Raw genomic sequence first — 144179 nt, 5'->3', positions numbered from 1 at the left:
AATGTGCACAGATTTATTTATGATAATTTTAACTACTGCTAGTAGTTATGGTTGCAGCCATCAATTGTCCCATTAACAAATCACCCATATTAGAACTTATTTCATTTCAAACATCAAATTTCTCTAGTATAGGCTATTTATCATAATGAACGATATCAGCAAAATGCCTGGGATAAGTGATCGGTATTGTCAGTGTCGATCATTTTCGGTTATCGTCCCAGGTCTAGACTAGAGGCTTGCTAGGTCATATACCCAAGTAGTCAAATTGGGCAAGCCCTGCTACCTGAATTTTCTTGTAAAGGCCTGGAAATAAAAAGTGTGTTATTCAATTGAAAGCCATATGCGAGTTTGGATGAATAGTATCAGGTAAACCAAGATTTTAACTTAAATGAGACAAAAATACTTTGTATTCTGATTTCAGTCCTACCAAGTAGGGCTTGCCATTTCAAAAGTGACCTAAAATAATCTTTGAGTGAGCAAGGTTAGACATACCGCTTCCTCTTCCAGCTTTTTCATCCTCCTCTCAGTCTTCATCTTGCCAGACCCCTTCCCATGGAACCGATGTGAGAGCTGCCGGAAAGCCTAGAAAAGGAATAGGATTAGTGTGCAATATTCTCAATGAGCACCATTTACCTATGTCAAAACAGCAGTTGAAACATTTTACAAAATCAACATTCTGTATGTCAATGATGTTAAGGGAATATTAAATCATGTACCTCTTTGGGAGTGAGCTTCCGTCCAGATTCATCCACATACTCAATTTTGACGTCAGGCTTGTAGGCGTCCTTCTCTTTGAAGTCCTGGGTGAAGCCTCTATATTCCTCCCTCCGACTGTACTTGTCATCTATAGTCCTAGAGAAACAAGACCAGAGGGTTAACAATGGAGGCTAACAGGTTTTCATACATTACAGTTAGGACTCCATTTTACATCCGCAATTTGATGAGGTACTGCGCTAAAAACATGTAAACACACAAAACATGTCACTTTATTTATGTTGTAACTTTTGCAATGTCTGTGAGCAAGCAGCAATTATTTAGCCAGCATATAAGCACACAAAGCACAGGGAACTCACATCTTGTCCTCAATGCTGTAGTTATCATTGGGCAGGGCACCGGTAGGAGCACGGACACGGGATATCTTCTGCATTTGAGTGTCCAAGAGACCTAAGGGAGAGAAGGAGAGCATGAAAGAAATGATTAAGATTGGAAAGGAGAGAGACAAGAGGAATAGATCAGAAACATTACATGACAGTCCTTTACTAAGCAAATACTGTCAGTGGGGCTACTCCAATCTCTTACCCTTATTCTTGCAAAGTGCCAAGGCAGCAGCCAGCCCAGACTTGACAATGGGTTCTTCATCCAGGATGGTGGTTGAGGCTGTGGAGAACTATGAGATAGAAGCAAGAGGTGAGTCAAGCACATCCAGCTGACACACATTTTCACCTCAGATAGTTCAGGCGGGAAAGCCTTGTGTATTCTTATGGGTCATCATGGTTAGGGCTGTTACAGTGAACATATTACCGCAACACCGGGGGTCACGAGTCATGACCGCAGTCAAATTCCACGTGACCGTTTAGTCACGGTAACTAGGCTTCTCCAAAACTGCGCTCTGATGCCGCTGATGGTCATTAGTAGCCAACCAAACTTGCTAAGTGCCAGTCGCTAATGGCCTGGTACTCAGCGCTCTATTTTCCCTCTAATCACTCTGACATCAATGCAAATGCATCAAAAATCAAACACTCATGTTGCACAACTGTTCTATAGGCTATGCAATTGCATGAGAAAACAAGAGTTTTGATGGCCTCTATTAAAAAGAGGATCCCATCAGCTTTCTATAAGCTAGGCCTACTATATTTATTTCTCAACTTTCCTAATATTAAGCACATTTCTTCACTTTAAAACAGGAGTAGCCTACCTGGCTGGCATGCCGTGGGGCGGCAGGTAGCTTAGTGGTTAAGAGCGTTGTGCCAGTAACCGAAAGGTCGCTGGTTCTAATCCCAGAGCCGACTAGGTGAAGAATCTGTCGATGTGCCCTTGAGCAAGGCACTTAACCATAATTGCTCCTGTAAGTCGCTCAGGATAAGAGCGTCTGCTAAATGACAAATGAAAATGAACCATGGGGAAAGTATTCGCTATTTAAGTGCATACGGAAAACATGTATATTTTTCCCCCGTGCCGACCGGTGCATGATAACGGTCCATTCTAAATCAAAACTAATTTCACGCACATTATTTACTATATGTAAAGACAAGATTAAATTGAGAATAGTCTGAACAGTGAAAATACCACTTGTGAATGATGCCCAGTGTGTGCAGTCTAAGGCAAGAAACAGCGCATGCCTTTCTTTGGCAACTTTTTACAATCATACAGTGCCTTGCAAAATTAGAGCACATAGTCTACAAAGCATAGTGAAACGTGTTCTTATAAGCCCAGTCATTGCGCAATCGCGTGTGAAAACTTGTGTGACCGGCCACTATTAATCACATTAATCTGCTTTACAACTGGTGTAGCCTACCTCGCATACAAAGGTGGCGCTTGAGTTTCAAGTTTGGGGACGCACATTTTCACCATAAAAATGCACCTTTATAATAAAGCATTCCATGCATCATCGCATTTGCAGACTTATGTAAGATAGCCTACCATTCGTAATGTGATGAGTATATTGGATAGTCATAATTTAGGCTAATAATATAACTCAATCACTGTTCTCAAAAAAAGACAGCTCAATGCATGGTTGAGCGCGTATAGCAGAGTAGGCCTAGGCTACTACATGTCTTCTTTCTTCGCTTGGGAAGAATGTGGCCTTTTATAGACGTTTCATGCAATTCTACTACACTTTATATGACTGGAGACATTAGCAGAATCATTTTTTTTATATGACAAATTACTGGGTAGCCTACTCTGCTGACACTGACAAACAGATCAATAAAAACGAAGTTGTCCATTTAATATGCCTAGAGAAGGAGACACAAATATAATATGACGTCCATCTAAACTTGAGGAGGAAATTGTCCAAAAACAAATTTAAGTAGCACTGACACAACAATGATACATAGTGAATATATGCAGTGAGCACTCATCTGGGATATTGCCGATGCTCCACTGGTGCCAATAAGATAATATTTATAACTAAAAGACAGATTCGTTTTTTCATGGTCTTCTCTTTACAACAATAACCATTTGATTTCCAAACTAGGTTTTCCCGTGATTGTATTTTGAAATATTGCTATATGCCTGGCTTGGCCTCTACACTGCCTTTATTTCCGACTGTAGGCAATGCGATTTAAAACAATCCACAACTTATTTTTTGTAAAGAAGCTAATGATCCTCTGTAGCCCCCCCCAAAATAGTGAAACATAAAAGTTATCCTTTTTAGATAAAACTATACTAAATATAGTCACATCGACAAATAATTGATTAAAACACTGTTTTGCAATGACAGTCTACAGTAGCCTCAACAGCACTCTGTAGGGTAGCACCATGGTGTAGCCGGAGGACATCTAGTTTCCGTCCTCCTCTGGGTACATTGACTTAAATACAAAACCTAGGAGGCTCAAGGTTCTCACCCCCTTCCATAGACTTACACAGTAATTATGACAACTTCCGGAGGATGTCGTTCAACCCATCAGAGCTCTTGCAGCATGAACTGACATGTTTTCCACCCAATCAAAGGATCTGAGAATGAATCTAGTACTGAAAGCATAAGCTACAGCTCACTAGCTAGCACTGCAGTGCATAAAATGTGGTGAGTAGTTGACTCAGAAAGACAGTAGTTGAACAGCTTTTAAACACATTTATTTAAAAATGAAAGAGAAGCAAGAGCTAGCTATGTTTCGTTGTATTTTTTATTTAATGTTCACTTAGCAAGCGAATGCAGCTAGCTAGTTAGCAAGCTGGCTATCCAACACTGGAACTTATTTCTATTATGGCATATTGGATGACTGTCATTCATATTTCATTAACCCAGCTCAATGTAACATCGATAGGTTTAGGCTGCTTTCCTTCGATCTGGACCGTTTTCTCTTCTCCCTCTCTCGGGTGCCATTTCGTTCCTTGTCCCTCTACCGGTCATTGTGACAGTGTTTTTTGTGTTTGCGGTGACGCTCTTTGGCATCCTTATCACGGCCTTTCTCCTTGTGTTTCTTCGAACCCATCTTCCATGTTATGTGCTGTACAACTAAAAGTGCTGTCTAACTACAGTGAGGGAAAAAAGTATTTCATCCCCTGCTGATTTTGTACGTTTGCCCACTGACAAAGAAATGATCAGTCTATAATTTTAATGGTATGTTTATTTGAACAGTGAGAGACAGAATAACAACAAACAAAATCCAGGAAAAAAATTGATTTGCATTTTAATGAGGGAAATAAGTATGACACCCTCTCAATCAGAAAGATTGATTTCTGGCTCCCAGGTGTCTTTTATACAGGTAACAAGCTGAGATTAGGAGCACACTCTTAAAGGGAGTGCTCCTAATCTCAGCTTGTTACCTGTATAAAAGACACCTGTCCACAGAAGCAATCAATCAGATTCCAAACTCTCCACCATGGCCAAGACCAAAGAGCTCTCCAAGGATGTCAGGGACAAGTTTGTAGACCTACACAAGGCTGGAATGGGCTACAAGACCGTCGCCAAGCAGCTTGGTGAGAAGGTGACAACAGTTGGTGCGATTATTCGCAAATGGAAGAAACACAAAATAACTGTAAATCTCCCTCGGCCTGGGGCTCCATGCAAGATCTCACTTCGTGGAGTTGCAATGATCATGAGAACGGTGAGGAATCAGCCCAGAACTACACGGGAGGATCTTGTCAATGATCTCAAGGCAGCTGGGACCATAGTCACCAAGAAAACAATTGGTAACACTACGCCGTGAAGGACTGAAATCCTGCAGCGCCCGCAAGGTCCCCCTGCTCAAGAAAGCACATATACATGCCCGTCTGAAGTTTGCCAATGAACATCTGAATGATTCAGAGGAGAACTGGGTGAAAGTGTTGTGATCAGATGAGACCAAAATGGAGCTCTTTGGCATCAACTCAACTCACCGTGTTTGGAGGAGGAGGAATGCTGCCTATGACCCCAAGAACACCATCCCCACCGTCAAACATGGAGGTGGAAGCATTATGCTTTGGGGGTGTTTTTCTGCTAAGGGGACAGGACAACTTCACCGCATCAAAGGAACGATGGACGGGCCATGTACCGTCAAATCTTGGGTGAGAACCTCCTTCCCTCAGCCAGGACATTGAAAATGGGTCGTGGATGGGTATTCCAGCATGACAATGACCCAAAACACACGGCCAAGGCAACAAAGGAGTGGCTCAAGAAGAAGCACATTAAGGTCCTGGAGTGGCCTAGCCAGTCTCCAGACCTTAATCCCATAGAAAATCTGTGGATGGAGCTGAAGGTTCGAGTTGCCAAACATCAGCCTCGAAACCTTAATGACTTGGAGAAGATCTGCAAAGAGGAGTGGGACAAAATCCCTCCTGAGATGTGTGCAAAGCTGGTGGCCAACTACAAGAAACGTCTGACCTCTGATTGCCAACAAGGGTTTTGCCACCAAGTACTAAGTCATGTTTTGCAGAGGGGTCAAATACTTATTTCCCTCATTAAAATGCAAATCAATTTATAACATTTTTGACATGTGTTTTTCTGGATTTTTTTGTTGTTATTCTGTCTCTCACTGTTCAAATAAACCTACCATAAAAATTATAGACTGATCATTTCTTTGTCAGTGGGCAAATGTATAAAATCAGCAGGGGATCAAATACTTTTTTCCCCTCACTGTAGTTCAAAAGAAGTACCACCAAATTACCGGTCTGTGTGCAACTAACGTGCCAGCGACAACGTTAGCTGGCTAGAGTGAAAAGGTTTAACTATAGTCAAAAAGCTTGCTAGTCAAATCCCATGTTGGTGCAATCTCCAACAAATGTTTTAAGCTAGTCTTTACTGACGTGTGAATAACAATAACTAACAATCGTACTGGAAACGAATGGACGACTTGTTGTTAGGACCTTTTGGGATTTATTTCTGGTATCATATACATTTACATTTTAGTCATTTAGCAGACGCTCTTATCCAGAGCGACTTACATATTTTTTTTTATACTGGCCCCCCGTGGGAAACGAACCCACAACCCTGGCGTTGCAAACGCCATGCTCTATCAAATGAGCTACATCCCTGCCGGCCATTCCCTCCCCTACCCTGGACGACGCTGGGCCAATTGTGCGCCGCCCATGAGTCTCCCGGTCGCGGCCGGCGGCGACAGAGCCTGGATTCGAACCAGGATCTCTAGTGGCACAGTTAGCACTGCGATGCAGTGCCTTAGACCACTGCGCCACTCAGGAGTACTATATGAAACGTCACATCCCTGGTTTTATGCCGCGTTCAAAACAACTGGGAACTCGGAAAAATAGGGTCAAACCATGACGTCTGTGATCTTCAGGTCGGAAAGGCGGAGCTCTAGAAAGAGGCCAGAGTTCCCGAGTTGGAATTCCGAGTTGGATGACTGTTCAAATAGATTTTTCCCAGTTGATTTGAACGCACTGAAGTCGGAGGTTCCAGTTCCGAGTTCCCATTTGTTTTGAACGCGGCATCGAAATTCGAAAATCTCCGAACTCCGACTTTAGTGCGTTCTAGTAAACTGGGAACTAAAACAAATAAAAAAGAGCTCAGACTACGAAAAAGCGTTTTTAACTGTCATCCAACTCGGAATTCCAAGTCGGGAACTCTGGCCTCTTTCCGACGTGAAGAGCACTGATGTCATGATTTCACCTCTTTTTTTTGTATGTTTTTTTTAATTCCCAGTTGTCTTGAAAGCACGTGCTTTCAGTGCCTTCAAGTAAACTAGGAACTCTGGGAAAAACGAGCTCCGACACTGGAACTATTCCAAGTCAAGGTAAGCTTTTGGTTTTATTAATGTATTGCGACGGGTCCACCGGTTTAACCACTGCTGTTTGTAGCAGGTTTACTAATGTGTTAGTTCTAGTAGCCATGTTGACCATGACGTTAGCTAGTATGGTGACAACGATGGAGGCTGTGTGTAGCGGTTAGCAGTTATGATATTAAGGTTTGGCTTGGAAATGTTTTTTCGCCTGGTCACAGACCGCTGATTTGTTGTGCACTGAAGTCCACAAGTGAAGAGGAAAGGTGAGAGGAGGAGAGCGCGTAGAATTAGGAATTATGTGATCATGCTGTGGCTGCTATGAAAGTGAACAGTGTTTGCGTGTGATCAGGGGTGTATTCATTCTGCCGATTCTGTTAAAACGTTTCTTAAACGGATGCAAACGTGGAAAAAATACCTGACTAAAGATTACACCCTAGATGAGGTAGATGCAGGCAAGAGCGTGCAAGGTGGTATTGAATGCGTCACCGTCTGTCACCTTTATTACTCTAATTTCTCTCGACCTGTGCACCTACATGGTAAACTTTCGTTCATAGGCTAGGTTGTAGCAACCTCATGATGGATATAGGAAAAATTTTAGTATCATGTAGCAGCCTAAACCTATCGATGTTACATTGAGCTGGGTGAATGAAATATGAACGACAGTCATCCAATATGCTGTAATAGAAATAAGGCCATGCTCATAAAAAAAAAAAAAAACGTTCTCCCTAATCTTAAACAGAGTAGGCTAATTAGGCTATATAATTTTGGCAATTTAATTGCATTTACTGTAGGGAAAGTTTCGCTTCCCCTAGCCTTATGGACACGCTGCATATGCTTGCATATTAAAAACGTAAAGCAAGTAACCTCCATTCACTATTCGAGTGCAGGCTACAGATTATTTTTTGGGGACATTCCAAATCTAAAATAATTCCACACATATATTATTAGTAGGCTATATGCAAAGACCAGATTAAATTAAGAATAGTCTGATGGGTGAGAATATTATCAAGTCCTGGTCAAATTGTGAATGAGAGACTGATGAAGTGTGTGCAGCCTGTGCAAGAAACTGAGCAGAGCTCATGCCTTTCATGCAACTTTTTTCAAATCATCATTTAAAAAAAATATCGCATCATGCAGCCTTAGAATGTATAAAACAATCTAAACATATAGCCTAACGTTTGTATCACAACTAAAGTTACATATATAACTCTAAATTAAGCATATAGGAGGACATGTTTCTTATTAACTGCTCCCCGTGGGAATCGAACCCACAACCCTGGCGTTGCAAGCGCCATGCTCTACCAACTGAGCTACACAGGACTCAACACAGAATAGCAGCATATTGGCACTCCCTCGGAAATCGTTTGGGGAAAATACCCTTTATATTTGATTCAGCTATGTTCAATTGTATTCTTCATACTACACAGTCCCGTGTAGCTCAGTTGGTAGAGCATGGCGTTTGCAATGCCAGGGTTGTGGGTTCGATTCCCACGGGGGGCCAGTATGAAAATGTATGCACTAACTGTAAGTCGCTCTGGATAAGAGCGTCTGCTAAATGACTAAAATGTAAAAAATACTATAAAATAATGCTACGGAATTCTAAGCAAATCTTGTCTGCTAAATGAACTAGTGTAGCCCACAGCCATATGGCATAGCCAGATCAGGGCCTAACATAAGGACAACTCAGAATATGCTATTGTGTTCTTTTGAAATGGCCTACATTTTCTTCATATGATGTTTCTTTAGACCGGTCTAAAATAATGGATTTTTGTGACGGTGTAGGCTATATTAAATTGATTTATTAGACTAAAATGTAGATGTTCCAAAGGTCTGCATCAGTGGATGCTAAATGTGCTTATGTTAATTACCGGTCAATTACCGTGACACCAGCAGTTATTTGCATGACGATAACCGGCTGACAAAATGTAATCATAGTATGTTATTCTCTAAATTACCCACCAGGGGACTCCAATCAGCACTACTGATAAATGCATGGGAATATGGAAGAGACAACAAGGCAGGAGGTTGACTCACATCAGGCTGCTTCTGTTCCTCATCCACGTTGACGATGCTCCAGCCAACATTCTCATCCTCATCTGAGTCTGAACCTCCAGCCCCATCTCTCTCCGCCTCCTGCTCAAAATTCTATAACAGAAGGATACAGTTGATACAGACGCAAACCAAAGTGTGTTCAAGTGCAAACAAACAGAGCTCATGGATATTTCAATTCTCTCTACTGAGCACACTACAATACAATTGTAATAGTTTCCTTGTTTATGGGGTGGTTATGTGCCAATTCTAATGATGTATATATATTTTTTAATAAACAGTTAGCTATAGCCTGTCTCTTGCACTGTACTGACCATGATGTCCTCCTGGTCCTCTCTGTTTCCTGACAGGCCGTAGGTGGGGATGTCACCCAGAGTTCTGCAGAACTCAGAGGTGGCGTTGAACACAATGTTCAGCTTGATTCTTGTCGTCTTCGTCATCACCTCTTGCAAGCCCTCGGACCTGCTCTGCCACCTGAAGCGCAAGAGTGAGAACAATGTTGAACCATTTCACATTTATTGGTGATTAAATATCACAACAGTTTGATGGTAATCCACACAATATTGCCGTTTTCAGTTGTCAAATGAGGGATCAATGCACCGGATAGGATCTTTGGCCACAGTGATATTCTAACATTGTGAGTAAAGAGAGGAACAGTTCTGAACAGAATGCTCACACCTTTTCCCCAGAGTCTTTGAGCAGCTGCTTCTGTTTGAGCTTCCTCTGCTTCTCCAGCTGTTTCTGCAGATCTTGCTCTGCCTCGTCCTCCTCCAGCACAGCCGGCTCAGGGGGAGTGAAGTCCTCTGAAGGAAGAGTAAAATGTAAGTGTTGTCATAATATTAAACAAAACCAGGCATGAATAAACCATACATTTATTTAGCTCATCACTAAACCACTAACAGATGTCTCCCTCACCATCGTCACTGATGTCCATGTCCGCCATCCTGATGTCATCAGACTGTTGGTGTACATCTAGTCCCGGTATGCAGACACCCTCATTTACCACCTCCTGGCCCTCCTCATCCAACTGCCTGCGACCCCGACCCCGAACCCTGAAGGAGACAGAGCGAGTCAGACTGAAACTAAGATGGCGCATCTGTCATATTCCGATTGAAGCTAAGCTGAGAGGAGCAGAACCTGGAGCCGAAGTCGGTGTTGCGCGTGTCGTCTAGTTGGAGCTCGTCAGGCAACGCCTTCTCCTTCTTCCTGATCTTCCTGACGCGCACCTTGGTCTTCTTAAAGCCCACCTTTAACAACAACAAAATAAGTAAGAATCGGTCTGTGAATAATGACAACCATTAATGAGAGCTCATATTGTATGTGAACAATTCTCCAAAACACACACACAGACTTAGATTCAAAAGTAGACACATTCATACATGAAATCTGAGAGCAAACATATCCAAAAGACAGTTTTCAGGCCCTCTCCAGAGAACCACCTCCCCACAGCCCCAGCCCTCACCATCTCCTGTGGTGTGTAGTACTCGGAGGCAATAGCGAGAGCAGGCATCTCCAGGGACTGGGCCTGGTTCCTCAGGGTCTCCCGGATGGCCTGGAGCTCCCGTTCCCTTTCCCCCTCAGCACAGCCCCCTTTGCTCAGCTGGAAACTCTTCTTCTTCTCTCCATCAATCTCCTCATCATACTTGCCCAGCACAGTACATTTACATTTTTACATTTACGTCATTTAGCAGACGCTCTTATCCAGAGCGACTTACAGGAGCAATTAGGGTTAAGTGCCTTGCTCAAGGGCACATCGACAGATTTTTCACCTAGTTGGCTCGGGGATTAGAACCAGCGACCTTTCGGTTACTGGCACAACGCTCTTAACCACTAAGCTACCTGCCGCCCCGGGTACGCGGCTTGAACTGCAGAGTATAAGTGCAGAGGTGGACGTTGGTCAGTGAGATTGAATTAAGTGGTGAGAGCGACGTGACAGTATTTCCGAAAAGACGAACTGGACATTTTGGGACTCAATTCTTACCGTAACCATGTCATCTACACTCTCGTCCTCTTCGTAAGCTTTGTAATCAGGCTTTTTCTTCTTCAACTCCACATTCTTCTCAGCCTTTTCTTTGTCCACTAGACCCACGTTTACAAGAACATCGTCCTCCTCTTCAAGCACACCTGAAAGAGACACACAATGGGGAAATGAGGGTCTGGTGTAAGCATGTTCGTCATTGATATATTTCTGTGTTATTGTTAACATTTCAACATCCTCACCTTTGTCTTGCAGTGTGAGGATGACAGTCTCCCCTTCATTAAATGACTCCACCCTATGCTGCACAGTGAGACCCTTTAGGTCCTGGGACCTGTAAGCGGCCTATAACAAAGATAAGCAGAATAACATAAGACCTAGAGGCATTCTCTCACGTCAGATAGCACGACGACTCAGTCTGCACAGAATCAAGACATCAAGTGCATCCCTTAGGGGCAGTGGTGTCACAGGTCTCAAACTCCATAGGGGGGGAAACTGGCAGATTCACTGAATGCTGTTGTCTTCACAATTGTAAGTTGAGCAATTGAGATATTCAACACAAGAGAGCAGATTTTACCTTCTTGGCCTGTCCAAACTCCTCCTCCACCAGATTGCTCACACCAAACTCCTCATCCATCTCCTGCAGAAGTTTGGCCTGATAGGGAAAGCAAGGAAATAAAGGAACCAATCAAAAACGGAGTAAAAAATAATAACATAATAACTAAGACACAACAATCTCCCTTCATCTCACAGCCCTCCTTCTCCCCCCCATGGTTCCCTCCCTACTCACTCTCTTCTCTGCCAGTTCTTTCTCTTTGGCCATCTTCCGGTTCCTCTCCACCCAGGCTACAGTGTCGTCCAGCCAGTCTCCTTCTGCTAAGGTCTTCACTTTCCTGAAGAATAAAAAAAAAACACAGTGGGAGAGAAAGAGAAAATAAAATTAATTGGATCACTTATCACTATATGTTAAACCAAAACCTTTCTGCAGTAAGACCTTACCCCAGTTTCTTATTGAGGAGCCTCTTTTCCTTCATAGCCGCCAGTTTCTCCCTCATCTCTTTCTGCTGTTTGATGTACACAGGGTTGATAGTCTCCGCAACCATTGGCTGCTCCTTCGTGCCGAGCTCTGGGGCAGCAGACAGGGGTGAGGTCAGTCAAATCACAATCAGCCACACATGACCTAACTACTACAGGCATGGGCTGCGTTTCAAACACATAAAAGACACATCCTCCTCCACTTACCTTCGCCTTATGCCCATGGGGGAATACCCGTGGCCATCTTTGCCGTCGGTCCAAACAATTAGCCAAGCAAGGGAAGTTGGCAACGTAAACCCCTCAGCCCTCGTTTGTGATCGAGTTTGCGAGTGTACAATTCTGTTCACTCCGGGGCCTGAAACACCCCATAATTCAATTTGCGATGATTGTACATCCGCTAAGAAAATCTGCTAAAACTTAAAACCAACATCAATATGGAGAAGTCAACATACAAGTGTAAGTAAAAACATATGTAAATAAGTTAGAAATTGTGCTCCTAATGCACATGACGGCACAAACATGTATCGTAAAAGTAATGTTTTTGTTTGGTTAGCTTTTGGAAATGTTAGCTAGCGCATACAACTTTCACTGACATCACACTTCTACATTGTAATTTTCAATTTACCTGATATCGTCGGATGGCTAGCATTCAATGTCTGCGGATGCGTTGTCTTCTAGCCAAGATATAAAATACAATCATAATTGACTGTAGCGCATATAAAGCACACACACAACTGCTACCGCTGGTTCCATGATGACTGAAACAACCATGGGACGAACGAGTGGCACATTTCCGGGCAAAGGCGTCCCTCTAAAGTTCATTCATTCTTCCCTCGCCCTGCAAGTGTCCACTCATCATACGTCATCAGAAGTGTCCCCTTAATTTGAGGGCTGAGGGGAGATGGTGTGTCTTTTACATGTTTGGAATGCAGCCATGGTCATCTACTTCTAGCCAGAGACACCATTTAGCTCAATTTTGCCTCACCTTTAGTGGTGTCAGTCATTTCCAGAGGCTTCAGACCAAGCTTGGCCCTCAGCTTGCTGTTAAGAGAGAAAGTTAGCCAGGGAAGAAAGTTATTTAGAATTTACTTACACCATCATCAGGGCACCATCATTCAATGTCTGTGTCTCACTTACTTTGTCTCTTCAATGCTAAGTGAGGCATCTCCACTTGCAGACTGTGGTCCAATTCCTAAAAGGAAAATAACAACTGAAGTGAAAAACACAAGAGAAAAACCGGCATCTTCAATGTCATACCTGCAGACTATATGAGTGTATTGCGCACTGATTGGTTCTAATTATGTATGTATGCATGTATGAATATATTATTGTTTAAGCCAAGATATTTGACTGCCATGTGGATTTACCTGGCCTCTCTTCATATCCGGGCTCCACTTTTTCTTTCTTTACACGAGGCTCCCCTGTACTCCTTTCGCCTTTACTGCGACCTTCTCTCTGGGAACACCGTCCGTTCCTTTCCTTCGATCTGGACCGTTTCCTCTTCTCCCTTTCTCGGGTGCCATTTCGTTCCTTGTCCCTCTCCCGGTCCTTGTGACGGTGTTTTTTGTGTTCGCGGTGACGCTCTTCGGCATCCTTATCACGCCCTTTCTCCTTGTGTTTCTTCGACGAACCCATCTTCCTTGTTATGTGATGTACCTCCTGTAGCTCAGTTGGTAGAGCATGGCGCTTGCAACGCCAGGGTTGTGGGTTCGATTCCCACGGGGGAGTAGTATGAAAAATGTATGCACTTACTAACTGTAAGTCGCTCTGGATAAGAGCGTCTGCTAAATGACTTAAACAATAAATACATATATGTACAACTAAAAGTGCTGTTTAACTAGTTCAAAATAAGTACCACCAACTTACCGGTCTATGTGCAACTAACGTGCCAGCGACAACGTTAGCTGGCTAGAGTGAAAACGTTAAACTATAGTCAAACCCCATGTTGGTGCAATCTCCAACAAATGCTTTAAGCTAGTCTTTACTGACGTGTAAATAAAAACAACTAACAATCGCACTGAAAACTAATGGACGACTTGTTGTTAGGACCTTTTGAGATTTATTTCCGGTGTCATATGAAACGTCACATCCCTGGTTTTATGCCGCGTTCAAAACAACTGGGAACTCGGGAAAATAGGTTCAAACCATGACGTCAGTGCCCTTCAGGTCGGAAAAGGCGGAGCTCTAGAAAGAGGCCCGAGGTCCCCAGTTGGAATTCCTAGTTGGATGACCGTTCAAATAGATTTTTCCCAGTTGTTTTGAACGCCCTGAGGTCGGAGGTTCCAGTTCCGAGTTCCCATTTGTTTTGAACGTGGCATCGAAATTGGAAAATCTCCGAACTTGACTTCAGTGTGTTAAAGTAAACTGGGAAATGAAAAAAAAAAAAAAAACGATCTCGGACTGCGATAAATCGTTTTGAACTGTTATCCAACTCGGAATTCCAAGTCGGGAACTCGGGCTTCTTTCCGATGTGAAGAGCACTGATGTTATGATATCACCTCTTTTTTTATTTTTATTCCCAGTTGTCTTGAAAGCACATGCTTTCAGTGCCTTCAAATAAACTGGGAACTCGGGAAAAAACTAACGAGCTCCGACTCGGAAAAATCGTTTTGGCCTCTTCTTCTTCTTCTGTGAGTTTTATGGCGGACTCCAAAAGTTGTATTGCCGCCACCAACTGGACGATTTGAAACCCAAAAAAATAATTAATAAAAATCAATCCATACTTAAAAGTGATTCTAACAATCCACCCTAATTAAAATAGTACATTGCCAAAACAAACAAAACTCCCACTTCTTCCTTCTTTTAGTTCTCCATATGATCACTGCCTCATTGCCTGCGTCCGTAATGGGTCCGCGGTCAAAAGCTCCCTAAAACACTTTAGCGAGCAGGCCTTTCTAATTGGATATTGACCTCATTCCGTCAGTAGAGGATGCCTGGTTGTTCTTTAAAAGTGCTTTCCTCTCCATCTTAAATAAGCATGCCCCATTCACAAAATTCAGAACTAAGAACAGATATAGCCCCTGCTCAGTGGCGGCTCCTGAAAAAATTCTCAGGAGGGGCAATTTTTCTGATGATTTAGGTGACCTACACACATTTAAAAAAAGATATGTCCAGCAACAACATGAAGACAGGGGCAGCATATAAGTCAATAACAGAAGCATTTATTGACTGATCTCAAAAGTGTTGGCTTACCAGGGTTGGTGGAGCCCTCAGTTTCATCTTTGCCTCGCAAAGCTAACTCAAACACTCCGCAAAACTTCACACACTGGATTAGCCGGCTGAGGATGTGGCGGTTCTTGCTAATGTCGTAGTAAATATATTTGTTATAGTGAATATGGAATATGATATGTTGAGTAAAATGTTGTGCTAAGATCTATTTAGGTCAGGAGCTGGTTATAAGTTCTGTTCCTATCCAATAACAATGGACAAAAGGGTCCTATCTTGTCAGCCTTGTCAGCAGGTGGCCAAGGACAACACCCACGCCATAGGCCTCTCAGTTCTTCCAACTCACGAGTTCTTGCTCTGAGGACACACAAACACACACACACACACATCATCACTGTTAAACACACACACACATCATCACTGTTAAACACACACACACACACACACACACACAAAAATCCCCTCTCTTAGGATGAACATTTGAAGACAGAGAACCCGACTCAGAGCCAATGCAACAGTGACAGTAGCCTGGAGGTGACCTCGCCCAACTCATCAGGACCAATCAGAAGATCAGAACTACTAGATTGAACCTACTTCATTTATTGCATAAAATGTCTGCACACAATGTTTCGGGGCTCTCTTCAGATAATAATAATAATAATAATAATAATAATATGCCATTTAGCAGACGCTTTTATCCAAAGCGACTTACAGTCATGCGTGCATACATTTTTGTGTATGGGTGGTCCCGGGGATTGAACCCACTACCTTGGCGTTACAAGCACCATGCTCTACCAGCTGAGCTACAGAAAGTGGATACTCATGGATGCGCATTGCAATTGTAAAATGTCAACACAATTGGAGACACCACGTCATTTTTGGAGACATGTTATTGACAGTAAACTATTGTAGATGCGACTGCTAACTAAATAAAACATTTTAGCTGGCTAGCTAATCATCTTAGCTAAATGTGGGGCAAACAATTCAGTTATTTACCGTTAATTTTAGGGATTGGGGTGAAAGAAATCGAGTTACATAGTGATACTTTACGATATACTGTATTGACAATATCGCAATATTTTAGCGCTAGTTGGCTGTACCTGCACCAAAACACCATTATTGTTCCTTCATAGCTTGTTCTCAATCTTTTCACATTGGGAGCCAATTTGTTTTCAGCACTTTTATTTCCATGACTGATCAAAACTCGTTCTCATGGCTTTCTGATCCCTCTGCAACAGACATATGGTGCGCAATAAAATCACAGTATCGAATCGCAATACGTATAGAATCATGAGACTCGCAATGCTGATGCATATATCTTATCGTGAGGTTCCTGGCAATTCCCAGCCCAAGTTCATTTGCCACAACAAATCTCTTCGCTAGCAAACGCGATGTCTTCTCCAAAACGGCAATGTGTCTCCAGCAATGTTTACTTTTTTGACGTTCTATGGCATCTCCACTTTCCAAGCATATATGACCACATGTAATATTTTGGTAAGTGATGCAAATAGTGAACTATGTAGGGCCAGGATGTAAAATATATGTAGCTGCAGCAATTTCTCTTATCTGATATGGTAAGTAATGGGGCTTAATTTATAGCTCCCTAAGAGTTTGACGAACGGGTCCGTGAACGCGATTCCAGATATATTTACCTCTGAATAAACTGCCTTTATTACACCATATCCACCCTGTCCAAAGTCTCTACTTGGTCTCAGTTGGTTCTCCAGTAAACTTGTGATTATCAACACTAACCTCATCGTTGTTGTGGCGGCGGACAGCTAGCCTGTATCCCTCGTCATCCAGTTGAGTGAGTGGCAATGTCTTTTTTCGTTCGTACCAATTTTTGGAAAATCCTCGGGTGTAGGACTTTCCGCCTTTAGTAGAAACCTGTTGAATTATTACATTTGGTCTGGGAGGTCCTAATTGTTTCGTTGCCAATTTATCTTCATTTGTTCGCCGACAAAAAGGAACTTCTTTCAAACAATCCACTCTTTTCTCAGTTACGTTCATGGTTACGTAACGTATGACGAAAGCGCGTAAGTGCAAGCCCACAGACACCCATTGAGATTGTATTGAAGGCTCTGAAATTTGAAAAAAATAGATTTTACATGGGAGTCTATGACAGACTTCTGGGCGATTTTCAACCTGACTGAAATCGCCCCAAAAGGGGGGGGGAGCCATTTGAAGCACGACTTTAGCCTGATTCGACATTTAGTGGCAGTGTGGCACTGTGGCAGATCAGACGTATAGATTACAACACTGATAACTACTGTTGCCGTGATATAATTGATTAGAAAAAAAATCCCTTCCTTTTCCCGTTTGGCAGTGCGTCGCCCATATCGCCCTATTGAACAGGCCGCCCCTGCCCCTGCTTCACCCCAGACTTGACTGCCCTTGACCAGCACAAAAACATCCTGTGGCGTACTGCATTAGCATCGAACAGCCCCCGCGATATGCAACTTTTCAGGGAAGTCAGGAACCAATATACACAATCAGTTAGGAAAGCAAAGGCTAGCTTTTTCAAACAGAAATGTGCATCCTGTAGCACTAACTCCTAAAAATGTTTTGGGACACTGTAAAGTCCATGGAGAATAAGAGCACCTCCTCCCAGCTGCCCACTGCACTGAGGCTAGGAAACACTGTCACCACCGATAAATCTACGATAATCGAGAATTTCAACAAGCATTTTGCTACGGCTGGCCATGCTTTCCACCTGGCTACCCCTACCCCGGCCACCAGCTCTGCACCCTCTGCTGCAACTTGCCCATGCCCCCCGATAGCTGATGTTCTGAAAGAGCTGCAAAATCTGGACCCCTACAAATCAGCTGGGCTAGACAATCTGGACCCTTTCTTTCTAAAATTAGCCGCCCAAATTGTCGCAACCCCTATTACTAGCCTGTTCAACCTCTCTTTCGTATCGTCTGAGATCCCTAGAGATTGGAAAGTTGCCGCGGTCATCCCCCTATTCAAAGGGGGTGACACTCTAGATTCAAACTGTTACAGACCTATATCCATCCTGCCCTGCCTTTCGAAAGTATTTGAAAGCCAAGTTAACAAACAGATCACCGACCATTTCGAATCCCACCGTACCTTCTCCGCTATGCAATCTGGTTTCCGAGCTGGTCATGGGTGCACCTCAGCCACGCTCAAGGTCCTAAACAATATTATAACCGTGATCAATAAAAGACAATACTGTGCAGCCGTCTTCATCGACCTGGCCAAGGCTTTCGACTCTGTCAATCACCACATTCTTATTGGCAGACTAAATAGTGGCAAATCGGAGTGCCTGTTGTCTGGACCTCTGGCAGTCTCTATGGGGGTGCCACAGGGTTCAATTCTCGGGCCGACTCTATTCTCTGTGTATATCAATGATGTCGCTCTTGCTGTTGGTTACTCTCAGATCCACCTCTACGCAGACGACACCATTTTGTATACATCTGGCCCTTCATTGGACACTGTGTTAACAAACCTCCAAATGAGCTTCAATGCCATACAACACTCCTTCCGTAGCCTCCAACTGCTCTTAAACGCTAGTAAAACTAAATGCATGCTCTTCAATCGAATGCTGGTTGCACCCGCCCGCCCGACTAGAATCACTACTCTCGGCGGGTCTGACTTAGAATATGTGGACAACTACAAATACCTAGGTTTCTGGTTAGACCGTAAACTCTCCTTCCAGACTCACATTTAGCATCTCCAATCCAAAGTTAAATATAGAATCGGCTTCCTATTTCGCAACTGTCACGCCCTGACTCAGGGGACTCTTATATGTTGAGTCAGGGTGTGAATATTCTATGTTGTGTATTATCTATGTGAATGATCTAGTATGTGTAGATCTATGTTGGCCGGTGTGGTTCCCAATCAGAGGTAGCTGTCGCTCGTTGTCTCTGATTGGGGATCATACTTAGGCAGCCTATTGGCACTCGTTAGTTGTGGGATCTTGTTCCGTGAGTAGGCTTGTTTTGTGTGTAGCCTTAGGACTTCAAGCAGCGTGCCCAGGAGGACCGTACACCCTGGACACAGGTGGGGAAGATGTGGTCGTGGGAGGAGATATTTGCGGGAAAAGGACCCTGGGCGAAGAAGGAAGCCCAGGCAGGAGAGGAGCAACGGCAACACAGAAGCCGGCCGAGGAGGAAGCCCGAGAAGCAGCCCCAAGAAAAAAAAATTGGGGGGCTAAAGGGGTGGTCGGGGAGCGAGAGAGAAGAGCCCCGACCACTGCACCCGGTGGGTTTCCAGATTGAGTCCCTACGACCATGGGAAGAAGAGTGGGAACAGTTCTATACTGAGGAGTCGGAGGATGACGACGACGATGAGTTTCTGTTCCCTAACTCGTGGGGGCTCCCGGAGGAGTCCTCACTGGAGGAGGAGTGCCGAGAGAGAGAGAAGGATTGGATCTGCAGGGTAAGAGAGGAGGCCACCACATTACAGGGGCTGATAGCTAGAATGGAGCGAGAGAGATCCATTCAAGAGGAGGCACTGCAGGAGGCTCGTAGGGAGAAGGAGGAAGTAGAGGCACGGAGAGAGGAGCTGGTTAGGCAGCATAAGGAGCGGGGGTTAATAGAGGAACCCAGGTATGCGGAGAAACGCACTGTATCGCCAGTGCGCATGCACAGCCCAGTGCGTTCTGTGCCAGCGCTCCGCACGTGTCGTGCGAAAGTGGGCAGCCAGCCAGGACGGGTTGTGCCAGCTCTCCGCTCCAGACCTCCAGTCCGCCTCCACAGTCCGGTCCGGCCCATTCCTGTTCCTCGCACCAAGCCCGTGGTGCGTGTTCCCAGTCCGGCCCAGCCCGTTCCTGCTCCCCGCACTAAGCCAGTGGTGCGTGTCGCCAGTCCGGCCCGGCCCGTTCCTGCTCCTCGCACCAAGAAAGTGGTGCGTGTTCCCAGTCCGGCCCGGCCTGTTCCTACTCCTCGCACCAAGCCAGTGGTGCGTGTTCCCAGTCCGGCCCGGCCTGTTCCTGCTCCTCGCACTAAGCCAGTGGTGCGTGTCGCCAGTCTGGCCCGGTCCGTTCCTGCTCCTCGCACCAAGCCAGTGGTGCGTGTTCCCAGTCCGGCCCAGCCTGTTCCTGCTTCTCGCACCAAGCCAGTGGTGCGTGTTGCTAGTCCGGCCCGGCCCGTTCCTGCTCCTCGCACCAAGCCAGTGGTGTGTGTTCTCAGTCCGGCCCGTTCCTGCTCTTCGCACCAGGCCAGTGGTGCGTGTTCCCAGTCCGGCCCGGCCCGTTCCTGTTCCTCGCACCAAGCCAGTGGTGCGTGTTCCCAGTCTGGCCCGGTCCGTTCCTGCTCCTCGCACCAGACCTGTGGTGCGTGTTTCCAGTCCGGCCCGGCCTGTTCCTGCTCCTCGCACTAAGCCAGTGGTGCGTGTCGCCAGTCCGGCCCGGCCTGTTCCTTTTCCTCGCACTAAGCCAGTGGTGCGTGTCGCCAGTCCGGCCCGGCCCGTTCCTGCTCCTCGCACCAAGCCAGTGGTGCATGTTCCCAGTCCGGCCCGGCCTGTTCCTGCTCCTCGCACCAAGCCAGTGGTGCGTGTTGCCAGTCCGGCCCGGCCCGTTCCATCTCCTCGCACCAAGCCAGTGGTGCGTGTTCCTAGTCCGGTCCGGCCCGTGCCTGCTCCTCGCACCAGACCAGTGGTGCGTGTGTCCAGTCCGGCACGGCCCGTGCCCGTTCCACCGGTGCCTGATCCAGCTCCGGTCAGCGGCTCCACTCTAGAGCCAGAGCAGTCCACTCCACCGGTGCCAAGTCCAGCTCCGGTCAGCGGCTCCAGTCCGGAGCCTGAGCGGTCCGCTCCACCGGCGCTCGGTCCAGCTCCGGTCAGCGGTTTCAGTCCAGACCCAGACATCAGCCCCTCTTCAGGTTTGGGGTCTCCCACACCAGGGTCCAGGCAGGGCTTGGAGTATCGTGGGAGGAAGGAGAGGGGAAGCAGCGTGCTGAGGTCCAGACCAGACCAGGGGTGCAATAGGGAGGCGGAGAGTATGTGGTCGTCACGCCCGGAGCCGGAGCCCACCCGGCCCCTACCCTGTTATGTAAAGGTTGTGCGGTCGGAGTCCGCACCTTTGGGGGGGGAGTACTGTCACGCCCTGACTCAGGGGACTCTTATATGTTGAGTCAGGATGTGAATATTCTATGTTGTGTATTATCTATGTGAATGATCTAGTATGTGTAGATCTATGTTGGCCGGTGTGGTTCCCAATCAGAGGCAGCTGTCGCTCGTTGTCTCTGATTGGGGATCATACTTAGGCAGCCTATTGGCACTCGTTAGTTGTGGGATCTTGTTCCGTGAGTAGGCTTGTTTTGTGTTTAGCCTTAGGACTTCACGTTTCGTTGGTTTGTTGTTTTGTTCGTGTGTTTATCATTTAAATAAACATGTACGCATTTCACGCTGCGCCTTGGTCTGACCCGTCCTTGAACGAACGTGACAGCAACAAAGCTTCCTTCACTCATGCTGCCAAACATGCCCTCGTAAAACTGACTATCCTACCGATCCTTGACTTCGGCGATGTCATTTACAAAATAGCCTCCAACACTCTACTCAGCAAATTGGATGTAGTCTATCACAGTGCCATCCGTTTTGTCACCAAAGCCCCATATACTACCCACCATTGTGACCTGTACGCTCTCGTTGGCTGGCCCTCACTACATATTCGTTGCCAAACCCACTGGCTCCAGGTCATCTATAAATCACTGCTAGGCAAATCCCCGCCTTATCTTAGCTCATTGGTCACCATAGCAACACCCACCCTTAGTATGCACTCCAGCAGGTATATCTCACTGGTCATCCCCAAAGCCAACACCTCCTTTGGCTGCCATTCCTTCCAGTTCTCTGCTGCCAATGACTGGAACGAACTGCAAAAATCTCTGAAGCTGGAGACTCTTATCTCCCTCACTAACTTTAAGCATCAGTTGTCAGAGCAGCTTACCGATCACTGCACCTGTACACAGCCCATCTGTAATTAGCCCACCCAACTACCTCATCCCCATATTGTTATTTATTTTGCTCATTTGCACCCCAGTATCTCTATTTGCACATCATCTTCTGCACATCTATCACTCCAGTGTTAATACTAAATTGTAATTATTTTGCACTATGGCCTATTTATTGCCATACCTCCATAACTTACTACATTTGCACACACTGTATATAGATTTTCTATTGTGTTATTGACTGTACGTTTTGTTTATTCCATATGTAACTCTGTGTTGTTATCTTGTTCTCAACTGGCTTACTTGGTTAAATAAAAATAAATACAATAAAATATCTCCCTTCTCAGGCTCTAGGTCCTGAGAAGGTGGTACGGTTTTTGCTAATATTCCATGTAACTCCTTTGCTGTGAAATCCTTCAGCCCCAGGAACCGCTCCGCCAAAATCACTATGATTTCAATCTTCCTAGATCTTTTCTCCACCTTGGCAGTGCCATTTATCATCATTGCGATAAAGGCCACAAAGTCCACCTTTTTAACCTTTCAGGATCCTCTTGGTGTAAGACAATCCCTGCAGTCTGCAGTGAAGGCCTATCCACTACCATGGACTCTTCTGGTGCAACATTGAAACCCTCAACCCTTTTCACAGCTTCTGCATATGAAATGCTCTGTACAAACCTGACTTTGGCCACCTCATTCTCCTTTACCCTTGTGGGGCATTCAGAAGACGTGGCTTCATGATTCCCACCGCAATTACAACATGTCACATTTTCTTCACTTTTACAACACAAAATATGATCTTTTCCACATCTTGTACATCTCGGCTTCTCCCTTCTGCAAACACTTTCTACATGACCAAAAGCTTTACAATGTTCACACTGCATTGTTCTTGGGATAAATGCTCTAACTCTGTAGTTAATATACCCTAACCGCACCTCATTAGGGAGAGACTCCATTAAAAAAAACAAAAGAACAGATAAACTCTTCACTTTTTCCGCATTCACCACTCGATTCATCCGACGTGCTTCAATCACTCCAGGAATATTTTTAATCTCTTCCAAATCAACTTCCCACAAAATTCCAGATATAACCCCCTTAAGGGGTGCCCTGTTCCGAAGCGAAAACACACAACACTTCAAACTTATCAAATCGCTTAAGACACAACGCACATTACTTCTGTTCCGCAGAATCACAAAAAATCTAAACAAGCCCGTCTCTCGTGATCCTCACATCCTTCACTTTACCCAGCACTCTCTCCACCAGTTTGGATAACTCAAATGGTTTCTTCAAGATTGGTACTCTGGTCAGCTGCTCCTTATTAACAAACTGTACTCCTACTAGATACGAAGGGTCACTCTCATCACTGTACCCTACTTTGCTCCGTTTTCCATTCTTTTGAACAATACTCCAATTCTCCTTGATTCTACCGCCATTGTATTCAGATTCCACTTCATCATCCGCTTCCGCCATCTTCCCCAATCCCGCTCCACGGCTGGCTCTGCAATCCAGTCTCAACTGTTTATTTTCTGGGTCAACTTATACATCTAAAAAAACACAGGGGGAAGTCATGGGGGGAGAGAGAGGTGGAGCTACGGTTGCCTCTAACTCGGCCTCTTTCTAGAGCTCCGACCTGAAGAGCACCGTGTAGCTCAGTTGGTAGAGCATGGCGCTTGCAACCCCAGGGTTGTGGGTTCGTTTCCCACGGGGGGCCAGTATGAAAATGTATGCACTCACTAACTGTAAGTCGCTCTAGATAAAAGCATCTGCTAAATGACTAAAATGTAAATGTCATGATTTGACCTCGTTCTTCTTCTTTACGTTTTATTGGTGAATCACAACCAACTGACAAGTGCATACACTGCCACTTACTGTACTGGAGTATGAGGCCGGTCACGACCTATCTATACCACTATATTCTCTTAACTAACCCTTCAAACATCACTACTCCCATCACCCCCACCCAAAATACCACCCACTCCCCATTCCTGTCCAACCTCTCTGACCCTGTCAAACAACCTCTCCCTTTCTACATCATACTTTCACAAAATAATAATACACGTTCAACCGTTTCCTCTACCATACAGTCATCACACATTCATCAATTTCAAAGATGAATTCATCCCGTATGCCCTAATCTCATCCTACACAACATAACCTCCTCCCTTCTGTTCCCATTATCTGCCAGCAATCTAACCCATTTTTCAGAATCAATGTTTTAATTTCCCCTCTACCCAGCTGCACCTGTATATCCACAATATAATTTTTCACTGATCTTTTTGCTGTTATATCTACTATATAATTTCCATAAACACCTGTATGTGCCGGAATCCAACAGAACTGAATTTCAATACCGTTTCTTTGCAACCCCAACAACAGCATTATTGTTTGTAAACATAAATCCTCTACTGCTACAACAGCACCTTGCATTTTCTCTATTACATGAGAAATATTCCTTCCCCTTTTCCAAATGGCACCGTTATCTGCATATAACGCTGCCCCTATACCCTGTCCGATATCCCCAAAGATGTCATAAATCATCAACGTGAATAAGATTGGACTAATAGCACTACCCTGTGGAGTTCCATTTTCCACCTCATATTCTCTTGATAACGCCAATCCCACCCTGACCTGGAAGGTTCGGTCAAACAAGAAATCCATAATCCAGTTATACATTCTCCCACTAATACCTATTCCATTCCATTTAATCAGTAGACCTTCCCGCCACATTGTATCATATGCTTTTTCAATATCTAAATATACTATTGAAATCACTTCCTTCATTGGTCACCTCAGTACTATTTAACCAATGCATCAAGGGTAGTCCTTCCTTTTCTGAATCCACTCTGGTATGGACTTAATAGACCCCTATATTCCAGATAATACATCAATCTTCCTACAATCAACTTTACCATTAATTTACAGAGACTTTATGTAAGTGCAAATGCAATAGGTCTATAACTAGCAGAACTGGATGGATCTATACCAGGCTTCACAAAAGGCAACACCACAGCACGTTTCCATCCAGATGGTCGCACTCCTGTCCTTCATATTTTGTTAAATAAACTCAAAATCTTTCCCAAAACTTCTGTAGGCAGATGTTTAAACATAATGTAGCATAATCGATCCTCACCTGGAGCAGTGCAACCACACCTCTCCAAACCCCTCGTTATTTCAAACATGGTGAATTCAACATCCAGTGATTCTCCAGAATCACACTTCTTACGGTATACATCTTCATGCTTTCTTAGCTTTTCTTCCTTACGTCTTTTACATTCATCACTTAGATTGTCAACTTTATGCACTGCTGCAAAAGCTCTTCCTAGAGCGTCTTTTTTTTCTTTGTTTGAAACAGCCATAACATTTCCTCAGCTAACACAGGTATCTATCTATACTGTCTTTCCTTTCCCCATCATCCTCTTGAACATTTTCCAACATCCAGTTGTGTTTCCCTTCCTATATGAGAACAGATGTCCAGCCATGCACCTTTCTTTGTGTTGTTAATGAATTTTCTAGCCAACGCTCTCTTTCTCTGACTATCATGTTATCAAATGTCAAATTATTCTTCAAAGTTTAAAAAGCATTATCATGATCATTGATGGCCTTATTACATGCTTCAGTCCACCAAGGAACTATCTTTCAGCTGGATTTTGCAACTAATTTATGTCTAATTCACAACCAGAGATGGGTTTACAAGGATTATAGTAATTAAACATTGTGATATTACCCCCTTCTCTTCAGATCTCCACTGTCACACATTCATGTTCTTTGAAACCATTAATCTCTCTATGTGATACACCTTCTTTGATAAATGTAGCACACCCACCACCCGAACCCTCTATTCTATCACTTCTCACAGAGATAAACCCAGGTATAATATAATCCAATTGAGGTTTAATCCATGTTTCTTGTATACACACCACGTCCGGTAAAACATCTAAATCATGTATAAACTTCTTACATGCTTGTCCATTGGCTATCAAATTCCTAGCGTTCCATTTAAGTGATAATGCCCGAGAAGCCGGTGTTTGGAGGATATATTGGCATGCGTGTTGTTAGGCCTGAGACGAAGTCGAGGCATTTTAACATCATAGATTTAGCCGGTGGTAACTTGTTGAATAGACACCGGCTGGAATGCAGCTTTAACCAATCAGCATTCAGGTATTAGACCCACCCGTTGTATAATGAACAACAAGGAACACTATAATACAATTTATTATCCTGATCATCATTTGAATTTTGGTTCAGCATCCGATGTATAATTTCTACCGTAACTTCAGAAATCCCAAGAATGTCTTTGGCTGCCTTCACTACTTTTTTTATTCGTGCAGCCTTGCTCTTATGTGGAACAGTCATATTGATTGGCCAACACATGAAGGCCAAGAAGTCTACATGATCTACTACCATGGTTTTCTCTGTAATTGAGCAATTATGCTAACATATCACATTAACAATGGGCTGAAGTTCCACTGGCATACTCCGAGCGGCCACTATCTGCCGATATGTTGTATCTGGAGTATTTTGAACACTAGGTTTGTTATTCACTTTCCGAACAGCCTCAGCATAGGATACATTGTTTGTACCTCTGCACTTCCATGGCTTTCTGTTGTACTTCACATCCTCCATATGCTGCACTATGTTCTCCGTCACAGATACAACATTTAACTTAAGCATCAGGCCCACACTCATCACTCCAGAGAGTCCAATGGCGGAGAGCTTTACACCACTCCAGCCGACGCTTGGCATTGCGCATGGTGATCTTAGGCTTGTGTGCGGCTGCTCGGTCATGGAAACCCATTTTATGAAGCTCCTGACGAACAGTTTTTGTTGCCACCGAGGACAGACGATTTTTACGCACTACGTTCTGTGAACTTGTGTGGCCTATCACTTCGTGGCTGAGCCGTTGTTGCTCCTAGACGTTTCCACTTCACAATAACAGCACTTACAGTTGACCGGGGCAGCTCTAGCAGGCCAGAAATTTGACGAACTGACTTGTTGGAAAGGTGGCATCCTATGACGGTGCCACGTTGAAAGTCACTGAGCTCTTTAGTAAGGCCATTCTACTGCCAATGTTTGTCTATGGAGATCGCATGGCGGTGTGCTCGATTTTACTCACCTGTCAGTAACGGGTGTGGCTGAAATAGCTGAATCCACTAATTTGAAGGGGTGTCCACATACCTTTGTATATATAGTGTATGTACGATGGACCTTTCAACACAACATTGATATGGAAAGCTGAAATAACTATTCCTCTCAAAGTTGCCGAAAATATACAAACAAGCATCCAGTTACCAGAGATATAACAATTCCCATATAATACTTATTTCAAGGTTATTAGCCCACATAGTTTATGTCTACATTCTGCCATTGTGAACTTATGTCTGTCATCATGAATCAAAACATTATCAACAATCACACAAAAAATTGAGGTTATAATGAATACATTTGGAATAATATGACAATCAAATGTATACCTACATTATTTGCTAAAATAGGCTTTCCATTACAATAAATTACATTAGCCTACCATTGTTCAATTTATAACAAGACTAAGGTCAGGGGCAAGTAACTTACTGTAGGCTCAGGCGGAGACGACGTGAGGATGAGTAGAGGGAAAAACGCGAAGATCCAGTCACATAATTTTGACTATTCAATCAACAAACAATCTAGAAGGTAAACCACACCCATAGGCCTACAAATCTAAATACACTGTACCAACAGGTGAATGCACATCAGTCATGAGGTTTTTAAATATGGAGCCATTCGGATTTACTTTGTTCTGATTGCAGAATTGTATTTGACTATATGATCTTATTGATGGATTTAGACCTAATAAGGGCAACGTCATAATAATATATTGTACTTTTTGAGGACATTAGCTATAACACATCAGTATAGCGGTAGCCTATAGATGAAAACAATTCTGCAGCTAAAGGTCCTAGGTTATGTTGAGTTTGAATGTCAAAGATTACTGCAAAATGGACTCATATTTTTTCATAATATGGATTGTGAACATATAGCCTACTGCCTCAAGCTTCACCACTCTCGCTATTTCTCTACACAAATATAACACACATTGTGCAAACCTGAATAAAACTCCCTCCCTCTAAGGCTTTAGTTGTAACACTTTCGTGATAACTGCATTGAGGAGCACCAGTATCAGTATCATTTCTCTACCCATTGATTCCTTGCCGGTCTGTGGCCCTCCATCCCTCCTCTTTCCCTGTCCCTTTCGCTCGCTGAAACCTGTCGCAGCCCCTTTCCTCTCTTCCCTGAAAATCATCAGTTTGTATGCAATGATGGAACCAAAGTTTCACCAAGGACAGAGATCCTGGGCAAGGCAACATCAAGTGTTTGGCAGTTTCACTATGCCTGTACCTGTCTAGTATTGTTGGCCGGAGAGGCTGTTGTCACATGGACCACATGCCGTAGAGTCCCAGAGTGGGGCTGCTGATTGATCTGCCCCCAGGGAGCCTAATCACACCACCCTGCCTCCCAACCAACACTTATGTAATGATGGACAGGGTGCATCCGGGTTGGGTGAAAATCAGAATAATCAATGGGAATCTGACAGTCCCATTGACTGTATAATGTAACTGTTCGATAATTTCCAAAATGGCATTCCTGGCTTGAAAGTCCAACAGTCGATGGTGAGAGAGAAGCAGCCTCTGTGCTTCAGAGTATCACTCACTAATGTGCCGTTATATTGATCGTTTTTTTGTGTTCATGGCACCTTCCAGCACACACATATCACATGTGCAAGTTTCCAGTCAACAAAGTCTACAATGGATTAATAGATATGGATTTTTCAAGCGTGTGCCATTCATACATTAAAAGTCATCCTAGAAAGTCTTGTCACAACATAATAAAAACAAAAGGTTTGCATGGTTTGTATGTAAAAAATGTATTCCAATAAACAGTTCTGGTTTTTCATATTTACCAGAAATGTTGCACAGTGGATGGTTTTATATTCCAGCCATCTGTTTTCGTCCTGCATATGTTTTGGGGTGTAATCATGGGTACAGAATCATTATCCTCTCCCTTTCACTCATCCAGTCTTTACATTTGAGTAATTTAGCAGACGCTCTTATCCAGAGCGACTTACAGTTAGTGAGTGCATAATTCTTTTTTTTTTTCATACTGGCCCCCTTGTGGGAATCGAACCCACAACCCTGGCGTTGCAAACGCCATGCTCTACCAACTGAGCTACACGGGACCTTTATCTCCTTCATCTCCTTTATGTACAATGGGTAGAATACACTCATAACATACAGTATTGTAATAATGTAATCAACTGTTAATTAATATTGTTGGTATTAATATCACTGATTATTATTGTCATTGAACAGCAATATCAGTTTCTTTATCACAGCAAGGTGTAGGACAGAAGAGGTTAGAATGTTTAGAATGTTCTCGACCATTAAGATCCTCCCCCTGCACCGTCAATGAGGAACTTGATGAAAACCAAACAGTTTGTATGCATGTGCACATAGCCATACTGATATAGATCAACACATCCAGCCTTATGCACCGTGGCATTGAGCAGGTACACTGCAATCTGGATTGATCAGAGGAAATATAAGCAGGATTGAGAACATGCACGTCCAGTTCATATCAGTCGTCCTTAGTAAAATGCACAGTTTTTCATCAATTGAATGTGACGCTCTGATCATGCCTGTCTAACATACACTATATATACAAAGGTATGTGGACACCCCTTCAAATTAGTGGATTTGGCTATTTCAGCCACACACGTTGCTGACAGGTGTATAAAATGGAGCACACGTCCATGCAATCTCCATAGACAAACATTGTCAGTAGAAGGGCCTAACTGAAGAGCTCAGTGACTTTCAATGTGGCACCATCATAGGATGCCACCTTTCCAACAAGTCAGTTCATACCATTTCTGCCCTGCTAAAGCTGCCCCGGTCAACTGTAAATGCTGTTATTGTGAAGTGGAAACCTCTAGGAGCAACAATGGCTCAGCCGCGAAGTGGTAGGCCACACAAGATCACAGAACGGGACCGCCGAGTGCTGAAGCATGTAGAGCGTAAAAATGGTCTGTCCTCGGTTGCAACACTCACTACCGAGTTCCAACCTGCCTCTGTAAGCAACGTCAGCACAGGAACTGTTTGTCGGGAGCTTCATTAAATGTTTGGGGAAGGCCCTTTCCTGTTTCAGCATGACAATGCCCCGTGCACAAAGCAAGGTCCATACAGAAATGGTTTGTCGAGATCGGTGTGGAAGAACTTGACTAGCCTGCACAGAGCCCTGACCTCAACCCCATCAAACACCTTTGGGATGAATTGGAACGCCGACTGAAAGCCAGGCCTAATCGCCCAACATCAGTGCCCGACCTCACTGCCCGACCTCACAATTGCTCTTGTGGCTGAATGGAAGCAAGTCCCCACAGCAATGTTCCAACATCTAGAGGAAAGCCTTCCCTGAAGAGTGGAGGCTGTTATAGCAGCAAAGGGGGAACCAACTCCATATTAATGCCCATGATTTTGGAATGAGATGTTCGACAAGCAGGTGTCCACATACTTTTGGTCATGTAGTGTAGCAGCGTCATATTAATCACAGTGCACTCCATACAAAGAACCACTGATAAAAGTTACAAGAAGATAAACTGTACATACATGGAAAGGGACCCAATTACTACAATATGAAAATAGTAATCTCTGCTCATGAGAATCAATTGTTCAATGGGTTGGAAAAGTGAGAGGGTTACAGCAGTGTCATTAGAGGCCAGAACTGACCTTTTGATCTCCAAGGAAGCAGAGCAACAGGATAAAAACACTACTGAACAGTTCTAATGATAGGTTTTCCACATCTTATGGACATTTATTACCCTCATCATTTATAAAGGAGGATGTCTCTAATTAGAGAACAATAGAAAACAAGCCTTAAACACATATACGAATACATGTAAATTCACACAACTCATCAATTAACAGATTTACAACAAGTTCCAAGGAAGTCATACAACAAATAAATATTTGTTTAAATTGTGTGTTTCTTTTCATGTGCAAACTACAAATGGAAGATTCTTTACTCATCACGAGTTCTATATATTGAGACTGTTCCCTTTGCCTTGCATGAACTAAAGGGAGAATGTTCAAGAAGCGATCAAAGATGAAAGTCTATACAATTTTCTTTGTTATTTTCTTGATCTAATGTATGATCTAATAATAATTGTTCCTCAGAGAAGCATCTGAGTTCAGCTTGAGTCTTGGGTAAACCATACTTTAAAAAAAAAGTAAAAGTTGAATTCAATATAATTGTGTGGACACCCACTTTGCATAAGCCCTGCATTACTTTGACAAGGTTCATTCACAATAGATCCCATTGGAAAGGTGTCATTCAGATCAAATTGGAAAGAACAGCAGGAAAATAAACGAATTGTGGAGGTCACAGTGGAATATGGTGTGTTGACACACAGCACACCTATAGTAAGGTCTGATGAGTGATTGAATAATACAGAGGTCATTATTTTGGAAATACCTGGTAGAGATGACTGGAAGAAGCACTGATGAACCATCTACTCATACAAAACTGAGATCCACAGTCAAAAACTCACTCAGATGCACATACACACAAATGTGTGTACATCATGAACAAACAGAAATGTAGAAAAATATAGATCAACACATAATTACGAAGTAGGCAGGAAAAAAAATCCCAGAATCAATTAGGTATTTAGAGATCAAACTATTCAACTGCAAATTGAATATGAATGGATGGTACATTGCTTTGGATAACCAAACTATACACAGCTTAACCAAAGGCATTCTTGGTTTTCAGATTTTAGATTTCTTGCATTTTATACCAAATGTGTATATAAATCTGGAAAAAGGGCTACTGGCAGTTTTCAATCAAAATGTGTTGGGGGAAATTATGCCTTTACAGCAAAACACTTATGGCATATAATGATTACCTCTTAATCATTTGGGAACACATATGAAAGCCATAATCTCAAGTACAAAAGTTCAAGTTTTAAATACACATATTGTTGTTCTGTTATTTGTTACAGCAGCAACACCCACTCATGAGTTAGGTTTTGTCTAGCCAATCCCAGAGCTCCCTCATCAAACTGAACCCTTTGGTATGAGGTTTGGGACAAACTAGGCCTTAATGTACCTAAATCAACTGAAACAACCATCTATAGGGGTCATCAATAATCAGAAAATAGTGTGTGTGAACAACTATAAATTATTGATATAATCTACACTGAACAAAAATATAAACGCAACATGTAAAGTGTTGGTCCCATGTTTCATGAGCTGAAATAAAAGTTCGCCGAAATGTTCCATATGCACAACAAAACGTATTTTCTCAAATGTTGTGCAGAAATGTGTTTACATCCCTGTTAGTGAGCATTTCCCCTTTGCCAAGATAACCTGACAGGTGTGGATAACCTGACAGGTGTGACAGCATGATCATTACACAGGTGCACCTTGTGCTGGGGACAATAAAAGGCCACCCTAAAATGTGCAGTTTTATCACACAACACAATGCCACATATGTCTCAAGTTTCAAGGGAGCGTGCAATTGGCATGTTGACTGCAGGAATGTCCACCAGAGCTGTTGCCAGATAATTGAACATTCATTTCGCTACCATAAGCCGTTTTAGAGAATTTGGCAGTATGTCCAACTGGCCTCACAACCGCAGACCATGTGTATGGCGTCGTGTGGGCGAGTGGTTTGCTGATGTCAACATTGTGAACAGAGTGCCCCATGCATATCGGTATTCCCAGTCATGTGAAATCCATAGATTAGGACCTAATGAATTGATTTCAATTGACTGATTTCCTCATATGAACTGTAACTCAGTAAAATCAAATGGAATTGTTGCATGTTGCATTTATATTTTTGTTCAGTTTATATCCAAATTTGATACATAGCAGGACTGTAATAGATCATACTTTGCTGGGCATCACAGTATAAATTGTGCAATAAGGATCAGTAAATGTAAAACTAGTGAAAAGGAACCAAGGCACAGACTGACAGACAGGAGCTCAAGGGGCGACTGACAACCCACAGTATTAAATACAAGTTGGATGGGTTTAACCTTAAGGACCAAGGCTGAGAACTAAACAAAATGCAGGAAGTGTGTGTTTCACAGTGAACTCAATGATAAAGCTTTGTTATCGTTTTCGCGGATCAAATCCATATTTCTAAAATAATAATGCATAGTATTGTAGTAAAAGAGATTCAAACTCTACAGAGGCAGATGGGTGCACAAAGCAGATACTGTCAGAAGATAAGATTAAGAGAGGCATCATTCTGTCTGCTACAAAGGATTGCTCATTTCTGTTATCCTGAGCATGGTATAACATGGTATACACAGTAACATGGTATAACATGGTATACACAGTAACAGGGTATAACATGGTATACACAGTAACATGGTATAATATGGTATACACAGTAACATGGTATAACATGGTATACACAGTAACATGGTATAACATGGTATACACAGTAACATGGTATAACATGGTATACACAGTAACAGGGTATAACATGGTATACACAGTAGCATGGTATAACATGGTATACACAGTAGCATGGTATAACATGGTATACACAGTAGCATGGTATAACATGGTATACACAGTAACATGGTATAACATGGTATACACAGTAGCATGGTATAACATGGTATACACAGTAGCATGGTATAACATGGTATACACAGTAACATGGTATAACATGGTATACACAGTAACATGGTATAACATGGTATACACCGTAACATGGTATAACATGGTATACACAGTAACATGGTATAACATGGTATACACAGTAGCATGGTATAACATGGTATACACAGTAACATGGTATAACATATGGAGGACTAAAAGTGCCACAATTAAATAAATAAATACACCATTAAATAATTACTTAAATGTGTCATTAATTAATTCAAATTAGAATTAAATACATAAATGTGTAATTAAATGTATCATTAATTAATTCAAATACCGATTCATTTTATGTAAAATACATATATAATTATTTCACTATTTACATTTACATTTCATGATCCTGCATTGCAGTGATTCATGAATTACTTAAAACTGTCAAACTGACCCATCAAAGTCAGTGGGCGGGGCTAACGCGAATCTAGTCTGATCCATTGCTTTGGTCTGAAGTAGAGTAGGCCAACCTGGATAGAGACAATGGAGGATCTCCGTGAACTTTCCAGGGAGTTGGTTAGAGACATTTTAAACTTAGCAGAGGATGTAGAAGCAGGACCTGCTGACATTATCCGGAATTGATTTGTCTTGGCTTGATGCAGAGGGTAACCAATCAGGCGTTAGGTTCCGCCTACCAACTTTTGATGGGTCAGTTTGACAGTTTTAAGTAATTCAGGAAGTACTCCAACGCAGGACCATGAAATGTAAATGTAAATAGTGAAATTATTATATATGTATTTTACATAAAATGAATCGGTATTTGAATTAATTAATGACACATTTAATAACACATTTATGTATTTAATTCTAATTTTAATTAATTAATGACACATTTAAGTAATTATTTAATGGTGTATTTATTTATTTAATTGTGGCACTTTTAGTCCTCCATAATAACATGGTATACACAGTAACATGGTATAACATGGTATACACAGTAACATGGTATAACATGGTATACACAGTAACATGGTATAGCTGAATACAGCTTGAGGGAATAAACGGATCAGGAAGAACTAATTACTGTAACTCAAGACTAGGATGGGTTGATAGATAAAGATAGATTAGCAGATAAACAGGCAGACAGACAAGGCAGATAAAGGCCTGGATATTATCTAAAGACTAGGATAGTTGAACATTGCATTATATTTTCATTCACAACCTAATAGTTTGGCTATGGACCTCAAAGTCCTTGGTTTGGCAATCACTGGATTTAATTTAAGTTCAATATAAATCAATAAACTGTTTTTTCTACAATAATTATCTAGGCCATGAATGAAATGAAGACATGTTGACAAGGATTGTCTCTCTGCTGCCTTTCTATCTTATAAAAATAATAATTTATCTTATCTTTCAAGTCAGATTTTAATTACTACTGAATGTTTCACAATTACAGGAAATGATCATGAGTATTTTCTATATTCCCTCTTTTCCCTTGACTTCCTTCTCAGTAATGATACATTTTAACACATACATGTATAGAATGTATATTCTTTAAGTTAAAATATAAGCATTGACATAAACATTGCAAAATAAATGACAAAACATATCAATAAAATAAATACTCTGTACTTCTATATATGCAATAGTAAACATGTTCAGGATAAATATTCCACAAACAAGGAGGGCACTGTAAGAACAATATCTTCGTGCAGTTTTGTGTCTTAATTAAAGCATACAACTTTGCAGTGTTCATATTTTTATATCTTTCCAACCATCGTCTGTTAGAAAGACAACATGGATAGATCCATGACTAAGTCCCGTTCAATAACAGTCTGCTGAATCTGTTCAGTGTTGTCTGTGTATTGTTGCTCTTGACCATTCCTCTATTGGCACCAGCTCTGGTTTCATCCACTGAGTTGTAGGTTTCTGGTTTCACCCCATTTTCCTAAGAATTGGCACGATTAAACCTTGGTCACTCCTCCACCAGCCACAAGCTGCTCTATTGCACAACTCCCAAGATACAGTATACACTACCGGTCAAAAGTTTTAGAACACCTACTCATTCAAGGGTTTTTCTTAATTTTTTACTATTTTCTACATTGTAGAATAAAAGTGAAGACATCAAAACTATGAAATAACACATATGGAATCATATAGTAACCAAAACGGTGTTAAAAAAATCAAAATATATTTGAGATTTGAGATTCATCAAATAGCCACCCTTTGCCTTGAATACAGCTTTGCACACTCTTGGCATTCTCTCAACCAGCTTCATGAGGTAGTCACCTGGAATGCATTTCAATTAACAGGTGTACCTTCTTAAAAGTAATTTGTGGAATTTCTTTCCTTCTTAATGCGTTTGAGCCAATCAGTTGTGTTGTGACAAGGTAGGGGGGGTATACAGAAGATAGCCCTATTTGGTAAAAGACCAAGTCCATATTATGTCAAGAACAGCTCAAATAAGCAAAGAGAAACGACAGTCCATCATTACTTTAAGACATGAAAGTCAGTAAATACGGAACATTTCAAGAACTTTGAAAGTTTCTTCAAGTGCAGTTGCAAAAACCATCAAGCGCTATGATGAAACTGGCTCTCATGAGGACCGCCACAGGAATGGAAGACCCAGAGTAACCTCTGCTGCAGAGGATAAGTTCATTAGACTTACCAGCCCCAGAAATTACAGCCCAAATAATTGCTTCACAGAGTTCAAGTAACAGACACATCTCAACATCAACTTTTCAGAGGAGACTGTGTGAATCAGGCCTTCATTGTCGAATTGCTGCAAAGAAACCACTACTAAAGGACACCAATAAGAAGAAGAAGAGACTTACTTGGGCCAAGAAACACAAGCAACGGACATTAGACCGGTGGAAATGTTCCTTTGGTCTGGAGTCCAAATTTGAGATTTTTGGTTCCAACCGCCGTGTCTTTGTGAGACGAGGTGTGGGTGAACGGATGATCTCTGCATGTGTATTTCCCACAATAAAGCATGGAGGAGGAGGTGTTATGGTGTGGGGGTGCTTTGCTGGTGACACTGTCTGTGATTTATTTAGAATTCAAGGCACACTTAATCAGCATGGCTACCACAGCATTCTGCAGCGATACGCCATCCCATCTGGTTTGGGCTTAGTGGGACTATCATTTGTTTTTCAACAGGACAATGACCCAACACACCTCCAGGCTGTGTAAGGGCTATTTTACCAAGAAGGAAAGTGATGGAGAGCTGCATCAGATGACCTGGCCTCCACAATCCCCCAACCTCAACCAAATTGAGATGGTTTGGGATGAGTCAGACCGCAGAGTGAAGGAAAAGCAGCCAACAAGTGCTCAGCATATGTGGGAACTCCTTCAAGACTGTTGGAAAAGCAATCCAGGTGAAGCTAGTTGAGAGAATGCCAAGAGTGTGCAAAGCTGTCATCAAGGCAAAGGGTGGCTACTTTGAAGAATCTCAAATATAAAATCTATTTTGATTTGTTTAACACCTTTTGGTTACTATATGATTCCATATGTGTTATTTCATAGTTTTGATGTCTTCACTATTATTCTACAATTAAGTAAATACTAAAAATAAAGAAAAACCCTTGAATGAGAAGGTGTTCTAAAACTTTTGATTGGTACTGTGTATATATATATATTTTTTTTTATTTTTACTTAGACATTTCCGACCCAGTGGGGAATATTGATAAATTGATAAAGTGCATTGGAATGACCTCTCTGGGGCTATGGATAGTTGTGTTGTCATAGCTGAATGGTGGGATGTCACTATAGTTGTTTCTATTCTGGTTCTGCATGCGTTATGGATTTTGTAAATGACACCCTTGTGTCAGACCAGGACTCATTGCACTTCCTTAACTTCTGTAATGCTATTTACCACAAGCATCAATTGAGCCATCTGATTACAGTGTATCATTGTAAATAATGATATCCAAGCATTATATAAAATCTTGGCAAATAATTACAAATGGTATTGGATGAGGATCAGGTTGACCAGAAATGGGACTATAAATAAGTTAACCAATCAAATTATTTATCCTATAATCTATAATTCATAATCTATGCCAATAGGGACACTCTGTCAATCAGCAATCCCCTCTTTATCACTCTACCTTTCATTTCTCCTTCACAAAACTATGGCTGGCCCAATGCTGGTTTCCTCCTTCCCCTTCCCTCCATTCTGTCCCTCGTCTCCCGCTCTCAGACCTGGGTCTCAAGGCCGCTGAGTTTGGGGGTCAGGATGCGAGGAGTGACTCCGGAGTTGAGGTCCCTCTCAAACTCCAGTAGCTGACCCATGAAGTTGAGGTTGGGAGACACCACAGGACGACGGCCTCGCACATACTTGTAGGCATCAGTCATGGTCATAAGGGTGTGCTTCATCAGGTAGGCGATGACGATGGTTGCCGAGCGGGACACGCCCGCTTGACAATGAATCAACACTCCTCGCCCACTCTGGTGAGCCTCCTCTGTGGATGAAAAGAGGTGGCTATCAGATTCCTGTCAAGGATGATTGCTGGAATTCATCTACTCCACAGCTTTTTCTGGATCTGACTCTCCAGTTCTCCCATCTTCCCTTGATCCATTTATAGCTCCCTAAATGTCTCTCCAGTCACAAAACTTTGAAATAGGAGAAAGAGATCAGAGGAAAGACTTCACATAGAAATCATCATGATCCGCTTCTTATCTCAGTGCTAAAATACTTCAAGTTTCAAAGATTCTAAGCTCAGAGAGAAAAATACCAAAAGACAGGAACGGGGATAGTGAGTGCGATAGAAAATGAAGGTAGATTAGGGGTTCCAATCCAGCCCACGGGTGTTTTGAGTAAAAAAATGATCTACAGTATATACATGTACAGTGCGATCAGAAAGTATTCACACCCCTTTACTTATTCCACATTTTGTTGTGTTACAGCCAGAATTCAAAATGGATTAAATAAATAACAATTATCACCCATCTACACACAATACTATACAATGACAAAGTGAAAACATGTTTTTAGACATTTTTGCAAATGTATTGAAAATGAAATACAGAAATATCTCATTTACATACAGTTGAAGTCGGAAGTTTACATACACCTGGGTGAATTTTGGCCCATTCCTCCTGACAGAGCTGGTGTAACCGAGTCAGGTTTGTAGGCCTCCTTGCTCGCACACGCATTTTCAGTTCTGCCCACAAATTTTCATTAGGATTGAGGTCAGGGCTTTGTGATGGCCACTCCAATACCTTGACTTTGTTGTCCTTAAGCCATTTTGCCACAACTTTGGAAGTATGCTTGGGGTCATTGTCCATTTGGAAGACCCATTTGCAACCAAGCTTCAACTTCCTGACTGATGTCTTGAGATGTTGCTTCAATATATTCACATAATTTTCCTTCCTCATGATGCCATCTATTTTGTGAAGTGCACCAGTCCCTCCTGCAGCAAAGCACCCCCACAGCATGATGCTGCCACCCCCGTGCTTCACGGTTGGGATGGTGTTCTTCAGCTTGCATGACCCCCCTTTTTCCTCCAAACATAACGATGGTCATTATGGCCAAAGATGAACATACTTTTGTACCTGTTTCCTCCAGCATCTTCACAAGGTCCTTTGCTGTTGTTCTGGGATTGATTTGCACTTTTCGCACCAAAGTATGTTCATCTCCAAGAGACAGAACGCGTCTCCTTCTTGAGCGGTATGACAGCTGCGTGGTCCCATGGTGTTTATACTTGCATACTATTGTTTGTACAGATGAACGTGGTACCTTCAGGCGTTAGGAAATTGCTCCCAAGGATGAACCAGACTTGTGGAGGTCTACCATTTCTTTCTGAGGTCTTGGCTGATTTCTTTGGATTTTCCCATGATGTCAAGCAAAGAGGCACTGAGTTTGAAGGTAGGCCTTGAAATACATCCACAGGTACACTTCCAATTGACTCAAATGATGTCAATTAGCCTATCAGAAGCTTCTAAAGCCATGACATAATATTCTGGAATTTTCCAAGCTGTTTAAAGGCACAGTCAACTTAGTGTATGTAAACTTCTGACCCACTGGAATTGTGATACAGTGAATTATAAGTGAAATAATCTGTCTGTAAACAATTGTTGGAAAAATTACTTGTGTCATGCACAAAGTTGATGTCCTAACCGACTTGCCAAAACTATAGTTTGTTAACAAGAAATGTGCGTGGTTGAAAAACGAGTTTTAATGACACCAACCTAAGTGTATGTAAACTTCCGACTTCAACTGTAAGTATTCACATCCCTGAGTCAATACTTTGTAGAAGCACCTTTGGCAGCGATAACAACTGTGAGTCTTTTTGGGTAAGTCTCTAAGAGCTTTCCACACCTGGATTGTGCAACATTTGCCCATTATTCTTTTAAAAATGATTCAAGTTCTGTCAAATTGGTTGTTGATCATTGCTAGACAACCATTTTCAGGTCTTGCCATAGATTTTCAAGTAGATTTAAGTCAAAACTGTAACTCGGCCACTCAGGAACATTCACTGTCTTTTTGGTAAGCAACTCCAGTGTAGATTTGGCCTTGTATTTTAGGTTGATATCCTGCTGAAAGGTGAATTCAATGATTACAAGCATACCCATAACATGATGCAGCCTCCACTATGCTTGAAAATATGGAAAGTGGTACTCAGTAATATGTTGTATTGGATTTGCCCCAAACATAACACCTTGTATTCAGGACATTTTTTGCAGTATTACTTTAGTGCCTTGTTGAAAACAGGATGCATGTTTTTGGAATATTTTAATTCTGTACAGGCTTCGTTCTTTTCACTCTGTCAATTAGGTTAGTATTCTGGAGTAACTACAATGTTGTTGATCCAGCCTCAGTTTTTTCCTATCACAACCATTAAACTCTGTAACTGTTTTAAAGTCACCATTGGCCTCATGGTGAAATCCCTGTGCGAATTCCTTCCTCTACCGCAACTGAGTTAGGAAGGACGCCTGTATCTTTGCAATTACTGGATGTATTGATACACCACACAAAGTGTAAAGAATAACTTCACCACGCTCAAATGGATATTCAATGTCTGCTTAAAAAAATAATAATCTACCAATAGGTGCCCTTCTTTGCGAGGCACTGGGAACCCTCCCTGGTCTTTGTGGTTGAATCTGTGTTTGAAATTCACTGCTCGACTGAGGGATCTTACAGATAATTGTATGTGTGGGGTACAGAGATGAGGTAGTCATAAAAAACTCATGTTAAACACTATTATTGCATGTCCATGCAACTTATTATGTGACTTGTTAAGCAATTTTTACTCCTTAACTTATTTAGGCTTGCCATAACAAAGGTGTTGAATACTTCAGATTTTCATTTTCTATTAATTTCAAAAAACGCAGAAAAACATAACTCTACTTTGACATTATGGGGTATTGTGCGTAGGCCAGTGACAAAAACGTCTCAATTTAATCCATTTTTAATTCAGGCTGGGAGCATCGACAAGGTAGACAGTCTGGGAGCATCGACAATTCCCAAAACTATGGATAGAAGACCAGTCCCTGGGGCAAAATGAGTTTGACACCCCTGAGGTAGATACTGCTCAACTCACCGATGAACTCAAACACCTCCTCAAAGTACTGTCGTAGGTTCTGCTTGCTGTTGTCGGTAGCCGGCAGCCGTTTGTAGCGCACCAGGCCAGAGCCGAGGTGGTAGAGTGGCAGGTGTGTGGTGACGTTGACCACGTAGCCAATGTTGAGGCGCAGCAGCAGGTCCAGGTCCTGGGCGTCCCTCTCGTTGCCCAGGAAGAGGAAGGGCAGGATGGGGCTGACCACCGCATTCTCCACATCAGGGGTCATCCCACTCTCATCTGACAGGGAGGCCGGGAGCGAGGAGGAGAGCGGCAGAGTGAGGTGCACTGGGAGAGCAGAGGACAACACAACACAGTGAGAGATTGCTCTTAGAGAAATGACAATTTATTTGATTTGGATCACTGACAGGCATTCACCCTGAAGTATAACAGAGTTAGACACCGAAAAAATAAATCAAACATCAGAGATAGAAAGAGTTTTGAAGAGATGTGTGAATGAAGGAGAGACAATGAAAGTGTACAATTTATCTCATTTATGGTTCTTGTTGAGTAGGAGTATCATTGCCGTTCACTTTACTCCTGCAGAGCAAAAATGTTTGCAGCTCTGAGGAACTGCTAATGTTTTCATCATTTCATACATGTTCTCCTAACAGAGGGAGGGAAACGTACAGACATGAAAAAGCTTCTGAAACGTGTGATTCTTTATACTATACTGTATGTCATCAACACATCCTGCAGTCACTTAACAGAGTGGAGGAGGCTACAGTTATGTAACTATTAAGAATAGAGAATACATCTTAGGTTTCTGGGGCTTTGTCATTTAAATGAGAACAGCTTAATCTCCCACTGACAGGGTTCAGTGTCAGCTATTCTAATCTCCCGCTCTTATCAGCTCTCTTTGCGTTCCAATCACCCTCCCTCCATTTCACTCCTCTCTGTCTCTTTTTACGCTGGAGCCCAGGCTATAATTAACAGTCATTATCCTCAGGTTCCTTTTAAATAACCAACATGTTAGAATAACATATAAAATGAGATTGGCAGGGAAAGGAATTATATTTAAAAGATAGGTGTGGAGAAAGAGACAGTAATGAGAATAAGAATATGATGAAAGAGATTTGCTTGAACAAATGGTCATTTCTGCAGTCAGACATTAAAGCTGGTCTCTCCATTGGGGATTTTTGTTCTGTAACTATCTGTGTCCAAAAATATTTTTTAAAAATCTGTCAAAAATGCACAACGGACCAAAAATCTGGAGAAGTATAGACTAAGAGACAGAAACAGAAACCAGAGTATGACACCCTCTGCAGACGTATAGACTAAGACACTGAAACAGAAACCAGAGTATGACACCCTCTGCAGACGTATAGACTAAGACACTGAAACAGAAACCAGAGTATGACACCCTCTGCAGACGTATAGACTAAGACACTGAAACAGAAACCATGACACCCTTACCTCTGCCGCTCTCTTCGTCCTGCTCTCTGTTGAGTGAGTTTAGGACCAGGTGGAGGGACTGGGCGGAGGGGAGGGAATGGCGTCCCTCTGCATCTCTCTGTCTGGGTTTGGGTTTGAGGAGAGTGCTGGGAGCTGACGGTGGGGGTGAGAAGGAAGGAGGGGATTGGGTAGAGGGGGTGCGGGGGGAAGGGGTGCGAGGGTATGTCATATTGTCTTCCTGCCCCATGCCATCCACCTTTCCTGACTCCCCACCTTTGTTCCAGAGCCTCTTTAGGGAGTCCCGGTCTGGATCTCGCCCAGGCCCAGACCCAATAAAATCTAGGACGGCCATCTTGCCCTGCTGAAGCCGGCATCGGCCAGCGTGGTCTGTTATCTGATTCCGGGTGAACTCCAACAGGTTCCTACAGTCCAGGATGACAGGGCTGGTTCCGTTGGTGCTGTTCTGGTTCTGACCCACACATGTCTTCCCCACTCCTATCCCCATCCCGGCACAGCTCTGGTGGTTCTGTTGGGTTTTAGACCTGGTCATCTTTTTTCCAAGCTCCTCGGGCCAGATTGTGCGCACGCTGTAATCATCATCATCGGCGGGGAATACTCCCATGGGGTGCCTTGCCCCTACACCACTGCCCATCCCGGGGGGCTTGCCGCCCCGACGTGGGTTGAAGGTCACAACTATGGGGTCGCTGCTACAATAGCTGCAGGTAGAGCTGCCGGCCTGACTGGCTTTTGGGTTGCAGCCACTCACACAACTCTGTAAGGCTCGCAGCGGGGCTGAGGAGGATAGTGGGGTACAGGGCAGGCATCCCCCCACCAGTTTTTTGCGGAATGCAGCAGGACTCTCAAAGGCGCCAGCCTCCCCGGAGCAGGAGGCACATCGCAGGGGTCTGAGCAAGCCCGTACGGCAGTCCGACACAGTGCTGTTGGAGGATGAGGTGTTGGTGGTGGAGGCTGTGGACAAACATCCCCCAAGAGTTCTTAATCCCATTGCTGCGCCCCCTCTGTGGTTCACCCCTACAACCCTGTGGCCGTGGGCACAGGAAAAAGAGGAAGACGGACTCCCCCTACCCCCCTGGCAGCCAGCAGAACGTCCCCTGCCCCCTCTGCAGCGGACCAGCTTCCAGCAGCCACAGCTGAAGGGATGGGAGAAGTCGATGGTACAGGTGTGGTCTGGGCTGGGGAAACCTCCACGGGAGGAACAGGGGGAGAGGGGTAGGCCGTGATGGATCTGAGGACAATGGTCCCTGCCGCGGGATGGACGAGGCTGGTTGAGGGGTTGCTGAAACGAGGTAGGAGCACGGGGGTGGTGGGAGGGAGGGGAGGCAGGGTAGTGGGAGTTTAGAACAGCGGCATGGGGCACAGGGACAGAGTTGTGGTGGCAGGGCAGGCTCTGGGGGTTGGGGTTTTGATGGACAGGTCCCAGTTTGGAATTCTCTTTGTTACCCACGCAGGGCACTTCCCGGGCACCTCTGGGGGGGAAGCTGGCAGAGCAGACTTTGGGGGACACGTCCTGCACCTTCTCTCTTCTGGACTTGGACTGCTGTCTCTGGGATGGGACAAACTCTAAGACTCCTCCCGGGGACACTGACAGATGATTCTGTGAGGCCTTGCTCTTGTTCTGTGGGTGGTTTTGGAGTTGCTGCACTACTCCACCAGGCTTCCCTGATGTTCCCCCAGCTTTTTTCTCCCCGTATCCTGGATCCAAGCGCAACGAGACCCTTTTCTTGCTCCCCTTCACACTCCCACTGCGACCTAAAGAGTTGCTGTGCCCTCCTCCTCCTTTTATTCCTTTGTTCACGGATAACTTGATGTCGATGGTGTGTGTGTGTTGGTGGGGTCTAGGGCCAAGAGTCACGGTCCCGTTGCTGTGACAGTGGCTAGGGGTGTGTCTGACACCCTCTGAGACGATGGCCTTGTCACCTTTGGTTTTCTGCAGACGGGATGATGATCTGCGCTTGCATTCCAAAGACAGTGAGTTCGATGAGGGAGGATTGGGGTAGGACTGAGGAGGGTGGGGATGAGAAGGGCGGGAGAGAGGTTTGTTGCTAGGGGCTGTTATATGGGAGGGGGGCTGTGGGGTGGTCTGTGGGGAGGACCCACGTAGGGCCAAGTTTTTAGGGTGCTGAATAACCACTATGCGCTCGTCAAGAGGGAGTGGAGGCATCTGGGTCTACGCAAAGCTGTCTGTGTGTGTAAGAGATAGGGGAGAAAGAAACAGAAAAACAATATTAAGATTGTATTCAGATAACATTTTTAAATGACTGTTGGCATCAACATCATCACTTTTTTTTAATTCGAAGCAACATTTACATCACATCTGTCCTACGCCAGAGTAATGACCAGTGGAATAGCCAAGCTATGTAACTACCTTGCAACCTACTAGGTATGGAGTATGGTGTTATGGACACTTATTATCTTGAAAAAACTGCTCTTTGGGAAATACTATGAAACAGTCTGTATACATACCTAGTACACAAGGTATTTCCATGTGTTATTCCCATCTAGATAACACATAATAAAGCCATTTAATGTAAATTGTTGCAGAGTTCGAATTCAAGAAGAACACATCCCGTGACTATTACTTGACTACTTCTGCCGACCACTGTAATGAACGATCAGAAGAATATGTGAAGCATATTTCTGTTAGTCATCCATTGGATTTGGAAAGAAAACACAACAAAAACACACAGGAATTAAATCAAAACCAAAAGACCAAAAGACAGCCTTTATGGTTTTGCCAAAACACGGCAGACACCACTGTTTTAAGAACAGTTTGTTGAAATTGAAGTTAGGTCAAGAGAATGGTTGGAGAAATGCAGCAGAACCAAATCTCTGACCGAATAAACAGACAAATATATCTCCCTTTTAGAGAAGGCCCTTTGCCATAGCACAGCAGACTAGAGAGCTGGCTGTTACTGCCACAGGCACTGACTGACCATCGATGTACGTGTCGTAACCTATAAATAAGCACTTCGTCATGAAATACTTGAATAAAGACTGGAGGAGAGAGGACATTTTGGGCAAAGCTTTAGATATTGTATTATTAGTATCATGTTATTCTACCCTTTAAATAAAGACATTGTAAAATTGATGCCTAATTCTCATTGGTAGTAAAGACTTTGCATTTGTCATCTACTAAGCGCTACTTACTATGACAAAACCCATGAATTAGCTTTTTTTGCATTAAAGAAGATTCTCTGGGACAGGGCAGTACAGAGAGATAACAAGAGAGAGATGAAGGTTGGGAGAGAAATAGAGAGATGGGAGGACAGAGATATAAAGACAGAATATGACCTGACAGGGTAGACCACAGACTAGACAGGAGGTAGAAACATGGCAAAAGGCACTGAGGATAATTCACTCCCACGCAACACACATAGTGACCCATAGACAAAGCACACCATGCTTGGGTTTTCCACATGCATACATCCACGCACAGAGCTTGGTGATGGTATCCTAAGCCTTGCCTTCGTAGCCTGTGGTGGAGGGGGGTTGGGTTACATTGACCCAGTTTTGTCATGGTGGAAGTCAACATCACTCTGATCACTTTTCACTCACACATTGTAAACACCTCATCCGCACATACATGAACACAGTGTAACAGTGTATTGGTCCTTTTTAATCATACTGTCTAATCACAGTCAGACCAAAAACACAGTGCAAACCACAAAAACATACTTAAGCAAATGCTTGCAGCAAGCAATGCCTCGAGATCATTATCATCATCATCATTGTTCTTCAGCCCCATTCTGACCATTACTGTCACCATATCTACAATTGCAGCCAGTAGGCCTACATACATTGTGAAAAAGAGCTTCTGAATTTGGATGCTTGATAAAGGGTGTAAAAGTAATGTTTTTGCTACAGAATAAGAACAAAGATTCTGATGTGCAGAAGACAGACTTCCATCCGCTATACCAGTATGTGATTATTGTTACAGCGGTAGAAAGAAAGCCTAGAACATTTGAATGTAGAGAGGTGACCTGATGATTAGTCTCACTCTGAAGTAGAGGACCATGTGGGATTCACAAGGCACTGTCTGTCTCTTTAGGATCTTTCACCACATACAGTGCATTTGGAAAGTATTCAGACCCCTTCCCTATCCACATTTTGATACGTTACAGCCTTATTCTAAAATGGATTAAATAAATAAAAATGTCCTTATCAATCTATACACAATACCCCATAATGACAAAGCAAAAACAGGTTTTTAGATTTTTTTGCAAATTTATAAAAAATAAAAAACAGAAATACCTTATTTACATAAGTATTCAGAACCTTTGCTATGAGACTCGAAATTGAGCTCTAGTGCAGCCTGTTTCCATTGGTCATCCTTGAGATGTTTCTACAACTTTATTGGAGGCCACCTGTGGTAAATTAAATTGATTGGATATGATTTGGAACGGCACACACCTGTCTATATAAGGTCCCACAGTTGACAGTGCATGTCAGAGCAAAAACCAAGCGATGAGGTCGAAGGAATTGTCCGTAGAGCTCTGAGAAAGGATTGTGTCGAGGCACAGATATGGGGAAGGGTACCAAAACATTTCTGCAGCATTGAATGTCTCCATGAACACAGTGGCCTCCATCATTCTTAAATGGAAGAAGTTTGGAACCACCAAGACTCTTCCTATAGCTGGCCACCCGGCCAAACTGAGCAATCGGGGGAGAAGGGCCTTGGTCAGGGAGGTGACCAAGAACCCAATGGTTACACTGACAGAGCTCCAGAATTCCTCTGTCGAGATGGGAGAACCTTCCAGAAGAACAACCATCTCTGCAGCACTCCACCAATCAGGCCTTTATGGTAGAGTGGCCAGACGGAAGCCACTCCTCAGTAAAAGGCACATGACAGCCCACTTGGAGTTTGCCAAAAGGTACCTAAAGGACTCTCAGACCATGAGAAACAAGATTATCTGGTTTGATGAAACCAAGATTGAACTCTTTGGCCTGAATGCCAAGCATCACGTCTAGAGGAAACCTGGCACCATCCCTATGGTGAAGCATGGTTGTGGCAGCATCATGCTGTGTGGATGTTTTTCAGCGGCAGGGACTGGGAGACTAGTCAGAGTCGAGGGAAAGATGAACGGAGCAAATTACAGAGAGATCCTTGATGAAAACCTGCTCCAGAGCGCTCAGGACCTCAGACTGGGGCGAAGGTTCACCTTCCAACAGGACAATGACCCTAAGCACACAGCACACAGCACACAGCCAAGACAACACAGCAGTGGCTTTGGCATAAGTCTCTGAATGTCCTTGAGTGGCCCAGCCAGAGCCCGGACTTGAACCCAATCCAACATCTCTGGAGAGACCTGAAAATAGCTGTGCATCGAGGCTGTAATCGCTGCCAAAGGTGCTTCAACAAAGTACTGAGTAAAGGGTCTGAATACTTATGTAAATGTGGTATTTCCGTTTTTTATTTGTTATAAATTACAACAATTTCTAAAAACCTGTTTTTGCTTTGTTATTATGGGGTATTGTGTGTAGATTGATGAAGAAAAAAAAACATTTAATCCATTTTAGAATAAGGCTGGAACGTAACAAAATGTGGAAAATGTCAAGGGGTCTGAATGCTTTCCGAATGCACTGTATCATCTTGTTATGGCACAGTCTACTGCTGAAATTATCTGAAATTATGAGGCCTATTTGAAACCTTGGTGACCTCTGGTCATCTATCTACACAATCACAAAAAGACCTACCTGCAATACTATTTATCCCGGTTTGCTGTGGACAAATAACGGCATGCTGCGCCTGCAAGGTAAGGGGAATAATAACAACGGGCATTGGTGAAAAAACCCTAATAGATTGACCGCTAATAGCAGAGGAAGCCCATAAATTAAATAAGGTGGAATCATACGAGAGTTCAATTATTTCGCGCATCGTCGCACATCGTTATGCTTAGGGTCCCGTCTCAGTTTGTCACTGGCAGGGAAAAAGAAGCAGTCTCTTCTCATCTCTATGAGTGGCGTTTTACGTTTGCACTTTGTTCGCATATAGGATATAGATATGCTGAAATTATTAGGCCTAGTTTATATAAAAACAGCCAAAATAAGAATACATACTAGTATTGAATAGTGACTTGCAAAAACGCAAATCATGTAAATAATTCATAAGAAAACCATGCAACAAAAAATAAATAAGAAATAATGGTAATGGCTTTATAGCATGTATGTCCTACAACTCCAGCATCATACACGGTTTGGTCCAAATTAGGCCATGGAAAATGTATCATCAACATCTCGTATCACTTTCACTCCCATAGTCTTGATAAATAATATAACTTATTTTGGCAAAGACTGCAGCGAATGAGGGTTGGTGCTATTATCCTCTGGCGGACAGTTAATAAGTAATGAAGGTGAATTTAATCCAATTGATTCGTAGTGTCGCGTCAAATGGATATATAGTGTCCGGTGTCTCAGGAAACCGAAAACTAGTTTGAGGACATCACTGTTCTTAGTTAGGAGTCTAGTCTGTGAGACCAGCTGCATTCTAACGTATTGGCGTGTTTCTTATATGCATACAAGTGTGTAACACGTAGCCATAGTGTTGGATCATCATGTGGCAACAATAGCCTATAATATTCAGAGTAATTGTATATCAGACATTAGTCTTGTTCGTCAGGATACTATATGCTTGGTTAAGGGTTTAAAATAAACTCACTTACGTTAGGAGTGACAATTCCGTTTTATCTTCATGCTCTCCGTGTAATATAATTATTTACATTTTCATTGATGTTGTCCAGACATTTCGTTGGTTAACGGTATCCTCTGCACTGCAGGACCTATAATATTTTGCGGATCCGTTTGCCGTGCAAGAATAAACTTGCATTTAAAATAGAGGACCTACGACACTAACCATCTATTATTGATAATAGAAAACAAAAATATCACCACTATAAAAAGTGCTTACACCACACCAGTGTCAGTGCTTGTGCATGTGTCAATGTGCTCTCGGATGTATACGTGTGTGAGAGAGAGGAAGACAGGGGGTGCAGGAGGAGGGGTTGTTGTATGGAGGTTGGGTCTGTGGTCTGTACAGTGGATGACATCATTCCAGACCAATGGCAAGCAAAATGTGATAAGGCAGCCAGCAAATTAAGCTTCGTTTTGAGCACGTGTACAGTATAAAGTGGTAGGCTCCAATGTCATTCGACGGGGTGGGAGGCAGTGATTAAAGTGATAGGTAGGCCTATACAAGCCAGTGTTGTGCTGAAATTATGTAACAGTGAAAGCTTGAATAAAATCGATTGTGTCATTGTAGTTACAGAACTAGAACATTTAGTTTCAGCCATTATTCAACATCTTCTTGACCTAACCTACTCAACCTACAAATGAGGCCTGTGTCTATAAGACACAAACACACACACACACACACACACACACACACACACAGCATGAAGGATATATATATATATATATATATATATTTGTTTATATACAGTCAGGTCCAAAATTATTGGCACCCTTGAAAACGATGAGCAAAAAAAGACTGTATAAAATAAATAATACAAATACTGAGCTATATTATAGGCAAAATATATTATTTTATACTAATACAACTGCTCAGAGAAAGAGATTTTGTTTAACAAGTGATACTTTTTTTCTAAAAAATATATGGCTCAAAATTATTGGCACCCATGTTTCAATACCTCACCTTGCGAGGATAACGGCATTGAGCCTTTAACATAAAAAAAAGAGATTGGAGAACACATTGGGAGGGATCTTAGACCATTCCTCCATAAAGACTCTGTCCAAATCCTTGATATCCTTTGTCTGCGCTTATGGACTGCCCTCTTCAATTCAAACCACAGTTTTTCAATGGGTTCAATTCCAGAGACTGAGATGCCCATTGCAAGATGATGATTTTGTGGTCAATTAACAATTTCTTTGTGGATTTTTATGTGTGCTTGGGGTTATCGTCTTGCTGGAAGATCCACTTGTGGCCAAGTTTCAGCCTCCTAGCAGAGGCAACCAGGTTTTTGGCTAAAATGTCCTGGTACTAGGTAAAGCTCATGATGCCTTTGACCTTAACAAAGGCCCATGACCAGTGGAAGCAAAATAGCCCCATAACATTAAAGATCCACCACCATATTTTACAATAGGTAAGGGGTTATTTTCTGCTTATGCATCCTTATTTCGATGCCAAACCCACCACTGGTCTGTGTGGCCAAATAGCTCTATTTTCATGTAATCTGACCATAGTACCGGTTCCATTTCATGTGCCAATGCCATTTAGGAAACTCCAGGCGTTGACATTTGTTGGATGACATAAAAAAATATATATTAGCTCTTTGGCGTAGAAATAAGGACACATAAGCAGAAAATAACCTTATACAGACAAAATATTGATGTCATCCCTCATTATGAAGAACACTGTTTATGCCTCTCTCTCTCAAGTGTGTGTGTGTGTGTCATTTGTGTGTGTGAGAGACAGAGAGAGAAAGAGAGAGAGAGACATGTGAGAGTAATTTATAATGAAGTCTGACAACTTTAGTCAGCACAATGATGTCAAGATCTTGACTACACAGGCATAGCCTACGCGATTCTATGAGTTGTTGAAGTCGACGTTCATATTGTGTTACAACACTCACTCACACCTGAAAAATTACGTTATTCATTTCCCAGCCTAGAGCTTCAGAAATACATAGGTCTACTTGTAGGCCAGTAAAAGCTTGAAATGCTGTTATTTTAAGCAATAACCAACAGATGGCAGCAAAAACTAGTAAATGCCTGTGTTGGGGTTTGAAGATGATTGGGGCCTTACAATGATGTGTTTACAGTGCCTTCAGAAAGTATTCATACCCCTTGATTTACTGCACATTTTGTTGTGTTAATGCCCGAATTCTATATGGATTTTTTTTTTTTTTAATCTCACCCATCTACACACAATACCCTATAATGACAAAGTGAATTTGTCTCCCAGTGTCTGTTGGAAAGCAGACTGAAACAGGTTTTCTAGGATTTAGCCTGTGCTTATTCAGTTTCTTTTTTTTTTTCTCAAAAAAACTCCCTAGTCCTTGCCGATGACAAGCATACCCATAACATGATGCAGCCACCACCATGTTTGAAAATATAAAGAGTGGTATGCAGTGATGTGTTGGATTTGCCCCAAACATAACGCTTTGTATTGAGGACAAAAAGCTAATTTCATTGCCACATTTTTTGCAGTGTTACTTTAGTGCCTTGTTGCAAACAGGATGCATATTTTGGAATATTTTTTATTCTGTTCCTTCTTTTCACTCTGTCATTTGGGTTAGTATTGTGGAGTAACTGTAACTGTGGTCCTATGTAGCTCAATTGGTAGAGCATGACGCTTGTAACGCCAGGGTAGTGGGTTCGATCCCTGGGACCACCCATTCGTAAAAATGTATGCACGCATGACTGTAAGTCGCTTTGGATAAAAGCGTCTGCTAAATGGCATATTATTATTATTGTAACTACAATGTTGTAGATCCAACCTCAGTTCTCATATCACAACCATTAAACTCTAACTATTTTAAAATCACCATTGGCCTCATGGTGAAATCCCTGAGCAGTTTCCTTCCTCTCCGGCAATTGAGTTAGGAAGGACGCCTGTATCTTTGTAGTGACTGAGTGTGTTACTACATCATCCAAAGCCTAATTAATAACTTCGACCTCATGGCTTGGTTTTTGCTCAGACATGCACTGTTAACTGTGGGACCTTATATAGACAGGTGTGTGCCTTTCCAAATCATGTACAATCAATTGAATTTACCACAGGTGGACTCCAATCAAGTTGTAGAAACATCTCAAGGATGATCAATGGAAACAGGATGCACCTGAGCTAAATTTCGAGTCTCATTGCAAAGGGTCGGAGTACTTATGTAAATAAGGTATTTCTGTTTTTTATTTTTAATACATTTGCAAAAATCTCTAAAAACCTGTTTTCGCTTTGTCATTATGGGGTGTGTAGATTGCTGAGGATTTGTTTGTATTTAATCAATTTTAGAATAAGGCTGTAACGTAACAAAATGTGGAAAAAGTCAAGGGGTCTGAATACTTTCCGAAGGCACTGTACATGTACATCATTGGGCCCTATCATTGGGCCCTACCCTTGTTCTATTTACACATTGATTCCTGAGGTGCCCAATGCCTCTTGGAGGGGGCTCGGTGTAGAAATGTTTAACTTTTTCGGTGGGGGCTCACATTGAGGAGGAGCCCTGATTTGATATGCGGATACCCAAGTCTCCTCTAGCTCCCCTGTTATTTGAACGATGAGCTAGGATGAACATTTACCATAAGTGGGTTAGGGGCTGTTTCTAGAGGGCCTGAGGCTTTAATGGGACAGAAGATGTAAGGTGTTGCAGATAGAAAATGAACTGTCAGTCACAATACAGCCTTGTTTCCTTAGCCTGGTCTTAGATCAGTTTGTGCTATATTTCCACTCCTGGTCATGCAAAACATGTTTGGCATTAACTCTCGTTCACCCAAGAGGGAGGGGGGTCTCTTGGGTTCTCAATTGAAACATGGACAACGGCTCGGCCAATGTGTACAACAGTACCGACGCTCTGTAAAATAATCCTCTCTTGCGATATGGTTTTGGTAACCTTTTCATCGAGAAAAAAAAAGAGAGTAAAATACACCTTTTTAACAGGAGTCCACGGCCATATTTCCATGTTATGCCTCGTTTACAGAAGAGAGACGCGCCCACCTGTTCTAATTAGCTATCTAGCATCTCAGAACACCTGTGTATTACGGAAGACTTAAGCCTGAAAGGTGTTGTTACTTAAACACTGTTGGCTGCAACTGTGTTAAAACAGTTAACAGTGCGTGTATATTTTGCATTTGTAAAATTATTTAGATGTGATATGAAAGTAGAGGGCCTTATTTTTCTAAAACCGTATTGCAATTGAGAATCGATTCACGTTTAGATGGAGTATTTGACTGTGTTGTCTGCCAGAGCACCTCTGAACATAAGGGCCTTGGACGTTAAAGGTGTAGACTAGCCTTTAGCCTACAGTACATATTGGGCTAATTTGGCATATGACACGGGGTAATGGGTGTAATGTTAGCACAAACAGACTGCTACCCGAGCTAATGTTTCCTGATAGTGGCTTCTTCTCATTTCCTTCAACCACACTGAAAAATTGGTACACCAATGTATTTTTAAAATTCGTGTAGGTGACAGAAGAACATAATTAAAACTTGAATGGCTAGTCTGAAATCAAGTCAGACCATATACAGTTATTGAGTCAGACCTTCGTAGATCTGAAATAATCGGATGATTCGTAGATCTGAAATAATCGGATGAGTGTAAAGAAAAACAGCTAGACACCTGGTAGGTTCCACCATATTGCTTAGACCAATCAGATATTGCGGAAAATGTGGAGCTAGGTATGGCTAGGGTTTGATTTCACACTGGGTTGTTTGGCCAGCTGGAAAATAATCAGCATAGACGCGGTCGAAACCCGGGGGGCGCTTCAATTCTAGTTAGTCTCTAGTCCACCCGAGATTCGGGGACACAGCAAGCTTGAGCATACTCGCCTAGCGCGGGGGGACAAACTCGGAATCAAACTTCATTACATATGTCGCTGTAGCTAGCTATTCTGATCTTCAAACCGGCTAACGTAGACAGCTAGCTACAATTTATATACCCCATTTGTATTAGCGAGACCAAAGACGGACAGAGCGAGCTAACTTACTGGCCAGGTAGCATAGCAAGCTAACTAACGTACGTTGCTAGCTGGTCAGGAAGAATACAGGACGTTGCAGTTGTTTTGCTCGTGTACCATTTTAGCTAACTGGCTAGTCGAAGCGACTGCGGTTCATTGTCAGTTTAACTCGCTGATTCTTACCTGTGCGGTGGAGGGAAACTAGCCTACGCTAGGTAACAACCTAGAGTTGGCAAAGCAGCTTGCGGATAACGTTTTCATCCTAATTACAGCTGAGGGTCGATAGTCTATTATAGTTAATGCTATTTAACTAGCGAACGTTTTATTTATTTTTCTTCATCTAAAGAAGACGTTTAGGCTGCTGCTATCTGCGTGGCCGAAGTTTGGTAGAATCTCCGGACTAGATTTACCGTCTACTTGTGGGAACAAACCTCGCTTTGGGCAGAGCTTTAGCTAGTAGAGCCCTCTAACTTGACAGCTCATCCTACCACTGCACAGCTCAGTGTGATTGGCAAACCACTTCTCCATTGAGTGGAGTAGGCGTACCAATGTAGATAGCTTGTGAATGCAGGGTTACTTTTTCACGTGAATAGCTGTTATTTCAGATACTTGTGAATCGGAAACTTTGCTTTGAACTCTAACGGTACTTATATTATATTGATACTAACTAACGTTATCTTTCTACTACCTAGACTAGGTATGTTTTTTCATTAACGATTGAGTAACTTCAGCTAGCTGGATAGCTAGCTAGCTAGTTAGAACTTTAGCTCGCTAGCTAGCTAGCTTAGTTACTCCTTCGACACGTAACGTTAGCCGCTAGCTAAGACTTCGTATGAGTAACTTTTTGAAAAGTTAGCTAGCTAACTAAATTAGCTACATAAACAAGATAGTCCCCAGTTCAGCAATAACAAACACAGAGGACATATGTACATTGAGTTTTGAGCGATTCTGTTAAGTTGTTACCCCCCGAAAATCTGTTAAGATGTCAACCCGGACGCCATTATTAACAATTGAACATTCGTCAAACCAGGTAAGCCAACTGCAGTGGCGGTAGTACCGGGCCAGTTTTTAGCTAGCTAATTTAGCTAGCCTAAGCTAGTTAACTTAAACCACAAAAACCCTATCTTTTTCCTAGCCCTCAGTATTGCTATCTTCCTAACTTGGCTACCTAACTAATCACACATTGTTTGTGGTTGGGAGGTCATGCATGGTGTAGAATTGAAGAAGTAGGATGTTTTTATAGATAACTAGCTAGCTAACTATGATCAAATAACGTTAGAGGGCTAATAGCCTAACTAGCTAGGAAACGTTGTAACCTGGTTTAGACACTTTATAAAGCATCTCAGTAGGAAATGGCAATGCTTTTTAAAACTCACTTTTCCATGTCTTCTTCAAATCTTGTCAACATGAGCAGATGTAATCTCTATAACATTAATATTAGATACTAATCTGTCTACACAGAATATATCAAAATCATGTTTACTTTAATATTTTTTGACAACTTTTCCTGCTCTATGCCCCCACATTGTTTGACTGACTTTGTCTAACTCATCAACAGATCATCCACTGCCAGTAAGTCAAGTTGTAGGCCCAACTAGATATTGCCACTTCTACAACTGTTTAGAGCATGAGCTGCATCCTTTGCCATCTTGTTTGTGTTAGCCAATAGCTAGTGAATTAACTGGAATGGGGGATTCCATCATACAAATTGCCTGACTGTGTCCTAAATATACTTTAGTAGGAATAGCTCAAATCAGGTGGAAGTAGAGGACAGCCTAATTTACATCTGTGCATTTGAGGAGTGACTCAAAGTCATGAACACACATCTGCTTGCAGTGAAGGCTGGGTCTCATTACTGAGATGAATGTTTTAATCAGTAATGACATTCTGAAACAATTGTCTATTCAAATCACTAATTACTGATACTTATACACGGGTAGCAGAGATTTGACGTATCCCATTGTGGTGAAAATGCACATGCTACTAATTGTAAAGTTTTGTTTGCCACTGTCTTTGGCTGAAGCAAGGAGTGGTACCCTGCCCAGCTTGTTTGACTACAGACTGCTGTTGACCAGGGCCTCTCAATGTTCTTCTTACTTCAGTTTCTCAGTTCGTTAAAACCAGCATTTCCAGTTGAGCTGGGCGTATAATTTGTGTGGAGGCCAAGGGGAGTGCTTATTTTCTCCATTTTGGATGGATTAGCATTATTTGTATGCATGCACATCTGTCAGTTTCCCTGTGTGTGTGTGCTTCTACATTTACATTTTAGCAGAGGCTCATATACAGAGCGACATACAGGTGCAATTCGGGTTAAGTGCCCTGCTCAAGGACACATCGACAGATTTGTCACCTAGTCAGCTCATGGATTTCGAACCAGCAACCTTTCGGTTATTGGCCCAACGCTCTTAACCGCTAGACTACCTGCCGCCCACTTTCTCCTGCATCTTTTTGAATGTTAGTAGTTGTTGTTCTGGATATGGCATCATGTTTATGATTGGTCAATGAAAGATGAAGATAATATTTATCCATCTGGTTGTAGGTTTTTACAAATTGTTTTTAGATTTGAGTTCTGCCAAGTATTTTTACATTTAGGCTTACTAATTAATGTATTCTCTTACAACATAGGCTACCTGTCTTTATCTATACTGAACAAAAATATGAGCGCAACAATGTCAAAGATGTTACTGAGTTAAGACGATCCCGCAGGTGAAGAAGCCGGATGTGGATGTCCTGGGCTGGCGTGGTTACATGTGCGGTTGTGAGGCCGGTTGGACGTACTACCAAATTCTCTAAAACGACGTTGGAGGCAGCTTATGGTAGAGAAATTAACAGTAAATTCTCTGGCAACAGCTCTGATGGACATTCATGCAGTCAGCATGCCAATTGCACACTCCCACAAAACTTGAGACATCTGTGGCATTGTGTTGTGTGACAAAGCTGCACATATTAGAGTGGCTTTTTATTGTCCCCAGCACAAGGTGTAAAGATCATGCTGTTTAATCAGCTTCTTCATATGCCACACCTGTCAGGTGGATGGATTATCTTGGCAAAGGAGAAATGCTCACTAACAAGGAAGGATGTAAACAAATTTGTGCACAGAATTTGAGTTTTTTGTGCATATGGAACATTTCAGGGAACTTTTATTTCAGCTCATGAAACATGGGACCAACACTTTGCATGTTGCGTTTGATATTTTTGTTCAGTATAGAATATATAAAACCAGAGCCCAAGTGGTGTGTTTTCCTCCAGTGCAGTGTAGGCCTAGGTCTATGTGATTGTGCAAGCCTATGGTTGTGGTCCTTTTCATTTTAGCAGCTTGAGTTGGGCTCAATTATAATTAAAGACTAAACAAAACTGGGTTGAAAATTCACATTTCTCTCCCCCATAGTTCCACTATGCCATGTGTTTTGATTTCAGGATGTTTTACTCATGTTATTAAGTTAAAGGACTGTCAGAAGTGTACAGTAGTAGGGTTGGGAGAGGGGACTGGAGGGAGAGCTCAGTTGGTGTCTATTTGTGGTTCTTGCTGCCACTACCCTGACTGGAAATAGCCATGTGTGATATTAATACCCAGATAAATGACAAGCTGGCTCACTCGCCTCCTTTATTTACCAGTTCGTCTCTCTCTCCCCACCAGTCTGTTCATTTGTTTACCATATTTTCTTCTTTCCCTCTTAAGTTTCAATAAATTGAGAAGGCAAGAAACACTTTTCCTCTGACGGGTAGCCTAACATTTACTAATAGGCCTAATTTTTAAAAATTTTAAAATATGTTCATGTCTTTAGGCCTAGGCAATTTCTTTGTAGGAAAAAATGAGCTTGCGTCCTTGTTGTTTGACTACTGTGTATTGTTCAGTCTGAATTGAAGGCTTTTCTCTGAGTATGTTAAGGAGAGAGAGAGAGAGAGAGAGAGATGTGAGGCGACAGCTAGGCTGGAGTGAGTGAGTGTTTGTTTCTGTGTGTATATGAGAAGGTTGGGGAGGGAGGAGGGGCAGAGTAGGGGACAGGTTTAAGCTGCAGGTCCCCATGGCAACACTCCCACAGCAAGACAACTTTTTCAGAGAAGCACCATTCCTTCTGATCTTAGCAATGCTAAAGCATTTCCCCAACCTGTCATAGCAGCGTTGCACATTACTCCAACAAATCTTATGTTCTCGATTGTTTAAAGTTATCAAGTGTAAAATAACATTAGTGCAATTGTGACAACAGGCAAAGTGTAAGTCAACAGATACTTTTAGAGGGTTACGGTAGTGAACGGCTATGCAAAGTGACTGTAAGGCTCAGGCAAACCATTTCAATAAATATGCATTGATGGGTTAAACTGGACTAGGGAGATGGGGATAAGAGGGAGACTGGTTGCCAAGGGAGATGGGTAAAGCTAGTTTGTCATCGGCCTATGATGTTATGTATGGACCAGAGCAGGCTTGTCTATTATCCTCTTTCAGGATAAAGTTTTCAGGTTAAATTCTGGAAGGAGTTACTAGAGTACTAGTTACTGAGCACATTCATCATGTGTCTGTGTGAGTAACCTGATTTGACACCAGGCAAATGTTTTGGGCAGTGTTTTTAAAAAGGGTGTGGTACAGAGACTACTACAATACACTGATTTGCTCATCCGTTACAACCAATTTGATCTCTCTCCTTAAAACTCATCACCAAGTTGTAACTCCTGTTGTATATCTCTTTAGTATTGGGGAATCCTTGACCTTCCCCCTTTTATTAATTTGTCTCTCCCTCTCATTTCCTCCCTTCTTTCTCCTGATTGTATCTGTGGCACAGCTGTGTGAGCATGTCAGCTCTTGTCCATCGGGCTGCCTCCCTCCCTGGCCATGTCTCACCAGTACTGCTGCTCCCTCAGTCAGACAAACTCAGACACGTCTCACTGGCACTAGGAGCCTGTCATTGTCAGCCATTTTGTTTACTTTTTTCTTTTCTTTTTTTTTTGGGGTGGGGGGGGGTATAATTGCAATACTTCCTCAAATTACCCAAACAAACTTCCTGTTGAGCATTGGGAAGGACGTGTCTGGCCCTCTGGAGAGCCTGGCTGTGCCTGTGTCCTATTTTAGCCTGCGACCTCATGGCCCCCTGTGTCCCACTTCTTGGTCATCCATCCAAGCCATCAACACCCCCTTTATGCTTTGAAATCTGTGAAGAGGGGGACATTTACAATCTGAACTCTGTCCACACCTTTTTCTTAGAGCATGGCTGAAGTCTGTCTCTTCATAGAGGAAGTGACAAGGTTCCTATAGCCTGAATGGTATCTGACTGGTCAGTTCTCATGCTACTGTTAGCAATGGATGGAGTCCACAAGTCCCACTGTAAGCATCAAAATAACAGGTCAAGTACATTTGCATGTGTGGTTTTTTTGTGCATATCACTGAATGATTTAATGTGTGAGTCTTTTTAACAGAATGATAGCCCGCTGATAAGTGAGGTTTTGCCCTAATACTACCGGCTCTGTAGAGACATGAATTTCAATTGAGTCATCTTCAAGTGTTTGAGTGTGGTTCTTGTGGTTCTTGCCTCTCTCCACCTGAGGCTGATCATGAGCTGAACAGAGATATGTGGGGCTGTATATGTAATTGATGAGACCCTCCAGGTCCCTCAGGCTTTTCCTGGCTGCACTCTCCTCAGCCTGTCCTGTCTCTCGCTGTCAGTCAGTCAGCCCTGGAGCGGAGCTTCCATGACTTTGACGGTATGTCTGCATTGCTCTCGGTTTTATCTGATATTATGTTGTATTTGTGAACACATGTTTTATTTATGCATGTTTGTTTGATCTTTTTCAATGTGCCTGTTTTGAATGTGCTTCTGTCTGTGTGCCAGCCTCTGCGAGTGTGTTTATTAGTGTGTGTTTTGTGTTGTAGCCTAATGTGAATGTGTGGTAGGGATAGAAGTGCTTGCTGCTGTGCTGAAGGTCAAAGCTGCGTTTGTGGGACTGCGACTGCATTGCTGACGTTCTGTTACGGCAGAGCTTCCTCTGCAGATGAGCTGGGTGCAAGACACCTCTTTGACATACAGTGTACAGTAGACACTTTCCTTCACACTCCTGACACACAACAAACCCACTGTAGAGTGATGGCTAAACCATGTCTGCCAGCACAGAAATTACAACAAGGTTAGCACACTGACAGTGTGGTAGTCTGGTTTACCCTGCCCTGCTCTGTATGTAGCCCTCGGTGGTGAGGTACTTCCTCATGCATTTATGCCAGTGTGCTTTTGTTGTGTATGTGTGTGGGAGGGAGGGAGAGTTAAGGTGATAGCTGCCTTCTGGCTCATTGGCTCCTGCTGGTTCTACAGGCAGACTTTCAACAAGCTTCTGATTTATCCCTCTATGAAAACTCTGGGGCGGGACTCAACACAGACACTACACAGGTGTTACCTAATTTAACACAAAGCAGGCACACAAAAATAATCTTATGTGGAATGCTGTTTTGTTTCTGAAGGGGAAGTGGCTTGTTGGGAAATGTGACATACTGTATTTGTCTCATAGCCTGTGCTTTTTGTTTCATCTTAGAATAAGTAGGAGAAGAGCAGAACTTGACTTGTATTATAGAACAATGTTGTTTGTGTCAATTAGTCAACCTATGCCAAATAATGTCAAATAGCCTTGACAATTCTGTCCTATTCATACTAAATGACATTAACATTGCTCTTGATAAGAATCCATAGAATCTTCCAATTCAGAATGCAGAGTAGTAGTTCCGCCTTGGGCCCAGACTTGAACACGGAAACTAAGGTCCTTGCGGCACAACGCACACAGAACGGTGCCTGTGTCAACAATAGCTTTTCTGTCCACTTACGTATGCTCACAAGGTAACAATCTCCTCAAACACGTCAGCCATACACAGCGAGAGAGAGAGTGCAAAAGATCCAATGCAGAGTTTTTGAGCGCAGTGTGGCAGAGACATGTAAACAGATACCCCCCTTTCAGTCGCTTTTTCGTCCTTGATTTCCGGGGCTCCCGCACTCTAACTACCTCCTTGCCCTTTTTCCCACATACGTACTGTACCCTTCACCTTTTTCCTGCTCTCCGTCATTCCCTCGCTCATCCCCCACCCCCTTCCTTCTGTTCTGTCTGCTCACTTTCGTCTTCTTGAGCCACTCTTCAGTTCCCCAACAATTTCTCTCTGTCCTGTTTGCTTGTCTGTATGGATTTGAGCTGCTAGCAGAGACAAAAGGGCCCTCTGTCATTGACAGCCTCATTAGCTGAGAGATGGGGTGACTATGTAGATTAGTAAAAAGCATGAGCTGAAATTTTTGTGGAGGTACTGAACCTTAGTCACTGTTACCAGCCGGCTACCACCCGGTACTCTACCCTGCTCCTTTAGAGACTGCTGCCCTATGTACATAGTCATTGAACACTGGTCACTTTAATAATGTTTACATACTGTTTTACTCACTTCATATGTATATACTGTATTCTAGTCAATGATCATCCTATATAACTACTGCTGTACACAGCTTTTCTATTCATATAGACTACTGTTCATACTATTTCACACCATTATATACATATATTCCAGACTCTGACATTGCTTGTTCTGATATTTCTTTCTTTACATTTTTGGTATGTGTGTGTGTGTGTGTGTGTGTGTTTTTGTATTGTTAGGGATTACTGCACTATTGGAGCTAGAAACATAAGCATTTCGCTGCACCTGCTATAACATCTGCAAAATATGTGTACGCGACCAATACATTTGTATTTATTTTTACTAACAAAGAGTAAACTGTATAAAAAGAAAGTCGCACACTCTACAGTGCCTTCAGAAAGTATTCATACCCCTTGACTTACTCCACATTTTGTTGTGTTACAGCCAGAATTCGGAATGGATTAATTTTTTTACCCACCTACACTCAATCCGTAGTATAAAAGTAATCCTTCTACCCCCCCTCCCCCACCCCCCCCCCCCCATAAGTTGAATGCACCAATTTGTAAGTGGCTCTGGATAAGAGCGTCTGCTAAATGACGTAAATGTAATACCCCATAATGACAAAGTAAAAACATGTTTTTAGAAATGTCAGCAAATTGAAAATGAATGAGTCAATACTTTGTAGATGCACCTTTGGCGGCGATTACAGCTGTGAGTCTTTTTGGGTAAGTCTCTAAGAGCTTTGCACACCTGGATTGTACAATATTTGCCCATTTATTCTTTAACAAATTATTCAAGCTCTGTCAAGTTGATCATTGCAAGACAGCCATTTTCAAGTCATGCAATATGTTTTCAAGCCAATTTAAGTCAAAACTGTAACTAGGCCACTCAGGAACATTCAATGTCATCTTGGTAAGCAACTCCAGTGTAGATTTGCCCTTGTGTTTTAGGTTATTGTCCTGCTGAAAGGTGAATTCGTCTCCCAGTGTCTGTTGGAAAGCAAACTGAACCAGGTTTTCCTCTAGGATTTTGCCTTTGCTTAGCTTTATTCCATTTATTTTTATCCAAAAAAACTCCCTAGTCCTTGCCGATGACAAACATACACATAACATGATGCAGCCAACACCATGCTTGAAAATATGAAGTGGTACTCAGTGACGTGATGTGTTGGATTTTCCCCAAACATAACGCTTTGTATTCAGGACATAAAGTGAATTTCTTTGCCACATTTTTTGAAGTATTACTTTAGTGCCTTGTCGCAAACAGGATGCATGTTTTGGAATATTTGTATTCTGTCATTTTAAGTTAGTATTGTGGAGTAACTACAATGTTGTTGATCTATCCTCAGTTTTATCTTATCACAACCATTAAATTCTGTAACTGTTTTAAAATCACCACTGGCCTCATGGGGAAATCCCTGAGCAGTTTCCTTCCTCTCCAGCAACTGAGTTAGGAAGGATGCCTGTATCTTTGTAGTGAATTAATAATTTCACCATGCTCAAAAGGATATTCAGCATCTGCTTATGTTGTTCTTTACACATCTACCAATAGGTGCCCTTCTTTGCGAAGCTTTGGAGAAATCTCCCTGTTTTTTGGTCTTGAATCTGTGCTTGAAATTCAGGTAGAAAAATCATGTTAACCACTATTATTGAACACTGAAGTGAGTCCATGCAACTTAATATGTGATTTGTTTAGCACATTTTTACTCCTGAACTTATTTAGGCTTACCATAACAAAGGGGTTGAATACTTATTGACTCAAGACATTTCAGCTTTTAATTTCTAAAATGTTCTACAAACAAAATTCCACTTTGACATTATGGGGTATTGTGTGTAGATCAGTGACACAATCTCTATTTAATAAATGTTAAATTCAGGCTGTAACAACAAAATGTGGAAAAGGTTAAGGGGTGTGAATACTTTCTGAAGGCACTGTATATACACTCCCCAACATATTTAGCGTCTGCTAAATGACGAAAATGTTAAATGTTTATTTGGATAGTGAAGCTAAAACTTTGAATTTGGCTCTATACTCCAGCATTTTGGATTTGAGATCAAATGTTTCATGAGGCGACAGAACAGAATGTCACCTTTTTATTTTCATATCTGTTTTACCGTTTAGAAATTAAAGCATGATTTATCTAATCCCCCCCATTTGAAAGTGTCATAAGTATTTGGACAAATTCACATAGTGTATTGAAGTAGTCAAAAGTTTAGTATTTGGTCCCATATTCCGAGCATGCAATGACTAAATCAAGCTTGTGACTTTACAAACTTGTTGGATGCATTTGAAGTTTGTTTTGGTTTTGTTTCAGATTATGTTGTGCCCAATATAAATTAATGGTAAATAATGTATTGTCATTTTTGAGACACTTTTATTGTAAATAAGAATATAATATTTTTCTCATGGGTGTAACGGTACACATATTCGTACTGAACCGTTCGGTGTGGGGACCTCGGTTTGGTCCGCACTGTGAACCCGAATGTAAACAAAAAAAGAAGACTAGGCCTATAGGCTATTGCTACGCTGCGTTGTATGCCATTGGCTGAGTAAATCTGAGCAGAAAAAATATTTTAGGTTATTCCATTAAAACAACTAGAGCCTATGCTAGCAGATACCCATAGATGTGTAGTCATTGTGCTAATGCTAGCTATGACAAGCTAGAAGTTTGTCTACTAGCGCGAGTCGGCTTAGTATGGTTGGTTGCGGTCTCTGTCTCCCTTCTCATTGCTCCCGTGTCACTTGCTCACAGTACACAAACCGCTCATAGTACACAAACCGCAAGGCTAGAGTGTCTCTCCCTCGCGCTTCATCAGCTCTGGTTAATAAAGTAGCTTACAATTGACTTTTCTGCTGCTTCCCTCACTCTGATTGGACCGGGTCTGGATCCGACCAGGTCTATACGGAACTGGTGTAGTTGTCCTCAGATCCATTCTGAACCAACCCATCTATCTAAAAATATTCATGCATATTGGGTCCTTGATGACCTCTACTTGAGAGGCCCGACCATAACGATCACTGTCACAACAGACAATGCCAGGAACATTATGAATGCGGTCACAGAAGCTGGACTTGGACCACAAATACGGTGCTTTTTAGTTTTTCGTCTCTTGCCAAATAAACAAATTAACTACAGTAACTGTTGGCATTTAATTTTCCCGCTGTAACGTTACCGTCACCGAACTGTGACCCCAAAACGTACTGAATCGTGGGTTTGGTGAACCCTTACACCCCTAGTTTCTGAACACTTCTACATTCATGTGGATGCTACCATGATTACAGATAAACATTCATTAATTGTGAAAAATGATAAGTGAGAAAGTTACAGGAACAAAGATCATACCACCCAAAATAAGTGACTCCAAAATGACACCATACATTATTCACCATTCAGTTCCTATTGGGCAAAAATTAATCCGAAACACAACCAAGACAAACTGAAAATGCATTCAACAAGTTTGTAGAGTCACAAGCTTGATGTAGTCATTGCATGCTAGGAATATGGGACAAAATACTAAACTTTTGACTAATTGAATCATTATACAGTGGGGGGAAAAAAGTACTTAGTCAGCCACCAATTGTGCAAGTTCTCCCACTTAAAAAGATGAGAGAGGCCTGTAATTTTCATCATAGGTACACGTCAACTATGACAGACAAAATGAGGGAAAAAAATCCAGAAAATCACATTGTAGGATTTTTAATGAATTTATTTGCAAATTATGGTGGAAAATACTTATTTGGTCAATAACAAAAGTTTCTCAATACTTTGTTATATACCCTTTGTTGGCAATGACACAGGTCAAACGTTTTCTGTAAGTCTTCACAAAGTTTTCACACACTGTTGCTGGTATTTTGGATCATTCCTCCATGCAGATCTCCTCCAGAGCAGTGATGTTTTGGGGCTGTCGCTGGGCAACACGGACTTTCAACTCCCTCCAAAGATTTTCTATGGGGTTGAGATCTGGAGACTGGCTAGGCCACTCCAGGACCTTGAAATGCTTCTTACGAAGCCACTCCTTCGTTGCCCGGGCGGTGTGTTTGGGATCATTGTCATGCTGAAAGACCCAGCCACATTTCATCTTCAATGCCCTTGCTGATGGAAGGAGGTTTTCACTCAAAATCTCACGATACATGGCCCCATTCATTCTTTCCTTTACACGGATCAGTCGTCCTGGTCCCTTTGCAGAAAAACAGCCCCAAAGCATGATGTTTCCACCGCCATGCTTCACAGTAGGTTTGGTGTTCTTTGGATGCAACTCAGCATTCTTTGTCCTCCAAACACGACGAGTTGAGTTTTTACCAAAAAGTTATATTTTGGTTTCATCTGACCATATGACATTCTCCCAATCCTCTTCTGGATCATCCAAATGCACTCTAGCAAACTTCAGACGGGCCTGGACATGTACTGGCTTAAGCAGGGGGACACGTCTGGCACTGCAGGATTTGAGTCCCTGGCGGCGTAGTGTGTTACTGATGGTAGGCTTTGTTACTTTGGTCCCAGCTCTCTGCAGGTCATTCACTAGGTCCCCCCGTGTGGTTCTGGGATTTTTGCTCACCGTTCTTGTGATTATTTTGACCCCACGGGTGTGAGATCTTGCGTGGAGCCCCAGATCGAGGGAGATTATCAGTGGTCTTGTATGTCTTCCATTTCCTAATAATTGCTCCCACAGTTGATTTCTTCAAACCAAGCTGCTTACCTATTGCAGATTCAGTCTTCCCAGCCTGGTGCAGGTCTACAATTTTGTTTCTGGTGTCCTTTGACAGCTCTTTGGTCTTGGCCATAGTGGAGTTTGGAGTGTGACTGTTTGAGGTTGTGGACAGGTGTCTTTTATACTGATAGCAAGTTCAAAAAGGTGCCATTAATACAGGTAACGAGTGGAGGACAGAGGAGCCTCTTAAAGAAGAAGTTACAGGTCTGTGAGAGCCAGAAATCTTGCTTGTTTGTAGGTGACCAAATACTTATTTACATAAATAAATACATAAAAAATCCTACAATGTGATTTTCTGGAAAAAAAATCTCAATTTGTCTGTCATAGTTGACGTGTACCTATGATGAAAATTACAGGCCTCTCATCTTTTTAAGTGGGAGAACTTGCACAATTGGTGGCTGACTAAATACTATTTTTCCCCACTGTAAGTGTCATTCCACCTCAAATAGCACAAGGATTTTGACACCCACCATCTCAGATTGTTCTGAAATAATTTCTTTAGTTTAAACCAAATAAGATTATCATTCATGAAATATAATAAAATATAAAGGTTTTCTAATGATCAATTAGCCTTTTAAAATGATAAACTTGGATTAGCAAACACAACGTGCCATTGGAACACAGGACTGATGGTTGCTGATAATGGGCCTCTGTACACCTATGTAGATATCCCATTAAACATCAGCCGTTTCCAGCTACAATAGCCATTTACAACATTAATAATGTCTACACTGTATTTCTGATAAATTTTATGTTATTTGAATGGACAGAATTTGCTTTTTTTTCGAAAACAAGGCCATTTCTAAGTGACCCCAAACGTTTGAACGGTAGTGTACATAGGGGAGTATATGCTCCCAACAATTTAATGGGTAAACCTAATGGGTTAGGTGGACCCATTAAATTGTTGGGAGCATACATAGTGTGCGACTTTCTTTATTTTTATACAGTGACTATGTCGATTGAGAGATCAGCATTATTGGCCAGTATCAAGTTATGCTCACAGTTGCGTTTTTCTATGAGGACTCCTTGGATCCAAGGCTCTTTCTCCTTTGATGGGAGTCTAAAATGCATTGTCTGGATTTGTGTCAGAGGTGTTGTGTAGGAGTGGTGATTTCCTAACACTAGCCTAACAGAATTTTGTTCCCGTCTTTCAGTCTCACTCGGAGTCCAAGGCAGGCGGGCGTCCTAATATGCCGCGGTGCCGGAATTCTGTCGCCACGACGCCAGACGAGCAGCCACACATTGGCAACTACCGGCTGCTGAAAACCATCGGCAAGGGCAACTTTGCCAAGGTCAAACTGGCCCGTCATGTCCTCACAGGGAAAGAGGTGAGGATAAACTATGAGATCAAACCAAGTCCAAGCATTGGATTTAGTGGCAATGATGTTTTTGCTTTTTTGTATGATGTGTTGTTATTAGGGATGTGAATTTTTCCTTTCAAGCACGATTATATACGCATCTAGATACATGGGCTCTGATACTTTTAGTTTGAAACAATTTGGTGTGATTTCAGTTTGATTACTGGAAGGAATTGATGTGATTCGATACAATTTGATGCACTAACATTTGTTGTATGAACACATTCATTTTCCATTCTAAATTCAAATCTGATGGAGCTCAGGAGCTGGGCCTCTGAACTGGATCTGCCTGAGCTGACTTCTCTGAGCTGAGCGGCCCTCTTTGTGTGTGTGTGTGTCTCGGGGGTCACGTTATCAGAAATCTGCATTTTCAAAATTTCAGACTGCGTTTTAAACCATTTCACCTGTGTTTTATATTGAAAGTCTTGTTTTTTTTGCGTCAATAGAGTGATCAGGAGCGTGCAACTATAGATTTCCTTCACAGAAAATACATTACTGCAACACATTTGGCAGAAAAAAAGCTTAATTTCCATCAAATGACAACAGAAGTGCAACGCTACAGGTACAGTGCCATCAAAGTATTCACACCCCTTGACTTTTTCCAAATGTTGTTGTTACAAGGTGGGATTAAAATTTATTTAATTGTACTTTTTTTGTCAATCTACACAAAATACTCTGAAAGTGGAAGAAAAATTCTAACATTTGTTAAAAAAAAATATATATATAAAACTATCTTGAGTAAGTATTCAACCCCCTGAGTCAATACATGTTAGAATCACCTTTGTTACAGCTGTGAGTATTTCTGGGTAGGTCTTTAAGAGCTTTGCACACCTGGATTGTACACTATTTACACATTCTTTTTTTAAGTCTTCAAGCTCTGTCAAGTTGGTTGTTGATCGATGCTAGACAGCCATTTTCAAGTCTTGCCATAGATTTTCAAACCAATTTAAGTCAAAACTGTAACTAGGCCACTCAGGAACATTCAATGTCGTCTTGGTAAGCAACTCCAGTTAATAGCCTATTGGCCTTGTGTTTTAGGTTATTGTCCTGCTGAAAGGTACATTTGTCTCCCAGTGTCTGTTGGAAAGCAGACTGAACCAGGTTTTCGCCTTTTGTGCTTAGTGCTATTCTTTTTTCTTTTATCCTAAAAAAACTCCCTAGTCCTTGCCGATGACAAGCATACCCATAACTTGATGTTGCCACCACCATGCTTGAAAATATGAAGAGTGATACTCAGTGATGTGTTGTTGGATTTGCCCCAAACATAACGCTTTGTATTCAGGACATAAAGTTAATTTCTTTGCCACATTTTACTTTAGTGCCTTATTGCAAACAGGATGCGTGTTTTTATTCTGTACAGGCTTCCTTTTCACTCTGTCAATTAGGTTAGTATTGTGGAGTAACTACAATGTTGTTGATCCAGTTTCAGTTTTTTCCTGTCACAGCCATTAAACTCTAACTGTTTTAAAGTTACCATTGGCCTCATGGTGAAATCCCTGAGTGGTTTACTTCCTCTCCAGCAACTGAGTTAGGAAGGACATATGTATCTTTGTAGTGACTGGGTGTATTGATACACCATCCAAAGTGTAATTAAGAACTTCACCATACTCAAAGGGATATTTAATTTCTGCTTTTTATTTTATTTTTTGCCATCTACCAATAGGTGCCCTTCTTTGCAAGGCATTGGAAAACCTCCCTTGTCTTTGTGGTTGAATCTGTGTTTTTCACTGCTTGACTGAGGGACCTTACAATTATCTTTATGTGTGGGGTACAGAGATGAGGTAGTCATAAAAAAATCATGTTAAATACTATTATTGCACACAGTGAGTTTTTGCAACTTATTATGTGATTTGTTAAGCACATTTTTACTCCTGAACTTATTTAGGCTTGCCATAACAAAAGGGTTGAATACTTATTGACTCAAGACATTTCAACATTTCCTTTATAATTCATTAGTAAAAAATTCTAAAAACATAATTCCACTTTGGTTATTGTGTGTAGGCCAGTGACACAAAATCTCAATTTAATCCATTTAAAATTCAGGCTATAACACAAAAAAAGGCTTCTGAGCTGAGCCATAGGGCGCCCACTAATTAACTTGTCATTTTACAGGGCTCCAGACTGCGAGCATTGAGATACGGAGTGCGTGAAATGTGCATCGGCGATTGTGATTGCATAGGCCTCATTGGATAGTAGGCTACAACTGCGAAGTTTTAGGACTTTTACTGTTAAATTAATACATGGCTACTAGCAGTGGGTATTATATTTAGAGTTGACGAACTTCCATTTACTCAGGTGTAAATTAGCCCCAAATATATGAGCCTATGATATTAGTGCACATAAAGATGTAGGCAAATTCATCTCTATTGAACAAGAAAATTCTGGAGCCCTATTTTAACAGTAAAATATAACAATCGCCAAATAGTCAACCCAAAATTCAAAATGGATTAGGTTGCACATCAAATTATTTTGAATCACAACACGTGAGATGAAACAACTTATTTCTTGAATACAATTTCAGTAGTCTATTAAACTTCTTAATAAAGCACTGTGAGTGACTTTATAAAATGATTACTCATTTTGTTATATTGCGTGTGTATGAGATACAAATAAAGCTAGTAATATGTCTCTCTTAAAAAAATTATAAAATGTAAATATAACGCAGCTTTGGATTTCATCCCAGTCTCAAAAGCCAATGGTTTTACATTTTCCAACTTTACTCCTGCTCCGACCATTATACAGTGTGGCTCGCACAAATGATTGCAGTCCTTGTTATGAAGTTACAACTTTACCATGTTCATGTAAAAATCACCAAATGCACTGACTGTTTAAAGCAAAACTACAAAAAACGATTACTTATTGTGAAACAGCAATCGAAAAGCCCCGATCAGCAGTTAGATGTGCAATCAGCAAGTTGAGTTGTCCACTCCGGTAGCATACACAACTATGCCAGTAAAACACAATTTTCTACAGCACATTTGGTAACAATCACCAAGCAAATTACATTGGTTGTCACCCAACTACACCGAACAAAAATATAAATGCAACATGTAAAGTGTTGATCCCATGTTTCATGAGCTGAAATTAAGATTCCAGAAACTTTCCATACGCATAAAAAAAACTTATTTAGCTCAAATTTTGGGCACGCATTTGTTTACATCCCTGTCAGTCAGCATTTCTCCTTTGCCAAGATAATCCATCCACCTGACAGGTGTGGCATATCAAGAAGCTGATTAAAAAGCATGATCATTACACAGGTGCACCTTGTGCTGGGGACAAAAGGTGACTCTAAAATGTGCAGTTTTGTCACACAACACAATGCCACAGATGTCTCAAGTTTTGAGGGAGTGTGCAATTGGCATGCTGACTGCAGGAATGTCCACCATAGCTGTTGCCAGAGATTTTAATGTTCATTTCTCTACCATAAGCTGCCTCCAACGTTGTTTTAGAGAATTTGGCAGTACGTCCAACCGGCCTCACAACCGCAGACAATGTGTAACCACGCCAGCCCAAGACCTCCACATCCGGCTACTTCACCTGCGGGATCATCTGAGGTGGGGGGGATGCTGGCTATGGAGTATTTCTGTCTTTAATAAAGCCCTTTTGTGGGGGAGAAACTCATTCTGATTGGCTGGAACTGGCTCCCCAGTGGGTGGGCCTAGCTCCCCAGTGGGTAGGCCTATGCCTTCCCAGGCCCACCCATGGCGGCGCCCCTGCCCAGTCATGTCAAATCCATAGATTAGGGACTAATATATTTCAATTGACTGATTTCCTTACATTAACTCTTAACTCAGTAAAATCTTTGAAATTGTTGCATATTGCTTTTATATTTCTGTTCAGTATAATAAAGCTTGTGATTTTACATTGTGAAAGCCATTTTACATGCATTTTAAATCGAATTTTGTCACATGCTTTGTAAACAACAGGTGTAGTCTAACAGTGAAATGCTTACTTAAGGGTCCTTTTCCAATAATGCAGAGTTAAAGATTAATCGTTTGTATTTAAAGATTTAAATGCAAAGTGAATAACAATAACGAGTAAAAAATAACATGGCTATATACAGTGCATTCGGAAAGTATTCAGACCTTGACATTTTCCACATTTTGCTATGTTACAGCCTTATTCTAAAATGGATTAAATTGTTTTTTTCCCCCTCATCAAGCTACACACAATACCCCATAATGACAAAGCAAAAACAGTATCACATTTACATACTGTAAGTATTCAGACCCTTTACTCAGTACTTTGTTGAAGCACCTTTGGCAGCAATTACAGCCTTGAGTCTTCTTGGGTATGACGCTACAAGCTTGGCACACTTGTATTTGGGGAGTTTCTCCCATTCTTCTCTGAAGATCCTCTCAAGCTCTGTCAGATTGGATGGAGAGCGTCGCTGCACAGCTATTTTCAGGTCTCTCCAGAGATGTTTGATTGGGTTCAAGTCTGGGCTCTGGCTGTGCCACTCAAGGACATTCAGAGACTTGTCCCGAAGCCACTCCTGCATTGTCTTGGCTGTGTGCTTAGGGTCGTTGTTCTGTTGGAAGGTGAACCTTCGCCCCAGTCTGAGGTCCTGAGTACTCTGGAGCAGGTTTTCATCAAGGATCTCTCTGTACGTAGCTCCGTTCATCTTTCCCCCGCTCCTGACAAGTCTCCAAGTCCCTGCCACTGAAAAACATCCCCACAGTGTGATGCTGCCACCACCATGCTTCACCGTAGGGATGGTGCCAGGTTTCCTCCAGACGTGACACTTGGCATTCAAGCCAAATAGTTCAATCTTGGTTTCATCAGACCACATAATCTTGTTTGTCATGGTCTGAGAGTCCTTTAGGTGCCTTTTGGCAAACTCCAAGCGGGCTGTTATGTGCCTTTTACTGAGGAGTGGCTTCCGTCTGGCCACTCTACCATAAAGGCCTGATTGGTGGAGTGCTGCAGAGATGGTTGTCTTTCTGGAAGGTTCTCCCATCTCCACGGAGGAACTCTGGAGCTCTGTCAGCGTGACCATCAGGTTCTTGGTCACCTCCCTGACCAAGGCCCTTCTCTCCCGATTGCTCAGTTTGGCCGGGCGGCCAGCTCTAGGATGAGTCTTGGTGGTTCCAAACTTCTTCCATTTTAAGAATGATGGAGGCCACAGTGTTCTTGGGGACCTTCAAAGCTGCAGACATTTTTTGGTACCCTCCCCAGATCTGTGCTTTGACACAATCCTGTCTCTAAGCTTTACGGACAATTCCTTCGACCTCATGGCTTGGTTTTTGCTCTGACATGCACTGTCAACTGTGGGACCTTTATATAGACAGGTGTGTGCCTTTCCAAATCATGTCCAATCAATTGAATTTACCACAGGTGGACTCAATTAAGTTGTAGAAACATCTCAAGGATGATCAATGGAAAGTCTCATAGCAAAGGGTCTGAATACTTATGTGAATAAGGTATTTCTGTTTTTGCTTTGTCATTATGGGGTATTGTGTGTAGATTGAGGACATTTGTATTTATTTAATCCATTTTAGAATAAGGCTGTAACGTAACAAAATGTGGAAAAAGTCGAGGAGTCTGAATACTTTCTGAATGCACTGTACAGGGAGTACCAGTACAGCGTCCATGTGCAGGGGTACAAGGTAATTGAGGTAGCTATGTACAGTTGAAGTCGGAAGTTTACATACACTTAGGTTGGAGTCATTAAAACTCGTTTTTTTCAACCACTCCACACATTTCTTGTTAACAAACTATAGTTTTGGCAAGTCGGTTAGGACATCTACTTTGTGCATTACACAAGTAATTTTTTCCAACAATTGTTTACAGACAGATTATTTCACTTATAATTCACTGTATCACAATTCTAGTGGGTCAGAGTTTACATACACTAAGTTGACTGTGCCTTTAAACAGCTTGGAAAATTCCAGAAAATGATGTCATGGCTTTAGAAGCTTCTTATAGGCTAATTGACATCATTTTAGTCAATTGGAGGTGTATCTGTGGATGTATTTCAAGGCCTACCTTCAAACTCCGTGCCTCTTTGCTTGACATCATGGGAAAATCAAAAGACATCAGCCAAGACCTCAGAAAAAAATTTGTAGACCTCCACAAGTCTGGTTCATCCTTGGGAGTAAATTCCAAATGCCTGAAGGATACCACATTCATCTGTACAAACAATAGTACGCAAGTATAAACACCATGGGACCACGCAGCCGTCATACCGCTCAGGAAGGAGACGCGTTCTGTCTCCTAGAGATGAACGTACTTTGGTGCGAAAAGTGCAAATCAATCCCAGAACAACCGCAAAGGACCTTGTGAAGATGCTGGAGGATACAGGTACAAAAGTATCTATAGCCACAGTAAAACAAGTCCTATATCGACATAACCTGAAAGGCCGCTCAGCAAGGAAGAAGCCACTGCTCCAAAACCGCCATAAAAAAGCCAGACTACGGTTTGCAACTGCATGGGGACAAAGATCGTACTTTTTGGAGAAATGTCCTCTGGTCTGATGAAACAAAAATAGAACTGTTTGGCCATAATGACCATCGTTATGTTTGGAGGTAAAAGGGTGTGGCTTGCAAGCCGAAGAACACCATCCCAACCGTGAAGCACGAGGGTGGCAGCATCATGCTGTGGGGTTGCTTTGCTGCAGGAAGGACTGGTGCACTTCACAAAATAGATGGCATCGTGAGGAAGGAAAATTATGTGGATATATTGAAGCAACATCTCAAGACATCAGTGAGGAAGTTAAAGCTTGGTCGCAAATGGGTCTTCCAAATGGACAATGACCCCAAGCATACTTCCAAAGTTGTGGCAAAATGGCTTAAAAACAACAATGTCAAGGTATTGGAGTGGCCATCAGAAAGCCCTGACCTCAATCCTATAGAAAGTGTGTGGACAGAACTGAAAAGGCGTGTGCGAGCAAGGAGGCCTACAAACCTGACTCCGTTACACCAGCTCTGTCCGGAGGAATGGGCCAAAATCCACCCAACTTATTGTGGGAAGCTTGTGGAAGGCTACCTGAAACGTTTGACCCAAGTTAAGCAATTTAAAGGCAATGCTACCAAATACTAATTGAGTGCATGTAAACTTCTGACCCACTGGGAATGTGATGAAAGAAATAAAAGCTGAAATATATAATTCTCTCTACTATTATTCTGACATTTTACATTCTTAAAATAAAGTGGTGATCCTAACTGACCTAAAACAGGGAATTTTTACTAGGATTAAATGTCAGGAATTGTGAAAAACTGAGTTTAAATGTATTTGGCTAAGGTGTATGTAAACTTCAGATTTCTACTGTACATATAGGTATGGGTGAAGTGACTAGGCAACAAGGATAGATAATAGACTGAGCTGTAGCAGCAGTGTGTGTGTGTGTTTGGCGTAAATATGCATGTGTGCATGTTATGTGTGTGTGTGTTTGTTCGCCCGCCCGCAATTGCTAATAACGTATCCGCAACTGCCTGACTATGTATGATAGTGAAAATCTGAGGCCCGCACCCAACATTTTCAAAAGATTTTGCTGAGTTAATTAATTTGGCCCTAATCTATGGATTTCACATGACTGGGCAGGGGCGCAGCCATGGGTGGGCTTGGGAGGGCATAGGCCCACCCACTTGGGAGCCAGGCCCAGCCAATCAGAATGAGTTTTTCCCCACAAAAGGGCTTTATTACAGACAGTGCTGAGGAGTATTTCTGTAGGCTACTGTCAGAGACAGCGTCATTATTTTTTGACAGGGGGTGCAGGATGTTTTTTGCCTGATTTGAGATGTTTCTGCTTATTTCCAACATTTTGGTAGGCTCTTTGTTAACTTGTCTATAATTAGATACATGCAGCTTCTCTTCTGTCTTTGTTGCCCCAGAAGACAAAATAAACTCTTGCTCACCAGAATGTCATAAATTGGTAGAATGAATGCTTCAATCTAGTTAACATCGGTCAAGTTTTCTCTGTTATCTGCTTCTTTCGCGGAGCAAAGATGTTTAGGGACTGGGGAGAAAAATGCAATAACAAATCCCCCCCCCCAAAAAATAAAAATAAACGTTGCTGTGCAAAATGTCCAAATGACATCAGTTTGACCAGTTGTAAGGAAATAGAAAGCTGCAAAAACGACCAAATGGCTTGGATGCATATACACTGAGTATACAAAATATTAAGGACACCTGCTCATTCCATGACAAAGACTGACCAGGTGAAAGCTATAATCCCTTATTGATGTTACTTGTTTAATCCACTTCAATCAGTGTAGATGAAGGGGAGGAAACTTTTTAAGCCTTGAGACAATTGAGACCTGGATTGTGTATGTGTGCCATTCAGAGGGTGAATGGCCAAGACAACAATATCAATATTAGGAAGGTGTTCCTAATGTTTGGTATACTCAGTGTATTATGTGGTTGAAATACTATCAGCGTTTATGATGCTGATAAAGATAGATACCGTCTGTAGAGGTACTAACTGCGCATTCACGTTCTCTCAAGATGCTGAAAGAAAGAAATCAAATTTCTCCACTCCTGTTCCCGAGTAAAATTGTAGTCTACATTTGTATCATTTTACTGCAATAAATACTTTATTCTGCAGTAGTTAATATTAAGGCCATGTGCGAGGTTATAGACCTACAGTCAGTATCCAGATTTCAGTTTCCATTTAACCATCTGAACAGTAGGCCAAAGTTCCTTTGACGTGCCATAGGCCTATCTGAAGTTCCCGTCGTGTGACTGTCGATTTGTATAGGGCCTAACAATCATCACACATAACATAACCGGCACGGCTATCATCCTCTTTTACCACTTCACCAAATCTTTCCCAAACATTACTTTTCTGGCCCTCCCTTCTCTTTATTTTAAACTCTTTTTTTTTCTCCAGGTTTTCTGCCCGATCCCAAAAGCATTTGGTCATTGGCTGTGTAGGCTATTTGGCACACGTACAGTTAGGCCCTAAATCTCAGGCTTACGCACTAATGCCAGATAGCCTAAAAATAATTAAAGAAAAACCTAAATGTAGCTTATAGATATAAATTGAACAAGAATGATACATTTATGGATTTTAAGATTTTCACTTTATTCAACCTCCTGCCACCCACCCTTCATCCACACAACATTTCATGACCCTAAACCCTCCCGCCTCACGGATTTAACTGTGGACACTGCGGGTTATGAGTCAACCCGTGCATCACTACTGTGTGTTGGGGTGTAAATGTGTAGAGTCCAGTGTGTGTTCAAAAAGGGTAAATGGAGGTAGCCATTTGATTAGCTATTTAGCAGTCATATGGCTTCACTGAAGGTGCCGCGCAGGTGTAGGCTATGAATATTAGATCATGGATAAGCCTACCTCTTGGTGGCGCCTGAGCAGCTGCGCTTTCTGCATACAGTTACAGTGGGGACAAAAAGTATTTAGTCAGCCACCAATTGTGCAAGTTCCCCCACTTAAAAAGATGAGAGGCCTGTAATTTTCATCATAGGTACACGTCAACTATGACAGACAAATTAATTTATTTGCAAATTATGGTGGAAAATAAGTATTTGGTCACCTACAAACAAGCAAGATTTCTGGCTCTCACAGACCTGTAACTTCTTCTTTAAGAGGCTCCTCTGTCCTCCACTCGTTACCTGGATTAATGGCACCTGTTTGAACTTATCAGTATAAAAGACACCTGTCCACAACCTTAAACAGTCACACTCCAAACTCCACTATGGCCAAGACCAAAGAGCTGTCAAAGGACACCAGAAACAAAATTGTAGACCTGCACCAGGCTGGGAAGACTGAATCTGCAATAGGTAAGCAGCTTGGTTTGAAGAAATCAACTGTGGGAGCCATTATTAGGAAATGGAAGACATACAAGACCACTGATAATCTCCCTCGATCTGGGGCTCCACGCAAGATCTCAGCCCGTGGGGTCAAAATGATCACAAGAACGGTGAGCAAAAATCCCAGAACCACACGGGGGGACCTAGTGAATGACCTGCAGAGAGCTGGGACCAAAGTAACAAAGCCTACCATCAGTAACACACTACGCCGCCAGGGACTCAAATCCTGCAGTGCCAGACGTGTCCCCCTGCTTAAGCCAGTACATGTCCAGGCCCGTCTGAAGTTTGCTAGAGTGCATTTGGATGATCCAGAAGAGGATTGGGAGGATGTCATATGGTCAGATGAAACCAAAATAGAACTTTTTGGTAAAAACTCAACTCGTCGTGTTTGGAGGACAAAGAATGCTGAGTTGCATCCAAAGAACACCATACCTACTGTGACGCATGGCGGTGGAAACATCATGCTTTGGGGCTGTTTTTCTGCAAAGGGACCAGGACGACTGATCCGTGTAAAGGAAAGAATGAATTGGGCCATGTATCGTGAGATTTTGAGTGAAAACCTCCTTCCATCAGCAAGGGCATTGAAGATGAAACGTGGCTGGGTCTTTCAGCATGACAATGATCCCAAACACACCGCCCGGGCAACGAAGGAGTGGCTTCGTAAGAAGCATTTCAAGGTCCTGGAGTGGCCTAGCCAGTCTCCAGATCTCAACCCCATAGAAAATATTTGGAGGGAGTTGAAAGTCTGTGTTGCCCAGCGACAGCCCCAAAACATCACTGCTCTAGAGGAGATCTGCATGGAGGAATGGGCCAAAATACCAGCAACAGTGTGTGAACTTTGAAGACTTACAGAAAACGTTTGACCTGTGTCATTGCCAACAAAGGGTATATAACAAAGTATTGAGAAACGTTTGTTATTGACCAAATACTTATTTTCCACCATAATTTGCAAATAAATTCATTAAAAATCCTACAATGTGATTTTCTGGATTTTTTCCCCCTCATTTTGTCTGTCATAGTTGATGAAAATCCTATGATGAAAATTACAGGCCTCTCATCTTTTTAAGTGGGAGAACTTGCACAATTGGTGGCTGACTAAATACTTTTTTTCCCCACTGTATCTGACTTGGAGATAAATGATGCTTAGTTCGATAGGCTACTGAAGGAGAGGGACGCATCAATTTAGTCACAAAATATTAGAGGTGTTTCCAGAGGGAAGAAATACAATTATATGAGTAAAAAAACGTTTAATGTTTGAATTTATTTTCGGACTGATTCATGCTACATTATATATATTTTTTGGGCTCCCATGGACTGAAACACTCGTATCTTGAACATTTGAACCGGGGACCGATGTGTATCAGTGAATCGTTGCATCCCTAGATGTTATCATTGTGTACCTAATGTTGGCAGTGTGGTATCCTAATTCACTTGACCCAAATCACTGAACATTCTGATCTCTCTAGTGTGGATAATTTTGGATCAGCGTGTTGTGAAGTTGTTTGATGTGACATGCTTGGAGTTGGTCATCACATGGAGAAACAAAACCGAGAGCAGTAGAGTGGGGGAAAAGTCCTCATCCATCTCTTTCCACTGGTGGGTGGTATAGCCCAAGTCTGGTACTACTCATGTCTAATTTTTTTTCCCCCCTCCTATAAAAGGTTGCTGTGAAAATCATAGACAAAACACAGCTCAACTCTTCCAGTCTCCAAAAGGTGAGGACAATGAGATGCTGGGTTAATGCCATACGGTTGTTGTTTTGATTTATGTGTTCGGATATCTCTGAAATAGAAAGAATGAAGCTCAAATCAATGAGAAATTGTGACAGAGCACTGCTAATTCACATCCATCCTCTTGAAGTGTCTTCCAGTCCCTAACCCCAATCTTCTCCTGAAGAGGGTAGTTCCCTCTGTAGGGCTTAGGGCAGGATATGGGGGTAATTACAGGAAATTAGACCCAAGTACTTCCTGTAGTGATGGTTTGGGTGGGGTGCCAGTACTCTCTTCAGAAATGTATGCATGAAGACGTGCACACAGTGATTTTCACATAGTCTTGGAGTATAGAGTTAAAATTGTATCAGATAAACTCTGACTTTGTTGCATATAAACTGATTGATCCTATGTTAATGTTTATCTGTTCTCCTGCCCATAGCTGTTTCGTGAAGTGAGGATCATGAAGCTGCTCAATCACCCAAATATCGGTGAGCTTTGTGCTGCCCTCCTTTTAAGATTATCGTCATCCCCAACCAAATGACAGAAACATGTTTCTGTGTTTCTCCTGCCTGCTTATTGATGGAGGCTTCCTGTGTAGAGGTCTTAGTTCAACTTTAGAAAATTGACAACTAAGTTGTGATGGAAGGTGTTGTCTTGATTGAATTGAATGTCTCTCTTGTCTCCTTCTCGTCTTTTCTCTGTAGTAAAGTTATTTGAAGTTATTGAGACAGAGAAGACGCTGTACTTGATCATGGAGTATGCCAGTGGAGGTGAGTAAAGGCACACTCAGTTCAACCTGAAATTCTGTTTTCAGCCTGTAATAACATCAATGCCGAGTCCCAGTTCTGTCTCGCTTTATTCACATACGCTCGGTTCCTCACTCAACCTTTTATCCTCTTTTGTGTTTCTACTGCTTTCTTCAACACTCCCCTGCTTTCTGCCTCCCCCCTCAACCCCTCTCCTCAGGTGAGGTGTTTGATTACCTTGTTGCTCACGGGAGAATGAAAGAGAAAGAGGCCAGAGCCAAATTTAGACAGGTGAGACACTGTCTGCTGGTTTCATTTCCTGTTATTGACATTACTGTTTAAAAGGGAATGGTCAACCTAGCTGTTGCTCCTTGTCTTGTTACAGATAGTGTCAGCGGTACAGTACTGCCACCAGAAGTGCATCGTACACAGAGACCTAAAGGTGAGGATAGACAAGAAATGGGGAAGTGTTTTGATGTGTGTGTGTGTGATGTAGAGAAAGAGATGGATCCATTTGTGACATATCAAGATTATTACATTATGAAATGTATAAAAACATTCCTTACCCCCAGGATACATCAACTGGTGACTATCCGGGAGAATTAAGAAAAAGGAGCACTCTGTTGCTGCGTAAATCTGATCTTACGTAAGCCTATTTGTTTGTTTGTTTGTCCCGTCAATAAATCGATCAGATTTACGCAGCAACAGAGTGCTCCTTTTTCTTAATTCTCTTAATGTTTTTATGCATTTCATAATGTAATAATATTGATATGTCACAAATGGATCCATCTCTTTCTCTACATTACACACACACACATCAAAACGGGGCTGAAGTGCGTTTGAGTACACCTTTTGTCCCCCATTATGAATTACATGTTGGTGTTCTTTAAATTTTTTTACAGAACTTGTATCAATAATAAATGCTCTCTTTCTCTCTTCAGGCAGAGAACCTACTCCTAGATGCTGACATGAACATCAAGATAGCAGACTTTGGTTTCAGTAATGAGTTCACCATGGGGAACAAGCTGGACACGTTCTGTGGCTCTCCTCCCTACGCCGCCCCGGAGCTGTTCCAGGGGAAGAAATATGACGGGCCCGAGGTGGACGTCTGGAGCCTGGGGGTCATCCTCTACACACTGGTCAGCGGATCCCTGCCTTTCGACGGACAGAACCTAAAGGTGGGCAGGGAACTGTGGAAGTGAAGGAGGAAGGGATACATGGAAAACAAGTGATGTTCTTGAATACCTACCCACACCTCACTTTAATCCTTGTCTGTTGTGCTTGTCTTCCCTTTAGGAGCTGCGCGAACGGGTTTTGCGGGGGAAGTATAGGATTCCCTTCTACATGTCAACAGACTGCGAGAACCTGCTCAAAAAGTTCCTAATTCTCAACCCAACCAAGAGGGGCAGCCTGGAGGTTAATAGTACCTCACCTAGCCACTGCCATTGCCTCCACTGGATACAAACAAAAATTGTGTGGAGACAATTCTAACAGCTGACTGTTAGTGCTTTGTTTTTTATCCACCTCCCTTTCCCCATTAACCCCAAGTCTCCGTCCTCTCTCTGCTTGTGTCCAGCAGCAGATCATGAAGGACCGCTGGATGAATGTAGGTCATGAGGAGGAGGAGCTGAAGCCCTTCATCGAGCCCCAGCCAGACTACAAGGACCCCAAGAGGACAGGTCAGCACCCCGACCGAGCGGGGGGGTGGAAGAGAGGTGGGGCAGGCGTCTGGTGGATGAGCTGGTGGCAGCAGAGGGGTTACTGGGGAGGGGGTTGGAGGTCACCCTAATTGGGGGAGGGCCCCTCTATCTGAAGATAGTCTTATTTTACGTGCCATGTTAGTCTTAGTATGCCCACCTCTGTGTGTTGCTTAACATGCCCTTTGCTGTGTTGGCATGTGCCTACATGTTTAGTAAAACTAAATGCTATACTTTTTGTTAGACTCAAATTATATGCCTGTATGTTCTAGCTATTTTGTGTGTGGAATCATGTACCTGTGTATGTGTTTGTTAGTTAGAGAATTAGGGATATGTTGCTCTCTGTAGTATGCTACACGTGTGTTAATGGTGTCCTATGCATGTGTGTGTAATGTACTTCTGTCCTTGATGTGGTTGTAAGGTTGACCTTTTTTCTCCATTCTGTCTAGATATCATGTTGCAGATGGGCTACTCTGCAGAGGAGATCCAGGACTCGCTCGTCAACCAAAAATACAATGAAGTCATGGCCACATATCTATTACTGGATTATAGGAACTCGGAGGTACAACGTGTATACACTCACATCTGTAGCAGCAAACAGTGTCCTACTCCTGTCATGGTAATATTATTCACCATCCCTCCTCTTCCCTCTCAGATGGATGAATGCATCAGCCTATCAATGACACCCCGCCCAGGAAGTGACCTCACAAACAGCAATTCCCAATCCCCTTCTCACAAGGTACAGCGCAGTACCTCATCCAATCAGAAGCCCCGGAGAGCAACAGATGCAGGTAGGAAGCTGTTTGGGTTGACGAGGATACAGCAGATGTACTACTATTTTGGACAAATGCTCTTATTTTGGTCTGTCTCAACTATTTATATCTCTTTGTATTGATCTCATTCTGTCTGTCTTTGCGTCTCTGTCCCACTCTTTCCGTTCTTCTGTTGTCGCTTTTGTTCTTTTTCCCAGGTTCTTCTGCTTCCAAGCGTTCCCAGGGCGACAACAAGCACACAGCAGAGGATTATGGGAGGAAAGGTTCTGGCACTGGCAGCTCCACTAAAGTTCCTCCCAGTCCCTTAGCTACAGCAGATCGTAAGAGGAGCACCCCGACCCCCTCCACCGTGAGTAGACTTATTCTTCTACATTTCTGCCACTCCAGGGTTGATGGCATGTACACTACTGTACTCAACATCATTTCCTCTATCGGTCATACAGAACAGCATCCTGTCCACTGGTACGAGTCGCAGTCGAAACTCGCCAGTCCCAGAGAGAGCCACACTTGGGGTCCAGAACGGAATGGACAGGTACACACAAGCACCCCCGCACGTGTGCGCACACAATATTCTCACACACACTCTCTCACTTGGCAGCAGAGCTCTGGTTTTGGGGCTAGTCACGTGTCTAGATGGCAGTGTTTACAAGCAGTGGCCAGTGGATTTAACACAGAGCAGCTGGCAGCTGGATTCCCAGTGTACACACACAGTCACACATACACATTCACACGGGAGCAGAGTTTTGAAATCTTTGATAATGGATTAGTGACACCTGCTAAAATGTATGAAAGACTATGAATGTACTCAAGACCAGCTTACTCACAAAGTAACACACTGCATCCGTAATCAACTGAAACAATAATCATTTCTTGGAACTCTCTCACACACAAAAACATGGCAAGATAAGTTTGCTTACGCTGACCCTTGTTTTATATTTGACTATTTTCTGACAATTTCCTTCACTGTAAAACGTGAAGGAGTAGAAAGCCAGGTTTAGGTGTAGAATCTGGGGCCTCAGAAACACAGACACACTTTACAGTATTCAACAGATTGACCCTGATAGTCAGAGCTCACTCCTTAATCTGGGATTTATGATGCTGGCTGCTTTTATATGCAGGTTACTTCCAGGCACAAAAAAGGCAAAATGCAGAGGGAAAGTGTTTTAAAGAACATGTTCTGTGTGGGAGAGGGGGAGCAGCGTTGCCAACAGCATGTGACTCAGACATGTTTGCTTGAAAGAGATGATGCGAGGACAAACTGACGGTGTGTGGTCAGCACTAGCCCTGCTACACAACTATTGGTTGAACACACTAGCACACATTCTCCTTACTGACAAAACTGCCCTTTCACACAATGTTATGTCAAATATGCCTTTTTCATTTAGTAGGGGGTTATAACTTTTCACATTTTCCCCATTTTAATGCATTTGATTCCTTTATGCATTTTTAAGCCACTTTTTCTTTCCTCAAACTTCTTCTGTTCTGACAGTTTCTCTCTCCATTTCCATCTCTTCCTTGGGGTGCAATGCTTCCCAGAAATAATGCAGTCTTTCTTTAAGCTCCCAAATGAAAGCTGTGATGTATAGTCATCCAATACAAATTGGCATTATTTGAGATACTGTGTTGTCTGTGTTGATGTTTTCCTCCCTCCTCAGTGTCCCCTGCTTCCTCCCCAGTTCTAACCTTGATTACCCCATGACCCTCTTCCACCCCTCACGGGGGACGGTCGGCACGGGGTATATTCATTTCTCTCCCCCAGCCTGACCACCCCAGGGTCCCGCGCCTCCACAGCCTCGGCAGCCGCCGTCCTTTCTTCCTCCTCCCGCCCCCGACACCACAAGTCCCTGTCCACCTCTGCCCACCCCACCCCCTCAGACATCCACGCACACCGGCCCAGGCAAGTGTCACCAGAGAGGGGAACACAAGGACAGCCACTCGTCAGCAGAGAGAGTAGAGTGGATGTGAAAGGGTTTGGGTTAGATGGTCCCTGGTGGCAGTTCTCAGCATTGGGTATTCAACATCGACAAAATAGGTAGAGAAAGATCAGATGTAGGGATTAAAAGGGTAGCAATATTGCTGGAAGGGCAACATCGAAACACCCCACTTTTCTCTATCTGCCACTTTTCCCCACCCCCTGAAACTCACCCTACAAGCACCCCACCTCTTTGCGAAATACCTTTCTCCCCAACACCACTGTCCTTATCCAACCAGTCCTACCACTAATATTGCACTAGAAAGCCAGAACCTGCCAACCTGTGGTTCATGTGTTCCTGTAAACCATCAGTTACACATCAAACACCATCACACTTTGAACATGGCTTGGCGGTGCCATTATGTTTTTGCCTGAGCCGGAAGGAACTCTCTCAGCTCCTAGCTGGTGTGCATTGCTGTCATGTAATCCCTTGTAATACCTCCTGCAACTCCCTGTCCATACAAAATCTGACATCTCATGGGCCATGCACATTGTAAAAAAGAAAGAGTCCTAGTGAACGTGCTATAATGCTGGGACGTCATTCACTTATCAATTGGTTAACATGTAAATCCACTATCACTAAATAGTTTCGCTATAACCTCTGCCACTATGACAATGTGTGTGGTCCAGGACATAATCAACAGTATCACAGCTCCATGCCCCTTCCCCAACCTTTCCTTTCCTTCTTTGTAGTGATGCTGCATTCGTTGTTACCCTGTTAGCTGATCTTACTGTGCCCTGCTGATTATGTGATTAATGCAGTGTGCCTACGATTTATCACTCCACAAGGCTTCACTGGCCTCACATTCCAAGTCTTTAGTTTATACCTGCTGCCCATGGTGGGTCACAAGGCTGTAATCGTTTTCTTGGCAATATGTTCTACTAGGCTTCATCTTTCAAGATTAAAGTCAATCATGGTGGATTTTGCTGAGTGGATGGCACGGTTAGGGTGCATGTTGTAGCCTAATAGAAGGAACTACATTTTTGTACACATTCCGTTTGCAAACTGCTTAATCAGTCTTGCTTACAACTGTGGCATTTGTATAGACATTATATGCTTTTCATTCACTGAACTTTTGTTTCACTATCTGAAGCTCCGTTGTGTTTTTATCATACATTCTTTGTGGGAAATAGCTTCAGCAGTTGGGGAAACACGTTGATGTGCTGGTGATAATGAAATCTATAAATGACTCTCCTCTGCCTACTCATTCTACTTACAAAACTATCAAAACAGCACTGCCCCTCTGAGAGTACCAGTGGCGTCTCCCTCTGCCCACAACATCAGCAGTTCCACGGTGACGGACCGATCCAACTTCCCCAGAAATGTGGCCACCAGAAGCACTTTCAGTGCCGGGCAGCAGAGGGCGACACGGGACCAGCATGCCTCCACCTACAATGGTCCCCCAGCATCCCCCTCCCTTTCCTATGGGAACAGCCAGGCTCGAAGAGTGGGGGGCACTGGTATCTTCAGCAAGTTCACATCTAAATTTGTGCGCAGGTGAGAGAATGGGGGAATGGGGATCTGCTATGATGGGAAAGATGCTCTTAGTGTTGAATCCAATGATGTGATTTTCTGTTATGCTGATCACATCCTGGTGTTAAACGTCTTGCCTTAAGTGAATGAGAGTGAGAATTACAGTGAGGTATTCATGTTTGTGCATTGTGATTTTTGGACTGTTCGTTCTTAACTTTTGTGTGTCCCTGTGATGTTTAAAAAAAAATCTGGCCATAATGTTATTGTGCTCACAATACGCTTGACTACAAGTGCTCCCCTCTTTTAGGTTGAGTTGGTTTGGAGCTGTGCATATTTCTGTGCTGGTGGTCAGTTGCCACACATGTAGTTGGAGCAGCTAGGGAAGTTACTCTGTGTGGAAATACCTTCAAATACAAATCAGAGTATCTTGCTGTAGTTTAATTGTTTTATTGATGAATTGTACATCACGAATTAAGGCATTATACACACTGTACAAAACATTAAGAACACCTTCCTAATATTGAGTTGCACCCCCCCTTTGCCCTCAGAACAGCCTCAATTAGTTAGGGCATGGACTCTACAAGGTGTCGAAAGCGTTCCACAGGGATGCTGGCCCATGTTGACTCCAGCGTTTCACAGTTGTCAAGTTGGCTGGATGTCCTTTGGGTGGTGGACCATTCTTGATAAACACGGGAAACTGTTGATTATGAAAAACCCAGCAGCGTTTCAGTTCTTGACACAAACCGGTGCGCCTGGCACTTACTACCATCCCCCTTTCAAAGGCGCTTAAATCTTTTGTCTTGCCCATTCACCCTCTGAATGGCACACATACACAATCCAGGTCTCAATTGTCTCAAGGCTTGAAAATCCTTATTGAACCCATCTCCTCCCCTTTATCGACACTGATTTGAAGTGGATTTAACAAGTGACATCAATAAGGAATCATAGCTTTCACCTGGTAAGTCTGTCATGGAAAGAGTAGGTGTTCTTACTGTTTTGTACACAGTGTAACTATATCATAATTGGCATGCGTGTCTCCCTTCCAGTGCTAACGTTAGTCCTAATCCGAGTCCATTGTTCATGTAACAGCTCTGCCCTTAACATCCTGAATAATATGGTAACGTCAGGCTACATTAACAGCCATTTAGTGACAACCTGTTTGGCTTAAGCAGCTCACCTCCTGAGGGACACCAGGGGAGTATTAATCTCTTTCAGTTGACTGACATGCACATGACATGTATAACAGATCTGCTGTGGTTTGTTTTGCGCACGTTTGTGTACATACAATTTTCTTTTTCTTCCCCCCTCCCCTTTTTTGTAGAAATCTCTCATTCAGATTCCCCAGAAGGTAGGCAAAAATAACCACACCCTTGAGTTTTTCTCAAAACTATTACCCGGTGTCATCTCTCTCTGTGAGGCTATTTTATGTATCATGACCATTTTTTAAATACAGATTTATTTTTGTAACGATTAGCCATTTATACTAACTCGCCCTGCACTCTCCATCGCCTGATACACCATCGTCTGCTGCTCTCTTCATCCCTTTCTGCTTTCCCTCATCCCCATTGACTTTTGTCTCCGTCAGTGTTAAGTGTTGCCCTGTGGGTCCTTGGCCAAGTGAATAGAAAACCCCCAGTCTGTGATCATGCCATGCTACCCAGTGTGCATAAAGCTTAGAATACAGAGAAATGGTGATTGTTGAGAAGAACCCGTATTCTTCTGGATTTGTACACACTCTTTACTGCTAGTGTCACCTACCCGTATTGTGGGAAGGCTTTCAACATTACATGCTCAGACAGGAGTAGGAATTATTTCTGTTGATTTTGAAAATGTAATGTCACTGTTATTTTGGGGGGGACATCTCCTACCTTTCTTTTGTCTGATACCAGGCCTGGCCTGAAGTTTGCACTAAACAACCTCATATTTCAGCAACGTCCTGCTGTTTCTTTTTCTTAAAACTTGGCTTATTTTAGTTTTTCTATTTCGAATGAGTTCCCTGAAGAGTCATTGGAGCCGTATATTTCTTGGCTCTAATATGATATTCTCAGCAACAACTCAAAAATGAGTGATGAAGATTGAATGTTTTGACATTCAAGGGGTGCATGTATTTGAAGTCATATAATTGTGGTGGGCACAGACATAAGGATGTTGGGCACCTTGGGAAACTGAGAACAGGTCCGCAGAATGCCTGCATATGCATCTGACCGATGCTGTTTATTATTTTATTCTTATTGATGCCTTGCTGTGGGAGTTTGAGGAGAGGGGTTATTGGATGGTGGTGATGGGACTTATTAACATAACAAAGATGTGATCTCTGACTGTTCATTCCAGTTACAACAGTAAAAAATACAACAGTATCCATGGATTGTGTGATTCCACTTTGGGGTTGGGGGGTGATAATCATTTAGTAGAGATACCTAGTTTTCTCATATAGCTCCCTAAAATGTAGTAGAGCTCACATTAATTAAATCTATGGATACATACAGTATAATTTCTAAAAAGAAATACTATAGAATCTGGAATTGGAAGGTGCAGGGGTTGCAATGGGAGTTGATGGTGTTTGTTCTAACCTGGTAATAAAGTCTAATTGGAATTTGGGGAGACTAAACTTGTGCCGATTTTCTTTGAGGAGCCCGTATGAGGGAGAGGGTCGAGATGAGGCCAGCAGGTGAGGACTACGATAGTGACAATTTGATCAATCTGTTGATTCAGTGAAAAAATGTCAATCAAATAATCATTAGATGAATTGATTTAGGTGGTGTAAAGAATAGCATGCTGATATATATGATCAGTAAAGCTCCTTCGGTTTTGACAATGTAAGCATTGATCTTTTAATAACAGAAAGAGACGCATGTATTCTGCTGCTCAGTGAAGCATCCATGTAAATGCACAGCTTAAATGTTTCATGCTCATGCTGTCATTGGTTCCCCCTGTGATTGAATGCATTGTTAACCAGCCCGTAACATTGCTGTTTTGTCTGTTTCCCCATTCTTTCTGTCCTTGCCTTTTATGATATTACTCTCCTTTCCTACTTTCTTTCCCAACTCAGACCCATGTTGACCACTGCTGAGAAGCTAGAGAAGGGCACCCTGGGCTCTGCAGGAGATGAGAAGAAGGACTCCCTGTCCTCCACCTCTACGGTGCCCAGCACCACGACCCCAGGCCTGACCTCCAAGGACAACAAGCCCCGCTCACTGCGCTTCACCTGGAGCATGAAGACCACCTCCTCCATGGAGCCCAACGAGATGATGAAGGAGATCCGGAAGGTTCTGGACTCCAACAGCTGCCAGTATGAGCTGCGAGAGCGCTACATGCTGCTGTGTGTGTCTGGGACTCCCGCCCGTGACGACTTTGTCGAGTGGGAGATGGAGGTGTGCAAGCTGCCCCGCCTCTCCCTTAACGGGGTTCGCTTTAAGCGCATTTCTGGCACATCCATTGCCTTCAAGAACATTGCCTCCAAGGTTGCCAATGAGCTCAAACTGTGAGCTTTTGGAAGAGGAGTAGTGATGAAAGCAAGGAGGGGGATGGAGACAGACTGGAGCACAAAGGCAAAAAGGCTGAACTTTGAGACTGAACTGAGAGCTTTTGAGATGAAGGCAAAGGAGCATGGAGAGACTTTGTGGGTGGGTGGGTGGGTCGGGGGGCAAAGTGGCTAGGGGAGGTTGTGTGTGTATAGACCTTTTTGAGGAGATTGTTAATTTTCTTGGGAGGGGATGTTCTTTTCGGTTTGGGGTTTCTGTCCCCTCTCCCTCCCCTCTGACTTTTCTGTTGTCTTCTGAGACAGTTTTGTTTCTCTTAAACCTCACAATCATCTTTTTCTTAAATACATTTATTGACGGAAAATATGAAAGGAAATTAGTTAAAAAGTAATGAACTGATTGTAGGTTCTTATTTTTATTTTGAGCCCAAAATGACCCTGGACTCTGCCAGCTGTAACCCTCAGGCCTTTCTCCCTCGCTTATCCTGCACCAAGCCCAATCTATGGTCTAAGCACCATGTTACTGTACTTGAGCATCTTGCCCCCATTTTCAGCTATCTTTTTTGAACAGATGAAGAGAGCTGCAGTTTGACACTGAATGTACAACATGATTAGACAGATATATCTGAGGTACAACGCATATTCACTACAGCTGTAAATTGGTTTTCACATCATGTTCTAATTCTGATCAGCTAATGACAGCTGCACAAGGTTCCTGTTTCCGTGTGGTGGTTCAGAAAGCTTCTGCCATTTTTACATCACAGTACAGTGTCTTACTTGAGGCTACCATGGAAGTGCAGACTTGAACTCTTTGCGCTCTGATTGCGAGCCTTCACCTTCCTGCACCCCAAGCCCCTTCAATTAGTTTAATTTTTTTTTAAATTTTTTACAGCAGGGGTAATTTATCTGATGAAATAATTAAGGGCCAATTGATAATTATTGGTGGATTGTAATGTAATTAAGAGTTGCTGGTTGGTTTCAATGTGCTGCACTGGAATGTCTGAGTTCCCTTGCCTTTCTCTGGAGAAAATAATTATTAATATTGTTATTATAAGAATAAACAAAGTTGGATGATTTCTTTGTTTGTGCTCTTCAGTTTTGTTATCTGTTATAGAAGCCCACTTAATATACCCATATATTGCTGACGAATTAAGAAAATGCAGAACAATTTCACTAGCTTGAGTGAGACTCATTATTTTCCCCATATTGCAGATATACTACTACTGATATAGTACTGTATACAGTGCATTCGGAAAGTATTCAGACCTCTTGACTTTTTCCACATTCTGTTACGTTCCAGCCTTGTTCTAAAATTGATTAAATTGCTTTTTCCCCTCATTTAATCTACAGTCGTGGTCAAAAGTTTTGAGAATGACACAAGTATTGGTCTTCACAAAGTTGGCTGCTTCAGTGTTATGAGATATTTTTGTCAGATGTTACTATGGTATACTGAAATATAATTACAAGCATTCCATAAGTGTAAAAGGCTTTAATTGACAATAACATTAAGTTTATGCAAAGAGTCAATATTTGCAGTGTTGACCTCTGCAATCCGCCCTGGCATGCTGTCAATTAACTTATGGGCCACATCCTGACTGATGGCAGCCCATTCTTGCATAATCAATGCTTGGAGTTTGTCATAATTTGTGGGTTTTTGTTTGTCCACAAGTTCTCAATGGGATTAAGGTCTGTGTAGTTTCCTGGCCATGGACCCAAAATGTCGATGTTTTGTTCCCTGAGCCACTTAGTTATCACTTTTGCCTTATGGCAAGGTGCTCCATCATGCTGGAAAGGGAATTGGTCGTCACCAAACTGTTCTTGGCTGGTTGGGAGAAGTTGCTCTCGGAGGATGTGTTGGTACCATTCTTTATTCATGGCTGTGTTTTTAGGCAAACTTGTGAGTGAGCCCACTCCCTTGGCTGAGAAGCAACCCCACACATGAATGGTCTCAGGATGCTTCACTGTTTGCATGACACAGGACTGATGGTAGCGCTCACCTTGTCTTCTCCGGGCAAAGTGTTTTCCGGGTTCCCCAAACAATCGGAAAGGGGATTCATCAGAGAAAATGACTTTACCCCAGTCCTCAGCAGTCCAATCCCTGTACCTTTTGCAGAATATCAGTCTGTCCCTGATGTTTTTCCTGGAGAGAAGTGGGTTCTTTGCTGCCCTTCTTGACACCAGGCCATCCTCCAAAAGTATTCGCCTCACTGTGCGTGCAGATGCACTCACACCTGCCTGCTGCCATTCCTGAGCAAGCTCTGCACTGGTGGTGCCCCGATCCCGCAGCTGAATCAACTTTAGGAGACGGTCCTGGTGCTTGCTGGACTTTCTTGGGCGCCCTGACGCCTTATTCACAACAATTTAACCTCTCTCCTTGAAGTTCTTGATGATCCGAAGAATGGTTGATTTAGGTGCAATCTTACTAGCAGCAATATCCTTGCCTGTGATGCCCTTTTTTTGCAAATCCATGATGACGGCACGTGTTTCCTTGCAGGTAACCATGGTTAACAGAGGAAGAACAATGATTTCAAGCACCACCCTCCTTTTAATGCTTCCAGTCTGTTATTCTAACTCAATCAGCATGACAGAGTGATCTATAGCCTTGTCCTCGTCAACACTCTCACCTGTGTTAATGAGAAAATCACTGACATGATGGCAGCTGGTCCTTTTGTGGCAGGGCTGAAATGCAGTGGAAATGTTTTTGGGGGATTAAGTTCATTTTCATGGCAAAGAGGGACTTTGCAATTAATTGCATGACATTCATGACATTCTGGAGTATATGTAAATTGCCATCATCAAAACTGAGGCAGCAGACTTTGTGAAAATTAGTATTTGTGTCATTCTTAAAACTTTTGACCACGACTGTACACACAATACCCCATAATGACAAAGCAAAAACAGGTTTTAAGACGTTAGCAAATTTATTACAAATTTAAAACATACTTATGTAAATAAGGTAAGTATTCCCTTTGCTATGAGACTCGGGTGCATCCTGTTTCTATTGATCATCCTTGAGATGTTTCTACAACTTGGAGTCCACCTGTGGTAAATTCAATTGATTGGACATGATTTGGAAAGGCACACACCTGTCTATATGAGGTCCCACAGTTGACAGTGCATGTCAGAGCAAAGCCAACCCATGAGGTCGAAGAAATTGTCCGTAGAGCTCCGAGACAGGATTGTGTCGAGGCACAGTTCTGGGGAAGGGTACCAAAAAATTTGTGCAGCATTGAAGGTCCCCAAGAACAGTGGCCTCAATCATTCTTAAATGGAAAAAGTTTGGAACCACCAAGACTCTTCCTAGATCTGGCCAAACTGAGCAATCAGGGGAGAAGGGCCTTGGTCAGGGAGGTGACCAAGAACCTGATGGTCACCCTGACAGAGCTCCAGAGTTCCTCTGTAGAGATGGGAGAACCTCCCAGAAGGACAACCATCTCTGCAGCTCTCCACCAATCAGGCCTTTATGGTAGAGTGGCCAGACGGAAGCCACTCCTCAGTAAAAGGCACATGACACCCCACTTTGAGTTTGCCAAAAGGCACCTAAAGAACTCCCAGACCATGAGAAACAAGATTCTCTGGTCTGATGAATCCAAGATTCAACTCTTTGGCCTAAATGCCAAGTGTTACATCTGGATGAAACCAGGCACCATCCCTACGGTGAAGCATGGTGGTGGCAGCATCATGCTGTGGGGATGTTTTTCAGCGGCAGGGACTGGGAGACTAGTCAGGATCGAGGGAAAGATGAACGGCACAAGGTACAGAGAGATCCTTGATGAAAACCTGCTCCAGAGCACTCAGGACCTGAAGATTTCCATCTGCAATGATGGGACTCCTTCGGATTGCTTTCTCACACCTGTAAAATATTTTTAAGTGCAGTTGAAAAATAAGAAGATAAGAATGACTTTTTTCATCCCCATGGGGAAGTTGTTTGTGGCTGTGTACATGAAAACGTCAAGCATACAAAGGACATCAAATACAGACAAATACGAGAATAGAAAAAGTGCAAATCATGGGTGATTCAACTGCACACTACTATATACACTATACACATCAGTACATTGTCAAGTGTAAGCCTGCCCGCTGGATCTACAGTCGCTAGCGAAAGTTTACACACCCTTTGCGGTCTTCACATTTTGCTGCCTTAAAATTAACCCTCGAGTTAATACTTGGTGGAAGCCCCTTTGGCCGCCATTACAGCTGTGAATCATTTTAAATATGATTCTATCAGCCTTGCATAACTCCTAAGGTAAGATAGAGTTTATTAGGTACACCCATCTAGAAAAAAATAAATAAAAAAATTCTACAAAATAATCAACAACAAAAAAAAAAATACATTGTAAAGTGGTTATCCCATAAGGTGAATGCACCAATTTGTAAGTCGCTCTGGATAAGAGCATCTGCTAAATGACGTAAATGTAAATGTAAATGTAGTACTGGGTCAGACTCCCCTTTGCATCCAGAACAGCTTGAATTCTTCAGGGCATGGAAATGTTGCTAAATTGGTATCAAGGGACCTAACGTGTGCCAGGAAAACATTCCCCACACCATTACACTAGCAACACCAGGCAGGATGGGGCCATGGACTCATGCTGCTTATGCCAAATCCTGACTGCCATCAGCATGACGCAACAGGAACCGGGATTAGTCGGATCAGGCAATGTTTTTCCATTCCTCAATTGTCCAATGTTGGTGATCGCGTGCCCACTGGAGTCGCTTCTTCTGGTTTTTAGCTGGTAGGAGTGGAACCCAGTGTGGTCGTCTGCTGAAATATCCCATCCGTGACAAGGACGGACGAGTTGTGCGTTCCGAGATGCCGTTCTGCATACCACTGTTGTACTGCGCCAGTCTTTGCCTGTTAGTGGCCCGCCTGTTAGCTTACGATTCTTGCCATTCTCCTTCGACCTCTCATCAACGAGCTGTTTTCACACACACAGAACTGCCGTTGACTGGATGTTTTTTATTTGTTGCACCATTCTCGGTAAACCCTAGACACTGTTGTAGGTGAAAAGCCCACGAGGCCAGCCCTTTCTGAGATACCTCAACCGGCGCCAGGCACCCGACAATCGATCATACCGCGCTCAAAGTTGCTTAGGTCACTCATTTTGCCCATTCTAATGTTCAATCGAACAGTAACTGAATGCCTGTCTGCTTTATATAGCAAGCCACGGCCACATGACTCACTGTCTGTAGGAGCTAACCATTTTCGTGAACGGGTGGTGTACCTAATAAACTGTAAACTGTGTGTAAATCACTACAGACCTTAATTTGAATTGACCTTTTCCTTGTACCCATAACTGCAGAAAGAAATGCTCTTTTGTTTTTTGTATGCAACAAACACACAGAAACAACAAGAAATTCAACACAAAAACGAAAGGAGACCAGACAGTGAATTAGAACACAGAAGAATGACGCATTCCTGGGCGGCAGATCTTGGTGGTGTTGTGTTCTTTAAACGAGGGGATCCTCACAAGACTCAGTAATGGGGCAATTGTGGAAACAAAGTGATATTTTGGCCTATATTATAGTATATCTGACCTAATATTTATCATTCCGTAAACAGACCGGCATGGATGAAATATTCCATGCACTCAATGTGGACTGGAAAATGTTCTGTGGTAGAGTTGGGCTACTTCGAGTCCTGTCTCTCACTCCTTCTGGACCCAACAGTTTGCCACATAGTTGGCATATTGTTTCAGACCCTGTCCTCAGGTCTGGAAGGTGGTGTAATCCGAATCGAGCGCAGGAATGACTTTGCATCAGGCACTGAATCAAAGATGTGGGTCTTGCTCTCATGGGTGATGCGTAGCTTCGCAGGGAACATCAGAGAGTATATGATGTTTTTGGCTGCCAATTCTCTCTTGATCCCGTCTTAATCTTTTATTTTCCGCAACAGCTCTGCAGTATAGTAATTGAAGACAAATATGCGCTTGTCCTTAGAATTGTTATCCCTTGGTTCTCAACAGCTGCATTATCTCCTGTTTCCTTTTTAGTTTTGAAGCAGTCTTCACCTGACAAAGTTATGTTAGGATATGTCAGTTATCCCGTGAGCGCTTTTGTGTTTCAGATGCCAAGCTTATGGTCATGTTGTAGCAGTGTGTAGGAGGGAGATTCTGAGATGTGAGAAATGTGCAGGAGGGCATGGGACAAAGGCATGTGTAGTATCAGTGGAAAAAACGGTGTGTCAATTGTGGGGTTGCCCATGTTGCTGGGGATCAGAAGTGCCCGGTGCTAGAGACCGGTTGAGGTTGCCAGGGTTCGAGTAGAACAGAAGGTGCTGTATGCTGAGGCAGTGAAGAGAGTAGAGGATGATGCGTCAAGGGTGAGTAGGCATAGGCCAATACAGAGTGATACGAATTTGTGCTTCAGTAAGGTTGGCTTCTTAGCATTCATTGCCATGGTTATCAACTGTAGCGCAGAAATGGAATGTAAATCACAGAAAATACAGTGCATTCGGGAAGTATTCAGACACCTTGATTTTTTCACATTTAGTTACGTTACAGCCTTATTCTAAAATTGATGAAATTGTTTTTTTTGTTCTCATCAATCTACACACAATACCCCATAATGACAAAGCAAAAACAGGCTTTTAGAAATTTTAGCAAATGTATAAAATAAAACAAATCAGAAATATCACATTTACATAAGTATTCAGACCCTTTACTCAGTACTTTGTTGAAGCACCTTTGGCAGCGATTACAGCCTCGAGTCTTCTTGGGTATGACGCTACAAGCTTGGCACACCTGTATTTGGGAAGTTTCTCCCATTCTTCTCTGCAGATCCTCTCAAGCTCTGTCAGGTTGGATGGGGAGCGTCTCTGCACAGCTATTTTCAGGTCTCTCCAGATATGTTCAATCGGGTTCAAGTCCAGGATCTGGCTGGGCCGCTCAAGGACATTCAGAGACTTTTCTTGGACACAATCCTGTCTCGGAGCTCTACGGACAATTCCTTCGACTCATGGCTTGGTTTTGCTTTGACATGCACTGTCAACTGTGGGACCTTATATAGACAGGTGTGTGCCTTTCCAAATCATGTCCAATCAATTGAGTTTACCACAGGTGGACTCCAATCAAGTTGTAGAAACATCTCAAGGATGATCAATGGAAACAGGATGCACCCGAGCTCAATTTCGAGTCTCATAGCAAAGGGTCTGAATACTTATGTAAAGAAGGTATTCAGTTTTATTTATTTATAATACATTTGCAAAAATTTCTCAAACTGTTTTTGCTTTGTCATTATGGAGTATTGTGTGTACGTTGATGAGGGAAAACATATATTTAATCCATTTTAGAATAAGGTTGTAACATAACAAAATGTGAAAAAAGCCAAGGGGTCTGAATACTTTCCGAATGCACTGTAGATGTTGTGGTGGCAGCTGCAGAGAAGTGCTTGGGTGTACTAGGTTTTACTGCAAAAGAGTTACAAGGTGTGTTGAAAGAAAGAGACCCTTCCTCCCAGGCCGTTGGCCTGGTGTAGGATCAGTTAGGGTCAAAGTAGTGGAATGTGGGGTAAAAAAATAAATACAATTATGGTATATAGGTGAAGGGTTAGTTGGTGGTGCAATTTATTATTTTTTTATCACAAAATGTAACTTGATCGGCCATGCACAAACAACATGACGCCATGATACCAAATAAGAAGAATACCACTTATCGGTTTCCGTGTCACCGAGGACGGGAGGAGAATCTCCTACGGGAAGGAAGCCACAAACTGTATTGGTACGCAGCAGCACGACAAACTCCTCTTCCTCTTTCAGTTAGCCAGCTGGCTTGCTGCCTGGCTCACGCCATTTGCTGTCAGTGAGAAGTAGGTGTAGTCACTAGATACCACAGCCACAAAGTCATAAACCCCGCCCATTTCTACAATTTATCTTATTAAAATCTAATTTGAAACTTAACTCTTACCACACTGCTAACCTTATGCCTAGACCTAAATTTCATTCCAAAAACCATATTTGAATTTTCATAATTTTTTTACGATATAGACCATTCTGACTTTGTAGCTGTGTTATCTAGTGGAAACCGAAGTGGGGCTGTTGAGAAGCCATCAAAGTACAAGGACGATACCGTTACATAGCTAGCTACGTAACCTAACTGGCAAGGTGAGATTAAAGTTCATTTGTACAGAAATAGACTAAACAAAGGCGACTTGTGTCGTACAACCTCAAAAGGTAGCTAGCTAACGTTAAACATCTGATGTAGCTATCTACTATAAAGTCGTTAGCTTGCTAGCTAGCCTGCTGCTGACAGCTTTTCTGTTAGCTAGCTAGTTAGCTAGCTCGCTAACCTTACATACACTAGCAAAATTATTTTTCTAGCTACAGTAGCCTACATCTACTAAGGTATTTGGTCAGTCCTTTCGTAACTTGCTATCAGTCAAATAGCTACTGTACTAGCAAAGATACTTGTCAGCTCTGACCATAGCCTGGCTGCAACAAGCTGCTAGCTAACAAGCTAGCTAATGTTAACCCCTAAGAGCCCAGAGTGTGCCAGAGAACTCCCATTTACTCTAACGATTCTAATGAGATCTTAATAGCTATCTAACTCGTCTTAATTTTGGTTTTAGAGACTGAAGAGGCTGCTCTGTCACCGGTTGAAGAAGTGTTCTCCAGGAATCCTAATTTACATTTGATACACCCCTTTCTCTGCAACAGCTAAGCCAAGACTGTGCCTTGTTAGCTACCATACTAAAATGGTGAAGATATTTGTTGGAAACGTGAACTCCTCAACCACAGAACCAGAACTGCGTACTCTATTTGAGAAATACGGTCAGGTATCGGACTGTGACATTCTGAAAAACTATGGCTTTGTGCACATGAATGAGGAGGAGGATGCCCAGAAGGCAGTGGCAGAACTCCATAAGCATGAGCTCAATGGGGCGCCCATCACTGTGGAGTTTGCCACTACGAAGGTCCGCAATGCCACCAAGATCTACGTAGGGAATGTCCCTGAGGGGACCACAGGTGCTAAGATAAGAGAGCTCTTCCAGCCGTTTGGTAAGGTGGTTGAGTGTGACATTGTGAAGAACTTTGCCTTTGTGCACATGCAGAGAGAAAATGAGGCCCATGAGGCCATTTCCAAGTTAAACCACTCTAAACTGGAGGGCCAAAAGATCTTTGTATCCATCTCCCGCAACAATCAAGCCAGAAATGGCAGAGGGGATGACTACCCTCCCCCACCTCACCACTATCAACCTCACCCACACCACACTCCTCACTACCTCTCCCCTCGAGCTCCACACGGTGACTACTACCCACCTCGTGGTCGCTTTCCTCCTCCCCTTCCCCCACCCCCTCCTAGGGCCTACTACGAGTGTGACCTATATGAGAGGCTTGTCCGCCATGACCCATACTCTTCCTCTTCACGTTACTATGAGCAGGATCCTTATGAGCGACGGCTTCCCCCACTCCCTCAGCGGCCACTTTCTCCCCGTTATTACCGGGAGCGCAGCCCCCTGGCTAGCCGCTGCACTATGTTGTCTCCACCCCCACCTTCCTCTGCCAGCTATGCACGCAGCTATGCCCGAAGTCGTGCCGGGCGAGATTTTGTCGGTGGCAGCTCTGTGCACCCTCCTTCCTCTATGCGCTATGCTCTGGGCTCAGGCTTTGATAAGGATGATTACTTTGAGGAGAAGTACTCCAATGGTTTTGGTAGGGGCTACTAAGGGCACTTTTTGAAATTGAATTTAGGGGAAGATGTGTATGAGTGTGTTAGCAATGAGTGCATCGGTTTTTTAAGCTGGGCGCAATTGTATATTATATAGGAAAACGGGTAATAGGAACAATACTGTTAATTCATAAAGCTTACTTATCAAAGTCAAACAGCACACTTAATTGATTTTGACTCGTTTTTGTTTATCATGAATAATCGCCAGACATATCAGCAGTCTGAATGCATTTATATTAGTGTTTCATTGTTGCCAGATTTTTAGACTTGAGGTGGTAGGCTAGTGTCTCTGAATGTCTGTTAATATTAATATCATTTTTTGAAGGAGTTTAGGATTTTTTGATGTAGTATAGGAATTGTGTTTTGTGTAGTAGGCCCTACATAGGGGTCCCCAATTACATTCAGCCGTGGGCTGATTCTTCCTTGAGCGGATGGTCGGAGGGCAGGAACATAGTTATAAATAATTTGTACACTGCAAATTGACCGCAAGAATCCAAAACAGAGATAATATTTGACAAAAACAGAATAATTTCAAACCTTGATTACATTGGGATATGATCACATATACCACTTTAAGCGTAGGAATACTTGGGAACATATTTCCTAAATCGGCAAATAAAATCAGGCCGAATTTGGCCTGCGGGCCACATATTGGGGAATCCAGCCCTACATTGAGTGGATGGGACTGACTAAAACTATTTATGTTTTTTTTTTGACAGTTTGAAGGGAAATTGAGATGTATTAATCAGTGGTAAGTTATTTATATCATACTTGTGTATCACATTTATTTTGCTTTCAAGTCCTGATACACTTTTATCTAAGACTTTTTTTTTTCTTTTCTTCCTGAGGATTTCAAAGTTTTGTGAGTCCCCTAAAAATAACCCCTCTCACTCAGGTTTTTGTCATTCACCCCAATTCAAAGGTTGAGGTGTTTGTTGTGTGCAAACTGGCTGACTGACTAACCAAGCACACTGCAACAGCTGACCAAGCTCATCTCATCTGAAGGCCTTGCCACGTTCGACGCAGCATCATAGGATAAAGCATCGTCTCCGAAACGAAACCCGATACGACCGATTCATCGACTTGACCGACTAAATAAAAAGATAACCACCGAAAAATCGTTGCACCGCTGGAGTCACACAGCCTGTATATCTATTTCACAATATGCATATGAACTAATCACTCGCTGTCCATAGAGCTACAAGTCCTTTTTGTTTTTGTATAACATGGATGTAATCCAAGATAAAATAATTGAGAAATCTACGCCTATAGGCTTTCATGATTGTGCACTCCTCAGCATTTTGCTTATGTTAAAATGCTGTTAATTCTGTAATACATCAAGCCGGAACAAACCGTGAGCTATTTTGAATGACTATTTATTATTTCTATGTCTTCCCGAATTAATCATTACGGTTGTTTAAACGTTGGACAAATTTTACTTGTTTTTATTAGAAGAAATACATGAACAAATGTCTTGATCAGCCGCTGTTGTCATTTAGCCGCTTAAATAAATGTTCGACCTCTGATCCCGTCGATTTTTCATTTCATTTATTTTTTAGTTGACTATATCTTTACGAATTGATAGTGGAATAATTATTGCTCAAATAGGTGATTGACAGTTACAAAGTGTTTAATCGAATTGGTTTGTGTCCTTCTACAACCAAATATGACTTGGTTTGGTTTGTGTCCTTCTACAACCAAATATGACTTGAAGGGGGGGGAAAGCATCCTCACTGGTGGTCAAGCGAGTAGCTCAGAACAATGTCAATGGTGTTGAGGTGTTTGGAGGTCAAACGTCAGTGGAAGGTAAGGTGTCTGGTGTATACAGGATCTTTCATATATCCTACCTCCACAAACAACCCCCCACATGGGGATAAACTGTGACTAAACTCACTTTTGTGTAAGACCTGACACGGCTTTTCCCTTTTGTTTAGTCACTTCCTTTCTCCAAATAGAGGACTAGGACATGGCATACTGTAACCCTTACCTGCTGCTATTTAATTTATCTTGTACATAAGTTATTCTATGGAAGGTTTCATCCATCGGAAAAAGGTAAGTGAAAAGTTGTGTAATGAGCTTGACAGGAAAACTGAAGGGACTGAAATTTAAGGTAAGGATATACAGGGCCTTCAGCATGGTTTCTGATAATGTTTTAGTATTTATTTCTTTTGATGGTGTGCAACATTGCAACCTCTCCATGGTGCACTTCCCCAGTCTAATCCATGGTCCCACAATGGTGCACATTTTCAGTTATGTCAACAATCAAGTCTGAAATGTCCCATTTCTCTGTCCTTGCTGATCTGGTCTTGAAGGACTTGATATATATGTGAGGATGAGGACAAAGGACACTGGAAAGTAATTAGGATTTGGCCCATGTGATCCCTTTTCAGGCACATAGATTAGAATCAGAGACTGTCCTCTTTCACCCCTTTTTCCTCTTCCATTCTGTCTAAAGCGTTTGAAAGTGTACGATACCTTATGGTATATTTAAGGGTTTGTGAGTATTTAAGCATAACGATTAGTCTTTAATTTTTAATTAAGGGAATTTTATCAGCTGCCATTTTGAAGACTTATTTTACTGTCATCGGCTGTACAATAAATTATATTGATTTCCAATGCTGGGCATGACTTGTCTTTATCGTGTGTGTCTGTGTGTTAAGATGGAACACCTATATAGCATATCAGTATGGTGCATTACCTGAATATTTAAAGGACCGTTTTGAATTTCTGATATCTGATGGAAGGATCTGGGTTGTAAAAGTAAAAGCCTATCCAGGAGATAAGCAAAGGAAACAATTTAATCATAAAATGTGGCTACTCGATCATCTGCAATAAAGTGAAATAACTCATTAATTCATATGATCTTAGCCTGTGTTTGTTCTTTTTATACAGTCTATATTTTTAGATCAGAAGAAGTTGAAGGAGAGAAAGGAAGCCACTTTTGACTACTGAAATGAGTCCCCGGTGCATCTGGTGAAGTGTGTGAAGCAAATAACTTTGGAACCCATTAAATACTTTTGGAATGTAGCCAACCTTGCTCAGATGCTACAACATGTTTGTGTGCCCTGTGTAGACATACAAGTGGTCATCCTTCAAGTAAGTTGTGCGTCTCTAAAGAAAGGTAAACGTATGAGCAACAAAAATTGTGATATGATGTGTGATACAGTTTGGTTTTTTGTAGCTAGCAATCAGAGGAGGCTGGTGAGAGGAGCTATAGGAGGACAGGCTCATTGTAATGGCTGGAAAGGAATAATTGGAATGGAGTCAAACGTGGTTTCCATATGTTCTATGTGTTTGATAACATTCCATTAACTCAATTCCAGCAATTACAATGAGCCCATCCTCCTATAGCGCCTCCCACCAGCATCCACCGCTAGCAATGTCCTGTCAAGTTCAAGTGTTCCATCATGGTATGAATGTTGTGGTAGAAGTATTGACCGGCAATCCCAGCCAGGTAAATGGAGTCTGAGGCCTCTTCTTCTAAGTGTCTCACACTTGTGGGTAAACCAAAAGATTGTCTATTATATTGACAAGATATTCGAATGACCGCTCTAACAATGGAAATGTCCTCAAAGTTGGAAGGCAGGCGGGATCAGGTGAGACCATTCTAGCCAATGAGAGGTCAGATACGCGTGTGAAGAACAGGCCATAGAGATAGATAGAGCACTCATCTTTGTATTTGTGCCATAATAGCATCGGTGACAGCATGGGCAGCACAATTGAGGCTATCTCCATTTTAAAGTAGTACATTTTCTTCCCCATTAGCTTTTTTTTTTTTTTAAGTTCGCAAAGAAAATAGATGCGACAATTGCCTGCTATGGTGCGATTCCATTTAACTGCCCACCTATCTGTTTCATGTCTCATGTTGCCCTCAAAAGCCAGCATGGGTAGAATGCAAGAATTTAGTAATACTTGCCATATTCTAATAATTCTCATGTGCCTATTTATTGCCACGGTCCAATGTAAAGCAATTCAGTCATTCTTGAAAGACAAGACAATCCTTGTCATGGAAAGAAACATTATTTTTATAGTTAAATACAGTTGAAGTCGGAAGTTTACATACACTTACGTTGGAGTCATTAAAACTAGTTTTTCAACCACTCCACAAATTTCTTGTTAACAAACTATAGTTTTGGAAAGTCGGTTAGGACATACTTTGTGCATGACACAAGTAATTTTTCCAACAATTGTTTACAGACAGATTTTTTCACTTATAATTCACTGTATCACAATTCCAGTGGGTCAGAAGTTTACATACACTAAGTTGACTGTGCCTTTAAACAGCTTGGAAAATTCCAGAAAATGATGTCATGGCTTTAGAAGCTTCTGATAGGCTAATTGACATAATTTGAGTCAATTGGAGGTGTACCTGTGGATGTATTTCAAGGCCTACCTTCAAACTCAGTGCCTCTTTGCTTGACATCATGGGAAAGTCAAAAGAAATCAGCCAAGACCTCAGAAAAAAAATTGTAGACCTCCACAAGTCTGGTTCATCCTTGGGAGCAATTTCCAAATGCCTGAAGATACCACGTTCATCTGTACAAACAATAGTGCGCAAGTATAAACAACATGAGACCACGCAGCCGTCATACAGCTCAGGAAGGAGACGCATTCTTTCTCCTAGAGATTAACGTACTTTTGTGCGAAAAGTGCAAATCAATCCCAGTACAACAGCAAAGGACCTTGTGAAGATGCTGGAGGAAACAGGTACAAAAGTATCTATATCCACAGTAAAACGAGTCCTATATCAACATAACCTGAAAGGCCGCTCAGCAAGGAAGAAGCCACTGCTCCAAAACAGCCATAAAATAGCCAGACTACGGTTTGCAACTGCACATGGGGACAATGATCGTACTTTTTGGAGAAATGTCCTCTGGTCTGATGAAACAAAAATAGAACTGTTTGGCCATAATGACCATCGTTATGTTTGGAGGAAAAAGGAGGCGCTTGCAAGCTGAAGAACACCATCTCAACCGTGAAGCACGGGGGTGGCAGCATCATGCTGTGGGGGTGCTTTGCTGCAGGAAGGACTGGTGCACTTCACAAAATAGATGGCATCGTGAGGAAGGACAATTATGTGGATATATTGAAGCAACATCTCAAGACATCAGTCAGGAAGTTAAAGCTTGGTCGCAAATGGGTCTTCCAAATGGACAATGACCCCAAGCATACTTCCAAAGTTGTGGCAAAATGGCTTAAGGACAACAAAGTCAAGGTATTGGAGTGGCCATCACAAAGCCCTGACCTCAATCCTATAGAAAGTGTGTGGGCAGAACTGAAAAAGCGTGTGTGAGCAAGGAGGCCTACAAACCTGACTCAGTTACACCAGCTCTGTCAGGAGGAATGGCCCAAAATTCACCCAACTTATTATGGGAAGCTTGTGGAAGGCTACCCAAAAGGTTTGACCCAAGATAAACAATTTAAAGGCAATGCTACCAAATTCTAATTGAGTGTATGTAAACTTCTGACCCACTGGGAATGTGATGAAAGAAATAAAAGCTGAAATAAATAATTATCTCTACTATTATTCTGACATTTCACATTCTTAAAATAAAGTGGTGATCCTAACTGACCTAAGACAGGGAATTTTTACTAGGATTAAATGTCAGGAATTGTGAAAAACTGAGTTTAAATGTATTTGGCTAAGGTGTATGTAAACTTCCGACTTCAACTGTACATGGATTTTGCAAGCAGTAGGCATTTAGAATTAAATGGGGAATGGAGCTTTATAGTTAGGCATCATGATAATATCACATACCCAGCGTACCTTCAAAATTAGTCTGTTCGGCAATCATAATTTATTCTGTCGCAATACAGAAACGTTGAAAAAAAATATCCACAGGGGCCTCCGGAGTGGTGCAGCGGTCTAAGGCACTGCATTGCAGTGCTAGAGGCGTCACTCCAGACCCGGGTTCGAACCCGGGCTGTATCATAACCGGCTGTGATCGGGAGTCCCATAGGGTGGCGCACAATTGTCCGGGTTAGGGGAGGGTTTGGCCGGGTGGCTCATCGCGCTCTAGCCACTCCTTGTGGGGGGCCAGGCACCTGCAGTTGAAGGGTGTTTCCTCCGACACATTGGTGCGGCTGGCTTCCGGGTTAAGCGGGTGGGTGTTAAGAAGCGCGGTTTGGCGGGTCATGTTTCAGAGGACGCATGACTCGATCTTTGCCTCCCGAGCCCATTGGGGAGTTACAGCGATGAGACAAGATTGATTAAAATACAAAAAATAATAGAAATACCAGTCAAATGGAAAAAAATGTAATAGATCTTTAGAAATGTTCTCCTACATCTGCCGTTTCCATTACAAATGTCACAATTCTTTTTAAGTGACATTGCTTTTGTCTAACAAACCTGGGTCAATGGAAACATGCCTATTGGCTGATTGCTCCCAACTCATAGGAATCCCCACCCAGTTGACAACTTTAAAATGGTGGAAGCCCTCAATGGCAATGTCCATGCTAAAATGGCTTATATCCATGATGAGTCCTCTATCTATCTTTATGATAACAGGGTAAGTTGTTTTTGGGTAAGTTGCCGAAATGCCACGTTTCCACTTATATCAGTGCATTTGTAACAAACTAACCATTATGAAACTTTTATTAGATTAAATAAGCCTCACGTAGCAAATTAGGAATTACAATTTTTGTTTACCAAATTCGACACTCATTGACCTCCATACAAAAATTCCTCACTTCGTGGGCTTATTTTCGTATTTTCGTGGACAGATTTTGGGCGGAATAAAAAAAGATCTTGCTTCGACTTTTCCTCTCTGGTAAACCACAATGTCAACAAAACAAATCTTAAAGCACAGTCCTCCCCAGCCCGTTCATCTGGCGGTGATGTCTTCCTCACTTCCCTCTTTCAGACTGAACACGGGCTCAGATGCCCCTCCTGGGCCTAGGAACATACAAGCTGCAGGGCAAGCAAATGCACCTGAGTGTTGACGCTGCGCTCGGGGCTGGATATCGTGCCTTTGACACTGCTACAGTGTACGGCAATGAAGCAGACTTGGGCCGTGCCCTGTTGGACCTGATGCCCAAGCACAAACTGATATCTTCCTCATCGTTAAACTGTCCTCAGCGGACATGGGCCCAATGGTCGCAGAGGGCTGTGCTCGTAGCCTGGAGAGGCTGCGGTTAGGGGGATACATTGACCTGTACCTGATCCACTGGCCTGAGAATGAGGGTCTGGAACCAAAGGATGAGAAGAATACACATATATTACATTTACATTTTAGTCATTTAGCAGACGCTCTTATCCAGAGCGACTTACAGTTAGTGAGTGCATACATTATTATTTTTTTGATTTTATTTTTTATACTGGCCCCCCGTGGGAATCGAACCCACAACCCTGGCGTTGCAAACACCATGCTCTACCAACTGAGCTACCTCTCTGCCAGCCATTCCCTCCCCTACCCTGGACAACGCTGGGCCAATTGTGCGCCGCCCCATGGGTCTCCCGGTCGCGGCCGGCTACGACAGAGCCTGGATTCGAACCAGGATCTCTAGTGGCACAGCTAGCACTGCGATGCAGTGCCTTAGACCACTGCGCCACTCGGGAGATGTGGGCTTGATACACAGTATCAAGCCCACAGCTGGAATGTCATGGATGAGCTCCATGCCAATGAGATGCTCAGAGCAATTGGGGTCTCAAACTACTCACAAAGGCACCTGACAGAGCTGTTGGAGACCTGCAGGGTGCACCCTGCCGTGCTACAGGTACATTGATACCCTCAAGATTTGTTGGGTACAGCAAGGGCACAGCTTTTAAGTTATGTCACAGCTGTTCATTGACTACAGCTCAGCCTTCAACACCATAGTGCCCTCCAAGCGCATCACTAAGCTCAGGGCCCTGGGTCTGAACCCCCCCTGTGCAACTGGGTCCTGGACTTCCTGACGGGCTGACTCCAAGTGGTGAAGGTAGGCAACAACACCTCCGCCACACTGATCCTCAACACAGGGTCCCCACAGCCCCCTCCTGTACTCCCTGTTCACCCATGACTGCGTGGCCATGCACGTCTCCAACTCAATCATCAAGTTTGCTGACTACACAACAGTGTTAGGCCTGATTACCAACAATGATGAGACAGCCTACAGGGAGGAGGTGAGAGCCCTGACCGAGTGGTGCCAGCAAAATAACCTCTCCCTCAACATCAACAAATCAAAGGAGCTGATCGTGGACTTCAGGAGACACCAGAGGGAGCACGCCCCCATCCACATCGACTGGGCCGCAGTGGAGAGGGTCAAAAGCTTCAAGTTCCTCGGTGTGCACATCACTGACAATGTGATGAAGAATGCGCAACAGCGCCTTTTTAACTTCAGGATGCTGAAGAAATTCGGCTTGGCCATCAAGACCCTCACAAACTTCTACAGATGCACAATTGAAAGCATCCTGCCGGGCTGTATCAACGCCTGGTACGGCAATTACACAGTCTGCAACTGCAGGGCTCTACAGAGGGTGGTGCGGTCAGCCCAACACATCACTGGGGCACTGCCTTCCCTCCAGGACATCTACAGCACCCGGTGTCACAGGAAGGCCAAGAAGATCATCAAGGACCTCAGCCACCCGAGCCAAGGCCTGTTCACCCCCCGCTACCATCTAGAAGGCGGAGACAGTACAGGTGCATCAAAGCTGGGACTGAGAGACTGAGAAACAGCTTCTATCTCCAGGCCATCAGACTGTTAAACAGTCACCACTAGCCTTAGTCACTGTTCTAGCTGGCTACCACCCAGTACTCTACCCTGCACCTTAGATACTTCTGCCCTATGTACATAGATTCATTGAACACTGGTCACTTCTATTCATATACTGTCTTTTCACATCCTTATTTATATATACATTTACACTGAGTGTACAAAGCATTAGGAACATGACATAGCCTGACCAGGAGGAGACAGTTTAAATAAGGATTTTTAAACCATTCAGAGGGTGAATAGGCAAGACAAAATATTTAAGTGCCTTTGAACGGGGTATGGTAGTAGGTGCCAGGCGCACTGGTTTGAGTGTGTCAAGAACTGCAACGCTGCTGGGTTTTTCACACTCAACAGTTTCCCGTGTTTATCAAGAATGGACCACCACCCAAAGGACATCCAGCCAACTTGACACAACCGTGGGAAGCATTGGAGTGAACATGGGCTAGCATCCCTGTGGAACGCTTTCGACACCTTTAGAATCCATTCCGCAACTAATTGTGGCTGTTCTGAGGACAAAAGGACATAGTTCCTTGATTCTTGAACAAATGTTGGGCCAATAAGTTAGTTAACATAGTTCTATCCTATTACATGTTAAAATGCTTATTATGAATGAGTTCAACAAAGATTTGCAAATAACAATTGTTTAATAAGCAATTTTCAAACATTTCATCTGTTATATAACATAACAAATATTTAAAAACAGTTAACAGTTATTAATGAAAAGGAGAAATATCAAAATGTTAAGACACACACAGTTTCAAGTAGAATATCAGTTATAACTGATGGCAGTGACCATAGTTGTTCTACACCAGACTGTCCTATACACTCATATTTCTTCAACCGAAGACTTAACAGTATTCAGAATATTTGCATATAAGGCAGTTGAGAAGGCCGCATATGGCCTGGATTGTAAATATTTAAAACAAAAATGAGGACATATCGGTATGCACAATATACAATTAAAAGAATATGCACAATAAATTAAAGATGATTGCAAATGAAAGAACATTATGAAATGTACAGTACCAGTCAAAGGTTTGGACACAGCTACTCATTCAAGGGTTTTTCTTTATTTTTACAATGTTCTACTTTGTAGAATAATAGTGAAGACATCAAAACTATGAAATAACACATATGGAATCATGTAGTAACCAAAAAAGTGTTAAACCAATCAAAATATTTTTGAGATTCTTCAAAGTAGCCACACTTTGCCTTGATGACAGCTTTGCACGCTCTTGGCATTCTCTCAACCAGCTTTTTTAAAATTGTACCTTTATTTAACTAGGCAAATCAGTTAAGAACAAATTCTTATTTACAATGACGGCCTACACCGGCCAAACCCGGACGACACTGGGCCAATTGTGCGCCGCCCTACGGGACTCCCAATCACGGCCGGTTGTGATACAGCCTGGCATCGATCCAGGGGGTCTGTAGTGACGCCTCAAGCACTGAGATGCAGTGCCTTAGACCGCTGCGCCACTCGGGAGCCCAGCTTCATGAGGTAGTCACCTGGAATGCATTTCAATTAACAGGTGTGCCTTCTTAAAAGTTAATTTGTGGAATTTATTTCTGTCTTAATGTGTTTGAGCCAATCAGTTGTGTTGTGACAAGGTAGGGGGGGTATACAGAAGATAGCCCTATTTGGTAAAAGACCAAGTCCATATTATGGCAAGAACAGCTCAAATAAGCAAAGAGAAACGACAGTCCATCATTACTTTAAGATATGAAGGTCAGTCAATACGGAACATTTCAAGAATTTTGAACGTTTCTTCAAGTGCAGTTGCAAAAACCATCAAGCGCTATGATGAAACTGGCTCTCATGAGGACCGCCACAGGAATGGAAGACTCAGAGTTACCTCTGCTGCAGAGGATAAGTTCATTAGAGTTACAAGCCTCAGAAATTGCAGCCCAAATAAATGCTTCACAGAGTTCAAGTAACAGACACATCTCAACATCAACTGTTCAGAGGAGATTGCGTAAATCAGGCCTTCATGGTCGAATTGCTGCAAAGAAACCACTACTAAAGGACACCAATAAGAAGAAGAAGAGACTTACTTGGGCCAAGAAACACAAGCAACGGACATTAGACCGGTGGAAATGTTCCTTTGGTCTGGAGTCCAAATTGGAGATTTTTGGTTCCAACCGCTGTGTCTTTGTGAGACGAGGTGTGGGTGAACGGATGATCTCTGCATGTGTATTTCCCACAATAAAGCATAGAGGAGGAGGTGTTATGGTGTGAGGGAATGGCCGGCAGGGATCATTTGGTAGAGCATGGTGTTTGCAATGCCAGGGTTGTGGGTTCGATTCCCACGGGGGGCCAGTAAGAAAAATATAAAAATGATGTATGCACTCACTAACTGTAAATGTATGAAATTTCTCTGCAAATATTTGTTATACGTATTTATAAATATGTCATTAGCACAAGAGATTGTCGCTTAGAAAATGCATCTATTACGCACTGAATAAATTATTGCAATGAATTTTTGCATAACGTTTGATTTGATTGTACAAAAAGGTCACATTTGAACTGGTGATATTTTCCATAAAAATACTATAATTTCAGCAAAAGTATGCACATGGGATGTTAATATTTCAGCTGTGGTCCAGTTGTTATGGAAATGAATATGAGCTCCTTCTTGCCTTGGCCGGGTCTTTGAAAGAGATGCATACTGTATTGATTTTTTCACTCCCTGCCTTCGACCTCTTTTGGACTCCAGTGGAAAGAGAACCATCCTCAACTATATAAATGTTTATGTAAAGCAGTATGGATGTGCATCTTTCCCTTCAAGATGATTCGGTATGTGCGTTGTTACAGCATTCAACCCACATAATGCATAGCGCATTTAATGTTTAAAAAAATAATCACAACCGAAATACCGTGATTATTTTGTTATAATCTAACCAAAACCAAACCGACCTCCAGTACTACTGGATACATGAGCTCCAATACGATACAGGAACGATACGTTTTAGTTTTGTAGTGTCTAAACAGTTTATGACTTTGCTGATGTTTGCAAATGGTGTGTTAGAGGAAGTCTGTTATGTGGCCTCCTGGGATTGGTTTATGGGAAAACACCTATATTATGTTACATAGGGCATAGGATATAAATACCATGGTTGAAACAAAGGACGGGGAGGGACAACATATTAGAGATTGGGTCAGTTGTTCTCCAGATGTCTGCAGGAGTCTGTAAATTGGCGCTGAAATCTTTGGTATAATAAACTATTATAATCAAGGACAGTGTCAGCGGATTTCTTGTCCTCACAGCATAATTAGCATCGTTATTTAGATACCACAGTTAGAAATTATTTGTGTGATTCAGTTTGATTAGAGAACGAATCGATGCGATTCGGTTCGATGCGGTATGATTCGATGCACTGACATTTGTTGCATACACATACTCGTTTTCCATTCTATACTGAACATAAATATAAATGCAACATGTAAAGTGTTGGTCCTATGTTTCATGAGCTAATAAAATATCCCAGAAATGTTCCATATGCACAATAAGCTTATTTCTCTCAAATTTTGAGCACAAATTTGTTTATCTCCCTGTTAGTGAGCATTTCTGCTTTTCCAAGATAATCCATCCACCTGACAGGTGTGGCATACCAAGAAGCTGATTAAACAGCATGATCATTACACAGGTGCACCTTGTGCTGGGGATAATAAAATGCCACTCTAAAATGTACAGTTTTGTCACACAACAATATACCACAGATGTCTCAAGTTTTGAGGGAGCGTGCAATTGGCATGCTGACTGCAGGTATGTCCACCAGAGCTGTTGCCAGAGAATTTAATGTTAATTTCTCTACCATAAACCGCCTCCGTCATTTTAGAGAATTTGGCAGTACGTCCAACCGGCCTCACAACCGCAGACCATGTGTAACCACGCCAGCCCTCCACATCCAGCTTCTTCACCGGCGGGATCGTCTGAGTTTACTGAAGAGTATTTCTGTCTATAATAAAGCCATTTCTGATCAGCTGGGCCTGGTTCCCCAGTGGATGGGCCTATCCCCTCCCAGGGCCACCCATGGCTGTGCCCTTGCCCAGTCATGTGAAATCCATAGATTAAGGCCTAATGAATTAATTTCAATAGACTGATTTCCTTATATGAACTGTAACGCAGTAAAATATTTTAAATGTTCGCATGTTGCATTTATATTTATGGTCAGTATAAATTAAAATCCGCTGCTGATGGAGCTGACTTCTCTGTCTGTCTGTCTGTCTGTCTCTCTCTGTGTGTGTGTGTGTAAATGATGTACAGTGGGAAGAACAAGTATTTGATACACTGCCGATTTTGCAGGTTTTCCTACTTACAAAGCATGTAGAGGTCTGTAATTTTTATCATAGGTACACTTCAACTGTGAGAGACGGAATCTAAAACAAAATCCAGAAAATCACATTGTATGATTTTTAAGTAATTCATTTGCATTTTATTGCATGACATAAGTATTTGATCACCTACCAACCAGTAAGAATTCCGGCTCTCACAGACCTGTTAGTTTTTCTTTAAGAAGCCCTCCTGTTCTCCACTCATTACCTGTATTAACTGCGCCTGTTTGAACTCGTTACCTGTATAAAAGACACCTGTCCACACACTCAATCAAACAGACTCCAACCTCTCCACAATGGCCAAGACCAGAGAGCTGTGTAAGAACATCAGGGATAACATTGTAGACCTGCACAAGGCTGGGATGGGCTACAGGACAATAGGCAAGCAGCTTGGTGAGAAGGCAACAACTGTTGGCGCAATTATTAGAAAATGGAAGAAGTTCAAGATGACGGTCAATCATCCTCGGTCTGGGGCTCCATGCAAGATCTCACCTCGTGGGGCATCAATGATCATGAGGAAGGTGAGAGATCAGCCCAGAACAACACGGCAGGACCTGGTCAATGACCTGAAGAGAGCTGGGACCACAGTCTCAAAGAAAACCATTAGTAACACACTACGCCGTCATGGATTAAAATCCTGCAGCGCACGCAAGGTCCCCCTGCTCAAGCCAGCGCATGTCCAGGCCCGTCTGAAGTTTGCCAATGACCATCTGGATGATCCAGAGGAGGAATGGGAGAAGGTCATGTGGTCTGATGAGACAAAAATAGAGCTTTTTGGTCTAAACTCCACTCGCCGTGTTTGGAGGAAAAAGAAGGATGAGTACAACCCCAAGAACACCATCCCAACCGTGAAGCATGGAGGTGGAAACATCATTCTTTGGGGATGCTTTTCTGCAAAGGGGACAGGACGACTGCACCGTATTGAGGGGAGGATGGATGGGGCCATGAATCGCGAGATCTTGGCCAACAACCTCCTTCCCTCAGTAAGAGCATTGAAGATGGGTCATGGCTGGGTCTTCCAGCATGACAACGACCCGAAACACACAGCCAGGGCAACTAAGGAGTGGCTCCGTAAGAAGCATCTCAAGGTCCTGGAGTGGCCTAGCCAGTCTCCAGATCTGAACCCAAAAGAAAATCTTTGGAGGGAGCTGAAAGTCTGTATTGCCCAGCGACAGCCCCGAAACCTGAAGGATCTGGAGAAGGTCTGTATGGAGGAGTGGGCCAAAATCCCTGCTGCAGTGTGTGCAAACCTGGTCAAGACCTACAGGAAATGTATGATCTCTGTAATTGCAAACAAAGGTTTCTGTACTAAATATTAAGTTCTGCTTTTCTGATGTATCAAATACTTATGTCATGCAATAAAATGCTGATTTCTTTTGATTTTCCCATGATGTCAAGCAAAGAGGCACTGAGTTTGAAGGTAGGCCTTGAAATACATCCACAGGTACACCTCCAATTGACTCAAATGATGTCAATTAGCCTATCAGAAGCTTCTAAAGCCATGACATCATTTTCTGGAATTTTCCAAGCTGTTTAAAGGCACAGTCAACTTAGTGTATGTAAACTTCTGACCCACTGGAATTGTGATACAGTGAATTATAAGTGAAATAATCTGTCTGTAAACAATTGTTGGAAAAATTACTTGTGTCATTCACAAAGTAGATGTCCTAACCGACTTGCCAAAACTATAGTTTGTTAACAAGACATTTGTGGAGTGGTTGAAAAACAAGTTTTAATGACTCCAACCTAAGTGTTTGTAAACTTCAGACTTACATTTTTACATTAACATTTTAGTCATTTAGCAGACGCTCTTATCCAGAGCGACTTACATGAGCAATTAGGGTTAAGTGCCTTGCTTAAGGGCACATCGACAGATTTTTCACGTAGTCGGCTCGGGGATTAGAACCAGCAACCTTTCGGTTACTGGCACAACGCTCTTACCCACTAAGCTACCTGCCGCCCTGACTTCAACTGTAAATATACCTGAAGAGGTTCACACATGTATCCAAACTGGGTATTAATGCTTTTTCATATTATATTCAATTTCCAGGCTTGATAAGTTTGAGGGTAAATGCTAGTTTGATTCTGAGCTGGTCGTGGTCTGGAGCTTGTCGTAGTGGAGACATTATGGAGCTGAAATTCTGGGTCGGGTGTGGTTCCTGAGTGGTCAGACTCATCTTTTTCATTCATGGTTTCTGGGTTGTCATCCACACAATCATGTGTGTGGTCCATTGTAAATACCTGAAGAGAAAAAGCCCATCCACAGTGAATGATAGTGTTGACTATAGCCATGTTGGCATGTACCCTGAGTATACAATACATTAAAAACAGCTGCTCTTTCCATGACATAGACTGACCAGGTGAATCCAGGTGAAAGCTATGATCCCTTATAGGTGCCAGGCGCACCAGTTTGTGTCAAGAACTGCAACTCTGCTGGGGGCGTGCGACTCAACATTAGGAAGGTGTTCCTAATGTTTGGTATACTCAGTGTATACAGTGGGGAAAAAAATATTTAGTCAGCCACCAATTGTGCAGGTTCTCCCACTTAAAAAGATGAGAGAGGCCTGTAATTTTCATCATAGGTACACGTCAACTATGACAGACAAATTGAGAATTTTTTTTCCAGAAAATCACATTGTAGGATTTTTTATGAATTTATTTGCAAATTATGGTGGATAATAAGTATTTGGTCACCTACAAACAAGCAAGATTTCTGTCTCTCACAGACCTGTAACTTCTTCTTTAAGAGGCTCCTCTGTCCTCCACTCGTTACCTGTATTAATGGCACCTGTTTGAACTTGTTATCAGTATAAAAGACACCTGTCCACAACCTCAAACAGTCACACTCCAAACTCCACTATGGCCAAGACCAAAGAGCTGTCAAAGGACACCAGAAACAAAATTGTAGACCTGCACCAGGCTGGGAAGACTGAATCTGCAATAGGTAAGCAGCTTGGTTTGAAGAAATCAACTGTGGGAGCAATTATTAGGAAATGGAAGACATACAAGACCACTGATAATCTCCCTCGATCTGGGGCTCCACGCAAGATCTCACCCCGTGGGGTCAATATGATCACAAGAACGGTGAGCAAAAATCCCAGAACCACACGGGGGGACCTAGTGAATGACCTGCAGAGAGCTGGGACCAAAGTAACAAAGCCTACCATCAGTAACACACTACGCCGCTAGGGACTCAAATCCTGCAGTGCCAGACGTGTCCCCCTGCTTAAGCCAGTACATGTCCAGGCCCGTCTGAAGTGTGCTAGAGTGCATTTGGATGATCCAGAAGAGGATTATTTTCCACCATAATTTGCAAATAATATCATAAAAAATCCTACAATGTGATTTTCTGGATTTTTTTCCCTCATTTTGTCTGTCATAGTTGACGTGTACCTATGATGAAAATTACAGGCCTCTCTCATCTTTATAAGTGGGAGAACTTGCACAATTGGTGGCTGACCAAATACTTTTTTCCCCCACTGTATCTACTGTAATGAGATACTATCACCACAGGGTGTCGGTAAAATCACTATAAATTTATTTTATTGACACATACAAATATTTATTTAACTTTTTAGAAAATATCTGCAGCATATTTTTGTCAAGTAACCAGTTCTATATCGTGGAGCTCCTCCCCATAGGGGAGCTCTGCTTCTATTGGTTTACCCCGCTGCCTAGGCAGCGAACAGCCTGAGACAAAATTATGCACACACCTGCAGCCAATAGGAGTACAGGTGTCCCTATAAGAGGGGACGCGTCCCCTCAATCAGCCTCCCATTATCTTCAGCGACTGGACTAGACTGAAGAAGCCAAGAAGAGACGAAGACTCAGGACGAAGATAACGGCGTTTATTTCCAGCTCTCGACATCGTCCTAAATGAGCTCTTTCCCGAAAAGCTCTTTTCAGAGCTCAATGCTGCTGTTCCTCCATGGTGGCTGCGGACTCCCACAACCTTTGTTTCGTGTGTTTGGGTTCACAGCACGCCAAGGACGGAATCAGCGATCCCCCTATTTGCGCCAGCTACGCCCTCCTTCCATTGAAGGAGAGGAAGCAGCGCTGGGCGTTTTTTAGGGAGGATATCCCCTTAGAGGACGTGCTATCGGTGTTAGCCTCAGCTTCTGAGGCATCATCCGAAGGCGCCGACTCTGGGGAAGACAGGGATTATGGGGATGAGATGGATATTCCTATGGAACAATCCGTCCCTCTGACCCAGACTTTCAAGACCCCCTTTCCTTTGGAGAATGAGAGGTCTTGTAATTCACTGGGCGATGACGACACGGGCTCTGAGAGATCAGTAGCCCTGTCCTTCGCAGCAGCCTCTCTGCGCTCAGACTTTCCTGGGCTCATTGAGAGGGCTGCTAGACGTCTAGAGATAGCGCTGCCCCCCATTCCCCCTGCTTCGGAGGTGGATATGATGGAGGGTGGACCTTATTCTCGGCCGAGGAGGGCGGCAGAGACACTGGCTCCAGCCATGCCCTCTCTCAGCAAGTACGTCGAGGGCTCATGGGAGGCAAGAGAGGTGATTCCGCCGGCGAGAGAGGTGATCAGAGCGCCGACCTGGCAGCACCCTAAGGGTACTCAGAAGAGACGGCGCCAATGACGGGACGAGGGAGAGAGAATGGGAGCTGGCACAGCGCATGGTCCGACTGAGCCCACTATTCCCCCCCACCCTTCTGTTGAGGGTACGGAGGAGACTGTATGTTTCGATGTGTTTAATAAAGAGTTGGCTCCAATTGACTTTGTCACAAGAGAGCCCCTTTTCCATGAAACGTCTGAGAACGTTCAGAACACTTCACTCTCTATGTCTCTCCCCCACCACTCTGAGTGTAGCTCAGCCCACCAAGGGTCGAGGTGAGTGTGATAAAGGTAACAAGGCGCCGCCTTAGTTTACCTCATAAAGACCTCACTTTGCAGACTCCTAGGAGTACTGCAGTGAAGGTCTCACATAGCAGACTGCAGTCACAGCCAGGTAATGGAATGATGACGCAATCGCTCTTTGGGGACGGCGCTCTGTCTCAGGCTAACGCCTCAGTCAGTGCAGTTCAGACCCGTGCTGCATTCACGGAGGGCCTGAATACTACGGTTACGAGTTTAACCAATGTATTGGTGCCCCCGCTTTTCTCAGAACGCGCTGATAGTTCCTCTCCTTTTCTTGGGTGGCCCGCCTTGGGCCGTTCCACCACTTCAGTGTTGGGGAACAGCGGCGGCAAGGGCCATAGAGGGATACAGGTCCTTCCTACTGAAAGTACCACAGCTTCGCGCTCTTCCGCTTTCTCTGCATTGCTGGGAGTGGCGGCGAAGCTGTACTCTCTCCCACTGGCTAGACCAGGTGCTGGAGAAGGGTTATGCCATCCAATTTCATCAGACCCCCCCCCCCCCCCCCCCCCCCCGTTCAGGGGGGTGGTGGAGACAGTGATGAAAACGGCCGAAAAAGTGGCCGCTTTGGTTTCAGAGATTACGGAACTTTTGGCGAAGGAGGCGGTCACAGTAGTTCCCCGGGAGCAAAGGAACAAAGGGCTATATTCACCCTATTTCCTAGTACCAAAAAAGACAGGGGGAATGAGACCGATATTGGATTTACGCATTCTCAACGAGAGCGTAGCCAAATGGCCCTTACGAATGCTAACGACAAAACGTCTACTGGAATGTGTCCAGAAGGGAGACTTTTGTACGAGCATAGACCTAAAGGACGCGTACTTTCATGTGCCGGTGCAGCCGCGTCACAGAAAGTTTCTGTGATTCGCCTTTCAAGGGGTGGCGTACGAGTTCACGAGGATGCCATTCGGGTACGCCCTGGCACCGCGCACATTTTCCAAATGTGTGGAGGCGGCATTGGAACCGTTGCGTCGTCAGGGAATAGAGTGAGGGAAAAAAGTATTTGATCCCCTGCTGATTTTGTACGTTTGCCCACTGACAAAGAAATTATCATTCTATAATTTTAATGGTAGGTTTATTTGAACAGTGAGAGACAGAATAACAACAACAAAATCAAGAAAAACGCATGTCAAAAATGTTATAAATTGATTTGCATTTTAATGAGGGAAATAAGTATTTGACCCCTCTGCAAAACATGACTTAGTACTTGGTGGCAAAACCCTTGTTGGCAATCTCAGAGGTCAGACGTTTCTTGTAGTTGGCCACCAGGTTTGCACACATCTCAGGAGGGATTTTGTCCCACTCCTCTTTGCAGATCTTCTCCAAGTCATTAAGGTTTCGAGGCTGACGTTTGACAACTCAACCTTCAGCTCCCTCCACAGATTTTCTATGGGATTAAGGTCTGGAGACTAGCTAGGCCACTCCAGGACCTTAATGTGCTTCTTCTTGAGCCACTCCTTTGTTGCCTTGGCTGTGTGTTTTGGGTCATTGTCATGCTGGAATACACATCCACGACCCATTTTCAATGCCCTGGCTGAGGGAAGGAGGTTCTCACCCAAGATTTGACAGTACATGGCCCCGTCCATCGTCCCTTTGATGCGGTGAAGTTGTCCTGTCCCCTTAGCAGAAAAACACCCCCAAAGCATAATGTTTCCACCTCCATGTTTGACGGTGGGGATGGTGTTCTTGGGGTCATAGGCAGCATTCCTCCTCCTCCAAACACGGCGAGTTGAGTTGATGCCAAAGAGCTCCATTTTGGTCTCATCTGACCACAACACTTTCACCCAGTTCTCCTCTGAATCATTCAGATGTTCATTGAAAAACTTCAGACGGGCATGTATATGTGCTTTCTTGAGCAGGGGGACCTTGCGGGCGCTACAGGATTTCAGTCCTTCACGGCGTAGTGTGTTACCAATTGTTTTCTTGGTGACTATGGTCCCAGCTGCCTTGAGATCACTGACAAGATCCTCCCGTGTAGTTCTGGGCTGATTCCTCACCATTCTCATGATCATTGCAACTCCACGAGGTGAGATCTTGCATGGAGCCCCAGGCCGAGGGGGATTGACAGTTATTTTGTGTTTCTTCCATTTGCGAATAATCGCACCAACTGTTGTCACCTTCTCACCAAGCTGCTTGGCGATGGTCTTGTAGCCCATTCCAGCCTTGTGTAGGTCTACAATCTTGTCCCTGACATCCTTGGAGAGCTCTTTGGTCTTGGCCATGGTGGAGAGTTTGGAATCTGATTGATTGATTGCTTCTGTGGACAGGTGTCTTTTATACAGGTAACAAGCTGAGATTAGGAGCACTCCCTTTAAGAGTGTGCTCCTAATCTCAGCTCGTTACCTGTATAAAAGACACCTGGGAGCCAGAAATCTTTCTGATTGAGAGGGGGTCAAATACTTATTTCCCTCATTAAAATGCAAATCAATTTATAACATTTTTGACATGCGTTTTTCTGGATTTTTGTTGTTGTTATTCTGTCTCTCACTGTTCAAATAAACCTACCATTAAAATTATAGACTGATCATTTCTTTGTCAGTGGGCAAACGTACAAAATCAGCAGGGGATCAAATACTTTTTTCCCTCACTGGAAGGCTACTAGCCTACCTAGACGACCTATTGGTTCTCGCCCCGTCAGCAGAGCTGGCGTTCACTCACACGACACAGACAGTGATTCATCTCACGCGTCTGGGGTTCGCTGTGAATTGGAAAAAGAGCGCGCCCTGGCCCAGTCATCAGATTGTCTACCTGGGGATACAGCTAGACACTGTAATGATGAGGGCTCGAATTTCGGACCCTCGAAGGGCAGCCCTGTTGCTAGCCCTGAGAAGGTTTTGTCCGAATCATACTGTAACGGTACTGTCAGTCATGTCACTTTTGGGTCTCATGTCGTCAGCCCATTCCGTGGTCCCGCTGGGACTCCTGCGCATGCGCAGGATGCAGCGATGGTTCGCCCAACTAAGACTAGACCCAGTGCGTCAACGTCGTCGGTTGGTGGTGGTTCCTCTCTTTCTCAGTGCAGATCTGAACTATTGGAGAGACCCGAGCGTTCTCACACACGGAGTCCCAATAGGCAAATTGTCCTCCTACATTCCAGTGTTTACAGATGCCTCTCTGACTGGATGGGGAGGGACATGTCAGACCCAAGCGATAGGAGGTGTGTGGCCTCTTTCGAGTCGCCACATCAACCTCTTGGAGTTGGAAACGGTTCGACTGGTTCTGACCACTTCGCGTCTACCCTTCGGGGTCGCGATGTGTTAGTCTGGTCAGACAACCGGGCCACAGTAGCCTACATAAATCGCCAGGAAGGAGTCAAGTCTCCTGCACTCCACCGGTCGGAGGAGGAATTGTGGCTGTGGGCTCACGAGCACCTTCACTCGTTGAGAGCAGCACACATTCCGGGCTACTTGAACGTGGGAGCAGACCTCATGTCTCGAGGGGGTCCTCGAGACGACGAGTGGCGTCTGCACCCGGACATTGTTCTCCAGATTTGGGAACAGTTCGGGAGAGCCGAGGTGGATGTATTCGTGTCACCTGTGAACGTGCATTGTCCTCTATGGTTCTCTCTGAGGGAACAGGACGAACCGCCACTGGGGAGGGACACGTTTGCGCACCGACCGTGGCTGAGAGTTCTCCTGTATGCATTTCCACCGCTGTCCTGCATTCTCCCACTGTTAGCCAGGGTGAGATCAGGCGGGCTGTCAATAATATTGGTGGCCCCCGATCGCCCGGGGGCTCCATGGTTCGCGGAGATGAGTCAGATGTTGATTGCGCCACCTTGGCCAATTCCACATCGACGGGACACGTTGTCTCAGGCGGGGGGCTCGATAGGGCGATTGCCCATTATCGGCCAACCACTGAAGGATTGGCTCCTGAGAGGGACAGGCTAGAGCTCTGTGGGTTATCTGATTCAGTAATCAGGACCATACAGGGTTCACGTGCCGGTTCCACTTCCAGGGTGTATGCCAGTAAATGGAACGTGTTTTCACAGTGGTGTGTCACAGAGAATGTAGACCCCATGAACTGTTGGGTTGAGAGTGTACTCTCGTTCCTGCAGACAACCTGGTGGTTTGTTGTGGCCGAGTATTGGTGCTAAACCATGTTGGAGTCCGGCATGCTAGTTGGCTGTGGCGTCATATGACTAGGTGCCCTGGACGGTTTTCACGGAAGAATAGTGTACCAAGTTAGCTAGCTGAATAAACTAAGTTAGTCTATTCCTGGAAAACATTGAACCGCTGTAGTTTACAACAATTATAGTTTCTGAGGTGGAAGTTGGGAGAGTTATATTTGAGTGTTTCAGTGAAACGTACAGTGGGGAGAACAAGTATTTGATACACTGCCGATTTTGCAGGTTTTCCTACTTACAAAGCATGTAGAGGTCTGTAATTTTTCACTCAATCAAACAGACTCCAACCTCTCCACAATGGCCAAGACCAGAGAGCTGTGTAAGGACATCAGGGATAAAATTGTAGGCCTGCACAAGGCTGGGATGGGCTACAGGACAATAGGCAAGCAGCTTGGTGAGAAGGCAACAACTGTTGGCGCAATTATTAGAAAATGGAAGAAGTTCAAGATGACGGTCAATCACCCTCGGTCTGGGGCTCCATGCAAGATCTCACCTCGTGGGGCATCAATGATCATGAGGAAGGTGAGGGATCAGCCCAGAACTACACGGCAGGACCTGGTCAATGACCTGAAGAGAGCTGGGACCACAGTCTCAAAGAAAACCATTAGTAACACACTACGCCGTCATGGATTAAAATCCTGCAGCGCACGCAAGATCCCCCTGCTCAAGCCAGCGCATGTCCAGGCCCGTCTGAAGTTTGCCAATGACCATCTGGATGATCCAGAGGAGGAATGGGAGAAGGTCATATGGTCTGATGAGACAAAAATATAGCTTTTTGGTCTAAACTCCACTCGCCATGTTTGGAGGAAGAAGAAGGATGAGTACAACCCCAAGAACACCATCCCAACCGTGAAGCATGGAGGTGGAAACATCATTCTTTGGGGATGCTTTTCTGCAAAGGGGACAGGACGACTGCACCGTATTGAGGGGAGGATGGATGGGGCCATGTATCACGAGATCTTGGCCAACAACCTCCTTCCCTCAGTAAGAGCATTGAAGATGGGTCGTGGCTGGGTCTTCCAGCATGACAACGACCCGAAACACACAGCCAGGGCAACTAAGGAGTGGCTCCGTAAGAAGCATCTCAAGGTCCTGGAGTGGCCTAGCCAGTCTCCAGACCTGAACCCAATAGAAAATCTTTGGAGGGAGCTGAAAGTCCGTATTGCCCAGCGAAAGCCCCGAAACCTGAAGGATCTGGAGAAGGTCTGTATGGAGGAGTGGGCCAAAATCCCTGCTGCAGTGTGTGCAAACCTGGTCAAGACCTACAGGAAACGTATGATATCTGTAATTGCATACAAAGGTTTCTGTACCAAATATTAAGTTCTGCTTTTCTGATGTATCAAATACTTATGTCATGCAATAAAATGCAAATTAATCACTTAAAAATCATACAATGTGATTTTCTGGATTTTTGTTTTAGATTCCGTCTCTCACAGTTGAAGTGTACCTATGATTAAAATTACAGACCTCTACATGCTTTGTAAGTAGGAAAACCTGCAAATTCGGCAGTGTATCAAATACTTGTTCTCCCCACTGTAAGTGAGGGAGGCCCCGCTCTCTCGCTTTCCCAGATGTTTAGTTCATTTCATTCCGATCTCCTTTGCATTATTGTAGCCATTTTCTGTAGCCTTTCAACTATGCCTCTGTCTATCCCTGTTCTCTCCTCTCCGCACAGGCTATACAAACGCCTCACACCGCGTGGCTGCTGCCTCTCTAACCTGGTGGTCCCTGCACGCACGACCCACGTGGAGTTCCAGGTCTCCGGCAGCCTCTGGAACTGCCGTTCTGCGGCCAACAAGGCAGAGTTCATCTCAGCCTATGCTAACCTCCAGTCCCTCGACTTCTTGGCGCTGACGGAAACATGGATTACCACTGAAAACACTGCTACCCCTACTGCTCTCTCCTCCTCTGACCATGTGTTCTCGCATACCCCGAGAGCATCTGGTCAGCGGGGTGGTGGCACAGGAATCCTCATCTCTCCCAAGTGGACATTCTCTCTTTTTCCCCTGACCCATCTGTCTATCTCCTCATTTGATTTCAATGCTGTCACAGTCACTAGCCCATTCAAGCTTAACATCCTTGTCATTTATCGCCCTCCAGGTTCCCTTGGAGAGTTCATCAATCAGCTTGGCGCCTTGATAAGTTCCTTTCCTGAGGATGGCTCACACCTCACAGTTCTAGGTGACTTCAACCTCCCTACGTCTACCTTTGACTCATTTCTCTCTGCCTCCTTCTTTCCACTCCTCTCCTCTTTTGACCTCACCCTCTCACCGTCCCCCCCTACTCACAAGGCAGGCAAAACGCTTGACCTCATCTTTACTGGATGCTGTTCTTCTACTAATCTCACTGCAACTCCCCTCCATGTCTCCGACCACTACTGTGTATCCTTTTCTCTCTCGCTCTCCTCCAACACTACTCACTCTGCCCCTACTCCGATGGTAATGCGCCGTCGCAAACTTCGCTCTCTCTCTCCCGCTACTCTCTCCTCTTCCATCCTATCATCTCTTCCCTCTGCTCAATCCTTCTCCCTCCAATCTCCTGATTCTGCCTCCTCAACCCTCCTCTCCTCCCTTTCTGCATCCTTTGACTCTCTATGTCCCCTATCCTCACGGCCGGCTCGGTCCTCCCCTCATGCTCTGTGGCTTGACGACTCATTGCGAGCTCACAGAACAGGGCTCTGTGCAGCCGAGCAGAAATGGAGGAAAACTAGACTCCCTGCGGACCTGGCATCTTTTCACTCCCTCCTCTCTACATTTTCTTCATCTGTTTCTGCTGCTAAAGCCACTTTCGACCACTCTAAATTCCAAGCATCTGCCTCTAACCCTAGGAAGCTCTTTGCCACCTTCTCCTCCCTACTGAACCCTCCCCCCCCCCCCCCCATCCTCCCTCTCTGTGGATGACTTCCTCAACCATTTTGAAAAGAAGGTTGACGACATCCGATCCTTGTTTGTTAAGTCAAATGACACTGCTGGTCCTGCTCACACTGCCCTACCCTATGCTTTGACTTCTTTCTCCCCTCTCTTTCCAGATGAAATCTTGCGACTTGTGATGGGCGGCCGCCCAACAACCTGCCCGCTTGACCCTATCCCCTCCTCTCTTCTCCAGATCATCTCCGGTGACCTTCTCCCTTACCTCACCTCGCTCATCAACTCATCCTTGACCGCTGGCTATGTCCCTTCCGTCTTCAAGAGAGCGAGAGTTGCACCCCTTCTCAAAAAACCAACACTCGATCCCTCTGATGTCAACAACTACAGACCAGTATCCCTTCTTTCTTTTCTCTCCAAAACTCTTGAGCGTGCCGTCTTTAGCCAACTCTCTTGCTATCTCTCACAGAATTACCTTCTTGATCCAAACCAGTCAGGTTTCAAGACTGGTCATTCAACTGAGACTGCTCTTCTCTGTGTCACGGAGGCTCTCCGCACTGCTAAAGCTAACTCTCTCTCCTCTGCTCTTGTCCTTCTAGACCTGTCTGCTGCCTTTGACACTGTGAACCATCAGATCCTCCTCTCCACCCTCTCCGAGTTGGGCATCTCCAGCGCGGCTCACTCTTGGATTGCATCCTACCTGACCGGTCGCTCCTACCAAGTGGCGTGGTGAGAATCTGTCTCCGCACCACGTGCTCTCACCACTGGTGTCCCCCAGGGCTCAGTTCTAGGCCCTCTCCTATTCTCGCTATACACCAAGTCACTTGGCTCTGTCATATCCTCACATGGCCTCTCCTATCATTGCTACGTAGACGACAAACAACTAATCTTCTCCTTTCCCCCTTCTGATAACCAGGTGGTGAATCGCATCTCTGCATGTCTGGCAGACATATCAGTGTGGATGACGGATCACCACCTCAAGCTGAACCTCGGCAAGACGGAGCTGCTCTTCCTCCCGGGGAAGGACTGCCCGTTCCATGATCTCGCCATCACGGTAGACAACTCTGTTGTGTCCTCCTCCCAGAGTGCGAAGAACCTTGGCGTGACCCTGGACAACACCCTGTCATTCTCCGCTAACATCAAGGCGGTGACCCGATCCTGTAGGTTCATGCTCTACAACATTCGGAGAGTACGACCCTGCCTTACATAGGAAGCGGCACAGGTCCTAATCCAGGCACTTGTCATCTCCCGTCTGGATTACTGCAACTCGCTGTTGGCTGGGCTCCCTGCCTGTGCCATTAAACCCCTACAACTCATCCAGAATGCCGCAGCCCGTCTGGTGTTCAACCTTCCCAAGTTCTCTCACGACACCCCGCTCCTCCGCACACTCCACTGGCTTCCAGTTGAAGCTCGCATCTGCTACAAGACCATGGTGCTTGCCTACGGAGCTGTGAGGGGAATGGCACCTCCGTACCTTCAGGCTCTGATCAGTCCCTACACCCAAACGAGGGCATTGCGTTCATCCACCTCTGGCCTGCTGGCCCCCCTACCTCTGCGGAAGCACAGTTCCCGCTCAGCCCAGTCAAACCTGTTCGCTGCTCTGGCACCCCAATGGTGGAACAAGCTCCCTCACGACGCCAGGACAGCGGAGTCACTCACCACCTTCCGGAGACACTTGAAACCCCACCTCTTTAAGGAATACCTGGGATATGATAAAGTAATCCTTCTACCCCCCCTTACCCCACCACAAAGAAAAAAAAAAAATATATATTGTAAAGTGGTTATCCCACTGGCTATAAGGTGAATGCACCAATTTGTAAGTCGCTCTAGATAAGAGCGTCTGCTAAATTACGTAAATGTAAATGTTATGTTTGATAAGCAGCGATCGCCTGCCACCATTAAGGTGTTTGCAGCGGCGATTTCAGCTTGTCACGAGGGGTTTGGCAGAGACACTGTCTTCAACCACCCTCTAGTGAAACGTTTCTTATTAGGAACGCGGCGGCTTAGGCCAATGCCTAGAGCCACGCTTCCTCAGTGGGATTTGGCCTTGGTACTCGAAGCGCTCTGTGAGTCGCCGTTCGAGCCATTGAATCAAATACCCCTCAAGATGCTGTCTATGAAGAAGGCACTGTTGCTCGCTTTGACTACTGCTAAGCGTGTCAGTGATTTGTGTGCTTTTTTGACGAGACCCGGCTGCCTTGCCATTAATGGCGATTTGAGCAGAGCGGTGTTACGTCCTAACCCGGCATTTATGCCGAAGGTTATTAAGAGCTCATATACATCACAGACCGTGGAGCTGTGGGCTTTTTCTCCCCCTCCCCATGGGGAGAGGAGAGAGGAAAGGCTCCATCGCCTGTGCCCAGTGCGCGCTTTGGCGTGTTACGTTGAGCGCACAGCAGCGATTAGGTCATCGCCTCAGCTGTTTATGTGTCACGGTGCGGCTGCACTAGGTAGGCCACTTTCGAAACAGCGTCTGTCTCATTGGCTTTGCGAAGGTATTGAGACAGCTTATGAGGCAGCGGGGCGACAATTGCCTCAGGGTATAAGAGCCCACTCCACTCGTGGAGTAGCGGCTTCTACTGCCCTTTTCAGAGGAACAGGGGTAGAGGATATCTGTGCAGCGGCGTCGTGGTTGTCACCGTCTCCATTTATCAGTTTCTATCTCTTGGATATGTCTTCTAACTCTTTGGCTCAGTCTGTACTCAGCGTGGCTGAGGGGAGGACTTGAGGGAAGAGAGAGGAATGCAGGACCGAGGAGACAGGTCTCTTTCAGGTCCGCTTCTGATAGGGATACATGTTTTAGCATGACTCCTGGCTGACATGTTCAGTACAGTAGAAGGCATGTATTGATCTGCCCACCAGTGAAGAACTGGGTTGCGGCGGAATGATGAGGGATAATAGTAGTAACCTTGGTTACGGTACTATTAGACCGGTCATGACAATTTTGACGGAATGTGACGTCATCTATCTGCTTGTTCAGATTAGTATGAATCACGTTCTGGGATCTGCCCACTAATCTTTGGGATTCCATTGATTGAGTGGGGCGGGCTACCGTGTACACAATGTAGAGTGACACTTTGAGTCATTCCATTAGTGGTCGGTATTGTTGTAACAGGATATTGAGGTACCATCCATCTGCTAGTACAGCTTAGTATGGCCCATATTCTGGTTATCTGCCCACCAGACATTGGTGATGCATTTGGACTAGGTGGGGCGGATTTGAACCGAGGACGCAGTATATTGTGACACAGTGTGTTACAGTACTGCAGGACTTAGTTGCAGCCATTGCTAGGCCGGACCTTTTCATTTCGATGGGAAGTGTTGGGCTCGGCAGGGAGTACATTTTGGAGCGTTGCACTCCGCCTTAAACCAATAGGAGCAGAGCTCCCCTATGGGGCGCAGCTCCACGATATAGAACGATAGTTACCGGAGTGTAACTCCAGTTCTATGAGTGGAGCGGAGCCCCATAGGAATTAAGGCCCTGCCGACCCTCTCTAGTCTCGCTGAAGATAATATCTCGAGAGGCTGATTGAGGGGAAGCGTCCCTCTTATAGGGACACCTGTACTCCTATTGGCTGCAGGTGTGTGCATAATTTTGTCTCAGGCTGTTCGCTGCCTAGGCAGCGGGGTAAACCAATAGGAGCAGAGCTCCCCTATGGGGCTCCGCTCCACTCATAGAACTTCCGGTTGCTATCGTTAGCTAGCTAGAACTTACCCAAGGACCTGGTGATTGACTGTCTTGAGTCCTGATGACTTGCAAGTGGGTGGTTATTGGTTGATTTTTCCACGAACCAGTCGGTGATGATTTCCGCGCATTGCAAGTGGCACACCCAAATACAAACAATACAGTAACGGGCTGCTTAGTCGTTGAATTGTTTTGTGTGCCACGGGGAGCCTGATCAAATGTTAAAAATGAACTTGTATAGATAGCTACCTGTCTTGGTCTGTTCTTTTTGATTGTCTTCGCAAAATTCTATTTCAGTGGACGAGTTTCTCAAACTCTTATCGAAATGTTTTCACATTATGACCTATTTTTACAGTCGATTCATATCACAGGCGATGCACCCAATGTTTTTGTTGTCTTCCGTCGTCTTGTACACCACTGTAGTAGCACCTCTTTACCCAATCGACTGCCACTGGCATTCAGAAAGAGCCAATAAGCGCGCGCTGCTAGGGTTTTTTGAGTGACTATCTTGTCAAAACGTCACTGTTGCGAAAGGGTGATGGAAAGGCAAATGACTCGTGCAGTCTTGTGACTTGTTTACCATTTCGCCCATCCCTGCGCTTGTCGTGGAGATTTAGATTAGCTCATAAATAAACACACTATTACATTAGGTAGACACATTTCCCAATGGCCTGTATATTTGTTCTTCTGTAATTTAGAGCAATTTTCATTTGAGTTGTTGAATTTGAGAAGGTGAAATTATCTGAGATATCACCCCTAATTATTTTTCATTTGTTGGAAGCAGAACAATATTCTGGCCATGATGATGGACCTGTAATGATGGGCATCACATCAACATATGTCTGCTTTTGTTCCCCACATCCTTTACCTCAAAAGCACCAGTAGATAAAATCACTGGTTATGTCTCCAATCCAATTATTTCATTCATCAGTAAAGGTTGGAAAAATATCGGTAATTTACCAAAGTTACTGGAACTTTCAGTCATTTTGGTAATAAACAGGTAATAAATGGCAATCTATGGTAATTTGTGTAATTTGTACTTGAGTTTCTAGTGGATATACCATAGTGGGAGAATGCCGTCGGTGCGCAAACGCATCCCTCCCCAGTGGCTGAAAAAAGCATCTAATTAGCAATGGCATTATTTTCAATTAACTCTGTAACTCTTCCAACTATTGACTTTTTTCACAACTGCCACCAGTTTGGCGCCAAAATATTTACAACAAAGACATATTGAGATAGTTAAATAAAAGTGTTTAAAACAAATATGAAGGATATTTCATGCTGAAACCCTAATATTAAACACCAATGGCATTCACTAAGTTGATGGTTTATATTTACGATAATGTAATTATATTTTAAGATAATCTTATTTGATTATTTTACACATTTTTACACCACACAGAGGGCCAGATACAGACACCTGTGATAATCTGAAGTACCAAAAAAAGCCACTAGATGTCATGTGATAAAATGCCCCCCCCCCCCCCACACACACACACACACACACACACACACACACACACACACACACAAGTTTCCAGTAATATAACGTCCCTTTGCAACACTATATCAAGTCCTCTGAGATCAGAAGGTAGCCGGAAAGGCGATGAGGAAAGGAAGCCATATAAAACCATTGAGATTGAGATACAGCCTCTATGTTGCATATATGTTGTTTTATTTACTATAGCTATCTAGTTGTAGTTTTGTTTTATGGCCGCTAGATGGCGGGAAACTCTTATACATCAAAGCTGTGCTGTAAATTATTTGACTGTAGCGTGCTATAAAATCGTCCAATCAAAATCCATGATTGTAATTTGATATGTTGAGTCCATATCAACCACTACAAGTGCATTTCTATGAATGTATGATGAGGGTGGGTCATTCCAGCTAGGTAGTAGGCTTGCTGGAATTTTTTTGATTTGTTGTTTGGAGTGTTTTACTTTAGCTAGCACTTCATGGGTCTAAGTTTAGACCCATGACTCTACCAGAGACAACTAACATGTCAAGGCAACGATAGGGAAGAAATATGCTTTGAGAGAGTGCCTGTTTGCTCACTGAAAGTCTCACCATTACCAGTAGATGAATACACACACACACACTGTTAGGAAGATATTTTATGTTTTCTAGAGTCTTACATTTACATTTTAGTCATTTAGCAGACGCTCTTATCCAGAGCGACTTACAGTTAGTGAATACATATATATATATATATTTTTTTATACTGCCCCCCCCCCCGTGCTAATCAAACCCACAACCCTGGCGTTGCAAACGCCATGCTCTATCAACTGAGCTACATCCCTGCCGGCCATTCCCTCCCCTACACTGGACGACGCTGGGCCAATTGTGCGCCGCCCATGAGTCTCCCGGTCGCGGCCGGCTGCGACAGAGCCTGGATTCGAACCAGGATCTCTAGTGGCACAGTTAGCACTGCGATGCAGTGCCTTAGACCACTGCGCCACTCAGGAGTGAGCAGTGTCAAGGCTGCCTATAATCAATGTTTCTGATGGTGCCAACCTAAATCCTTCAGGGATGGTTTTCTATTTATCATTTCTTGAGCTTGAATGCTTTATTGTAGTCTTTTATTGTACAGTAAATCTTACTGCTGCTGTTTCTCATCCAGGATTACTGATTTAGTTTATGAACTCAGACCAGATTACTGGAAAATTTGTGCACATTAGTATGGGGTGATAATTTGTTTAACCTCTTAAATGTAACTAAATGTAATCGAAAATGTAATCTACGTAATCCCCAAAGTAATAATCTATCATGACAGGGCCATAAACAATAACTAGTAATGCTGCATACTCCAAGAAAGGTTAAAATATCACATTTGTGGTAAAAATAGCTAGAAATTGCTGAGGTGTAGTCATTTTTGAGGACACAAGCTCAAGTACACAGTACAAATGTGATACAAATATGAAAATATGAAATATTTTATATGATGTATTTCCTATTCAACAAAACTGTATGAATAAGGCTTGAAATGACCTATATTTTTTTCTAAATATAGTATAATCAATTAATAAAACGACTAACTATAAGATTTCACCTTCTGTATAACTGTAAAATACATATTTACATATGTAGTGTTAGAAACATTTTGCATATTTTCTAAAGGTCTCTCTTGATCAAAACATCTGCCCCCATCGCTGTGAACGTCTCACTGAGCTCTAGTTTAGCTTCCTGGACTCGTTATGAGCTCGCTTTTTATCTCATATTAATATTGTCTGTCTATGACAAAGAGAAAGTGGTTTTTGTTTAAAATCTATGAATTATTTTAGATTACTGGCTATAAATGATCTCTGAATGTGCTACATCAACGAAACCACTCTCTCCTGTTGCATTACGATGTAAGGATTCCAGGCATATGCGTTGCTAGTGGCTGTGACATAGAGTTCAGCCAGGAGTTGATGGACAGTCGAAAAAGTGAATTAAATGGTAGGAGGGACATCCCAGCTTCAAGCGGTGTCAGAGTTCACATCCTGCATCACACAAGCAGAAGAGACAGACTCCTCTGTCCGTGAGAATCAGGGCTACTGCTCAATGCAAGCCATTTCGATCTATGGTGTCCACATATCGATCTATAAGTGAAAATGTCGGTTGGAACTGGTACCAGAACCACGCAGATCCCCGAAATAAGGACTTTACATCTACCAGAGATGGGCAACTGGCATGCCCCCCTTTTTAAGGCCCCAAACTCAGTCGGAGTCTCAACTGACTGTTTGTTGTACTTTAGAATAGTAGAATATATAAGGTGCAATTTCGAAATTTGATTGTGCATCAGCAGTTTTTCTCTTGTTGTATCAGTCAATGATAGTCACTCAATTAACCCATGTCAGCTAATTTTTCTTTTAGATCGGTAAGTTAGTCTAGCAGCCAGCTATCTAAACTTAATAATCATAGTCGAATTACCGGCTGTCTCACTCAGGTATCATATTAAAAACCCGCAAACATTTCTTTCCACCCAATGGAAAAATGAGTAGAATTGCAGAAAATTATAAATAAAACAGCTCATTTTCCTCTCCGCCCCATGGCAAAATGTGTAGAATTGCAGCAAACTTCCTTTAAAACACCAACATTATCTCTACACCCCATGGCAAAATGTGTAGAATTGCATTTCTACACATGCTCTACACATTTGATAGGCCCCCACCCTATCAAAGCTGCCCATCCCCGGTTTAAACTGAGTCGATGTCCACGGGGGCTTGGGGAATTGGATTGCTCCTCTTCCCTGGCCCTGAGCACATAACCTGAATGGCTTCGTTACTGTTGATGCCTTGGTGGCTGATATGACGTGTTTTCACGGTGTTGTAGGAACGAGGTTAAATCCATTAGATAGGTAACTCTTGGTGCCACAGATTCTGAATGCCAAGGATTCCAGTATGTCGAAGGAGCTTACTGGTGTTTATCTTCGAATGATTGATAGATGGAATATCCTGCCTTGGGTACAAAGTGATACCATCAGGGTGGGGAGTGCCCACTGATGGTTACCAGATGTTGTTGAAGCAATATGTAACAGGGATTATAAGAAGAGAGATATTTTCTAGTAGTTCAGATGACAAGAGGCAACACATGTGCCATTTGTTATGCTGAACCCGGTACCATATCTATTAAATACTTTGTATCAACTCTCCATCGAAGTGTTAAATATCTTCTTGCATATTGAATTCCTTGATACCAGAGAAACTCATCATAACAGTGGCTCAATCTGTAGCTGCGAGCAAGTAGGCTAATGGTGCTTTCCGTGAGAGGCAAGACAAAGAAAACATGATTACTTAATATTACATTAATATCTATCCATTGTTTAGTAGCCTACGGTTGTGCAGGGAGGCCCTGCTGTCAGGGGAAACTCAGTTAAAATTTGTGGAGGCCAGGTCTGCTGTGGCTCACTGGGCTAGAGCTCATCCAGAATTCTGTGGTAAAAAGTGGCTTTCGATTATGCAACCATGGACACAATGCCAGTCTGTGGGCAGTCCATTACTCCGAAACCAGCAGAGGGACAATTATTTAATTTGTTTATCAGTTACCCTGTCCAGGAGGACTATAACCCTCTTCAAAATGTCTGAAACATTGCTCTCATAGGGAGTTACAACCATGGGTTCCATCCAAAGGTTATTTGGTTACATTTAGTTTTTGAAGGTGGTGAGATTTTTCCCCAAATTAGTTGCTTTACCATTATAATTTATTTTCACCTAAATACATCTATTACATTTCACATTCTACAGTATGCAGTGGAGCTCCATTCTTTACTTCCCCCAATATAACCTCTGGTTATAACAGTAAGATTTATGGAGGTTACATTGTTTCAATAGACTGGATAAATCCTAACAAGTAGTGTTTTTTATTGACAACTTGGTATGCGTGAAGCAAAGACGCATTATTAATGTTAATAGGAAGAGAAAACATCAGTAACCACTGGTTTTATTTTTATTTTTTGCTGGAGAAAATCCAATAATTTAAATAATTTATTTCGGCCGTTATTGCGCAGGCAATGGGAAGGACGAGACGGCGTATCGAGCTGTTTCCACGCTGCTAGAAATTGCTGTTCCTTCTCGCGCACTGTTTCTGCATGGTGCCAAACCCTGTCCACCAATAGACGAAATAAGAGAGGGCTGCATTTGCAGATATCCCCGTGTCTGCCTATCCCTTTCTCCCCCATTTTCAACGCTTTTGCTTCTATGCTCTACTGATGCTGATATGAGTGTTTGGTTTGCGTCTTTTAAGTCAGTTTCCATCACTCATTCGCGCCTCCACCCATGTGCATCCCTCTGTCGTAGGCTATTCTTCGAATGGACTCTGAGAAACAGCATTTTCTAATTCATTTTTTGGTTAATTGTGAAACATTCTGCTAAAGCTGTTTATTATTTGGTTAATTTAGTGCAGACAAAGCAGTTTAGTATTCTGGTAGCAGTGGAGAATAAATGGCCGATCCAAAAGGAGCGAAGAATTTTAAACGATCCAACACCGTATCAATCATAAACTCATTAATTCCGCATCAACAACCGCTCATTGCCTGGTTAACAGAGACTAGTGGCAAAATATTCTGAATATAATACATTATTTATTAAGAATAAAATGACCGAGAATACCATATCAATTCTATCCATGTTCGCAACGAAACCTGCCCGTCAAGCCTATTCGTGAAGAAGCGCCTAGGCAAGCTGAGCGACGTTTTCAAGATCCAGCGCATCAACGTAAGGAGCACCATTTGATAGGCTCGTGTTCTTTGGAGGCGACATACAGTGAGTTTTGCTGTGCCACATTGTATACGGAGAAGGAGTCGAAGAACAGGAGGCAGCTGATATTGGGCAACAGCAAGTGAGTATTATTGCTATACAATGCACTGACCAACACCGAACCAAATGGATTAAGCATTACTTCACCTTGCACATATTCATTCAGCAAATAAGCTACCACTTTAATGATAAACGAGGGTGTATAACAATAAGCTAACCAACACTTTGTCTCATTGGGAGGAGGTGCTTTGGATTGGAAACAGGCAACTTCATATGGGGTATTTTGTGCACCTTAAAAAATATATTAATTATAAATGCTAGTGGCATTTTGTGTATCTCTTATCAAACAAGTTTTAAGAATTGATGTAATTGTCCTGTCTTGCACCAGTACCATATAGGAAGAAAACCTGCTTGTCCCCTGCCATTCCCAAGAGCTAAGGGTGATGATCTGTTAAGACAAGTTTCTTAGTCCCTGCTGGCAGAGCGCTGTTCAGGTGAGTGATAATAATAGTCTTTCTACAGAGAGTTTTACATATTCAAGAGTCTATGGAATACTGTTTGTTTTTATTAAAACTATGGAAGTAATAATGTTGGCAAATAACTAATTTGTCATAACCTCAGCCAATGGCTTTGATTGTACCCTACAAGTTTACTTGTTAACGTTTGTGTTACCTCAGCTACAGTATTGTGTCCAATTGTTAATGCTGTCATTAACACACTTGTTTAATGTCAACCTGTGTCTTAGTGTAATGTTCTAAATCGTCTTCATGATAGTGTTCTTGTGGTAATGCTATAAGGTCAGGAGTAGCATACCTGTCTTATTAAGATGTGTCAATATGGTTTACATAACACATTGAGATTAGGTTATATCTGTCCAGAGTGTTATTGTACCGCAGCAACACTGGAATTACAAATTGCACATCCAAAGTAGTGTTTTTCCACCAAACAAATTACATTAAATGACAATGTGAATTGCTGGTAATATGACCATGTTGATTTCTGGATGAAACATCAGCATATGCATTGGTGTGAGAAGAGAACCTCTGTATTTGTGTTTTTTCATTAGTGCAATGCATCAGTGTGCGTGTTGTGCTGCATAGGTGATGTAGATTCCCTTAATGATACTTATGTAGGATGAAAAAAAGAGGATGGAGACCTGAGATGTTTAGACCATATGCTACATACTCCTGTGGATGCCTTCGCTCTTCACCTGAATAATCTAATGTTGATTTAGTGGTTCTATTTTTATTTACCACATGTTAAGGGAATCCAGTTCCTGTTCTATCCACTCTCGTAGGGCTTGGCTCTGGAAAAATATTTAATGCTGAGAGAAAGGGGGTTTTGAGCTTTCTTTGATACATAGCCATGCATTTTGAATATTTCAGGTCTCATTTTATAGGTTGGAGGGTGGTAAATGTGATTAGTTGTGTTTTAGTGTGATACATTAACTACCCATCCTAGATGTTTCAGTTATTATTATCTAAGGAGCTAGTGTGAAATAGAACAGCAACTCAGTGAACAAATCCATACTAATTTAACCTCTGTGCTCCTATGAGTTCAGTAGCTACTGTTGGACTTGGTTATAAAGGTCTGTAAGAACAAGTAGGTTCAGTGTTATATAGTGTTAGAAATACAATTTTAAGGATGCAACAGTTAAATTATGTTCAGAAACATGACATTGGTTAATACTTTTTCTGCTTCTGCAATCCTGCAATCTGATTGGTTGTAAGTAGTGGATTCACTGTCTTTCTCAGTTCACAAAGTCACGACCACAGAGATAACTTTCAGGTTCGACTCACCAGGATGTGGGTGGGTAATAGTACTGCCAGGGTTCAGGGATGCCTCTCAGAGAAAAATTTGCATTGAAAAGAAAGATCACGTGTTGGGTCAAAAATAGATTGGTTCATCACACTTTAAAAAAAACCCATCAATATCACAACAATGATCCTGAACGTGGATTTATTGAAAACAGTGGATATATCTCCTCTGAAATCTGAAAATGTACCATGTGCTGGTGTGTTAGGTAATGTCGGCTACGTTTACAAGGCAGCCCAATTCAGATTTATTTTCTCACTTATTGGTCTTTTGACAAATCACATCAGACATTTTCACATCAGCTCTTTTTCAGAGCTGATCTGATTGGTCAAAAGACCAATTAGTGATTTTTTTTGTTAGAATTGGGCTGCCTGTATAAACCCAGATGTCTTGTATTCTCATGTACTTAGGTCGGTTGTCAGTGTTGTGTTGTCGAAACCTGTGTACTTTTTCAAGCAAGGGGTCTTGGTGACAGAAGTTGTATGTTTATCCCCTACTACTGCTGATGAACTCACTTAAAGTTTGAGTTAATCTTAATGCAAGTTGTGGATATATACAATTAATGTGTTTCTTCCCGTCGGCTAAATTCAAGAAATTGTTTGTTTTGTGATCATGATTATGGATTTCCCAGCTCCACCCAGAACCTGGGGTCATAGAGGGGTAAACACATATGCTATATGGAAGAAGCATTTTTTTGTGCTTCAGTCATATTTACACCTCATTCGGTGTTGAGACATTTTGTACAATGTCTCCCAAATGTCATTCCAGTCTTATAAATTGCTAAAAGGAATAGGTCAACGTGTTCTGTTTTGTGACCTCTGTGTCCATCAAATCCCAAAGACATTCTCTACTGCGTTGAGCTTTCCAGGACCTACCCCAATCAGGCGATCGAATAGAAGAACATGTGCCCCAGTCCCTAGACCATTAGAATTTAACATGGCAAACTTCTCCAGTGTGCACAGTGAATCCTGTGATGCTCTAATGAATGCACAAACATGGTTGTGGATCCTTTTTTCTTTAGTCCTGAAGGAATGTTAATTTCAGATTTAATGTCTTGTTTCCTGTTAAGTGTTTGGCTTTGTGACGCACTAAAGGAAGTTGCAGAGGCGTTGTAATCTCTCAACAGAAACTGATGAACGGTCCTCAGGGTCTTGGTTAATTATTCACACTTTGTTGACGGTGTGTGTGTGTGTGTGCGTCACAGTGACTGAGAAAATCAAATGTCTTTTGCAATGTTTATGCAATCGTTTTTTTATGTTGACACAGCCCCTTACTACTAAACAGCTTGAAGTGATTAATTGGAACAAAGCTACCAACCTGTTATATTGTTATGATAGAATGGCACATTAGGGTCTCATTCCCTCTTAAAATATAAGGGTGCTTGACAAATTAAATCTGGCAAACATTGACTGTCCACAAACATGCAATTCTGTACTGCAAAGTACTTTCACAGTACTGCTATAGATCATTGTAGAGCAGCAGAACTGAAATGGTGTTTCCAGATGCTTTCCATGGTCCTGATTCTGCATGTTAGAAACAGCTACACCAGTTTGATGAAATCTTGCTGATTAACACAAACCACTGAAGACAGGAGGAGTAGGTGAGCTAGGAAGTGCTATTGATTATTTTCCTGAAATTAAAAGCACACTTTATGTTGTATGTCCCTGGGCTTCACCCTGGTGAAGAGAATCCATATGGAGAATGTTAAATCCCATACTCTCTCTCCCCCTCTTTCTCTCACTCTCTCTCTCTTGCTCTCTCTCTCTCTCTCTCACACACACACACACACACACACACACACACACACACACACACACACACACACACACACACACACACACACACACACACACACACACACCAGCTAGCACATTTGGTTCCTTGGAAGTGGTGGGAACGTATGTTTTTGGTTTCCCTTTGGTTCTGGGAACGAAGCCATACGTTTCCAGACAGGTAAAAATGAACGTTTTTGAAACGCTCTGAGAATGGATGTGAACATTTTGCCTGTTCTGGGAACGTGCAGTTTTAGATTGCAGGAGGGTTCTGAGAACATTTTACTATGGTTCATTTAAAGTTTTCCTGGGAGTTTTATTTTATTGTTATTTTTTATTTTTTTAGGGGGTAGATCAGCTTTAATATTTCAGATAGATTGTAACTTCCATCAATGTAATTGTCTGCATCACTTCCAATCCCCCATATGTTTTTTTCTCTCGCAAATATATATATATATATATGTATATATATACACACATACACATACACATATACACATACATACACACATACACACACATATATATATACAGTGGGGGAAAAAAGTATTTAGTCAGCCACCAATTGTGCAAATTCTCCCACTTAAAAAGATGAGAGAGGCCTGTAATTTTCATCATAGGTACACATCAACTATGACAGACAAATTGAGAAAAGGTTTTCCAGAAAATCACATTGTAGGATTTTTAATGAATTTATTTGCAAATTATGGTGGAAAATAAGTATTTGGTCACCTACAAACAAGCAAGATTTCTGGCTCTCACAGACCTGTAACTTCTTCTTTAAGAGGCTCCTCTGTCCTCCACTCGTTACCTGTATTAATGGCACCTGTTTGAGCTTGTTATCAGTATAAAAGACACCTGTCCACAACCTCAAACAGTCACACTCCAAACTCCACTATGGCCAAGACCAAAGAGCTGTCAAAGGACACCAGAAACAAAATTGTAGACCTGCACCAGGCTGGGAAGACTGAATCTGCAATAGGTAAGCAGCTTGGTTTGAAGAAATCAACTGTGGGAGCAATTATTAGGAAATGGAAGACATACAAGACCACTGATAATCTCCCTCGATCTGGGGCTCCACGCAAGATCTCACCCCGTGGGGTCAAAATGATCACAAGAACGGTGAGCAAAAATCCCAGAACCACACGGGGTGTCACGATCGTCATTTGAAGAAACGGGCCAATGCGCAGCGTGGAATGCGAACATACTTTAATATATTCACCACACGAACAAAAACAACAAAACGATACGTGAAGTCCTTGGTAACAAACACAAACCATACACGGAACAAGATACCACACCACACAAATGCCAAACGACTACCTAAGTATGGTTCCCAATCAGAGACAACAAGCAACAGCTGATTCACGTTGCCTCTGATTGAGAACCACCCCGGCCAACATAGAAACACATCAACTAGATCCTGAACATAGAAACACAAAACATAGACTCTACACACCCTGGCTCAACATAACAGAGTCCCCAGAGCCAGGGCGTGACACGGGGGGACCTAGTGAATGACCTGCAGAGAGCTGGGACCAAAGTAACAAAGCCTACCATCAGTAACACACTATGCCGCCAGGGACTCAAATCCTGCAGTGCCAGACGTGTCCCCCTGCTTAAGCCAGTACATGTCCAGGCCCGTCTGAAGTTTGCTAGAGTGCATTTGGATGATCCAGAAAAGGATTGGGAGAATGTCATATGGTCAGATGAAACCAAAATAGAACTTTTTGGTTAAAACTCAACTCGTCGTGTTTGGAGGACAAAGAATGCTGAGTTGCATCCAAAGAACACCATACCTACTGTGAAGCATTGGGGTGGAAACATCATGCTTTGGGCTGTATTTCTGCAAAGGGACCAGGACGACTGATCCGTGTAAAGGAAAGAATGAATGGGGCCATGTATCGTGAGATTTTGAGTGAAAACCTCCTTCCATCAGCAAGGGCATTGAAGATGAAACGTGGCTGGGTCTTTCAGCATGACAATGCTCCCAAACACACCGCCCGGGCAACGAAGGAGTGGCTTCGTAAGAAGCATTTCAAGGTCCTGGAGTGGCCTAGCCAGTCTCCAGATCTCAACCCCATAGAACATCTTTGGAGGGAGTTGAAAGTCCGTGTTGCCCAGCGACAGCCCCAAAACATCACTGCTCTAGAGGAGATCTGCATGGAGGAATGGGCCAAAATACCAGCAACAGTGTGTGAAAACTTTGTGAAGACTTACAGAAAACGTTTGACCTGTGTCATTGCCAACAAAGGGTATATAACAAAGTATTGAGACTTTTGTTATTGACCAAATACTTATTTTCCACCATAATTTGCAAATAAATTCATTAAAAATCCTACAATGTGATTTTCTGGACATTTTTTTTAATTTTGTCTGTCATAGTTGACGTGTACCTATGATGAAAATTACAGGCCTCTCTCATCTTTTTAAGTGGGAGAACTTGCACAATTGGTGGCTGACTAAATACTTTTTTTCCCCACTGTACATGTACATACATACATATATACATACATCCATACACACACATATCCTTTTTTAAATTATATTTCCCTTCATTACTTTCCAACCCCACCACCCCTTCCCCAATTGGAGTAAACTAGTGAACAACAACGCTTAGGCCTCTACTTCCAGCCCATACATACTATATACATTTTATGGACACAGTCAAATTCTACAATAATTATATTTAGTTTGTTTTTACTCCTGAACTTCCTCCGATCATTTTCATGATGTCCATCTGGTTTGCTTCTATATGCCATATTTTTCTAACTGTGCTCTTTCACAAAAGCTCTCAACCTATAACCTATATACTTATTATGGACACAGTATGCTTTACATTAGTTATCTTGTTGTTATTAGTTGTTGTTATTAGTCCCATCCTTCAGCTCCATCCTGGGAAGTTTTATTTATGTTCTGAGAATGGAAATTATAGGTTATTTGAAGGTAAATAAATCATGTTTTGAGAACGTTTCAATAAGACTTTTAATAACACTGCTAGCTTAATTTGGGTTAACTGTTTTGAACTCCAAGCACCGATAGGACACATGGAAATTAATTTGCTTAGACATTAAACATGCAAACACATTTATTTTTTATTGTGGCACGGCGTCAGTGAGATTCGAAAACGATGATCTTCTGTTCTTTATCCATGGAATTAGTCCTCTGCGCCACCAGGATGGAGTTAGCATGCCATGTTTTATTTCTTTACTCATACAAAGCTGTTCATTTTAGTCCATTCAAACAGACCCCATTTTAAAGGAAACAAGCACTCATTAAGATCAGGTGTGGCCAATTAGTGAGCGCGACCAACACACCTGAACACACTTAACAAGATAGAGTGCATAGAACCATGAGGAAACCTGCAGAAAACATACTGCTGAAGTACTGAAATTCCCACCTAAGAAGCATATGGTTCTCAGAACATTATGCGTTAGCTGGGTATCCTGCACCATTCCCAGAATTTTGTGGGAAGGTTGTATGCAAAATAACCATACGACAACCACGCTCTCACCAAGCTCTAAGAAACATATTATTCTTAGAACGTTATGTGCTAGCCGGGACTCTACCTCCCGCTCTCTGGAGTGGTGTTAAAGGTCAGGATGGAAAGCTCAACTTTTTTCTCTCCTCCCTGCATGTAAATGAATGTTTTGTATGTAGAGTGAATTCTATTTTGAATCAAGTAATTTCAGGATTTGAATTGGACATTACATTTTAATTATAAAACGCTCATGGTGCAGACATACAGTCAGGTCCATAATGATTGGCACTCTTTATAAAGATGAGCAAAAAAGTATAAACCCACCACTGGTGTGCATGGCCAAAGAGCTCTATTTTCATGTCATCCAACAAATGTAAATGCTTGGAGTTTGATAAACGTCATTGGCACATGGATTGGAACTAGTGCATTGGTCAGATGACATGAAAATAGAGCTGTTTGGCCAAGTACACCAGCGGTGGATTAGGTGTTGAAAAACAGAAGCAAATGCAGAAAATAACCAAATACCTAGGGTCAAATATGTTATCAGACTATTTTTCTTCCACTGGTCCTGGGGCCCTTGTTAAGGTCAACGGCATCATAAACTTTACGAAGTACCAGGAATTTTAGCCAAAAACCTGGTTGCCTCTGCCAGGAAGCTGACATTTGGCTGCAAGTGAATCTTCCAGCAAGACAATAACCCCAAGCACTAATCAAAATCCACAAAGAAATGGTTAATTGTTCACTAAATCAACATTTTGCAATTGCCATCTGTCTCTGGACTTGAACCCCATTGAAAACCTGTGGTTTGGATTGAAGAGGGCAGTCCATAAGAGCAGATAAAGGAACGATTATGTATGGAGGAATGGTCTGAAATCCCTCCCAACGTGTTCTCCAATCTCATCAAATATTTAGAAAACGTCTCAGTGTCGTTATCCTCGCTGTCATGCGTCAGTGTGTAGCGGTAGGACGGAGTCAGGCGCAGGACACAGAACTTAGTCAACGACGTACTTTACTTGTCACAAGTAAGTAAACATATCTTCCACGCAGGGAAGAAAATACAGACTCACAACGTCAAAGACAACAAAACAACGAACAATCACGCACAACACCATGAGGGAACCAGAGGTTAAAATAGGGAAACAAATTATCGTAATTGGAAGCAGGTGTGTGCAATATAGACAAAACAAGTAGAACACAGAAACATAGATTGGTGGCAGCTAGTACTCCGGTGGCGACGAACGCAGAAGCCTGCCCGAGCAAGGAGGAGAAGCAGCCTTGGCTGAATTCATGACAGTACCCCCCCTTGACGCGCGGCTCCAGCCGTGCGCCGACACCGGCCTCAGGGAAGGCCAGGAGGACGCAGAGCAGGGCGAGTCGGGTGACGACGGTGGAAATCCCTCAACAGGGAGGGATCGAGGATGTCCCTCCTAGGAACCCAGCACCGTTCCTCCTGACCGTACCCCTCCCACTCCACGAGATACTGCAGGCCCCCCACCCGACGCCTTGAATCCAGGATGGAACGGACCGAGTACGCCGGTGCCCCCTCGATGTTCAGTGGGGGCGGAGGGACCTCCCGCACCTCAGACTCCTGGAGCGGACCAGCTACCACCGGCCTGAGGAGAGACACATGGAACGAGGGGTTAATACAGTAATCAGGAGGGAGCTGTAACCTATAACAAACCTTGTTCAATCTCCTCAGGACTTTAAATGGCCCCACAAACCGCCGACCCAGCTTCCGGCAGGGCAGGCGAAGGGGCAGGTTTCGGTTCGAGAGCCAGACCCGGTCCCCCGGTGCATACACCGGGGCTTCACTGCGGTGGCGGTTGGCGCTCGCCTTCTGTCGCCTGATAGCCTTTGCAGGCGTACATGGGCAGCGTTCCAGGTCTCCTCCGAGCGCCGAAACCATTCATCCATCGCAGGTGCCTCGATCTGGCTCTGATGCCATGGTGCCAGGACCGGCTGATAACCTAGTACACACTGAAAGGGAGACAGGTTAGTGGAGGAGTGGCGGAGTGGCGGAGGGAGTTTTGGGCCATCTCTGCCCAGGGGATGTAAACCAACCAATCCCCCGGCCGGTCCTGGCAATAGGACCTCAGAAACCTACCCACATCCTGGTTTACTCTCTCCACCTGCCCATTACTCTCGGGGTGAAACTGATCGAGACCCCCAGATGGTCCATGAACGCCCTCCAGACCCTTGATCTGAACTGGGGACCCCGATCAGACACTATATCCTCAGGTACCCCGTAGTGCTGGAAGACGTGAGTAAACAGGGCCTCCGCAGTCTGTAGGGCCGTAGGGAAACTGGGCAAAGGAATGAGACGGCAGGACTTAGAAAACCGATCCACAACGACTAAGATTGTGGTATTCCCTTGTGACGGGGGGAGGTCCGTAACGAAATCCACCGATAGGTGCGACCACGGCCGTTGTGGAACGGGTAGGGGTTGTAATTTCCCTCTGGGCAGGTGTCTAGGTGCCTTGCACTGGGCGCACACTGAGCAGAAGGAATCATAAACCCTCACGTCCTTAGCTAAAGTAGGCCACCAGTACTTCCCACTAAGACAGCGCACTGTGTGACCGATGCCAGGATGACCAGAAGAAGGTGACGTATGAGCCCAATAGATCAATCGATCGCGAACATCAGACGGAACGTACACACGACCCACTGGACGCTGGGGTGGAGTGGGCTCCGTGCGTAACGCCCGCTCAATGTCCGCGTCAACCTCCCATACCACCGGTGCCACCAGACAAGAAGCCGGAAGTATGGGAGTGGGCTCCCTGGACCGCTCCTCTGTGTCATACAGCCGGGACAGAGCGTCTGCCTTAGCATTCTGGGAACCTGGTCTGTACGAGAGGGTGAAAACAAAATGTGTGAAAAACATGGCCCACCTTGCCTGGCGAGGGTTCAGTCTCCTCGCCGCCCGGATGTTCTCCAGATTGCGGTGGTCAGTCCAAATGAGGAAAGGGTGTTTTGCCCCCTCAAGCCAATGTCTCCACGCCTTCAGAGCCTTAACAACAGCTAACAGCTCCCGGTCCCCCACATCATAGTTACGCTCCGCCGGACTGAGCTTCTTCGAAAAGAAAGCACAGGGGCGGAGCTTTGGTGGCGTACCCGAGCGCTGAGACAGTACAGCTCCTATTCCAGCCTCGGACGCGTCCACCTTGACTATGAATGCCAAGGAGGGATCCGGATGAGCCAGCACGGGAGCCGAGGTGAACAGAGCCTTCAGGTGACCAAAAGCCCTGTCCGCCTCAGCTGACCACTGCAGGCGCACCGGTCCCCCCTTCAGCAAGGAGGTCATGGGAGCCGCTACCTGACCAAAG

At 43.2% G+C, this 144179-nt stretch overlaps 4 protein-coding genes across 10 annotated transcripts in view; 2 read left to right on the top strand and 2 right to left on the bottom strand.

The window, feature by feature from the left end:
• The window catches only part of LOC311142930 (U4/U6.U5 tri-snRNP-associated protein 1-like), a 14419-nt gene extending 655 nt beyond the window's left edge, over positions 1 to 13764 (bottom strand). The window contains 19 exon segments of the mRNA XM_084178683.1: positions 493 to 582; positions 717 to 852; positions 1074 to 1164; positions 1300 to 1387; positions 8913 to 9023; positions 9242 to 9347; positions 9349 to 9401; positions 9606 to 9730; positions 9843 to 9979; positions 10065 to 10174; positions 10390 to 10569; positions 10909 to 11051; positions 11148 to 11247; positions 11480 to 11557; positions 11693 to 11795; positions 11902 to 12028; positions 12923 to 12978; positions 13075 to 13129; positions 13305 to 13764. Coding sequence (XP_084034809.1) covers positions 493 to 582; positions 717 to 852; positions 1074 to 1164; positions 1300 to 1387; positions 8913 to 9023; positions 9242 to 9347; positions 9349 to 9401; positions 9606 to 9730; positions 9843 to 9979; positions 10065 to 10174; positions 10390 to 10569; positions 10909 to 11051; positions 11148 to 11247; positions 11480 to 11557; positions 11693 to 11795; positions 11902 to 12028; positions 12923 to 12978; positions 13075 to 13129; positions 13305 to 13572 — 2157 coding nt within the window. The 5' untranslated portion in view covers positions 13573 to 13764.
• Positions 13765 to 37775: 24011 nt separating this feature from the next.
• Positions 37776 to 43612, bottom strand: LOC311142208 (dual specificity protein phosphatase 10-like; the record flags this gene model as incomplete). Its single annotated transcript, XM_084177801.1, has 3 exons — positions 37776 to 38112; positions 41194 to 41499; positions 42628 to 43612. The coding sequence occupies 3 exons, from the start codon at positions 43610 to 43612 to the stop codon at positions 37847 to 37849; spliced, it is 1557 nt and encodes a 518-aa protein (XP_084033927.1). The 3' UTR covers positions 37776 to 37846.
• Positions 43613 to 53988: 10376 nt separating this feature from the next.
• On the top strand, positions 53989 to 90389 carry LOC311142535 (serine/threonine-protein kinase MARK2-like). Of its 7 annotated transcripts, XM_084178199.1 has the most exons (20): positions 59536 to 59571; positions 59853 to 59948; positions 67487 to 67660; positions 79123 to 79176; positions 79613 to 79661; positions 79878 to 79943; positions 80140 to 80210; positions 80305 to 80361; positions 80861 to 81097; positions 81216 to 81335; positions 81496 to 81634; positions 82066 to 82178; positions 82272 to 82407; positions 82587 to 82738; positions 82833 to 82921; positions 84149 to 84286; positions 85596 to 85859; positions 87157 to 87183; positions 88468 to 88503; positions 88885 to 90389. In XM_084178199.1, the coding sequence occupies exons 1-20, from the start codon at positions 59551 to 59553 to the stop codon at positions 89318 to 89320; spliced, it is 2475 nt and encodes an 824-aa protein (XP_084034325.1). In that variant the 5' UTR covers positions 59536 to 59550; the 3' UTR covers positions 89321 to 90389. The 7 variants fall into 7 exon arrangements, with proteins under 7 accessions (XP_084034328.1, XP_084034331.1, XP_084034330.1 ...); XM_084178202.1 differs by lacking the exons at positions 59536 to 59571; positions 59853 to 59948 and adding an exon at positions 53989 to 55284; XM_084178205.1 differs by lacking the exons at positions 59536 to 59571; positions 59853 to 59948 and adding an exon at positions 53989 to 54897 and having other exon boundaries at positions 88465 to 88503; positions 88885 to 89451.
• Positions 90390 to 97327: 6938 nt separating this feature from the next.
• LOC311142035 (uncharacterized protein) lies at positions 97328 to 99140 on the top strand. Its single transcript, XM_084177581.1, has 2 exons — positions 97328 to 97411; positions 97876 to 99140. Exon 2 carries the CDS (start codon positions 98002 to 98004, stop codon positions 98971 to 98973), a length of 972 nt encoding a protein of 323 aa, XP_084033707.1. The 5' UTR covers positions 97328 to 97411; positions 97876 to 98001; the 3' UTR covers positions 98974 to 99140.
• The last annotated feature ends 45039 nt before the right edge of the window (positions 99141 to 144179 follow it).

The sequence above is a fragment of the Coregonus lavaretus genome (assembly GCF_964263955.1).
Source record: "Coregonus lavaretus genome assembly, chromosome: 15".
In the NCBI taxonomy this organism is placed as follows: domain Eukaryota; kingdom Metazoa; phylum Chordata; class Actinopteri; order Salmoniformes; family Salmonidae; genus Coregonus; species Coregonus lavaretus.
Note: the sequence above shows the minus strand (reverse complement) of the source record. Positions and strands in the feature narration are given on the sequence as shown.

What these genes read in the sequence shown, in the direction of transcription:
- LOC311142535 (XM_084178199.1), top strand. Translation starts at nt 59,551, where the DNA reads ATGGAGTCCACAAGTCCCACT. An exon ending in TCGTACACAGAGACCTAAAG is followed by an intron (nt 80,362 to 80,860) that starts GTGAGGATAGAC and finishes TTCTCTCTTCAG; the next exon opens with GCAGAGAACCTACTCCTAGA. An exon ending in ACATCTAAATTTGTGCGCAG is followed by an intron (nt 85,860 to 87,156) that starts GTGAGAGAATGG and finishes CCTTTTTTGTAG; the next exon opens with AAATCTCTCATTCAGATTCC.
- LOC311142035 (XM_084177581.1), top strand. Translation starts at nt 98,002, where the DNA reads ATGGTGAAGATATTTGTTGGAAACGTGAACTCCTCAACCACAGAACCA.